Genomic DNA, 144,179 nt, shown 5'->3' on the forward strand with positions numbered 1-144,179 from the left:
CGTACATTTCTCAACTTTCTGTATTTAATGTTTGTTATCTCTTACATAAGCAGGTCATTCCTTATACTAAGGGATGACATAGCTGGTTCATTAAGTCTTCCAAGGATTCACTGTTAGGGTTTACATACACTTTAGGCAACACCTATCCACAATTTTGTATAATATAAAGGGAAAAGCAGATAGGAAATATTTAAGTACAGTGAGCAGTAGTATCCTTAAAGAATAAAAGAAGGGTTTGGGACTTTGAGTGAGGTGGAGACCAGAATGCTGGGAAACATGGGTAATAAAAACATTTTATTACTGTATACTATCAATAGACAAAGTACAACATGTAAAATAGCAATTCATGTATAAACAGCATATTACAAACATATCGGTCAGTCTGATGCATTTGCAGGTACACAAAATATGCATAAAGAGTATAGGGACTATGGCACTTCGTATTGGCCACACAGTCCAAAGTTGCTACATTATTGCCATACTGTAGGCGGTCTGCAGGGTGCACCATGGTAATGAATGTTGAATCAAAAACTTGCTGCAGCAGTCATGGACCTAATATATATCATGTGTTGAATCACACAGAATTGCAATAAACGTTCAGTAGGTAAGTAACCATTAAAATTGATTGAGTAGCGATTAATTCCTGTATAGTAGAAACATTGATTACATCCTTGTAGCTCTACGCGTTTCATGGCTAAATACCACTCTTCAGGAGCGGATGCCAAAAACTAAGATGGCTGTCATTAACAAAGTGCGGCTCTGTGGGCGCAGGGCATCGCATGCGCCTCCCCCAGGAGCTGTGGTGGTCATCCCCGCAGTCCCGCACAACGCACCACACATATCACCCTTAAATGACTGCATCAAGTGTTATAGTAGTATACATGTGTTGTCTCTCAAATCCTGGGTCTTAGGAGCTGAACCTTCCCCTAGAGATACCAGCCCCCATCAAACAATGATCAAGTCTGTTGAATATTCTGTGTAATGTTCTAAAAGATGTTCTAATGCTTTCAAACCTAACCTGTGGGGAATGCACGAATATAACGCTGAGATGTCACACACCAACGGCTTAAGATCTCATCCCATGTACCGTACATTTCTCAACTTTCTGTATTTAATGTTTGTTATCTCTTACATAAGCAGGTCATTCCTTATACTAAGGGATGACATAGCTGGTTCATTAAGTCTTCCAAGGATTCACTGTTAGGGTTTACATACACTTTAGGCAACACTTATCCACAATTTTGTATAATATAAAGGGAAAAGCAGATAGGAAATATTTAAGTACAGTGAGCAGTAGTATCCTTAAAGAATGACCTGTATGCAAAGTGTGTTACATCATTATATATTTTAAGAAAGTGTAAGTGGTTCTTGGATTGCTGTTCGGCCTAACATCAGCTATCTTAGCACTCCAAAGTATGAAGGAATGCCACAAGATCCAAGATGCTAAAACAGTACAACTGGGAGTTAGCAAAGAGACAAAAAATGTTGGTAATGGCCACTACCATTCCTCCATGTGATAATTGAAATCAATCTTATTGCTGAAAGAATCACCAAATTGCTCCACAATTGGTTCAGTGGGAAGTAGTTATAGCAAAGCCAAGTCTTTGTGTAAATCAGCCTCCAGCCGCTTTGACAACCAGGGTCCAGTGCTCCACCTACCCTGAGAGTGGGCTTTGTAGTACCCTTAGAAACCAGCCCCATCAGCAAACACTTTCAGATTATGTTACTATGTAAAAGTTATTTTCTACAAATACTGTGTCTTACTGAATGTCTTATCAGTAAATTATAACATAAACCTTATGGCTTATGTACATAAATTTCTCACATTAGTATATACAACAACTTGCCAGTGATCATTTATCAATTCAAGGTTCGTGCTCGCCATCCATACATGCAAATATATCAAAACTCTTGACTCTTGAGCATAAAAAGCATAAAAATGTTAGAAGGCATTTATACCCTCCACACATGACATTCAGGCATATAAATATAATATACTGTCCCTCACTCTTAACAAAACAGCATAAAGCCTGATTCTCAACAGCAGCTTATCCAGACTGTCACAAACTGTGTATCATAATTACTTCAGCAAAAGTGTCCTTTTCACAGCTGAAGGAGCTCTCTAATGTCTGATATTCTACAAATAAAATAAAACGTTGCTAGTCTGTCCTTCACCGCAAACAGGAGTCTCTGGTGTCTGAGGCTTCGTATTAAATACAAAGTTACAAAATACAAAAATGCAAAGTTACAAATTACAGGATTTAAAAGTTACAGGATTCCTGTGTTCATTACTAACAGTACAGCGGTCTGCCATGTTTACAGCGGCACACTGCTATTCTGTCTCCACGGGGAGCGATCACGGGTGCCCGGTGGACATGGCGTCTGCCAGACCCACTGATTGGCTCCCCCTGTGGCCAATCGGCACTCGCTCCAGCTAGCTGTCCCGCGAAACGACGTACATGTACCTCGTTTCGCGGGACAGAGGCAACCTGCCGCTGTATAAGTACAGTGGCTGGTCGGCAAGTGGTTAAAAGATAAATAACATTAAAGAAATTGCACATTAGAAACTGGCCAATTTGATATGTGTTCCCTGCCGCCACATTTTAAAAGTATCTATTTTCCCAAGTGTTTTACACCTAAAACGACCCCAACACTTCCTAAACCCCATTTACTTGAAAGAAAGTTCAGTTTTTTTTTTCAGAAATACAACTCTTTACTAAAATATCCTAAGAGAAGGGGCTCCCTTAAACACAATCTTTGGTTTAAGTGGCAATATCATTTTTAAAACTGGATCCCTCTGTCACAGTCATGGGTCAGTCTCAAGGACTAGAAGCTGTATCAGTAGAGAGGCTTCAACTGATTAGCTGAATAAGTGCAGCAGCAGGTCCCCCTGGTGGATGACACGGGCTAACCTGAGGTGCAGAGTTTAAATACTAGCGGGTGCTCATCAGAGCTCCTGATGATGGAGATGGGTTTCGCTGTGTGTTAGTACCAGGTTGTACTCCTCAGGATCACCCCACTTAGAGGTGAGCAAGCTGGGGTCCAGTAGCAGATACAGCAGGCAGGGATCAAGCTGAAGGGTAGTCAGTAAAAGCCAAAGGTTGTAAAAAGTGGTTGCCATGGCTAAAATAGGAAGTTTATGGGAGGAGCAAAAGGGTTCATGGCTCAAGAGAAACAAGGTTCAAGGCAAGATCATTCAAGGAATTTTCAAGGGGGCCCCCAGATCCCGCCCCCCATGTGAGTGGGTATCAGGTACATCGTACATCTACCCATTCGCACAAAAAGTGTACAAAAAATAAATACACAAGACTAAAAAGAAAAAAAACTTGTGCCCCTCAATGTAAATCCATCATCAATCATGACGCACGCAAGGCCCGAAAAATAGAAAAAAAAAAAAAAAACACTTTGCCTCTTAAGAGGCTGCCCGCCGTATGCCTGATCTTCGGCTTTAATTGTTCTTTTATAGGCACGGGGCGGGGCCACCTGGCTACGTAACTCGTGGCACCACCCCCTTCTGAGGTCACATGATGTATATATATATATATATATATATATATATATACCAGGGCATAACTTGGGGAGAAACGTAACCAAGAAAAAGAAAACAAACTTAACTGTCAGAAGAAGGCTCTTGTCCGGTTGAACGGCAGAGGTGAATGCAAATCTGCTAGTTGTCCCTTCATGCTCGACGTTGGTGTGGGGATTTTGTGGGACTTGTTCCATGTTGCGGGCCTGGATGTTGAGTATGGGATCTAGCTCCAGAGAGTGAGCACTGACAGCGTAACCTCACATCCTGGGCATCCATAGGTTTCTCTGTGCGTTGACATGGTTGAGGGGAATCCTCTGAATTCTGCGTACCAATTGGGGAATTTGATCAGCGGTATGTCCATAGAAGCACAGAACTGTGGGAGATCTTCTGGGACTCTCAGGAAGGCTGTCCAGCCTTGGTAGGTGGCTGACAAACAGAAAGGAAACTTCCACTTGTAGTGAATGCCCTTTGCCTGCAAGGAATCAAGAAGAGGATGTAAGTCTCTCCGGTGCTGGAGTGTAATGTTGGAAATAAATGATAAATGTGAATAGAAGCCCCATCATGTTCTAGTTGGATTCTATTCCTAGCTTTCCGAATGATTTCCTCTTTTAACTTAAAGTCAATTAGGCAATATACCACATCTCTGGGGGGGGGTCTCCCTCTCTTCCTCTGGATCTTAGGGCACGATGTATGTGTTTCATGTTAATCGGTGTTAGAGGTGGGCGGTCGAGGAGGTTATTAAATAGGCCCACCACTGTGGACGAGAGTTGGTCTGCGTCCACCGCTTCAGGTAGACCTCTTACTCTCAGGTTGTGCCGTCTCCCCCTATTATCAAGGTCTTCTAGGTGATGCTGGAGGTCTCCCATCTGCAAAGTGTGCGTGCCCAATTTATGGTTCACCTTTTTGATCCCTATGTCGTGGTGTGAGATGATCTTCTCTATGTGGTTGAATCGGCCTGATAGGGACTGTATGTCTAACGGCAGTTCTGAAATGGCCGCCTCGAGTGTATCCTTTATATCAGTGGCTATTGCCCTCAGATCATTCAGACTAAGCTGCTGTTGGGGTGCTATGACCGGGTCACCTGCTCCCAATGTTGTGATCGTGGAGGGGAGAGAGGATGGCAGTGGATTTGAGGCCTGTAACTGTCCGTATCAGGAGGTCATCATATTAGGTGTCTGTGAGCGGAAGATATAAGGTATATTCTGGCGGGTCCTGCTGCCAGATTCACGGGGAGAACAGGATCTAGTGGAAGACGAGTTGCGGGAAGCCGCCCCCATGCTTACCGCTTAGAAGAGCATGCCAAACTCTCTGGCAAATGATCAAAAATGACCCGTGGCGGCGGGAGCTCTGATCTCAGACAGCCATCCACCAGTGTGGCCAAACCATGCCCCCCACATCAGCTATCTTCTAACTGGAAGCGTAAGTGAGATTTAAACTCACAACTCCCAGTTCACAATCCCAGAGCTGAAATCTTTGTTTGCCTAATGCCAACTATGTTCTGACTGAAGACTCTAATTCCTCCTTTAAACCTGAAATCCCTACTGCTTTCATTTATCTCCAACAGTCCAATAAGTACTAGTAAGTACTTCCCTAATGGTTTTACCCTTCGGTTTGCCTGAGCCCTTTAAACCCAGTAATTCAGTTGCTGTGCTTATGCATTTTTTTTTTTTCTTTGCTCAGGGCCTTACTTTCTTCTTTTTATTTGTCAATACTTGTATATTATTTTAATAAAAATTTGATCTTGAGCGGATGCTACTTGTAGCAATAGCCTTTCATATAGCCTTGAACAACAAAGCCATTGCCACTTTATAGTTGTATAATGCAGGTATGCTTTAAACAAACCATGGAATTCTTCCTTATACACAACCTTGAATATGACAAGAGTTTGTGATAGAACACGTTTGCTGTTTTTTTCACACAATAAATATACAAGACATGTGCCTTCCCAGGCATATATTGAAAAACACAAATGAATGCAGTTTTGCATTTATTAAAAAATGATTAAATGCAATTAAATGCGTCTGAAATAAATACCTAAATTTTACTTTCTGCCTTTTGTATTCCCCTGTACAGCAGCACTCAGACTGGGAGAGGGAGGAACAACCAATCAGGGATTTTACATTCTCTGTTAACATGAAGCATGCTGAAAAAAGTAAGAGCAGAGACAATACCTCTGATGCTGCTCTCTCACTGGATAATCACAAGTTGGGACTGGGAGGTAACCTAGCTCAGTTGCCTGCACCAGAGAATAACCAAGCTGTTTTGTCCTGTGCATCTGTGTAAATCTCTGGAGTGCGTGAACATTAATTCAAATCCTTTGACAGGTCCAATTTATGTAGCTCCCATATAACTCTCAAGGGTAGCCATAGTACTGTATGTGTGAAGTAAATGCTCACCCACAAAGAAATACCCATACATATCCAAAACGGGTATAGAGGAACTCGCAGCATATATTTTCAATGTTTAATGGAGTTCAGTCTGTCTTTTGCATTACCCCCATACATGTATTTCAACTGTACAAGTGCATCTCACAAAATTAGAATATCATCAAAAAGTTAATTTATTTCAGTAATTCAATTCAAAAAGTGAAACTCATATATTTTAGATATATAGACTATAAACTAGATTATTATTATATAGATTCGTTACACACAAAGTGATATATTTCAAGCAATGCTTTCTTTTAATTCTGATGATTATGGCTTACAGATAGTAAAAACCCAAAATTCAGTATCTCAGAAGATTAAAATATTACATAAGACCAAAAAAAAGGGTTTTATAACAGAAATGTTGGCTTACTGAAAAGTATGTCCTTGTACAGTATGCACTCAATACTTTTTTGCTTGAATTACTGTATCAATGTGGTGTGACATGGAAGTGATCAGCCTGTGCCACTGCTGAGGTGTTATGGAAGCCCAGGTTTCTTTGATGATGGCTTTTAGCTCATCTGCATTTATGAGTCTGGTGTCTCTCATCTTCCTCTTGACATTACCCTACAGATTCTCTATGGGGTTTAGGTCAGGTGAGTTTGTTGGCCAACCAAGAACAGTGATACCATGATCAATAAACCAGGTATTGGTAGTTTTGGCAGTGTGGGCAGGTGCCAAGTCCTGTGGGAAAATGATATTAGCATCTCCATAAAGCTGGTCAGCAGAGGGAAGCATGAAGTGCTCTATAATTTCTTGGTAGAGGGCTGCGCTGACTTTGGACTTGATAAAACACAGTGGACCAACACCAGCAGATGTCATGGCTCCCCAAATCATCACTGACTGTGGAAAATTCACATTGGACCTCATGCAACTTGGATTCTGTGCCCCTCCACTCTTCCTTCTGGCTCTAGGACATTGATTTCTAAATAAAATGCAAAATTTTCCACAGTCTGTGATTATTTGGAGAGCCATGTCATCTGCTCGGGATTGAGAACACACAAGTGCCCCCATAGCAAGCAGATTGCAATGGGGGCACTCGACAAGGGTGCAGAGCCAGGAGATTGTGTTAGAGAACCCCAGAGGAGGAAGATAGGGGCTGCTCTGTTCAAAACCATTGCACAGAGCAGGTAAGTATGGCGTGCTTGCTGTTAAAAAAAAATTAATTTACAATCACTTACTTAAAGTGATTGTAAAGGCAGAAGGTATTTATTTTTTTATCTTAATGCATTCTAAGCATTAAGAGTCTAAGACTAAAAAAAACCTTCTCCGCATTAAGACAAAAAAAGTTTTTTATGCATTAAGACAAAAAAGGCCTTCTGTGTGAAGCAGCCCCCCTTCAGCCCCTCTAATATTTACCTGAAGTCCCTGCAGATCCAGCGATGTTGCAGAAGTGTCTTGGCTGCCTGGGACCCCCCTCCTCATTGGCTGAGACAGCAGCACGGCGCCATTGGCTGCCGTTGCTGTCATTTAAAGTCAGTCAGACAATGCGGAGAGGAAGGGGGGTGGGGATGAGTCGCGGCTCAATGTCTGAATGGGCACAGGGAGCTTTGGCTCAGTTCAGCTGCTCCCATAGCAAGCTGCTTGCTGTAGGGGCACTCAACAGGAGGGAGAGGCCAGGAGCACCAAAGAGGAACCCGAGAAGGGGAGGATCTGAGCTGCTCTGTGCAAAACCAACTGCACAGGAGCAGGTAAGTATAACATGTTTGTTCATTTTAACAAAAAAAATAAATGAAACTTTACAATCACTTTGGGTACACAAATAATATTGTATCCATGCCTACTTTAAAAAGGAGCTTAATTTATCAAAAAAAGAAAGGGACTACACTAGTAGACTTTCAAATGAACATTCGTAGAAATATTCATATGAACGTTAGCACAAAAATTCTTAACATTTGGTTGTAGAATAAAGGACCCCCCTCCTTCAAAACTTCTCAAAATGAAATCCAATTTGGCCTCACCCTACATTAATATTCAGTGAAATTAAGAATTTCCTTTACTGTGGTGTCAACGGGAGGAATAATGTCTTCTACCATGGTGTCTGTCATAGGAAGAATATTCTTTACATTGATATCAGTGGAAGAAGGAATACACCTTACATCATTTTTATTGCAACAGGAATACCCCAGCATCGGTGTGAGTGGTTTCTTACCTGAAAGATTGGATGCTTCTTTGTCCACTTTGGCAGTTTTGGCTCTGTCAAGTGACAGGCGGGAGATCAATCCACCTGAGAATGCCTGTGCATATTTTGTCTGTATAAAATGCTGGCACTTTATATGCAGTGGTGTATTTTGGTTTTGTGCTGCCCTAGGCAAGAATAAAATGGGGTGCCCCCCCCTTCTTATGTAAATTTGCCCCACTCCTTTTTTAACGGATGTAACTCTCTCCAAAATTGAAGGACTACAAGTCCCAGAATGAACCCCTGAGATCTCACGAGAGCGGGGGTGGGAGGGAGTGGGAGAGAGAGAGGGGGGATGAGAAAGAGAGAGGGGGTGAGGGGGGATGAGAAAGAGAGAGGGGGTTAGGGGGGGGTGAAAGAGAGGGGGTGAGAAAGAGGGGAGTGAGAGAGAAAGGGGATCAAAGAGCGAGAGAGAGAGGGGATGAAAGAGAGGGGGGATGAGAGAGAGGGGGTGGAGAGAGGGGGATGAGAGAGAGAGAGAGGGTGGGTGAGTGTGAGAGAGAGAGATGGGGGTGAGAGAGGCGGCTCTAGCAACCAGTGGCCAATAGAGTCTCAGGTGGAGGGGGGCGGCTTTGTTGCTGCCCCCCTGCAAAGTGCTGCCCTAGGCCTGGGCCTTGTTGGCCTAGGCCAAAATACAGCACTGTTTATATGAGAGGAAACCCAATAAAGACAAGAACATGCTGTCAAAAACATGCTAGCAATCCTTTACCTGCGAATATGAAAGTGTTAGTATCTAGAAGTGAGTACAAGCTGGAAACACAAGAGAGAGATGGGAGTATTGTAAACAACAACAACAGAAGTTTGAGACGGAAGACACAAGGTGCCTCAAACAGCCAACGCATATAGAGGGAAAAAACGGGAGGATAAGAAAAAGCTTGGATAGAAGACACGGCAGAAGTTTAAATGTAATTGGAGAATCAAAGGAATGGAAAGGAAGGCGAAGACATGAAACTGGTGATCAGGCTCACAGTACTGAAGGGTTTAAAATGCAGCAATACTACACAAAGAACCAGCAAAGATCTGATGGAGAAATCCTTTTAAGACCTTAGGAATAGCTCATATGAAAAATAGGTAAGACCAGGACAAAGACATACACTATATTGTTAAAAGTATTGGGACACCTGCCTTTACACACAGGCCCCTGAAGAAGCGGTCACCCGCGAAACATGTTGGGCTGGGCTAAGGTATAGGCACCCACGTCTAATTATTTACCACCTACCAGTCATACCATCTTTGGGTTAGGTCTGTATTGAGCTGAGTGGCCTAGACCACCCCCTTGTGGATAATATGCTCTTATGAGCTTCTTTTATGCTACTGTTTGATTTATTGTCAATTGTTTCTGTATTTGTATTCATTATCTGTGTTTGCCAACACGATAATTTTTTATCTGTACATTTTTGTTCTAAATAAAATTTTTCAATTTTATACATTATTGTTTGCCTATTTGCTATTGGTCTTGATGACGGTATCCCCTTAAAAGTCCCCTTGCCCCTCCTTTTTTCTTTCTTTCTGCCTTTACACACACATGAACTAATGGCATCCCAGTCTTAGTCCGTAGGGTTCAATATTGAGTTGGAGAGGAAACACAAGCGTCATCTGAGTGTAGCACATCAAGTATTTATTTAGCAAAAGGTATACAAGTACTCACAATAGAATGTGTGATAAAGCATGTGGCACTGTGGAGCAAGTCCCCCTGTAGGAAGGGATATCTCAGGATGGCCTCGGCGGCTGCAGCTTTTTCATTTTCATTGTGCCAGTATGATTATCCAATGTTCAATATTGAGTTGGCCCACCCTTTGCTGCTATAACAGATTCAACTCTTCTGGAAAGGATGTCCCCAAGGTTTAGGAGTGTGTCTATGAAAATGTTTGACCATTCTTCCAAAAGCGCATTTGTGAGGTCAGCCAGAGATGTTGGACGAGAAGGCCTGGCTCGCAGTCTCTGCCCTATTTCATCCCAAAGGTGTTCTGTCAGGTTGAGGTCAGGACTCTGTGCAGACCAGTCAAGTTCCTCCACCCCAAACTCGCTCATCCATGTCTTTATTGACCTTGCTTTGTGCACCGGTCCATAAAGACATGGATGAGTGGAGAGACATTTGGTGGAGGGGGATTATGGTGTGGGGTTGTTTTTTTCAGGGGTTGGGCTTGGCCCCTTAGTTCCAGTGAAGGGAAATCTTAAGGCGTCAGCATATCAAGATATTTTGGACAATTTGGTGCTCCCACCTTTGTAGGAACTGTTTGGGGATGGCCCCTTCCTGTTCCAACATGACTGCGCACCAGTGTATTTATCTTCTTTTTTTTTTTTACCAAAGCATTGCACCCTCAATCGGTAGGTCTCTGCTGCAATGTCAGGCTCCTGCAGACACTCTTGACAGCTGTCTACCCGTACCTCCATAAGGACAGACAGTTACTCAGTGACAGGAAGTGTCAGTGAACTATGAAGATACCGATGAGTGCCCTGGTGGCTGAGAACTATAAGTTGTTGTCACAGTAGGGAATTGGGGGGTTGCAAAGCTTCTGCATTAGTAACATGTTACATGTAACACCTTGAATATGGATGTAACATGTAACATGTTACTAAAGGTGAACTTATCCTTGAAAGCTACCCATACGCCATAGATGATAATCAGCCAAACCAAGGATATTCTTGGCTGGTTCAGGCTACAATCTTTTGTCATTGTACTTCCAATGGCATATTGCAGGAATACTCAATCAGACATGTTAGAAAACTTGCATATTCACTATATTTACTCCTGCTACTAAGCTGACACCAGGCTCTGCTCCCCACTCTGCCCATTCCTTCTTCATACAGCAACACTTATAGTTGCCATGATTTAATACATTTTTTTTCCAAGACTCCTGTTTTTGCTGTACATCCAGCAAGCTATTGTAGGTGGAAAATTAACTTTAATTAGGGGCAGGGAGTTCATTTAAAATGAACGTGGTTGTACAAGAAGCTTATGATTAACCCAATGACATTCTACAATTAGGAAAGCTGCAGTTATCAGGGATAAAGAAAAACAAGTGAACAAAAACAACAAAATACTGATAGTAACAGTAAACATGTAAACACTGATCCCATGGTTTTTGACAACGGACGTAGACTGTGTGTGATAATTTTAAACAGTATGTGTAGGGAAGGAGTGCAAAGGTATGATGTTAGTCAGTAAATGCAAGAGCAATGTGGAGGATATGAAGGTAGTTAGTATGTACAGAAGAGGAATGCAGAGAGTATGGCAGTAAGCAGTAGAAATGTGCACTACTAAAAAATTTGTTTTGTTTAGTTTTCGTTTCATTCGTATTTTTTTCTTGGTTTTTTCTTGGTTTATCGGATCATTCCTTATGATCGGCATTTGTTACTTTGGATCATTCATTACTTTGGATGCTTTCGTATTCGCTCCGTGCCATTCATTTAGATGCGGCATTCGTTATTTCAGATAATTTGTAACTTCGAATGCATTCGTATTCGTTCCGTTCCATTCGTTTGGATGCGGCATTCGTTACTTCGGATAATTCATAACTTTGGATGCATTCATAATAATTTATCTCTCACTTTCTGTGTCACAAGTGACTCACAAATCCAACAAAACAGTGCCACCAGCCCACCATACCCCGTCTGGACTCTGGATGGAATGCAGTCTGACACAGAAAAACACACAAGGGAATAAAGCTCCTTGGCTAGAGATAACACAATAACCCTGCCCATCCGAAAGTCGAATGAACCTGAATATATCCAAAAGAAATACGAATGCATTCATCAATTATTTCTTTATAACGAATAGTCGGAGACAACAAAAGTACGAAAAATAAAAAAATCCGAATGTAAGCAATTCGGCAAATTTGTAGATTGAATCGTTTTTCGTTCTTTCAGATTTTTGTATTTTGGGATTTTCATTCTTTCGGATTTTCATTCTTTCAGATTTCTTTCTTCGTTCTGACAGTTCATTTTGGGATACATTTGACAAGTGTCTTTTTTTTATTTGGATGCTCCCGAATGAACGAATATGCCGAATTTTACTTGAAAACCAATTTGTATCTAAACAAATTGCAGATGTCTACTGAGCAGTATGTGCAGAAAGGCAATGTGGAACGTATGATAATGGCCAGTATGTACAAGAGAGGAGTACAAAGGATATGACAGTATGTATAGGAAAGGCGTGCAGAGGCTATGACTGTGTGTGCAGAAGATGTGACAGTGGGTATTGTTTGTAGGGGATGGGATGATGACAGACAGTATATTCAGAACAGTAACAAGTAGCCTGTAAAAGTGTCCTGTATATGCAGGAGAGGATTGCAGAATGTAATACAGTGGGTAATATGTGCAGGAAAAGAGTATTGAGAATATGACGAAGGGTAATATATGCAAGAGAAGGTATGATGGCTGGCAGTATATGAGGGGCGTGGGTGGTGTGATGGTGGACAGTATGTGTGTAATGTTTGACAGTTGAAGGGGGGTGACTGGCTGGCATAGATATATGTTACCTAAGAAAAGGGAATGTAAAAAGGTTTAGGTGAATGTTGAGTAATTATTACATAGACAGCAGAGTGTTACGGTCATCTGGGAGTAGGGTTGCCACCTGTCCAGTTTTGACCTGGACAGTCTGGGTTTTGACACATGCGTCTTGGTTTAAGTCCTCCCGAAACCCAGACACACATACCTTTAGTCCAACTGTCCTGGGAGAAATTCATGTTTATCCCATGCTGAGTAAGTTCAGGGTGCTTATAGTACACCCAGTGAGGATTTCTGTCTGTCTGGCACATCTTCTGCCTGTGCTCGGTCTTCTCCCCTACTCCCCCACCTCTCCCTCTCACACTGAAAATAGCGCTAGAGTAGTAGAGCAGCTACACCTCTGTCCCGGTTAAGGGGCCAGTCCTGAAATAAGTTTGGGGCGCTCCCAGTGAGTGCACCAGTGAGGATTCCTGTGGCTTGCCAACACAGCAGTGCCTGCCTCTACTCTGCCTTCTCCCAACTACTCCCCAGTGGAAGAAAGGAAGGGAGGAAAATAGTGCTACAGTAGAGGAGCTCTGCCCCCAAACCCTGGCTCCCACACTTCCTGGCTCTCAGCAGCTCCCAGTAAGTCAATCCAATAAGTTCTTTAGGGGGAGAGGGCGCTGATATAAGGGGGAGGGGTTCCCTGATTTAATATAAGTGCTAATATAAGGGGAATCTGAGCTAATTGGGGGGGGGGGTCTCTGAATGGAGGGTGCTGATATAAGGGGACTCTGAGCTAATTGAGGGGGTCTCTAAGAGGGGGTGCCAATATAAGGGGACACTAAGCTAATGGGGGGGGGGTGCTGAATGCTGATCTAATAGTTGGTAACTAACCATTAGATCAGCATTCTGCACCCCCTTAGAAAACCCCCATTAGATCATAGAGCCCTTATATGAGTACTGTACCTCCCACCCTTAGAGACCTCTATTACATCAGGGAAACTCCCCTTATATCAGCATCCTCCATTGAGATCCCCATTAGTTAAGAGTCTCTTTATATCAGCTCCCCTTCAATTAGAGATACCCATTATATCAGAGTCCCCTTATATCAGCACCCCCCTTAGAGACTAATGGGAGGGGTATGTTATAATATGTGTTCCCAAACCTTTAAATCAACTAAAAATAAAAAAATCAGCACTCCCCCCCCCCCTTATAATTCTATTTACTCATATATGAAAAAATCATTGCGAATGATGGCAGAAACCCCCAAGGGTAATCCAAGTATTAGTACACTCCAATCTTATTCAAACATATATACCATACAATCTTGATACCTATAATACTATATGAAAAGTGGTGGAAACCTCCAATACATTGCAAAATGTGTTGTTCTAATATCCAACTTATCTAACTCAAAAGGACTTTAAAAGTTGGATTAGCATAACGCATTTTGAAATGGATTGATGGTTTCCACCACTATTCATATAATAATATGTGTATCAAGATTTCACAGTATATATGCTTGAATACAATTTGAGTCTATTAATATTTGTATTACCATTGGGGGTTTACCATTGGATTACCATTGGGGTCCAATCATTCACAATTATTTTTTCACATGTGAACTACGTATGCCACATTATTACTCTCCTTGATGCACTCAAAGGTGTCCCAGGTCTTTTACAATCATAAAGTGTATACTACAACAACAAATTTGCCATGTGTTGCTAAGGTGTTTAGGTTTAGCTTGAATAAAAGGTGGCAACCTTATCTGGGAGCGATGTCTATCAGTAGGAGGGCCACTGGGGAATAATGTCTGTTGTGAGGGTTTGTGGATGTGTACGAATGTCTTTTGGTGGGGTGAGTCAGTTGGGAAAGTGACAATGGAATGATGTCTGGCAGCTGAAGCAATAAAGTGACCTGGGAGTGATGTAAGCTGGGAGGAGCTGGGGGCTAATAAGTGGCCAAATGTGTGCCAGTTTGGGGTGGAGGTGGTAAGTGATATCAGTCAACTAGAGGATTAAGGTAGAAAAACAAAATTCGGCGTAACCGAAAAAAGAACTGCGCAAATGGAGTGATATTTAACAATAAATATATAAATGTGAAAAATTAGGGAATTTCTTCCTCTAGCGAGCAGCAATAAAAACGTGAAAACGCAATATGTGATAGTGAATGTGGGTTATTGCGCTCAGCAGTATTCTCACAATAAAGTGCTAATGCATAAATAACATAAACATATGAACCAATTATTTAAAGGTGAATATTCCAATGAATATAGCAATAATAAAAATAATAAACATAGTCCTTGAAAAGTGCTCGGTGCAAACTTTAAGTTCCAGCAGCAAATACAATTGGACTTGATGTGAAATGCCTTCACCAATCACCATACACCCAGTGCTCGGATAAAATTTTTCTTACCAAAAGAAGTTGACCCCTTAATTATAGGGGGTCATGATCGCAATGTATCTCCACAAGAGCTCCAAAATCTCCTATTACAGTCTTCACATCCAGTGTGTGATAAGCCAGAAGTAAACAGATGACTCCGAGACTCCGGACTTTGCTATAGTCATGCAGCTGTCCTCAGGTGCTGCCCTGTACACGGCCCGCTGCAGCACTGCTCTGGGATCACACACAAGCCCCGCCCACTAGCCCAATGCTGCTCCACACTGGCAGCTCTCCTCTCCTCAGGCTGCTCCTCTCTGCTATCCCCTTGCAGGCTCTGCCCAGTCAGCCGGTCACGTTGATTCATAAATCATCACAGGGGATTGTATTTTTTTATAACGTGTGATAAAAAGGGGGGAGAGTCCAGCACACAGCCGGACTTCAGACTGTGCACAATGACATGTAGGGACAGCGAGAGGATAGATGGAGGATTAGGAGCCCTTCCTTTGTTTGCATGCAGTAATAGGAGATCCCAGAGCAGTGCTGCAGCGGGCCGTGTACAGGGCAGCACCTGAGGACAGCTGCATGACTATAGCAAAGTCCGGAGTCTCGGAGTCATCTGTTTACTTCTGGCTTATCACACACTGGATGTGAAGACTGTAATAGGAGATTTTGGAGCTCTTGTGGAGATACATTGCGATCATGACCCCCTATAATTAAGGGGTCAACTTCTTTTGGTAAGAAGTATTTTATCCGAGCACTGGGTGTATGGTGATTGGTGAAGGCATTTCACATCAAGTCCAATTGTATTTGCTGCTGGAACTTAAAGTTTGCACCGAGCACTTTTCAAGGACTATGTTTATTATTTTTATTATTGCTATATTCATTGGAATATTCACCTTTAAATAATTGGTTCATATGTTTATGTTATTTATGCATTAGCACTTTATTGTGAGTATACTGCTGAGCGCAATAACCCACATTCACTATCACATAGAGGATTAAGGTGATAAGTAGCTAAGGAATGATAACAGTTTGAGTAGTGGTAGGTATGAAATGTGTGATGCGTTTGTCAACTTTTGGGGGTTTGTCAACTTTTGGGGGTGGAAGATGGAATAGGATAAAAACTGAAAAAAGATTAGGATGGAGGGTGGGTCGTTTATGAGTAATTAAATGACTCCTGAGCTTCAGCACTGTAGTGGCAACTAGGCAGTGGCATCTACAGAGGCAGAATCTAAAGCTAGCTGCTTCAACATTGGAGATCAGGGTATAGAGCATACTGTGCATAGAGTGAAAAAATCAGGAGGCAAAGCAGGCATCGACTTTCTTCTGTTCCTCACTCTAATTCTTCATGCTGACCTGGGATATTGCTGGGGGGTTACTATGGTTAGAGATTCTGTTCTTAGGTGTGTACATATTTGGCAGCAAGGACGGGGACACTGCAGCTGTTCCCAAGACCCCCATTCCAGGACACAGTCACAGAGGGACAGCAGACTAAAAAGCGTGGGTTCTTTGCACTCTACTGCTTTTTTCAAGGGGTTATTGGATGTGCCTGTCAAACTGCCCTGTCTAGAATGGTTAGTCTTAAAAATGCTATTCTAACAAACCAAAGAAAAAAATGTTAACTCTTTTTTATTGGCAATACATTTTGAGATGTTTTGTGTTTTCATTTTAAACTATAACTGGTAAGTTAATTAAATTTGAAATTAGATTACAATATGTATAGTTCTAGCTGCTTAGTTTGTATAGGCATAGATGTTATTATAGAAACCTTAGAGTGAAAAAAAAATTCATTTAGTTTATAACTTCATGTGTAGAGCTATTTCTATTGTATTTATTGGTTACACTGGACAGTGAATTTCACTTAGTTTTCTTCCACAGAGGTATGATTTACTTTTAAATTATTGTAATAAAAGTATTTCTTGTTTAAAAGAATAAAGGAGTAAAGAAAAGCAACTAGCCCAAACTTGTCTAGATTTTTCAGGTCTACTTTTGTGCTGCTTTATTTTATAACAACTCATAAGGGGCTTTTTATCAGTTATCACTGTTTTTCATCATTTTTACCCTAGTTTACCACATTTTTCTAAATGAGTCTTGTGTGAAAAATAGGTGAGTCTTGAGTGAAATTTGTGTGAGTCTTATGTGAAAACATTTATAAATAAATCCTTTAGTTTAACATGATTTTGAAAGTAGTGGCCATGCTTGCTGCTTTGATTTTATTTGTGTTAAAAATTATAGTACATTGATCGCCTATTTAACAAAGAGTGTAAGCCTCTATGCATACAATTAGTTTATGAGTTGTAAAGGTAACATCATCCTAAATGTAATATTTAAGGGAAATCTAGGGGTGACCTCTGCAGGCTCCCAGTAAAGAAGATAATTGGACTATCTCGGAACCCAAAAATATTTTTGACAATTTAAATCCACAGTTATTGATAAAACAGCTTTTTGTGATAACTTTATCAAATGACATACAAACAAATCTAGCTGGTAGCATTCTATCCTCAGATAAACACTAAGGACATGGAACATAAAAATTCTTGATGTACTGTATATCCCCTACATGTTTCGTGGTGATAGCCGCTTCTTCAGGAGGTATTATATAAAGTATCATCTAAAACAGACCAGAAAGTTACATTATAACAATATATCAATGAGTTATACTAAGGGAGGATAGTCACTGATTTGTTTACCCAAGAGGAACCAGTGCTAGAATAGCTTTCCAGGCAGGGACACCACAAGGGCTCCCCCACGGAGGACACAGGGGGAAGAAAAATATCAGTATATCAATGAATTACTAAAAATAAAAGGATATCGATTTTAACAAATTTTAGATAGCCCATGTCATTTATATGGTACAGCTACATACAAGGGCATAGGGATAAACAGTGAAAGGGAAGAAACAAGGGGGTGGGTGTAACATGAGGTTCCTTTCCTGATAGGTAACTCCAATAGGTTCCTATGATTATAAGATAATGCAAATGCTGTTACTTATGTAACTTCATAAAATTTCACTTGTGAATTGTCCACAGCATTCTTTTTGTCTCGCAGGTCTGGATCTAATGACCAGGAACCATGAATGGCAATTTATGATTACTTTAATATTGCAAAGGCATTAATTTAAAATACACTAGTATCCCATAAAAGTGTTTATGTGTTAATGTAACTTTTAAAATATTTTATAAAATAATATATTTGAAATAATACCTGCTATGAGGGCCCTTGTTCAGACACTTTCTGTTATAGAATGACAATGCTCTATCTCCCAATATGCTCCTGTGCTGTCAATCTGTCATACAGGCTTCTGAGACTACAAGTACCCATTTCAAAACACATTACACAGATCACTGGATATGGTCCACTGTTCCCTGGCAAACTAAATGTGATTTAGTTAGGATTTTACTATTGCAGGTAAGACACTAAAAGGATGTACTAGTAAGACAGATGGTAAAAGAATCCAATATAGATGGAAATTTTGGTTGCCAGGCACAGGGAGCCTGAGAATTTTTGACATTCTTCTTTTTTCTTTTTCTTTTTTTTTTTTTTTTTTTACTATTTTTCACTTACAGCTTTGAAAGTTAGTAAAATACCTCTAAATCATTTTTCTGAAAGCACAGGATGGTATTTGTATGTCCCATAATAGTTGCATTAAACTTAATCAAACCATATTTTTAATAAAAATATACTAAAATCCTCCTTTAGTGATTGGCCCCAAATCCAGAACATTATCACATGGGGGGAGATTATATGCCCCTCCTTATTCAGAGGAAGGAGCAACAGGGGTGATGAGTATCAGTGGTTGGTGAGGAAGGTCGATTTGCTCTGAATGGGCCCTTGTGTGTTGCATTATTGTGAAGTAACACGTGTTATGCTGCACTTCTAAAATAAACACACGTTTCTTGTCTTGATTATACACAAAATAATACTATTAAAAAGAATCTTGAATGAACAGGAAATACATTTTTCACTATTAAACCAAATAGGTCCTCTGCATTCAATATTTCAGTTATTTTGCTTTCATAGTAGCCATGCTGTGATACAAAATATAATACAGAATACAAACTAGTTGCTATTGTTATGGTACAAAGCCGAAACATAGTAACCTACCACACGTTTGAAGAAGCAGCTGTTTTCTTCAAAGATTGTATGATCTACAGCTGAAATTCTTGTAGAAGCATGGCTCACTGGTGTGCATAGCAATAGATCAAATTCCACAATTTTAAAAGTATATATGGATGTAAAGCACATTCTTTTTTACACAGGTAAAAAAGCTGGTTTATTTGAACTGAAATTTTAATGCTTAAAAAAAAAAATGTATGGCTTTGTTTTGTTTCTCCCCAATCATACTTACCTAGGTGGACCTAGGTGGACCTAGGTGGATGCAGCATCAGCCAGATGCTGCACCTGTCTCCTGGCGCCTCTGCACTGAGAACCGAGCGATCGAGCACCACTGATCGCTCAGTTTCCTGAGAGATCCCTGAGCAGAGAACTGCTAACTGTCAGTCACCGGCTCTCTGCTCTGCCCCCTTCTCATTCATTGGACACCTGAGGGGCGGGGAGCGGCCAGCACAGGCTCTCAGCGGCTCACTGAGTTGGGTGTCGGCCCAGGCACCTAGACGATCCTGACTTCCATTGGTGTGATGATGCAGTGCCTGGACCAACTTCTGTGACATCAGCAGAGAGTGGACTTTAGACCGCTCTCAGCCGAAAACGGGTCACAGGAGTGCAGAACGAACTCCACTCCTTTGATCCATAGGAGATGTACAGCTAAACGAGCTTTGGCTGTACATCTCCTTTAAACAGGCAACCAGGAATGACAGCTCTATCTGGATGTAGGTACTATCATGTAAGTTCTCAGGCAATGACCAAGCCAGTGGATACGATAAACAGTTTATCAACAACCAGGAAAGATAGAAGTGGATAAACGTCAATTAAAATTGCTGATCCAGTACTGATCCAGTACTAGGCTGGTCTAGTCTGATGGGGATTGGTGGATGGCTGCTGGGTCCACTGGATGGAGCAGGGAGGGCCACTGACGGATGGTGTTACTGCTCAGAAAGCCGCAGACAGAAGGGAGCCAAGCCGGGCGCTTTACCAACCATGTGCATGAAACACATCATCACAGAAACGCTCCCCCTATGCATTCCAGGCTGGCCCTCCCTGCTTTCGTGTACGACACCTTCACCCTGTGGTTCTGAGTCACGATGATGTTACACGGGAGGAAGGGGCGGGTCTGGCTTGGCTTCCGTCTGTCCGTGGCTTTTCTGAGCAGTAACACCATCCGTCAGTGGCCCTCCCTGCTCCATCCAGTGGACCTAGCAGCCATCCACCGATCCCTATATTGCTGTCTTTCCTGGTTGCCTGTTGGATGGTCATTTTGTACTGATTTTGATGGCCTCACTGGATTGGTTTGTGAAAATACACATTGTGGGTGCCACAGAGTTCAACGCTGGGACCTTTTGTTGTTTACATCTCCTGTAAAGCATATCTAAAAGACAAAATTCATATATTGCACCCCACTAGTCCTTAAAGTGGATGTAAACCCTCTCCTATACCCAATGAAGTGAACAGCATCAGATGATACACAGAGATGAAACACATCTCCCTACATAAGTTTTACATGCAAATCTGTTGTCTTCATCTTGTTATATTCTTTAGAAAGTGCACATCGATTTTCTTTCACGTATCAATTTTCTGGCATTTTTCGGGCATTTTTTAAGCTTTTTTGCAGCTTTTTTTACAAGCTTTTTTTTAAAGCATTTTTGAAGCGTATTACAAATGTTTTACAGCTTCAGGCATTTGTGTTTAGCCAATAAAAAGCACTGGGGGGGAGAGAGGAAATTAGGAGTGGAGAGCTGCTGTTTGAGTCTTTGAAGCAAAAATGCTTGTAATCTGCCAAAAAAGAAGCTCATATACTTTTTTAAGCTTCTGAGCTTCAGGCGTTTTGCTTCAGGCGACAGAACGCTCAGATGTGAACTGGAGACTTTGAAATGAATAGGGTTTGGCTTGTTGAGCGTTTTAGAGCTACAAGTGTCAAGCAGAAAATCGCTCAGGTGTGAACGGGGCCTTATGCAGTTTGTTTATGCATTTGTTTCCTTTCTTCAGGATTTTATCCTTCATTTTCATCTGGGGAATCCTGACAGTTCCACACTTATTGTCCTCTGCTAACAACGCTTACTCACTGTAATGCATGTATGCTGCAATATAATACATTTTTGTTCTTTGGTTTAGATATTCTTTAAAATAGAACTGTAGCCAGGCTATGGAAATTCAATAATTACTTATTCTTACCAAGCATCAAATAAGATTTAAACAGTCCCTTACTGACCTCTATATCTGCAGACACTATGGGGCAATTCATCCTCAAGGGTCACAAGAGAAGCCGTAAAGTTGTTCAAATCAAGTCTGGACACTCTGCTCTTCCTTTTAAAAGGCTGGCAGTCTACCAAGCTTTCTCTCTCTCAGTTTTGGATTTTTTTTTTTTTAATTTAAAAGATTTTTCTGTTCTGCAAAGCAGCACTTCCTCATTTCTTGCCTAAGTGAAAAAGATGTTTGTGCTCCTTGCCGGCTAAGGGTTTTGTGTGTGCACAGATGTGCCACAGGGATGCGGGTCCTGTCTAAGCCCTGCGACGCATCTGCACATATGTAGGTTTCCCACACATGTACAAAGATGGCTGTTATGGAAGATTTTGCAGTGTTCGCGCATGTGCAGGAAATCTTCTGCACATGCACAGATGTGCCAAATGGCTCTGCCAGGACCCAAAAGGCAGGCAGAGCCCTTTCACAAATCTTCTCATGCTACATAATAACATAAATGGTGGCAGTGAAGGGGGCGGGACCAAAAAAAGGAAAATAAAAAAGGGACTAATGTTTCTCTTTAAAGGGTGGTTCACCACAGAACGTGATCGAGGAAAGGCATGGGCTGCAAATCTCACCAGAAGGCACACAAAGTAGTGCATGCACTACATTTGAAAAAAGCACCCCACCAAATCACATGGTACTGTAGTACCATGCAATCTGGTGCCCACAAACGTGCTGCCCTTGTAATCTGCTGCAGATGGCAATTGTTAGCAAGACCCCAAATGCAGATCTCAAAAGCAGTGAGTGTATGGGCACCAGATTCCATGGTACCACAGTACCATGCAATTTGGCACATTGCATTTTATAAATGTAGTACATGCACTAGTTTGTGGTCCTTCTGATAAGATTTGCAGCCCATGCCTTTCCTGGATCACGTTCTTTGGTGAACCACCATTTAAAAAGACGTTTCGGTGCATTTTTTCCCATTTTTTAGGTCCTGCCCACTTCAGTCCCACCATTTTTGTTAATATGTAGCATGCAAAGATGTGCCTTCTGGTGTGATTTTCAGTCCATTCAAATTAATAGGTTGCAAAATCACACTGCAAGGGAACGTGCAGGAATTGCACAGGCCTGTGGACCACAATCCTGTGCGATTTTGGTGTTAACCAGCCCCAAAAGACTTTCTGCTGTAAACTGAGGATGAATTAATCTGTTGTGCCAGCAACTACATAGGCTATTGAAGCCTTGGTTTTAAGTTTATTTAATGTTTGTTAAGAATATGTAAATATTTGAATATCAATAGCTAGTCACAATTTTACACACTGATGTGTTAATAACAACCTGCATAGATGTCAAATTGCCAGGCTGGACCGCAGCAAAAAAAGGTGGGGGCAGTTTGAATGACCTAATGGATCTCATGGTGACCCCACTGATAGGATCCTTTCTGAAGCCAATAATAATCCTAAATTAGAGCCTCTCGTCTCTTTTCTTGGTTTTCCATAATGTAAATAAATGGAACATGCAACAGTGTATAAAAAGTCCTCTAATTATTTATAGGTATTTATATAGTGCCAACAATTTGTACGGCACTTTACATATTATACATTAAAATCAGCCCCTTCCTATAAGGGAGTTACAATCTAACATGCATACATTTCATAGACAATTTAGAGCAAATTAACCTAACAGCATGTCTTTGGAATTATGGGAGGAAACTGGAGTACCTGGATAAATCCCACAAACTCTATTCCAGGTAGTGTCTTGGTTGGGATTTAAACTAAGGACCACCATAGTGGCTTTAAGCTGGATACACGCTATCCAATTTCTTTCCGATTATTTTTCCTTTAGATTTAATATGAGGTCAAACCTAAATACTTTCAATTTGTATACAATCAGGCAGGCCCTTCTACTACATAGTTGAAGGTAAATCTAAAGGAAATCAAACAACAAAAGTTGTATAGTGTGTATCCAGTTTTAGTGCTAACTAGTGATCGACCGATATTGTTTTTTTATTACCGATACTGATATTTTGGTCATCGGATATCGGTATCGGCCGATATCGGACGATATTTTCAAACATGTAAAACATTTTTTATTTATTTTTTTCACAGGTATTCCTTGTGGAGGGATCTGGGGGTCTGAAAGACCCCAAACCCCTCCTCGGCACTGAAAAGCATTCAAAATGCCAAGTATGGCTGTCATCATCCATCAGTTTTTTTAATGTGGCGCCGAGTACCTGGAAGTGATGTCATGGCATCACTTCCGGGTTTTTTACATGGAGACCCGATCAGAGCAGAATGCGGCCGTGCGGACGTGCAAGTAGGATGCCTGCATCTCCCGCTGGAATGGAAGACCTGGGCGAGCTGCGGAAGGTGGCGGGAGGGGGGGGGGGCATCTCCTCCCGCTCCTTGTAATGACAGCCAAGTGGCTTCTCAGCCGCATCAGTTGTATTACAAGACAGTCAACCGTTGGCTATGGATGCCGGTACCGGGGTGATGCAGGCATCACTCTGGTACAACACTTTCCCGAAATATTGGCAATATCGGTAACCTCAAGGGCCAATTCTGATATATCGGGGAAAGTGCAAATCGGCCCCCGATATATCGGTGGTGCCGATAATCGGTCAATCCCTAGTGCTAACCACTAAGCCACTGTGCTGTTTAACAAATTACTGTAAAACCTGGCTGGACATTAAAACTTAAGAGCATAGATTTTACAACAGTCTTGTAGTGGGTGATACAAAACTTGTTTTTAGCAGCGATTACCTGATAATATAGCAACTGTTCAAGCAACAGTAAAATATAGCATTGAAATACATATGTGAGAACTGTTTTACCAGCTAAAGGTTTTGTAATTTTGTCTACCGAGTCTTTAGGGTTACACACCCTGAAAGGTGGAACAGGCTGGTTAGTGAAACCTCCTTTCTGAAGAAGCACCAATAGATGGATGAGGGTCCTTTGTTCTTCTGTCAGCACATCTCTATGAATGCAGCTAGCTTAGTCCTGCTCTCCCCTTCCTAGTCTGAGCTATGCTGTGCAGAATATTACAAGGAGTTGATACCAGTAAAATTCTGGTGATTGCCCTAATGATATTTGAAAATGCACAAAATTATTTTTTTTCTTTTTATTGAATTGGTACTTTTTAAAGCTGCCTTTCTTTCCTTGCCTTTTACAGCTGCAAGAGGTGCAGTATATTAGCACTCCTGAACACAATGTAGCTGATTTGAAAAAAAAAAGAAAAAGCTATCAGAGCAATATTATAGCTGCTACAAAAGCACAAGCTACCACTGGTCATGAACGGGCTAATGCTGCACATTTATTCTCATATTGCTGTTAACAGATATACTCTGCAGCATTGTCTTGTTCATACTACCTACTGATTCCCAGGACATTTTTTCTTTGTTTTATGTGCTGACAGCCCGAAGATCCACTGACAAACAACCAAAGCTCATCCACCTCACTTATTGAAACAATGCCTTTGTTTTGAAATTATTTATTATTTTATAAGCCATATGGTCTTGCTGACAGATCGCTTACAGTAGGTACAGCTGAATAACATGCTATATACTGTGGACGCTGTTTCACCTCAGTTTTCAAGGTGATATCAGTTACAATCTGAAAAAAGATCCTCTTACAGGCCTTTCATTTATTTTATTTTTAAACAATATGAAAGGTAATAGCAATCAATAGGTTCCGCTAAACACATGTTTTCTCACCTCTAAACAACATGAAATGTGTTTTATGTCAGCTCATGGTCAGGTCAGGATTGTTTTTACCCTGTTCCTGGGTATTGTCAGAATTTACTCTTCAGAGGTATTACCAAAGGTTCTCTAATTGACTTATTATTTTTGTGTCCATGTAGAATTTATACTCTTACTTTACTGTTTTAAAAATTAATGTTATCCTAATTTTACAAGTACAGTAAATCAGAACAAGTTTAAATATAGCTACTTATGGACAAAAAAAACAGGTTGTGCCACCGCAGTCCACTTTTAGAGCACCTTTTATCTTTAGATGCTTGACAACTTATAATTGTGTTGTCTATGTCACATGAATGACTGCATGTAATGTAGTAATAACTGCTAGTATCAGTGCTTTTCTTAATGCTTTGATAACTATAAAGCAGTGGTCCCCAAACTGAGGTTCTTAGTGCCTTTTAACTGGCCCTTAGGGCGCTATTCATTTCTCTGACACATACAATTGAGAACAATGTCTGCCACTGACACCAATGATGGGTTATAGTTTCTTCAACTGACAGCAATGATGTTGACATCATTACTCCCATTAACACCATTAAAGAGGCCATATTTCCCCCCTTGATACCAACATTAGGACAATAATTTGCCAATTGACACCAAGAATGGAGTTATATTCCTCCCACTAATATCAACAATGGGTCACTATTTCTTCCACTGATACCAACAATAGGGCATTATTCCCCCTACTGACATCAATAAGGGGTCCACTATTCCTGCCACTGATATCAATGAGTGGCACTATTCATTTCACTGAAACCAAATATGAGATACTCTTTCTTCCATTGACACCAAAGATAGGCCACTATATAACCTCACATTGATGCCCATAGTAGGGCATTATTCCTTCCACTGAAATCAATGGTATGGCACTCCACTAACAATGGGGCACTATTCTTCCCACTGACACTGATAATAGGGTATCATTCCTACTCCCACTTACCATATGTGCTTGGTCATTTTCTCTCCCACTGACCACCAACCCTTGGTCATTTTTACTTCCATTAAACAACATGCTTGGGACATTGTTTACTCTCACTGATTACTAATTTGGGAGCATTTTCTAGTCCCTCTGACCACAATCTGCCCTTCTCTGAAGTTGGAAGGACAATGCTCTGGCATGTTCTTTAAAAAAATGTGGTGACTCATGCTTTAACAACATTTATTATGTAAGGATAAGACAGTTATACAAGTTTTCTATACAGAAGAATGCCATCCATTTTTCTGTTTGCTCATGTAGATATCAATATTATCAAAACATAAATTTATAATTAATTTAAAACGAACAAAGGAACATACTAACAAGTAAAAAAGAAAATAATAATGAAACTGTTTACTTTAGATTTCCAATTTCTGTGAAATAACTGCTAAATGCTGAAGTACTAACTACTAAAATTCATTTATCCATGTTCTGAATGTTGCAAAAAAGGTTCAGAAAGGTCAATCCAATATGTTGTTATTTGACTGCATAAAATGCTATAGATATAATGTAAAGACCAAATGTGTAAAGAAATGGAGTTGAACATATTGTGGAAAGATCTGTCAGAAATAGGACAGGGAAGTGAGACCAAGACAAAAATCTAACATTTAAATTAAAATTAGTATTAATGCTTACATAGTTAAAAATAGTATTCATGTGATGTACATGGAGTGCCAAGTGATAGCTGTGCAAAGGCCAAGGGTCAGAAGTCAAACAATCAGGAACAGAGCAAAACAAGCAGAAGACTTGTAAGCTAGCAGCTACTAAACCAGATATATTACTTGAACAGGTGAGATGCTAAAAAAATAAAAATAAGGACAGGAAAACGAAAGTCCCAGATGGTAGGAAACATAACCAGAGATGGCTAACAGAAGCAGGTGGATTACAATGCATCCCATAAATAGCCATTGGGAGGAAAGGAACACTCTACAAAATGTGAAAAGCAGGAGAAAATGTAGAAGTAACTTTATAGTATTAGAAACTATTAGTGATTTCCCTATAAAGACTTGTTCATATTATTTAAAAAAAAAACTGTAACCAATGTGGCGCTTGTTCTAGTTAACAAATATACATTGTTAAGTGAATTCTTTACATCTATACCATGAATATAGATAAATAAACAAGATAAAAATCAACATTATATATAACTCATGCTAAAGTAAATACCCTTTATTATACTTTTATTAAAAATACATGTGAAAAAAAGTGTTATCAGGATGGTTAAAACTTGTTCACTCAATGCGCCCTCTAATAATTAATAAATATATAACCCAAATAAAATGTACTTAGATCAACGTGCAGATACTGTAGATAGTGCAAAAAAAAACAAAACATGCATAGATAACAACTGCTACTCAATGTTTAGCAATAAAGCAGATATTGTCCACTTTGGTGTTTATTAGATTCCCCCAATGCAATTGTAATTCCAGATGTCAAGTAACCACATATGTTCTTGATCCGTGCTCTTCTATCAGTGACTAATCCAAATGAACTCACTCCACCTCACTGTGCTCCAACACCGTGCTCCACCTGTCACCTTAAGTATAGACCTATACTTTCATACACTGTAGGTCTATTAGCGCTTAGTTGGATAATCCTCATATGCCTGTCTACTCCTGTCACTGTGCCGCGATGTCTACTCCTCTCCACAGTAATCCGAGGATTGCAATCATGTAAATAGAAGAAAGCTTCCCACAGTGTAAACCAGTAAAAAGGCTTGCTTTATTTCAATAAAACATATTACATTCACATTTTATAAGAAATGTACGCTCATAGGTGTATAAGCATTGAAACCAAATACACAGCAGGAGAGGGGGTTGATCACATTTTTGTAAATCACAATAATTTGAACAAGTAAAGAGGAATAGATCCTACGCTCTACCACAACCATCTCTGTGTCAAAAAAAGGATTTTTCTTGTAAATAAATCACCAGTACTTCTGGTCTCGGCAGCAACCAGAAGTCCTGGTAATTTATTTGTAAACAAAATCCTTTTTTTTATTTTTACACATAGATGGTGGTGGTAGCACATAGGATTTATTCTTATTTATTTGTTCATATTATTGTGATTTACAAAAATGTTATTAACCCCCTCTCCACGCTGTGACAAATACATTTTAAACTAAATATAAAAAAATATATATATGAATATATTAATAAAATTATTTTTTTTTAAAAAATGAAGAAAAAATAACTCACTGCTGCTTCTTAAATCTCACCAATATTAGACAAATATGTAACCAAACAACAAACTTCTCCATTGCTAGTAGCATTGTGAAAAAATAACCAAAAAACATAATATTATCTCATACATATAAAAAGGTAATATTAAAAAAAGTCCTTGAGTGTCCCCACTCAAGTGAATAAAGAACAATAATAAAATCCAAACAAAGTGCCCTCTTCCACCAAACTGTGACACCGCTGTCCATTCAGTGATCACCACTCCTTCCACAATCCAGTGAAAATTCACCAACTCAAGTTGCCTATCTTTTTTTTTAGATAATAATGGCTCTGAACAGTATCCTCCTAATGTACCTCCAGGTTACCAAGCACCTTTCCACCTCCAATCATCCTGTAGAAAATCAAAGAAACTGTACATCTGATTGCTGGAAATTCACAGATGGTGCTGCTTTCTCCTGTAGTCTTGGCCACAACACAGACATTTGTTGCACCTTGTTTAGTCTTGCGTAGACACGTGAAGTCAGTTTAGCTTCACTTTTGATGAGTAGGTGGTCATGTCATATTTATGATTAAATGTGCAGCACAGGTAGGTAAAGTTTCCAGTGACTGACAGAGATACAATCTTCATAGAAGGCGGAAGTCTGTTATCTTTAGAACTTAGAGTTATTTCTCCTTTATAGGTTTCTCTCTCTTTTCACTTGCATTTCCCCCCTTTCTGTTGTGTTTACTTGATATAAAAAGCGATTTCTGGGGATGGAGGAGATTTAACCCTTGTGACACTAAATTTAGAAAAAAAATTTGTTCAAAATTCAAACCATGAGTTTATCCAGACATGCTGCTTGGGTGATCAGGAAAAGAATGGGAGTGAGCGTGAGCTGTTTTCCGAACCACACCAGCCCACATGCCTTTCAACATTGTGAAGGTACCTTGGGGAGGCCAGTATTGCAGGCTGTTATAACTTTAGTTTCAAGGCGTGTATGTGTAAGATCCTGGCACTCTCAGTGCCTTTCTATCACCTCACTTCCGGGTTGCGTTCCACCACTCAGGTAGGTGGAACGCATATAGGTGTGTATTCCTTTAACAGTGCTGACATCATCATCAGGCGCCGCACTGAGCAGCTATTTCAACTGACAGTCTGCACTCACACATTGTTCTTGCAACTGCTCTCAGCATTGGCTTATCCTGACGCTGCCGAATCTACCAGCGACCCTGTACCTTATACCTAGATTGACCGGAGCCTCGCTACCTTGTCCTGCACTTCCTCACTACTGGCTATTGATAAGTACCCCACAGGGGACCCCCTCTTATCAACAACACTTGCTAACTAATACCTGCATTACAGAACTATTGCTAGCTCTAGGATACATTTTCTCTAGTATCTATCACCTGCATTACTAAACTAGATTGCTAGCTCTTGTGCCTACTGCTTACTAAACCCTGCATTCCTGAACTAGATTGCTAGCTCTTGTGTCTACTGCTATCTGTTACCCTGCAACTCTGTTTGTGTACCTCTGAACATCACATCGGTTACCAGCCTATCCGATTCTCACATCGGTTACCAGCCTATCCGATTCTCACATCGGTTACCAGCCTATCCGATTCTCACATCGGTTACCAGCCTATCCGATTCTCACATCGGTTACCAGCCTATCCGATTCTCACATCGGTTACCAGCCTATCCGATTCTCACATCGGTTACCAGCCTATCCGATTCTCACATCGGTTACCAGCCCTATCCGATTCTCACATCAGTTACCAGCCCTATCTGATTCTCACATCGGTTAACAGCCTAGCTGATTCTCACATCAGTTACCAGCCCTATCCGATTCTCACATCGGTTACCAGCTATATCCGATTCTCGCATCAGTTACCAACCTACCTCCACACACCTACAAAGAGACTAACATACCTGTGTTATCCATTGTAACTATTACTTCTACCTATCATCATCTACTATCACTCCTGCAACATCACTATCTGAGTGCTTATCATCATCTACTGTCACTCTTCAAAGCCTATACCCTCAGTGTAACATTTCACTGCTACCTGCATAATTACCTATCACTCCTGCAACATCATTAACTGAGTGTTTGTGTATGTGCATACTGAATCAGGCTGAACCACTGTGATGAGTCAAGAGTGTTGGATCAGGTGATTTAACATATCTCTACAAGACTACTGAGTGGAATTCTGCAGCTGTAGATCCAGCCCCATTGAACTAAGAACCCAGAGCGTTACAGTATGTTGTTTTCAGTCTTTGCTTAGGTCTTGATTGGGGACTTTTGGGTTCTCCTGATAATTTGTCCCCCTACTTCTGCAAACTAGCAGAAGATTCCAGAAGGATGGGCTTGGAGGGGAAGAGGAGCTGCCTGGAGTATTCATGAGGGCCCTGACCAATCCCCAACAGATGGGTTTGCAGAGGGTAAACATACAAAAAATACTCAGGGTCAGCCCAGCTGGGGCAGTGTGAGTTTGGGTGAAAGATGGAGTGTTAGGCTGTCGGAGGCCTCCCTAGTCTGGGGGAGGGGAACTCAGGCCTGGGCCCAGGTGCAGAAGGGACCCCTTCTCATGACACACAGAGGGATCCTGACCAGGAGGTATGGGAGTAAGGACAGGACAGTGGGAGAACACTGTTGCGCTAATCTCCTGGGAGAAAGACAGTCAGGAGGGCTGGTGAGTGGGATTGAGAGGCATGCCTGAAGGGACTTGGTGCAAGCAATTTAGGATGGATACAAAGTCAGTCTGGGAGGACTGTGGAGAAGTAGGGCTAGGGAAAGGGGCAGCTGCAGCCAGGGGGGCTGGCAGTGCCTGAAGAGGTGGTACTGGGAGCAGGAGCCACAGGAATAGGACAGCTGAGCACCAAAGGCCACTTTTTCTGCTACACTACCAAAGGGACCCTCCTGCAAAGGGCATTCACTTTGGATCTGACTGAGACTGTGTTGTATAAAACTGTAAGTGCTAGCTGGTCCTGGGAGATGTAGTTCTACAACAAAATTTTGCTGGAGGTAGAAGAAGGTAGTTTGTATCTCTTAAGGTCTCATTGTTGATCAAGTGGGCACCCCATAATAACCATATCCCCATCCAGGTTTAATTCCCTTAATAACATACATAAACACAAGCTGCAAGAACTGATTCCTGTCTCAAGAATGTGTGGAAAATGTGTGTGCCTTATTGTGCAGTGTGGGGGATACCCATATTCACCAGAGGCTCCTACGGGGGTAGCGCTATACAGGGATCTGTCATTTAGCAATAGTAGTACTACCACCACTAAGTGACAGATCATTGACCAGGAGCTGGTGATTCACACAGACAAACTGGCCAGTTTGTTTGGTGGTTCTTTTTGCAACCCAAAACCAAAGTCTTATTTGGAGGTTTTGCTCTTTGAGCCTTTCATGTGGTATTGGATCTCCAATATTTTCTGTTTTAGTTCAAAGAGGTCTACCACAGTCTATATTGCCACTGATAGCAGGTAGTCATCCATACAATGAATAGCAGTAAAGTGGGACATACGGTCACTTGTGATTAAAATACTTAAATACAATGGTTTACTGATATACATCGACTTTATAGAGATAAAAATCGAGGGGACATTTTCAAATGAGTGCCTAAATAGACAGCAGTTTGTCTTCAATATCTATTTAATGCTACATAATATTGCCTTACATACATTGGTAATAATAATAATATCAATAATAATGTAAAAAGGTGAACGATAAATTGATAGATATCAAGCTATACTAAATATGGTAATATCTTTATGGTAAAATCTTTTAAAATGTAATAAACAACATTCTAAAAAAAAATGCATTGCCACAGATGTAGGTTGTACAGCTTCTATTCCGAGTGATGAGAAATGCTTCCATATAAATGAAACAATCATCTTGGAAATCATGAGAGCACTGCACATCCTACTCTTGTTTGAATATGTAATAAAACAGCTGAGACTGCAATTTACATAGCCCCTATGTGAGACTGTGCTTCAGCTGGAAATCGGTCTGATTAGAGCTGTGATATTAAAGACAGACAAGATGCAGTGGCGCTCCTAGTCTCAGTAGAAATAGGTCAGACCTCAGTATATTGTGAAGGAGAAAATCACAGTAAAGAGATATGAAAATGTACTTTATGTAATTTAGAGATTGTAAAGAAGGACACACACACAAAGCTAGTTATAGACTAGCCAGCTTCTACATTATTAATCTGTACAATAAATAATAGAACACACTCATTGAGGTATCAGGTGATCAGCGGGGTTGTTATCTTCTTTTAGGGCAAATCCATACCAACTTGCTGTAGCAACATACTGTATGAGCATTGTGGTGCCATTCTTTAAAAATGACACCCCAATGCATCTCTACAAAGCTCTTGCTATCCAATGTACCCCAGAGCAACACAACATATTTCTGTATGTTGCATTGCAGTGAGGTTCACAACAGCAAATGCAGAAAAACCTATTTTTTTGCATTGAGATATATTGCAGTTAATTAATGTTGATTAAGACCACAATGTGCCTCAGAACCCAAAAACGTGTCCATTGTAGCACAGTCAAAGGCACAAATTTGCCAGCACACCACAGATCATCGAATGGTGTCCAAAATCTTTATTGAAGAATGATCACATCACAGATGACATAGTGGAACATTTCGGAGCCATGCAGAACTCCTTCACCAGGCATGTGCTTAAGTATTGTGATAATTCTTCAGCAGTGATGGTAGTAACTGCGTTAAAGTAAACGGCGTTACTTAACGCTGTTACTTTTGAGGGTAACTAGTAATCTAACTGATTACTTTTCCCCTCATAGTAACGCCGTTCCCATTACTTAGGTGGCATTACTGCAATTACATCTACCGCCACTAGATGGCAGTAGTGTAATTCCTCCTCACTCCTCTATGACCCTGCCGGCGCTGTCTGCGCTACTGGCGGTGGCAAGTGACATGGAGGAGAGCGCAGAGGGAGAGCAGACCAGCTGAGGGGAACCATGAGAGCGGTGAGAGCCCCACCGATACTGAACTGCACTGTACCTGTCCTGTACATCCACCAACCCCCCCCCACATACATCTACCTACCCACCTTATATACCTACCTACCCACCCTATACACCCATTGACCCCTATATATACACACCTACATACTGACCTCCAAATACACCTACCCACCCTTTACACCTGCTGACCCCTATATACACCTACCTACCCACCCTGTACACCCACTGACCCCTATATACACTTACCTACCCACCCTGTACACCCACTGACCCCTATATACACCTACCTACCCACCCTATTTACCCACTGACCCCTATATACACTTACCTATCTACCCACCCTATACGCCCACTGACCCCTATATACACACCTACATACTGACCCCCAAATACACCTACCCACCCTTTGCACCTGCTGACCCCTATATACACACCTACCTACCCACCCTATACACCCACTGACCCCTATATACACCTACCTACCCACCCTATACACCCACTGACCCCCAAATACACCTACCCACCCTTTGCACCTGCTGACCCCTATATACACACCTACCTACCCACCCTATACACCCACTGACCCCTATATACACTTACCTACCCACCCTGTACACCCACTGACCCCTATATACACCTACCTACCCACCCTGTACACCCACTGACCCCTATATACACTTACCTACCCACCCTGTACACCCACTGACCCCTATATACACCTACCTACCCACCCTATTTACCCACTGACCCCTATATACACTTACCTATCTACCCACCCTATACGCCCACTGACCCCTATATACACACCTACATACTGACCCCCAAATACACCTACCCACCCTTTGCACCTGCTGACCCCTATATACACACCTACCTACCCACCCTATACACCCACTGACCCCTATATACACTTACCTACCCACCCTGTACACCCACTGACCCCTATATACACCTACCTACCCACCCTATTTACCCACTGACCCCTATATACACTTACCTATCTACCCACCCTATACGCCCACTGACCCCTATATACACACCTACATACTGACCCCCAAATACACCTACCCACCCTTTGCACCTGCTGACCCCTATATACACACCTACCTACCCACCCTATACACCCACTGACCCCTATATACACCTACCTACCCACCCTATACACCCACTGACCCCCAAATACACCTACCCACCCACCCTATACACCCGCAGTGTACCACACAGGTACCACAGTGTCACTCTCAGCAAATACCACTCAGGTACCACTCAGCAAATACCACTCAGGTACCAGTGTACCACGCAGCCAGCCAGTACCACTCAGCAAATACCACTCAGGTACCACTAGCACCACTCAGCAAATTCCACTCAGGTACCATACTAGTGTACCATGCAGGTACCACTAAGCAAATACCACGCATACAAGGGGCATACAAGTATTTTGACATATTTAATTATTTTTTTAAAGTAACGCAATAGTTACTTTCCCTGGTAATTAGTTACTTTTTTACTGATGTAACTCAGTTACTAACTCAGTTACTTTTTGGTAGAAGTAACTAGTAACTATAACTATTTATTTTTTTTAGGTTACATGACCAACACTGTTCTTCAGTAAAGATTTTGGACACTATTTGATGATCCGTGGTGTGCTGCCGAATATGTGCATTTGATCTGGGATGTCTCCAGTTCCAGCTGGTTGTTGCTTCAGCAGCACCCACTACTCCTAAAGCCTCATTCCGGGAAGTGTGGGGTGGGAATAATAACAATACATTGTAGCACAGTGGGACAAGGTGTGAATGAAGCCACAAGAACAGTCAGCAATAAAGTATCGGATGCACAATTTATGTTGACCTTTTCTTTCTTAATTTTGCCTTGTCTGTAATTCTGATTTGAGCTGTAGAGCGAGGAAGTGCAACAAGTCAATTGAATCTCTGCAGCTCAAGTACAATAGAACTCCCTCCTCTTTTTCTGAAGTCTTTGGATTTGTGAATTGTACATTATAAAATATAAATGTGATTATAAATAAAACAGCTTGGTACTTCAAAAAAGGTTTTAGTTTTCATGATACCTTTCACATAAATACTTGATGACAAATATGTCAGGGGCTTAAGGCAAGGGCATCACCAAAACAGCCTTGGATTTCAGACAGGTATAGAGTGGTTGATAAGACTATAAAGAAATAGATAATAAAATTATGAATGGTTTGCATTTCATAGTTACAAAGTTTGCAATTAGGACACCAATCCATCCAGTTCAACGTGTGTGTGTGTTTATGTCAATCCTGTTTCCCATATCCCTGTATATTGAATTTACTAAGAAGTCCATCTAAAAGTTTTTTTTTTTTTTTTTTTTACATTATCAACTTAAGTGACCACGTCTTTTTAGGTGACCAGAGACTGAATGATTTTATCCCCATGCTAGAATCACTATTTAGATAATTGTATATTGTGATCACATCTCCTCTTAAAGTGATTGGGATGGTCCGAACATCTCCCCGTTCTGGGAAAATTTAAAAGTGCCCATTTTGAAGGTTTACAGTGCCTTGCGAAAGTATTCGGCCCCCTTGAACTTTTCGACCTTTTGCTACATTTCAGGCTTCATACATAGAATCAACAACAAGTGGGACACAATCATGAAGTGGAACAAAATTTATTGGATATTTCAAACTTTGTTTACAAATAAAAAACTGAAAAAAATGGGCGTACAAAATTATTCAGCCCCTTTACTTTCAGTGCAGCAAACTCTCTCCAGAAGTTCAATGAGGATCTCTGAATGATCCAATGTTGACCTAAATGACTAATGATGATAAATAGAATCCACCTGTGTGTAATCAAGTCTCTGTATAAATGCACCTGCACTGTGATAGTCTCAGAGGTCCATTTAAAGCGCAGAGAGCATCATGAAGAACAAGGAACACACCAGGCAGGTCCGAGATACTGTTGTGGAGAAGTTTAAAGCCGGATTTGGATACAAAAAGATTTCCCAAGCTTTAAACATCCCCAGGAGCACTGTGCAAGCGATAATATTGAAATGGAAGGAGTATCAAACCACTGCAAATCTACGAAGACCTGGCTGTCCCTCTAAAATTTCAGCTCATACAAGGAGAAGACTGATCAGAGTTGCAGCCAAGAGGCCCATGATCACTCTGGATGAACTGCAGAGATCTACAGCTGAGGTGGGAGACTCTGTCCATAGGACAACAATCAGTAGTATACTGCACAAATCTGGCCTTTATGGAAGAGTGGCAAGAAGAAAGCCATTTCTTAAAGATATCCATAAAAACTGTTGTTTAAAGTTTGCCACAAGCCACCTGGGAGACACACCAAACATGTGGAAGTAGGTGTTCTGGTCAGATGAAACCAAAATCCAACTTTTTGGCAACAATGCAAAACGTTATGTTTGGCATAAAAGCAACACAGCTCATCACCCTGAACACACCATCCCCACTGTCAAACATGGTGGTGGAACCATCATAGTTTGGGCCTGCTTTTCTTCAGCAGGGACAGGGAAGATGGTTAAAATTGATGGGAAGATGGATGGAGCCAAATACAGGACCATTCTGGAAGAAAACCTGATGGAGTCTGCAAAAGACCTGAGACTGGGATGGAGATTTGTCTTCCAACAAGATAATGATCCAAAACATAAAGCAAAATCTACAATGGGATGGTTCACAAATAAACATATCCAGGTGTTAGAATGGCCAAGTCAAAGTCCAGACCTGAATCCAATCGAAAATCTGTGGAAATAACTGAAAACTGCTGTTCACAAATGCTCTCCATCCAACCTCACTGAGCTCGAGCCGTTTTGCAAGGAGGAATGGGCAAAAATGTCAGTCTCTCGATGTACAAAACTGATAGAGACATACCCCAAGCGACTTACAGCTGTAATTGCAGCAAAAGGTGGCGCTACAAAGTATTAACTTAAGGGGGCTGAATAATTTTGCACGCCAAATTTTTCAGTTTTTTTATTTGTTAACAAAGTTTGAAATATCCAATAAATGTCGTCCCACTTGTTATTGATTCTTCACAAAAAAATTACAGTTTTATATCTTTATGTTTGAAGCCTAAAATGTGGCAAAAGGTCAAAAAGTTCAAGGGGGCCGAATACTTTCGCAAGGCACTGTATATGCAAGTATTTGGCGAAAAAAGGGGTATGGGCGTCTGGTTACTGCCCTGGGGGGACATGTATCAATTAAAAAAAAAAGATTGTTTTTTCAATTTTAATTTTGCTTAAAGTGCAACAATAAAAATGAAAAATTCCTTTAAATATAGTGCCTGGGGGTCCCCTTAATGTGCTTGTAAAGTGGCACACCTGTAGCATGTATAAAACATGCTACAGCAAAAATGACATTCCTTAAAAAAAAAAAAAGCCAAATCCCATTTAAAACGACTCACGGTTAGAATTGCAGCCACCTGGCTATTAAATATTTTATTTAAAAGATCTCTTGAGCGGCTCCCACTGAGTGCAGGATGGGGACAAGGGAGATGTAGATGCCCAGCGTGAAGTGCGGATGCCGACACCCCCACTGGATGATCTCCCTGCAAGCCATCTACAGTGTGCGGGGAGGTGCAAGAGCCGGCTGGGGGCTTCAGCTTAATACAGCAACAACAGTAAGACATGTGGAAGATGGTGGAGCTTTTAAGGTGGGGGGAGAAGATGGAGACAGTGGAGGAGGGGTTGTATGCAAAGGTCAAAGCTGAAGAGGGGTGAATATGAGATGTGGATGGGGGATGAGGCAGTAAGATACTGCGCACCCCTGAACTTTGCATTCTGTATGCAATGCACTCCTGGTATTTAATGCCCCTTTAAGACCCTCCCACTCTTAGTGAAATTTGACCACACGCTGTATTTGATGCAGTTTGGAAGGTGTATGTGGGGGTCTGGGGGGGTTTTGGGGGGTTGTGGTTGAGTTCCTGCACCTATTTTCTGAGAAAAAAAGCCCTGCATAAATCCATTGTCAATCATGCCGCCCACTGACTCGAAAAATAGAAAAAATGAAAAACGCTCCACCACAGGGTCTGGTATAGACTGGAGGGGGAGAGACCCCACACTGTTTTTTTCTTTCTTTCTTTTTTTTTACCGTCACTTTTTTTTTAAATTCAGCTCTCAGCGGGGAAACCCATTGACAGCAGATGACTCATTGGTTGGTATGGACTCTGCAGCTGGCTTCCCAGCCCCACTCCTTAACAACCAGTTTACACTTCACCCTGATTGGGCAAAGCTTTTCCCAATCAGGGTGCAGAATACACTGTGCACCGCCAGTGTATTGCAGAGTGTTCATTGGGGCAAACATCCGACGAACACCCTGCAAATTCGGGTGTTTGGGAAATGGCTGAACAGACAAATATTCAGCCCCAACTTATGCTTGGGCCGAATCGTTCGCCCATCCCTAGTCACTATGTGACTTTACATGTATCTCCTCCGGGTATTCTGCCATTACTAATGTGTATTTGTCTTTTTTAAATGAAAAGGCTAAATACCATATTTATCGACGTATAACATGCACTTTTTCTCCCTGAAAATCGGGTGCAAATAGTGGGTGCATGTTATATGCCAATGTTTGCATTTTGCTGCCTCGGGGGGGGTGGGGGGGAGAAATGAGCGCCGTCAGATTACATAAAGCACAGATCTCCTATTTAGTCAGCAGCATCTGTAATACAAAGTCCCGTCTCCTGGACCAGCATTGGACAAGTGTTCTGCCTATCATAGGAGCCGGGAGGCGGGACTTCTTATTAAAGAGGCCACCGAGAAAATGGGAGATCCCTGCTCTGTGTAATCTGACATGAGGCTGCAGAGGGGGCACAGATCCGGCTACAACAATGGTGAGACTGCAGAGGGGGCACAGATCAGGCTGCAACAATAGTGAGGCTGCAGAGGGGGCACAGATCAGGCTGCAACAATAGTCAGGCTGCAAAGGGGGCACAGATCAGGCTGCAACAATAGTGAGGCTGCAGAGGGGGCACAGATCAGGCTGCAACATTGGTGAGGCTGCAGAGGGGGCACTGATCAGGCTGTAACAATGGTGAGGCTGCAGAGGGGGCACAGATCAGGCTGCAACAATGGTGAGGCTGCAGAGGGGGCACCGATCAGGCTGTAACAATGGTGAGGCTGCAGAGGGGGCACTGACCAGGCTGCAACAATGGTGAGGCTGCAGATGGGAACTGATCAGGCAGCAACAGTGGTGAGGCTGCAGATGGGCACTGATCAGACGGCATTGATGGGCACTGATTAGGCTGCATTAATGGGAACTGGCCCTTATTTTGCTTCTTTATTTAAAAGTTCTTTATTTAAAATGTAAATATAAAATTAAATCTCTACTATCTGCGGCATCCAAGTACAATAGATGCAAAAACAATTGCAGAACCCCAGTTTTGCCTGTCTACTGTATTTAAATTTATTTTTGTGTATTTAACATTTACGTTTTTTCCTCAAAACTTCCCTCTTAAAATTAGGGTGCATGTTATACACCAATAAATACAGTACCTTTTCTCAAACCGCAGCTGCTCAGTCACATGATCCCCCTGTGCTGGCCAGTCCCAATCTTTAGAGAGAAGTGAGAGGGGCTTGAATTCCCCCCTGAGGTCAGCTGGCCAGCACAGGGGGATCTTGGCCCCTCCTGGTTCTCTCTATAGATTGGGGCCAGCCAGCACAAGGGGGTCACGTGACCGCACAGCTGTGGTGTGAGAAAAGGTATTTAGCCTTTATATTTAAAGAAAAACAAATTGTTTTTGTTCAGTCGTTTAGTCGTGTCCGACTCTTCGTGACCTCATGAACCATAGCGTGCCAGGTTTTTCTGTCCTCCATTGCATTTCTGGAGCTTGCTTAACTTCAAGTTCATTGTTTTCGATGATGCTATCTATCCATCTTGTTTTCTGTCGCCCTCTTCTTCTGTTTTCCTTCTATGTTTTCCAGCATCAGGGTCTTTTTCAATGAGTCCTCTCTTTGCATTAGGTGGCCAAAGTTTTCGAGTTTCAGCTTCAGGATCTGTCCTTCCAGTGAATATTCACGGTTGATTTGCTTAAGAATTGACTAGTTTGATTTCTTGCCTCCAAGGGACTTTCAAGAGTCTTCTTCAAACACCATAGTTTAAAAGCATAAATGCTTCGGCGTTCGACCTTCCTTTTGGTCCAACTTTCACAGCAATAGGTTACTACTGGGAATACCAAAGCTTTGACTATACGGCACTTTGTCGGTAGGGTGATGTCTCCGCTTTTTATAATGTTGTCTAAGTTTGCCATTGCTTTCCCCCAAGAAGCAAGAGTCTCTTAATTTCATGGCTACAGTCGCTGTCCACCTGTGATCTTGGAGCCTAGGATGATAAAATTTGTCCGGTTGTCACGATCTTAGTTTTCTTAATGTTCAATTTCAGGCCAGCTTTTGCTCTTTCCTCTTTCATCTGCATTAAGACACTCTTAAGTTCTTCTTCACTTCTGCCATTAGTGTAGTATTGTTTGCTTATCTCAATATGTTGATATTTTTCCCTGCGATCTTAATTCCAGCTTGTGATTCGTCGATTCTAGCATTTTGCATGATGTATAATGCATATAGGTTAAATAATTATATGACAATATGCATCCTTTCTCAATTTTGTCAGTTGTTCCATGTTCTGTTCTAACTGTTGCTTCTTGACTTGCATACAGGTTTTATAGAAGACAGGTGAGGTAGTCTGGTATTCCCATTTCTTTCAGTATTTGCCACATGTTGTTGGGATCCACACTATCGAAGGCTTTAGTATAGTCAATAAAGCAGAAGTAGACATTCTTCTGGAACTCCCTTGCTTTCTCCATGATCCTACAAATGTTCGAAATCCAGCTTGTACTTGTGGTAGCTCTCGGTTCACATGCTGCTTAAGCCTAGCTTGTAGAAAATAGTGCGATCATAAAGTAGTTTGAACATTCTTTGGCACTGCCTTTCTTTGATATTGGAATGTAAATGGACGTCTTTCAGTCCTGTGGCCATTGTTGAGTTTTCCAAATTTTTTGGCATATTGAGTGCAGCACTTTTACAGCATCGTCTTTAAGGCCTGGTTCACACTGGATGTGGTGCGAATTCACACCTAACTAGCTGCGGATTCCACACCAGAATCGCAGGCAGTTCACATTGTGCTCTGCAAACCACAATGACACCCCCAAATTGATTCACAGAACGCAGTGCAAACTGTGAAATCTGACAGGGATTACATAGGTGTAAACAGCCTTGTGATGCGATTCTGGTGCGGACAAAAAAAGGGTCCTGCATGAGTTTGCTCCGCTTACAGTTTGTATGGCTGAATTTCCATTGCATAGACATCGCATGAAATCTGCACATTATAGCGGTGTGAATCACATGCAATGTCTGGCACTAGGATTTTAAATAACTCAGCTGAGATAAAAACAAGAAAAACCAACAGAAAACAAATACACAGTAGTAAATGGCAGGGTAATCAGGAGGGGATACTTGTATATTTGCTGCATTTTGCAGCTGAATATCAGCGGGAGGGGTGGGGAGGGGAGAAGGGAGAGACTGTCAGAGCAGAGCAGCTGATGACTTAGGCATGTAAACTGACCTAAACATAGTAATGGATCAGCAGCCATGATTACCGTGGTCAGCACATACAGGGGGACACAGGAACAGGCAGGATCAGCCTGGTTTTTTACAAGATAGGAAGGGAAAAATGACATAGCACGAGCACTGTACTATACAGCATGCCTTAACGGAACAGGATCTTAGTTTTTTTTTTTTTTTATTGAAAAATGCACAAAAGATGACAATTAAAAGTAAACAGCAAGTGGCTGGTGTGCCAAAAAACAATACAGTCAACAGGGTAATAACCTTCATTGTGAAACCCAAAGTCTAATAGTACCTGCAAATAGAACTGGAAAGGGCTGACATGCAAGGTCAATAAAGATTACAAAACATCTCACAAAGTAGAGTCTAACAATGACTGAATATAATGATCGGTACCAAGCCGTGACAGTGTGCATCAATTTTTGTTCTTAAAAAAGATTTTAAAAGATTATGAAAAAGAGGGGAGGGGTGGAATGGGACTATGGGATAAATAAAAGGAAAAAGTAGTGGGAAAAGGAGAAAGAGAAAAAAAAAGAGGGGGGAGGAGGTTGCGGGTAGTGTCCAGATAGCCACACACCATTCGCTCTAAAATAAGCATATGATGGTTTACAAATATTGAGAATATTCATCAGAGAAACTAAACTGATCTCAGTAAAACCGTTTGGTTTTATTGTTTTCCGATTTGTCCTGGAGAGTAGAGGTCAGATGCTCCATGCTTTCTGTATCATTCACTCTGGCGAATGAATGGGCAAGGGTAAGAGGAGATTGTTGTTTCCACATGGCTGGAAAACATGCTCTAGCGTTAAGTAAATGTTTAGGCAATGATTTATGATACCTTTTCTGGGAAAGAGGGATCAGGTTGAGAAGAACTGCTGTGGGGTCATGGGACAATGGGGTATCCTGAATTTTTTAATAAATTGAAGGACTTGCTGCCAGAATGGACTGATTCCAGGACACTCCAAAAAAATGTGCAAAAGTGTGCCCTTATGAGAATCACATCTCCATCAACGATCATTCAGGTGTGGATCAGCGCATAACGGGTTGGTCAGCACAGATGGGGTTCTATACCACCATGATGGAAACGAATTTATGCAGCGCTAGCTCCAATAATATTATCTTAAAGTGCTAAGTGCTAAAATAGCATATATGCGATAATCAATAAATTATAAAGTGCATATAATAAATTATCATAAACACAAAGTGCTAGGTGCTAAAATAACATCTATGCAATGAACAATAAATTATAAAGTGCATAAATCCACATAGGTGATTAAAAAAAGTCCAAGTGAGTATTCAGTGCTTGAAAGAAAAAGTCCTTATTGTGATCCAATTAAGGTGCCAAAGTGCCAAATAATTCAGGTGCTTGCAAAGTGACAAGGTGCCCCTCAAGGTTCCCCACTCACCAGATTGCTGATATAAAAAGACCTTGGAAATTATTGCACACTGCCCGGGATCTTTTAGGACCAAAACTTCTCCTATGTAGCCTTCGAGGTTAATTGGGTCTGCTTCCGCTTCCACCGTTAAATGAAAGAATGGCCATACGTGGTGAAGTTAGTTTGAACAATTTTATTGCCATAAAAAGGTTCAGATGGATACTCACAAGCGAATATGTAAGGTAAGCATATACAATGAACTCGTGTGGCGCCGCTCTCGGCGTGCGTTCCACACACAGGAAGTTCCTGACCGGAAGTGACGTTCGTCTGGTCCGCAACCGGAAGTGCGTCAAGCATATGATGGTTCACAAATATTGAGAATATTCATCAGAGAAACTAAACTGATCTCAGTAAAACCGTTTGGTTTTATTGTTTTCCGATTTGTCCTGGAGAGTAGTGGTCAGATGCTCCATGCTTTCTGTATCATTCACTCTGGCGAATGAATGGGCAAGGGTAAGAGGAGATTGTTGTTTCCACATGGCTGGAAAACATGCTCTAGCATTAAGTAAATGTTAAGGCAATGATTTATGATACCTTTTCTGGGAAAGAGGGATCAGGTTGAGAAGAACTGCTGTGGGGTCATGGGACAATGGGGTATCCCTGAATTTTTTAATAAATTTAAGGACTTGCTGCCAGAATGGACTGATTCCAGGACACTCCAAAAAAATGTGCAAAAGTGTGCCCTTATGAGAATCACATCTCCATCAACGATCATTCAGGTGTGGATCAGCGCATAACGGGTTGAAAGCACAGATGGGGTTCTATACCACCATGTCATAATTTTGTAGGCTGTTTCCTGGTGCTTACTCAAAAACAATGCTTTTTGGGCAAAAAAGGAATCCTATCATTTTGTTGTTCTGTAAAAGTGACCTGAAGGTCTTTTTCTCATTTGGTAAGAAAGAGGGGTTCCGATTGCACATGAAGATCTTGTACAGATTTGTATTAAAGTAACAAAGATTTCCATATCAGACAGTCCCCCAGACAGGGGACCTCTGGAATAGATGTGGCTTGGGTAGTGTGCTCAGGAAATGTGACAGTTGGAAAGCTCGTCAGTGGTCCAGGAACTGGGACCCTGAGCCCGTAAGCAGGGCCCTGCTCGGGACCCAGCCATTAGTGTGAAGAAAATAGGACGAACATAAGAGCTTCTTGGCGAGGGGGATTTGTTTGTTTTTTGGGGGGGTTACAACTTTAAGCTTCTTTTCTCTCACACATATCCAGTGAAGTGTCTGAAGTTACTGGCCTAAGGTGATACACATATGTGAAAGAAACCTGTTTATGTGCAGTCTTCTCTATATCTGTTCAAAGTCCAGAATTTATAAAACATGTCTGAGCATTCAGAAATCAGGGTCAGAGAGCTAAATTTACACTCTGCAGAGCTCAATGAGGAGAGATCTGAGAGCTGATTGGAGGGAAAAGACACACACCCCTTCTCAGAACACACATGAACAGAGCTGAATCTGTAGCTCCTTTTCCTCTCACTATTTTTCTTTTGGTGTTAGGAAGTCTTGTCAGAAGTAATTCATGCTGATATTAGAGGAATGAAGAAGCAGATAGAAATTATACTTAATGTTCTTAACTAAGGCACCTACACACTATAGAGGGATATGCTTTGCTCATATTTCATGCCTAAGGTTTACAACTTTAATCTTTGCAGTTATTCTTCCTTATTGTCCTCCAGCCCATTGTTATCTTTGTTGCTCTTCTCTGGACTCTCTCCAGTTCCAGCACATCCTTCCTGAGGACTGGTGACCAGAACTGGAGGACATACTCAGGATGTGGCTGAACCAGAGTTTTGTAAAGTGGTAGAGGTATAGTCTTTTGAGTAGATACCCTTTTTCTTGTTCAAATAGTTTTATTGAAGTTAACAAAGGGTGTGGAACAATTAAGGCACAAGGTGTACATAAAATCGGTAGGTACCCTGAACATTGTATATACAATATTGCAATATTGCAAGTATTGTCAAATCAGTGAGGAAAAGAAAAAAAACATAATAGATCAGGGGAGGAGAGGTATCAAGCTTGATATTGGAGGAGGAATGCATGAGGAATAGGAGCATTACGTTCGCAAAAACCATAATAGATCAGGGGAGGAGAGGTATCGAGCTTGATATTGGAGGAGGAATGCATGAGGAATAGGAGCATTACGTTCATCTCCCACTTACATTGCAATAGTCATGTGCAGCAGCTGTTTGTTACCCCAAAGGGGACTATACCAAAGAGCTTGAGAGATCCAGGAGACTGTGGGAAACAGGAAAGCACATTAAGGATAGCTGTGGAGAGTGGGGAAAATCAGGGAGGGAGGAAAAAGAAAAAAAAATATGGCAAATAAGGGGGGGGGGGACAGGGAAGCTTAAAAAAGTCCCCCCCCGAGGGAGCGACAAGACGTCAGACTCGGGGGGGGGGGGGGTTAAGGAGTTTAATGTGTAGTTTGTGGACGCAGTAAGGAAATGTCCAGGTTGGGGGGTAGAAAGTGAGTTCAAGAGTTTCTCGAATTTCTGAAGGACAGCTTCTAGTTTGGCAAGTATCATAGCTTAGGTGGTTCTGTGTTTGGTTGATAGTATTCATAAAGAGGGGGATTTTCAGGTCTTGGCTATGGTTTGTTTTGCTGAAATAGTGAATTGGAGAAGAAGCTTAAATTGGCGGTGTGTCAGGGACATGGGTATATGCTTCAGGAGCTATTGACAGGTTAGGGGGTATGGAAGTGTCAAATAATTTTGAGAGGATCCTAAAAACTTCCGACCAGAAGGTTTGAGCTATTGGGCAGTCCCACCAGAGTAGATACCCTTTTTAATGCATGATAATAGTCTACTAGCTTTGCTTGCTGCAGCTTGGCATTGCATGCTATCGCTGAGCCTGTGATCTGCTAAAAGCCCTGGATCCTTTTCAATCCTTGATTCCCCCAGAGGTTCTCCCCCTAGCAAGTAAATTGCATTCATTTTTTTTTTACCCAAGTGCATTAACTTACATTTTTCAATATTAAACCTTATTTACCATGTATTTGCCCACCCCTTTATTTTATTGAAGTCTTCCTGTAAAGTTGCTATATCCTGTTGTGAAGTTACTGCCCTGCTTGGCTTTGTATAGCCAGCAAACACTGAAACTAATCTATTTATATCAACCTTTATGTCTTTTATACCCAAGTTTAACAGAATGGGTCCTAGGACAGAGTCTCGTGTATCCCACTTACAACTCCAAACCATTCAGAAGCTATGTTATTTATCACCACCCACTGCATGTGCTCCTTTGACCAGTTTTCTATCCAGGTACATACAATGCCAACAGAGCTTAACAGGTTGGTAGGGCTGGCAAAATGATCTTTCATAAATTCAGGCTGGTTACTACTAATGATATTATTTTCATCAGCAAATTCTCGGATGTAGTCCTTTATAGTCCCTGCCTAAAGTTTACATACTATTGGTGTTAGGCTGACTGGTCTGTAGTTTCCAGATATGGTCCTTTTTGGAATATTGGTACCAGATTAGGTTTTTGCCAATCAGCTTGTACCATTCCAATCAGTAAGCTGCCCAATAAGATTAGGAATAATAGCCTAACTGTAACATTACTAAGTTCTTTGAGGACTCTTGGGTGTAAGCTACCTAGTTCTATTTCGGTGATTTAATCAAATTAACCTTTTTTTAAATACTGGCTTCTGTTAGCCACAAGGGTACATTTCATGTTGTGTTACATACAATACAGTCCCCTGATTATCCTTTATTTATTTATTATTTACTCTCCTTCGCTATGTGTCTATTGTGATTTATTTTATCTGGCTTTATCACACTCTTACATTACTTATTGCATTTTTGTAGTGCTGGAATGCTGTTGGTGACCTCTTGGCCCTATATTATTTAAGACAGTGTTTTCTTGTTAATATGCCTTAACTCGATTTTAGCCACACAGGTTTAGCTAAAATTATTTAAGATTTGTTGCTCATTGAAATGCACTGGCTAATGCCATTATTTGATATGTTCTTAAAACACTCCCATTTTTCCTTAGTGTTCTTTGTCATGTAGTATGGAGCACAGTTTGATAAAGTTGGAGCTTTTGAAATGTAGCGTGCTTGTCTTACCCTTGTGTCTCCTTTTCCTATGATTTATGTTGAACATATTTACTCTGTAATCTCCAGTCAGGTCTATGGTTTGGTGTATTGTTTGCAATTAGGAAGTATAGCAGATCATAATTTCTAGCTGGGGCATCCACCAATTGACACATGAAATTGTCCTGCAAGATATTCAGGAAATGATGAACCCTGTATGAATAAGCAATTCCTTCTGCCCGGTCAATATCCTAATAACTGATGTTCCCTATGATAATAACATTGCTCTGCCTTGTCACCATTTCTAACTGTGATACATTTGTTCAAATTCATAACAGTTGATTTTTTTTTTTTTTTTTTTTACCTAATTTTCTGGATGTCAAGATTTTAAAGCCACCGAGGAATTTAAATTCCTGGGCAAGGTGTGTTTCTAGGAAAGAATGCAAGCTTTTCTTAAAACATTTTCCTGAGTTGGCCAGAACCAGCTCTTGAGGGACCCCATTCCACATCTTCACAGCTCTTACTGTGAAGAAACCTTTCCATATCTGGAGACGAAATCTCCTTTCCTTCAGATGTAAAGAGTACCCCCTTGTCCTCTGTGATTACCTTAAAGTGAATAACTCAACATCAAGTTTACTATACGGGCCACTTATGTATTTATACATGTTGTGCATATCCCCCTTAATCTCCTTTTCTCAAGAGAGATTAAATTCAGTTCAGCTAATCTATCTTTATAGCTGAGCTCCTCCATGCCTCTTATCAGTTTGGTTGCCCTTCTCTGCACTTTCTCCAGTTCCCCAAAATTATTTTTATAAACCAGTGCCCAAAACTGAACTGAATATTCCAGATGAGGTCTAACCAATGATTTGTACAGGGGCAAAATTATATCTCTCTCTCTGGAGTCCATACCTCTCCTAATACAAGAAAGAATTTTGCTCACTTTGGCAGCTTGGCATTGCATTCCAATTTTAAGCTTATGATCTACGTGAACACCCAGATTCTTTTCCACCATTGACTCCCCCAGCTGATCAACATTAAACCTCATTTGCCACACAGTTGCCCAATAAAACAGTGCATTGAGGTCAGCTTGTAAGTTGGAGACGTCCTGTAAGGACATTATTCCACTGCATAGCTTGGTATCATCAGCAAGCACTGAAATGGTACTTTTAATCCCAGACCCTATATCATTTATAAATATATCAAAAAGTAATGGTCCCAACACTGAACCTTTGGGTACACCACTGATAACCTTAGACCATTCAGAGTAAGAATCATTAACCACTACTCTCAGAATTCAGTATTTTAGCCAGTTTTCTATCCATTTACAAACTGATTTTTCCAAGCCTATAGACATGACCTTATTAGGTCTTAGATTAGATCTGCATGCACTGGCCCCACTGATGCATGGATTTACCCCACAATAAATGTTTACTTGTAAAATAAAGATTTCATACAAACAAATCTAACAACAGAATCTAATGTTTTTGTTTTTTACTGCAAACATTAACTTTGCATTTTGGTCTTTTTTAGATGAAACTCAGTTTTGCTTACATTTACTTTGCAATGCTGCATTCATCCCCCGAAAGTGAGGAAAATAAGTCCTTCTTAAAGCGGAGTTTCGGGCACGAAAACTTTTTTTCAATAAACATACCCCCGGGACAGTCAGGGCTAGTACATTCCACAATGGCTAGCCTCTGATCTGTCCCGGTTCGCACTTACCTGCAAGAAGAAATACTCACTTATAAAATTTCTTCTCCAGCGTTGCCATCTCTGTTGTGGGCAGCTAAAGCCGGCGCGATCCTCTTCTGCGTCCTCTTCCGTGTCTTTTTCTCCCAGAATGCGCCTGCACCGGCCTCTCTCGTCACTTCCGGTGCTGCTCCGCATTCCTCCACAGCTTCTGGGCATGCCCAGAAGCTGTTTAGCAGGGAATGCGGCGTCGCCCCGGAAGTGACGAGCGGGGCCGGTGCCGTCGCATTGATTCTTGGGAGCGATGACGTTCAGCTCCCAGGAATCATCGCAAGACAGGAAGTGACGATGGAGCCGCGGCACAGAGGGAGGAAGTAGAGAATAGGTGAGTATTTTCTATCTACAATTACAAGGTGAGTAAAAAAAAAAATATATATACCTAACTATCCAATTCCTTTTCAGGTGAAGGAGACCAAGCGGATGGGCACAAAAAAAAAAAGGTCGATTTTGTGCCCGGAACTCCGCTTTAAGCTTTAAATCACACTAATCAGAGCTTAGAGTGGGCTAAGGTCTCTCTCTCTGCCCCTGTAAGAGAGTGCTGAGTTTGTCATCAAACACCAACATTGTCACATGTGAAGAATAAGAGTCACATGGTCTTCCATATCCAGAAGTATAGAGTATTGGAATCAGCCACAGGTGAGGAGTGAAAAGGTGGGTATGTGCTGCTGTGTATGGGGACATTAAAATAATTCCAGGTATGGATATTGTTACAAAGTTACTTTTGTTTAGCTTGTACCTAAGTAACTATGCATATACCATAGCTGAAGGATCCTTCCGGAAGCTGGAAATCACTGTAGTAGACACAGCTATTCTAGTGATCTCCACTAACTTCTGGGTCCTATGCTGCACAGCTGCTCTGCTGCATTGTGAACACAAGAGGTCAGCCGCTCAGCACAGGCATCTCTAAGATAACACTTTGCATTTACTCATTAACTGTAAAAGATTCTCTGATTAGATGTGGTAGAGAGGTGGGACAATGAAATCACTCTCTCCACCTCATCTAATCAGAGAATGATTTGCATCCATTGAGAAAATGCAAAGCATTCTATAAATGGTGCTTATGTCAAGGGGCCCCCTTGTTTAGAATGCAGTAGGACAGCTGCTTTGAACAGGGGGCCCAAAAGCTAGTGGAGATCACTGTAGTAGTAGTAGTGCCTACTACAGTGATTTAGAGCTTCCAGGGGGATTCCACAGGTATGATATTCCATACCTGGGATTCTTCTTCACTTTGCCCTGTGTGGTTGAAGCTCCCATGCTTGTTTGTGTGTGTTAATGGATATATTGTAACACAAATATGTAGAAATTCCGAGCCGGTTCACACTACTCCGACTTGGGACACGACTTGTGTGCCCTCAAGTCGCTCCAAGTCTCTTGTCAGTACAAATTCAATGTAAATGAATGAGAGCCGTCTTAATATGCACTACTGAATTCGCTCCAACTTCAGAAAAGGTTCCTGTACTACTTCAAGGTGACCTGTATCCGACTTGTGCACATAGACTTCAATGGGAGTCGCCTCTAAGTCGGATCCTTATCTATTTTCAAGCAACTGTGATCAGACTTTCCAGGAAGAAGAAAAAGATTAGCCAGGCATTCCCCACGGACAAAGTCGCCTATCATTTAAGTCTCTTACAAGTCTTACATGTCTCTTACAAGTCTCTTACAAGTCTCTTGCAAGTCTCTTACAAGTCTCTGCTAAAAAGTCGTTCCTTCATGGGGCGACTTTCTGGTCGTGGTAAGGTGAACCGGCTCTAAAAGATGCGCCCATATGACATTGTTACAAATGAACAAAGCTATACTTTAAAAACAGCTAATGCTGAAAGTTGTTACTGTGACCCGACTGTGACTTTCCCAGTCTTAATATTGCCTTTTAAACTCAATGGCTTCACTGACAAATAACTCCTTTTATATGAATTCCCCCATCAAATGATTTTAGTTAATTAGGGATCCATGCTTGGTGTGTGGACCTGATTCTCACTTTCTATATCCTAAAAACATGTGCTAATGATGCCTTTTCTGCTTCCACTCAAGCACGTGTTCCATGTGTGCCCTCTATACCTCATCATATCTTATTCAGCTGTGAAGTGGAATTAGGAGCTTTGAAGTGTGACTTGGAGAGGTGGATGTGTAATGAGACTAATAAGTGGATCAAACTAGTTGAAGCAACTCGGCTCTTCCTTGGCAGCAAAGAAAACTTTAGCTGGAAGCCTTCTAATTAGACTAATGATTGCAACACCCATTTCTTTATTACTACTCACGACCTCTAAGAAAGTCATTATGTTAAACAATTTGATATTTTTGTCTTGCACTAGTTAATGGAAATTGCAGAAGACAGATCAAATATAAAGAGAGTGATGTGTCTGAATAAGATGAAGGTTTCTTGTCTGTTCAGCCTCAATTAATTAAGTAATGGCACCAATAAAGGAAAAGGGCAGTGATTGCGGGAGCAACAGCAGCAGCAGCAGCAGGAGAGATATTGGCCTGACACTCAGGAGAAGATTCCTTTCCCATGGATATGAAAATGGAAATCAGGCATGAGGCCGGATGCTCGGCTAAGTACAACAGACAGAAGACAGCTTGGAGCATCAGGGAAAGTGGGGGTGGGGTGGGAGAAAATTTTAAAGAGACTGAGAAGCTGATCATCTAAATTATGTGACAGGAAATGAATTCCTTGCAACATCTCGCAGACATACGATCAGCATTCATATCCTTTCAGAGAGAGAAATTGGAGAGCAGAGGAAGAAAGCATTTGAATGTTTTGTGGAATATATAACTTTGAAGTGATAGCGGATAGCAATATTCTCTTGCAGGCAGTTACCGATAGCCCAATTATAGCTACTGTAATATCCTCACACTAGTAGATAGCAGTATTCCCTTAAACACAGTTACAGATTGCACAATTATTGCTATTGCATAATTCTTTTTTTTTTATTTGACACATACATATATATATATATATATATATATATATATATACAGTGGGTACGGAAAGTATTCAGACCCCCTTAAATTTTTCACTCTTTGTTATATTGCAGTCATTTGCTAAAATCATTTAAGTTCATTCTTCTTCCTCATGAATGTACACATAGCACCCCATACTGACAGAAAAACACAGAATTGTTGACATTGTTGCAGATTTATTAAAAAAGAAAAACTGAAATATCACATGGTCCTAAGTATTCAGACCCTTTGCTGTGACACTCATATATTTAACTCAGGTGCTTTCCATTTCTTCTGATCATCCTTGAGATGGTTCTACACCTTCATTTGAGTCCAGATGTGTTTGATTATACTGATTGGACTTGATTAGGAAAGCCACACACCTGTCTATATAAGACCTTCCAGATCACAATGCATGTCAGAGCAAATGAGAATCATGAGGTCAAAGGAACTGCCTGAAGAGCTCAGAGACAGAATTGTGGCAAGGCACAGATCTGGCCAAGGTTACAAAAAGATTTCTGCTGCACTTAAGGTTCCTAAGAGCACAGTAGCCTCCATAATCCTCAAATGGAAGACGTTTTGGATGACCAGAACCCTTCCTAGAGCTGGTCGTCCGGCCAAACTGAGCTATCGGGGGAGAAGAGCCTTGGTGAGAGAGGTAAAGAAGAACCCAAAGATCACTGTGGCTGAGCTCCAGAGATGCAGTCAGGAGATGGGAGAAAGTTGTAGAAAGTCAACCATCACTGCAGCCCTCCACCAGTCGGGGTTTTTTGGCAGAGTGGCCCGACGGAAGCCTCTCCTCAGTGTAAGACACATGAAAGCCCGCATGGAGTTTGCTAAAAAAACACCTGAAGGACTCCAAGATGGTGAGAAATAAGATTCTCTGGTCTGATGAGACCAAAATAGAACTTTTTGGCCTTAATTCTAAGCTGTATGTGTGGAGAAAACCAGGCACTGCTCATCACCTGTCCAATACAGTCCCGACAGTGAAGCATGGTGGTGGCAGCATCATGCTGTGGGGGTGTTTTTCAGCTGCAGGGACAGGACGACTGGTTGCAATCGAGGGAAAGATGAATGCGGCCAAGTACAGGGATATCCTGGACAAAAACCTTCTCCAGAGTGCTCTGGACCTCAGACTGGGCCGAAGGTTTACCTTCCAACAAGACAATGACCCTAAGCACACAGCTAAAATAATGAAGGAGTGGCTTAACAACAACTCCGTGACTGTTCTTGAATGGCCCAGCCAGAGCCCTGACTTAAACCCAATTGAGCATCTCTGGAGAGACCTAAAAATGGCTGTCCACCAACGTTTACCATCCAACCTGACAGAACTGGAGAGGATCTGCAAGGAGGAATGGCAGAGGATCCCCAAATCCAGGTGTGAAAGACTTGTTGCATCTTTCCCAAAAAGACTCCTGGCTGTATTAGATCAAAAGGGGGCTTCTACTAAATACTGAGCAAAGGGTCTGAATACTTAGGACCATGTGATATTTCAGTTTTTCTTTTTTAATAAATCTGCAACAATGTCAACAATTCTGTGTTTTTCTGTCAGTATGGGGTGCTATGTGTACATTCATAAGGAAGAAGAATGAACTTAAATGATTTTAGCAAATGGCTGCAATATAACAAAGAGTGAAAAATTTAAGGGGGTCTGAATACTTTCCGTACCCACTGTATATATATATATATATATATACACTTATACTGTGTGTGTGTATGTATCTATATCTATATACATATACATACATATATACATATACATACATATATATATATATATATATATATATATATATATATATATATATATATATATTAAAGAAAAAAAAGAAGTACATGTGTAAATATAATAATATAATGTAAAAATACTACAATATCCTCACACTAGTGGATAGCAGTAATCTCGTAAATTGCCATTGTAATATTATTTTTTAAATATATATATATATATTCTTAGATTGTAAGCTCTAATGAGCAGTGCCCCTTATGCCTCCAAGTTGTATTGTAACTGTAATCTCCATCTATTCCATTAAATGCATGTGCTCTCATTGTAGAGACTCTTTAAATTGTAGAGTTAGGGACTGCAGATCACAGGGTGCCTTGTCGGGGCCTGCAGATTACGCATGTATTTGCAAATGTGTGCAACCAAACCCCTGTTTTTAACGCATACTGTTAGACAGGTCGATTTGGTTGATCGCTGGCTGGTTGGTAAGTAGTGACTGGAAATCTCTTCGTTTCTTGGAACTGCGTCTGCCCTTCCAGTGCTCCTTACCACTAAGACCAGTTATAGGTGGAGGCGGTGACCACTTTTTGCATTATTGATAACTATATTGAGCCAGGCAACGCATTGACACCTTTGCCGCCATTGTGCGATGTGCTGGGTGTTCAGTGTGACCCTGTGCCTTTAAGGAGGGGTGGGCTCCCTCTAGTCACCTGTCCTCCATCTATCCCATTAAATGCATGTGCTCTCATTGTAGAGACTCTTTAAATTGTAGAGTTAGGGACTGCAGATCACAGGGTGCCTTGTCTGGGCCTGCAGATTACGCATGTATTTGCAAATGTGTGCAACCAAACCCCTGTTTTTAACGCATACTGTTAGACAGGTCAATTTGGTTGGTCGCTGGCTGCTTGATAAGTTGTGACTGGAAATCTCTACGTTTTTTGGAACTGCGTCTGCCCTTCCAGTGCTCCTTACCACTAAGACCAGTTATAGGTGGAGGCGGTGACCACTTTTTGCATTTTTGCTTAAACTGTAATGTCTGCCTTTATTTCGTAAAGCGCTGTGCAAACTGTTGGCGCTATATAAATCCTGTATAATATATATATATATATATATATATATATATATATATATATATATACAGTATATATATATATATATGTATATAAGCACAAAACTACATATTCTATACATATATAATAATAATATATATATATATATATATATTAATATCCTCACTCTAGAGTTTGGGTCCCCAAACTGTGGCCAGTGGGCCAAATCCGGCCCGCTGCAAGGTTTTATCCAGACCTCTGATTTCAGATGGGTCTTTGATGGAAAGTCTGATATAAGGGTGGACTGTAATGTAAGGGAGACTCCAATGTAAGGTAAAAATTGAAGGGGGCTATGATGAGGACTCTGATACAAGAAGAGCTCTGATAGGATCAAGTTTTTTGGAATTCATTTGCTGTTTTGCTGATTTTTTTTCCTGTTCTAAGTTGTATCATGCTGATTACATGCTTAAAAAACTCCAGGTAAATCATATACATTTATATTTGATTCATTCATTTACAAGATTGATTTTTTTTTTAGCTCATGTAAATTTTTGAAATGTACAATGTGTCGATTGTCCTGAAAAATTTGGGAACCTCTCTCTAGGGCATAGCTTAGCATCTATCATGTATCTGTTCAGTCACAGGCAGTCTGCATTCCAATATTTAATCTCTGGCAATGTAATAATTAGGGCTAAGCCATCTAATAAAATGTTGCAATCAATCTTCTTAAGTGAATAATCTGATGTAACATTATGCATTTTTCCTATCTATCTCCTGCTGGTCAACCACGTGTACAAAACAAAAAGGCACGATCGTCTGTGATTCTCATTGATAATAGTTTTGCCCCCTTGACAGCTTTAATGTCTGTCAGTTGTGAGAGCAGCTGTAGTGAAGAAAGAGCACATGTCTGATATGACCTTGGGTCACATGGGTATGCCCAGGGCTGTGTTAATGGAGACAGGTGATTGTCTTCATACAGCATGTCCCCTTTCTGTCCTCTTAAGAAGAAATCGTGGGAGAGTGCCAGCCAGCCTGCTGTCCTGTCGTAACTTTGTGTTTAAATTGTAAATGAAGATTCTGAATTGACCCTTTCCAAAATGATGATAGATTGTGCTGCAAATGGCACATCCATAATACAAAGGAAGCCATTTCTGCAGATTTAAATTACTTAGCCATATTGTGCATCCCTAAAGTATATGTAAATCCTAATAATAATACATTTCTCTTATTTGCTCCCTTTTGGGTGACTAAATGTACCATTGAAAGTGCTTTAACCACTTCTGGACCAGAAGATTTTCCCCCTTAAAGCGGAGTTCCGGCCTCAAAAATAGTTTTTTAGATAAAAATACCCCGGGACAGTCAGGGTTAGTGCATTTCAGCAATGATAGCCTCTAAACTGTCCCTGGGTTCACTTACCTTTTAGAAGAAATACTTACCTTGAAAATGTCTTGTCCAGTGCTGCCATCTCATGTATGGGCAGCTGAAGCCGAAGCGTCCTCTTCGGTGTCCTCTTCGGGGACGTCGGAGTCCCATAATGCCCTGCACCAGCCCTGCTCGTCACTTCCAGTGCAGGCGCGTCATCACTGCACAGCTTTCTGCTACATATAAGCTCTAACAAGCAGGGCCCTCTAGTTCCTCCTGTATTGAATTGTATTGTAACTGTATTGTCTTCCCTCACATTGTAAAGTGTTGCGAAAACTGTTGGCACTATATAAATCCTGTATAATAATAATAATAATATTTTTGGTAAAAAAATCACAATAAGTGTATTTTTATTGCTTTGCGCAAAGTTATTGCGTCTACTAACTACGGGAAAGATTTATGTATTTTTACTGTTTTTTTTTTTTTACTTGTAATGGCGGCTATCTGCAATTTTTTGGGGGGACCAGTGACATTACTACAGTAATCAGTGCTAAAAATATGCACTGTTACTGTAATAATGACACTGGTAGGGAAGGGGTTAATGCTGTGGGTGATCAAAGGGTTAAATGTGTACCTAGTGGCGTGTTTCTAACTGTATGGGGCGTGGCTTGTAAAATGATAACAGAGACCTGTGGTCCTGTATAGGAGGATTACAGGCGTTCTGTGATCATTTCAGAGAGAAGAACGGTTGGCTGTGTTTACAGCAGCTGCCCGTCCTTTTTTCTCAGCGGGGAGCGATCGCGGGTGTCAGGAGCTACCTGATCCATGCATCGGAGTCCCTGCTGCCGAGTGGGGCGGGGGCGCTCGCCCTCTAGCTGCAGACGCGCAACCGACGTATACCTACGTCGGTTTACGCAGGAGGGGCTGCCTGTTTGCAATATAACTGTGGCCGGCAGTCCTTAAGTGGTTAATAAATGCGTTCAAGCAATGCAAATAAAAAGGTAGCTGGCCATCCAGCCAGACAGAAATCTTGTGAGCTGATAACTTCCTGTGCTCTCTCCCTCTGGACTGTTATCAGTTGACATTGTTCCCAACTATCTCCCTGAATTGCAAAACCACTTTCCTCTGTTAGGCCTCATGCACACTGGACGTTTTTACAGCTGCTGTTTTTGGCGTCAGACGTTTTTTTCTGCAGCCAATAAACTCCCCAGCATGTTATCCTATGTGTCCATGCACACAGACTTTTAGCAGCAGTTTTTGACAGGGACGTTTTCTGGCTGGAAAAAAACCCCAGAAACGAGTGGATTTTGAGTGGCGTTTTTCAGCTGTAAAAACGCTCTAAAGTCGATATAAACGCAGATAAACGCCAAAAAAATGCTACTAACTGACGTTTTTTGACGTCTTGGATTCCATTGCCTTTTTAAGCCTGGGTTCTGTTTCGAGGTGTTGTTCATGGAATATAGCCTGGGTTCACACTGGTGCATGCTGCATACCACATGTGATTTGCCTCAAAAACGCACCGCATTCCTGTGCGATGCGATTTGAGCCATATATTTTGTATGGCTCTAATTACATCACATTCGCACCAAAATGTTGTAGGACACTTTTTGCCTCGCACCTAAATCTTATTGCATGGGTGTGAACACTTATGCGATGCAATTCTGGCATGCATTGTCTGGCAAGCATTGAATTGTTGGAAAGTGGGAAAATAGCAGAGAGGTGATTTTAGCTAAAAACACCCACAAACGCGAACACAAAAAAACGCCAATGCAAAAAAGCTGAAAAATGCTGAAAACTCACTACAAAGCTACTGCCGTTTTTTAAACATCCAGTGTGCATGAGGCCTTATAGGGAGGTGAGAGAGGTGTTATGTAGTCCTAAAACAGAGTTATGTAGTTCTAAGGCTCTGTTCACACCGGAGCATACCATTCCAAAATCGCGGCAAAACACCAAGCGCATTTGCAATGCCAATATTTCTTAATAGCACCCTGAATGTGGTGCGATTTTGCCAGGATTGACGAGCAAAAAAACACGCTAAAATTGCAGCGCCAAATGCTCCTGGCTCTGTGCCAAAATTTACATGAGCTTCTTTGGGAGGCCCATTCAAATGAATGGTGCAGATCCCAAAATGCGCCACAAAAAAGTAAAAACAAAAACACGTTGCAACAGCTGTCGCTGCCCTACGCTTCGGAGTGAATAGAGCCTTAGGGTAACAGTTCTTAGGGAACTTTGTAGTCTTGTTTCTTCCAGTGACACCAACCTAAGGACATTTTTCCTTCACCTAATATTTGTGCACCAATCCTAAACGTTTCAATTCACTGCAGAGTACCACTAGCATTATTAAAGATTCAAAAAAATTTGATAAACTGCGCTAACCAGACAAAAATGGAGAAGCCGCTAGCACAAAACAACTGACAAAAAAGTTGGTACAATGCAAAAAGATATAAATATAAAGTGCAGCGCTAAAAAAGTATACAGTATGTAAATGAACCAAGAAAATTCACTGAAGATACTCAAATATATGATATAAAATTATACAGGTGAGTAAGTCCCATGTGTAGAGGTGAAATAAATAAATATCCAAGGTGATGTATGTGATGACAGTGGCTGCCAGATCCCAACACCATCTGAAGGAGAATAAATATGCGCTCACCAGAAACTGTAGACCCAATACCATACAGGAAATGGATCCCAGGATCGGGCCCCTAACTGACATTTTTGACATTTTTTGGGACCAGTGACATTAATACAGTAATCAGTGCTAAATATTATGTACTGTTACTGTATAAATGACACTGGCAGGGAAAAGGGTTAACACTGGGGGTGATCCATGGGATAATGTGTACCTAAATGTGATTACTAACTGTATATGGGAAGGGTTCTGTGACAGGCACAGAGAGATCGGGGTTTCTGCTTAGCTGCCTATGTGACAGAAGACTTGCCTGCTTTGTTTACATAAGCAGGCGGGTCTTTTGTCAGTTTTCCTGATGATCGCAGGAGGAAGGCGGCAATCACCGCCGCTCCTCCCGCGGCCCGCCTCCCGCTGTGTCTAAACGCGTCTCTGCAGCATATGCGCCGCCAAAACCTCGTGCGCGGAATCACGTAGTGCTACATGATTTTGGCAGCTGATCCGCCCTGCCGCAGTAATACTACAGTGGGCGGTCGGCAAGAGGTTAATCAAGGACTTTTTTAGTCTTTTCATAACATTTCAAGCTACCAAAAGAAAGCTTCAGATAACAATTACAAATGGAAACATGGTATTTTGTGTATCTTTATAGTTTCATTTACAAAATAACATATATAATTCTGATGTTTTTCTGTTACTCAAAGACAACATGATATAACGGAAAATTTATATCAATACTTACCGTAATTTTCCTTTCCTGATAGAACTCCATGGCAGCACACGTATGGGTAGGCTCCGCCTCCTCTCCTACCCTATAGGACCCCACTCCCATAAATTTTTGCTCCAAGCCAGGAGCCGTGTTCCATATATAGACTACTCCAGCAGATGGGAGGGAACTCCTGCTGCCATGGAGTTCTATCAGGAAAGGAAAATTACGGTAAGTATTGATATAAATTTTCCGTTTTCCTGACAGACTCCATGGCAGCACACGTATGGGAAATAACTAGCCATACACACCCGGGTGGGCAACTGCTGGTCAAACAGAAATAGGTTTAATTTGCACCGTCAACAGACAAAATCTTTAAACCAAAATCAACTGAGGATAAAGAAGCAGGTTCAACACAATAGTGTGACATGAAAGTGTTAATTGAGGACCATGAGGCCGCTCTGCAAATGACATCTGGTGCAACATGAAGGGAAGCCGCCCAAGACGTAGAAATCCCTCTGGTGGAATGAGCCGTCACCACTTCCGGAGGAGCCAGTCCCTTGGCTCTATATGCCCACTGGATGGTCTGAACTATCCAGCTAGAAATTGTTCTGGAAGAAGCCCTCTTGCCTCTGTTCTTTCCATAAAAGAGAACAAATAGATAGTCTGACTTGCGAAAGGAAGCTGTGAACTTCAAGTATGTTTGAAGGACTTCGCCCACATCCAACGGATGGGTACTCTGGTCATCTTGAGACTTGAATGTAGGTAAAACAATCTCTTGGTTGACATGAAAAACTGAATTTACCTTCGGATTGGACCCTAGCATAGGGACCAGGACAACCCGATCAGGAAAAAATGTCAGAAAAGGTTCTTTGCAACCTAGGTCACTAATTTCAGAGACACGTTTAGCCGATGTGATGGCTACTAAAAAGGCCGTCTTCATAGACAGATTCTTAAGGAAGAAGGAATCTCCATGTTCCAAAACTGTTGTTGAGAGAAACTCAAGGACTAGTGGAAGGTCCCATTTGGGGAACCTGGGTTTCCTGGGAGGTCTCATTCTTGACGCACCTCTGAAAAACTGCCGGACCAGAGGATGTTTTGCCCATGAGGTCCCCGTGAAGGCAGAGATTGCAGAGATCTGTACTCTAAGAGAGCCAACAGCCAGAGATAGGTCTAAGCCTGTCTGGAGGAACCCCAGAATGTGATGGATCTTAGGATTAGTGATGAAATCGGACTCATTAGACATGTAATCCTCAAACTTAGACCAGATCCTCTCGTAGACTTTGTTGGTGCCCGGTCTCCTGGCACTCATCATTGTGGACATTGCCGCACTTGGACAGCCAAGAGCTTTTAGTCTTTCCCTCTCAAGGACCATGCCATGAGATGTAACTGCGCTGGGCATGGATGCAGCACTGGACCCTGAGATAGAAGGTCCGACCTGAATGGCAGGGGAACAGGATCCCGAAAGCTCAGTTGGAGCAGCAGAGGAAACCAGGGCCTCCTTGGCCAAAACGGAAGAATTGCTATGATTTCTACCCTCTCTCTCCTGAGTCTCTGCAGGAACTTGAATATCACTGGGACCGGGGGAAAAGCATATGCTTTGTGGAACTTCCAGTGGTCCGTCAGAGCATCTACCCCGTAGGCTTGGGGATAACGCCATCTCGAGTAGAATTTCGTCAGTTTGGCATTGTTTGGAGAGGCAAACAGGTCTACTTCCGGAAGAATCCCCAGAGAGATGACCCACTTGAAGGTTTCTGGATGAAGAGACCATTCGTTGTTGTCTAGATTGGTTCTTGACAGAAAATCTGCCTGAACGTTCTGGACTCCTGGAAGATAAGCAGCTGATAGATTGGCAAGATTCCGTTGGGCCCATGCCATGATCGGTTTCACTTCTTCCAGAAGGGAGGAACTGCGGGTGCCCCCTTGCCTCTTGATATATGCGACTGCCGTCGTATTGTCTAGCCGTAGAAGGACCGAGGACCCTTTCACCAAGTGACGGAAAGCCATGATGGCACGAAAAGCTGCCCGAAGCTCCAGGACATTTGAGACCAACCCGAGGGTGGGAAAGTCCCACCTGCCCTGGGCCACCTCTGACAGGCAGTGCGCACCCCAGCCCGTCTGGCTGGCATCCGATGTCACAACGATCCAAGGAACGGGAACGATCGAATGACAATTCAGGAGATTTTCCCGTTGTAGCCACCAAGACAGACTCGCCCTCATAGAGGATGTTATCCGTACAGGAGTGTCTGGATTCCCAGAGCTCCATTGGCGGAGGAAACCGATTTGAAAGGGCCTCATCCTCCACTGTGCCCACTTGACCATGGGGGCCGTGGAGACCATGGTCCCTATTATTTTCAGACACTGTGATGCCCGAAGATAAGGAGTTGACATTGCCGGTTGTATTCTGCTGCGGATCACCGGAATCTTCTCCACTGGAAGAGAGATGGTGCCTCTGGAGGTGTTGAAGAGTGCCCCCAGGAAGATCAAGGATTTTGACGGATCCAGATGGCTTTTCTCCAGATTCAAGAGCCACCCGAATTCTTGAAGGGTGGAGATTACCTGAGATCTGTGTTGCAGAATCTGTGCTTGGTCTTGAGAAAGAAGAAGCAGATCGTCTAAGTAGTGAAACAGTCGGATCCCTTTCGATCTGATCAGAGCTACAATAGCCAGTAAGACCTTTGAAAAGACTCGAGGTGAGGTGGTAAGCCCGAAAGGGAGACAGGTAAACTGGAGATGCACTTGACCCACGGCAAAGCGAAGAAACTTTTGTAGTTCTGCTGCCACTGGGACATGGAAATAGGCATCTTTTAGATCTATGGAGATCATCCAATCTTCTGGTTGCACCACTTGGCGGATAGTGAAGAGTGTCTCCATCCTGAACCTCTCTTTCTTTATGAAAGAGTTCAGATGAGTCAGGTCTATGACCGGTCTCCAAGAACCGTTTTTCTTTAGCACCATGAATAGAGGTGAATAAAGGCCTTGAAACCTTTCTTCGGCCGGAACTGGGATGACAGCACCTTGAGAGATCAGGGAATCTACGTATGACAGAAGAATTGACTTCTTTTCTTCCACGCGAGGTAGAGCCGTAGGGATGAACCGCAGAATTGGAGTTTCTTCGAAAGACCAAACGTGACCATGAGACACAGTCTTGACGGTCCACTGGTCCGTAATCAAGGCTGCCCAAACGTGCGCAAACTGACGTAGACGAGCGCCTACTCGCAACGCTTGAGCAGGCCTGATATCAAAAAGACTTTGTGGTCTCCCGACCACTAGAAGGTGTTCCCTTGTTGAACTTCTGACCTGTAGGTTGAGATCTTTTCCAATTCTTTCTGAACTCACGTCCAGGCCTGTAAGATCGAGCTTCTCTGGATCGATCCGAACTTGGTTTGTGCTGAAATCTTCTGCGGTCAAACAAACGGCGATCCTGAGGGAGGAAACCTGATTTGCCACCAGTGGCACGGGTAATGGCACTGTCCAGCTTGTTGCCAAAAAGGGACGCACCCTCAAACGGAATCCTGCACCAGGCTTGTTTGGAAGCAGGATCGGCCAGCCAGGGACGTAACCATAAAGCACGTTTGGCCGTGACAGAAGAGAGCATGACCCGCGCCACCAGGCGAATGATATCAATGGAAGCCTCTCCCAAAAAGGCCGTTGCTAACCTTAGTTCATACACAGCCGAGCTTCTGGCTGCTTCTTCTGAGACACCTTTCAGTGTGGTCTCCACGTTATCTACCCAAGCCTCCATAGCTTTGGATGTGGCTGCAAGGGCTAGGGCTGGCTTGCAGGTCATACCAGCTAACAGATAGATCTTTTTGAGATCCGTATCAATTCGTCTATCCAGACCATCTTTAAATGAGACGGAATCTTCCAAAGGTAGGGTAACGTGTTTGACTAGCCTCATCAAGGCTGCGTCTATTGTAGGTGCAGAATCAAGATGCTTCACCTTGTCGGTCTTAAAAGGATATAACCTGGAAAATTTGGACGATAAGGAATTCTTTCTTTCAACTCCATGCCATTCGTCTGTAATGATTTCCCCCAGCTCATTCAGAAAAGGGAAATGATCCCGTTCTTTCTTGAGATGTTTAAAGTATTTCTTCTGTTTTGCTGGGGAGTCTGCTGGCTCTTCCCATTTTAACGCCTCTTTTACCGCTCTTACTAGCGGAGAGATCATGGCAAAATCAAAACCTGAACTTTGGTCTTCTAGGTCATCCTCACTTTCAGAGGAATCCGAGAAGCGACTCGGCTGGGAAGTGCCTGGCTCTACGTCTTCCCTCTGAGGGAGAACTGGAGTATCGGTTGTATGCCCAGACAGCCGGTTGGAATCCCAATCCCTTAAGGATTCTTGCACGATCCGTCTGACCAGGGTTTCCACTGGTGGATCTGGGACTTGTTTTTCCTTGATTGCCCGAGAATAGCAGGCATCACACAAGGATCTATCCTCAGGGACTACAGCCCTACAACCCCAGCAAGATTTGTGTGCGGGGCGGTCAGCATGTCGGGAAGACCGGCTTGGACAATCATCATGGCGCCTAGACCTAGATCTGGATCTATGGTGCCTGGATTTGGATGATGCATGGTGATGGCCTGAAGGTGATCTATCCTTTGATCCCGATGCAGGACGTTGGTCAGACCTAAAAGGGCTGAAAACAAAGGAAAGAAAAGCTCAGGCTACAGTAAGCCAGCTGGCAGACAAGCGAGAGTTAAAAGCTAAAGCTCACCTGTTGCGCAGGGACTGGCCACCGGGGGGCGGTGAGGCATCCATTGCAAATCACAGCGAGATAACCTGCAATAGGAAGGATGTAAGAACTCAATCTTACCTTCCCATAGCCGCCTTTCCCCTCCCCCATTCAAGCAGGACTGACCCAGCACAGGACTTACCAAACACAGGCAGAGACACAGCGTGGGGAGGCCGCCGCAAAAGCCCACAGACATCCCAAGAATGACAGCTCCATCAGCTGTTTAAATTTCCCGGGAGCCGTAAAGCCACGCCCCCCCCAACGCCACCGCGTCATGGAGGACCGGAAGTGGCGTGCGCACATGCGCAGACCACTTAGGAACCAAGCCTCGCAATGAACACCCAACTGGGAATCAGGAGGCAGGGGGAGGAGCCGAGAGCGACGGCCTGGAACGCAGGAGCGCTCCAGCCGCCATACTAACCAGGAAGCAAAACGATATAAAGTATAAAGTAAGCAATACATTACCACCAATACCGACAGAAGGACCTGGAACGCTCCTCAACCGGAGACTAGCGTGTGCGTCAGGGCATAAGGGCCTCCCGCTAGTAGCAAGGACGTTTGGCCAAGCGATGCAGCCCACCTCTCATTCAGGATTTATGGCATCTTCCGGCATCATTTCAAATTGCCCGGGTCCACCCAGTAGTACTGAGATTGCTGGACTAAGGTAGAAAGGCATCATCCAGGAAAGCCACACGCCACCAGGTATGTAAGAAAACGCATCCTATAAGGTAAGACTTCTCTTGCGGAAGGAGGACAAAAAAGGAACACGGCTCCTGGCTTGGAGCAAAAATTTATGGGAGTGGGGTCCTATAGGGTAGGAGAGGAGGCGGAGCCTACCCATACGTGTGCTGCCATGGAGTCTGTCAGGAAAAGCTGTAATTCTCATTTAAATAATCGTTCCAAAGAAATATGTCAGTTTTAAAATTGTGATAATGTAAACTATGCTTGAGTGTTTAATAAAACCGGTACAACATCCTGGAAGGAAATTGTCATTTAAAGGGAGCATTTACATTTTGGAGACATTTATCTCCAATCTATGTCACAAATATTTAGGCATTTGGATATATGTTCTATCCTGCTAACAGTTACCTTGTCAGAAAGAAAATATATACACTTCTTACTACATGTTTCAGAGAGTTGACAGCATGAACTGACAGCCAGATATATGAATAACAATAACATTTGTATTACAATATTCATTCTAAGCCATCCCTAATATATTTATCATAATCATAGTTTTACATACATGACACAAAATGTTGGTATTTAAAGCCCAACCCAGGGGTTAAATGCTCATTATGACTAGAATATAGAAAAATATTTACCTTATTCAGCTCTCCTGAAGGCTCCCTCCAATGGTACATTCGGACACTTGCAGCTTCCTTTGAAGACTGACAGCCGTGGTCGCACACTTTCTCCTCCATGTACAATACGGGGTTAATAGCAATAGATTGTACATGATGATGCCAAGGGACTGCACAAGATGGAGATGGAGAAGAGGGCAGCATCAGGGCTGGATGGAATGGGGGACAAGGCAAATAATATTTCCTGTTCCTCTACCCTTGCAGTGCAGGGGGAAGGTTACTGCAAGGGTAGATTTTTTTTCCAGGAGATGGGCTATAATCCTACATAACAAATTCTTTCAACTTTTGAAACAAGAGAGCAGGGTGGGAAGATAGGAGTAAGGTGCAGTGAAGTGGGGGGTAAGAAGATGGTGTGAGCTGATAGGGTCAGAATGCAGGCCAGTTTTAAATATGTTGGTTTTAGTAAGGAACTGCCAGTGGCTAAGGGGGTTAAAGCGGAGTTCCACCCTGGGAATACATTTTTTAATAAAAATACCCCCGGGACAGTCAGGGCTAGTACATTCCACAATGGCTAGCCTCTGATCTGTCCCGGGTTGCACTGTCCCGGGTTGCACTTACCTTTTAGGGAAATTCTCCAGCGCTGCCATCTCAGGTGTGGGCAGCTTGAAGCCAGCGCAATCCTCTTCTGCGCCCTCTTCCTTCTTCTTCGGTCCCACGATGCACTGCACCGGCCCCGCCGTCACTTCCGGTGCGCGCGCGTCATCCCTCCACAGCTTCTGGGTATGCCCAGAAGCTGTTTAGAAGGGAATTACGCGCGCGCACCGGAACTGACGTCGGGGCCGGTGCAGGCGCATTGATTCCTGGGAGCGATGACGTTCAGCTCCCAGGAATCATTGCAAAAGCCAGGAAGTGACGAATCGCAGTGGCCGCCGAGGGAGGAAGAAGGAAGTAAGGTAAGTATATTTTCTCTACAAGGTAAGTAAAAAAAAAAAATTGCGATTATCCATTTGTTTTTCAGGTGACCCGGAGCGAGAAGATGAAGGTAAGTATAAATTTAGGGTGGAACTCCACTTTAAGTCTGTAAAACTCAGTTCCCTGGCTTTTTTGGTCTTTTTTTGCTGTGTGCTATTTAAAGGGGAAAGGCTGAGGTTCAAGGGTCACTGGTCCAAGGTTTGCTTCCCGCGCATGGATTGTAGTCCTGGGGCCTTTGCATCTTGCAGTCCGCTGAAGGCACCAGGATTTTGAAGGACATCCAAAACATGGAGAATGCCAAGATGGACTATCACCTCATAGAGGTATGCCTGTGTAGTCACTCTTCTGTAGTTAGCTTAGGGAGAAGGTTGTTGTTCATATTGAATTGTTATGCTAAAACCTGTTCAGTAAATTTACATTAACTGTTCTGAGACCGGTCAGAAGTTATTCAAAGAGGTGCATGTTGGTACTGGCATATCTAAAGAACTTGGGTCTGTAAAGTGCTACAGAGTATAAAGTATTACCACTACAAAGAGTTATTTCAACACGACAAGGAAGAAGAAAGTAGTTGGTAAGAGTAACCCGGTACATGCTCAAGACATCAAGCAACTAGGCATGGTACCTGGTAAGATGACCGGTCCTCCGATATGAGAGAGTCTTTGTCTGGCTCCCTCCCTAGTGTTTGGTACATAATATAAAAACTAAGGAAATTTCTGCGCCAAAACAAATGAGTAAAATATGACACAATCGGAGTAACAAAGTGTAAAAAGCAGCTAGCACAAGATCCACAGACAATGATCAACAAAACAATATAATCAAAAAGTGCAGCGCTAAATTATAAATGACGCAAATAATGACTTAAAGTTCATTCAAGAAACATAAAAACGTAGGGGTGATTAAAAGAACCCAAAGAAAAGTCCAGTTTATAAACAAATCCGGGAGTGTGAATAAATAACAATCCTTCCTCCTTGTGACACCCAGGGAATGTGTGGAGAGGGGACACCTTAGTGCACTGGTGTGAGAAGCAGCTTAACAAACAGCCATGGCTACTCAAATGAATGAGACAGCCTCGCCAGATACAGCATAAATCTCAGGGACTCCAAGAAATCATAGGTAGCGCCGAGAGATGGTAGAATTCTTAAGGTAGCTCCATAGAAATCAGATGGGAGTACGGAAAAAAAATTGTACAGAAGACCATAGTGTAATCTCGTAAGGTAGTAATGATAAATTTATTAAAAGAACTACTCACATATAGGATGTAAAAACAGGCACATAGAAATAGTGGCTGGGGATCCAATTGCGGCGTCCTGCATGTATCCAGTCAGCATGAAACAATAATAGCCGGCTTGTAGAAGGGGCGTGTGGCGTCTGGAGTTGCCAACGTTTCCTCATCCAAAGACGTCGTCTGGGCGTGACATAAACTGGACTTTTCTTTGGGTTCTTTTAATCACCCCTACGCTCCGCGCCGTCATCATGGAAATACATAACATCCAGTGGCGTAGCGTGGGGGGGGTGCAGGGGGGCCGGCCGCACCGGGTGCAACATCTGGAGGGGGCGCATCCGCTCCGCAGTGTCATGTCACTCATTCTTGTCATGATAGGCTGGCCGCCGCCGCCCGCTGAGTCTGTTCGCACTCGCAGCTCTCTCTGCCCCTGGCTCACTCTCACTGCTGGCTGTGCAGCTCGGCTCCCGGCCGAATCCGATCCAGCCGGAGCCGGCATTGCCCACTGTGGAGTGGTGGGGAGGGGGGGGAGACAGGCCAGGCGTGCGGTGCGGAGAGGGACTGTCTGGGGGAGGGATTAACCTGTGCAGCGGCCGCCCAGCGCAGCGCGGGAGAGAACCACCAGGCCAGGCAGTCGCAGCAGCAGAAGAAGCCGGCAGGTGAGAGGCCAGAGAGCCAGTGGTGACAGTGGTGCTGCAGCCTGCAGGAGGAAAACCTAGCCTGTGATCGGGAGTCGGGAAACAGGTGAAAAAAAGGTAGGACTGGAGTAGTACTGGCTGTACTAGTCTAGTGACTGACTGTCTGACTGACTGTGTGAGAACACTGAGAAGACTATGTAAAGGGGATCTATTTTATGGGGAACCTGGCCTTCTGTAAGGGGGGAGATCTAAATGGGGGACGGGACCTCACCTCACCCTGGCCTGCTGTAAGAGGGGATCTATATGGGGGACATGATCCCCCATATAGATCCCCCCTTACAGTAGGCCAGGGTGAGATAAGGTCCCCCATATAGATCCCCCCCTACAGCAGGCCAGGGTGAGTTTAGGTCACTCTGGGGTCCCCCATATAGATCCCCCCTTACAGCAGGCCAGGGAGAGGTTAGGTCACTCTGGGGTCCCCCATATAGATCCCCCCTACAGCAGGCCAGGGTCCGGACCTCACCTCACCCTGTCCTGCTGTAAGGGGGAGATCTATATGGGGGACAGTACCTCACCTCACCCTGGCCTACTGTAAGGGGGGATCTATATGGGGGACCTGGGATCTATATGGGGACCTCACCCTGGCCTGCAGTAAGGGGGGATCTATATGGGGGACCTGGGATCTATATGGGGGACCTCACCCTGGCTTGCTGTAAGGGGGGATCTATATGGGGGACCAGGTCCCCCATATAGATCCCCCCTTACAGCAGGCCAGGGTGAGGTGAGGTCCCGTCCCCCATATAGATCTCCCCTCTTACAGCAGGCCAGGGTGAGGTGAGGTCCCGTCCCCCATATAGATCCCCCCTTAAAGCAGGCCAGGGTGAGGTGACATGAGACATGATAATGACATGAGAGTGGCACTTGCCAAGATAAAGCCGCGCATTTCTGAACTGGTCTCTGAAAGACAACAGCAGAAGTCACACTAATTTGCAGTAAATATTCATTATTATGTTTTTGTTTTTGTGTGAAAATCATGTTTTAATGGTTTTGTTCATTTTGTGCACCTATGTATAAATATATACCTAAAATAATATATACCTATGTTTTGAATTTGAAAAAATCATATTTTATTTTTCCAATTAAGAAGGGTTCGGTGAATGCGCATATGAAACTGGTGGGGTTCAATACCTCCAACAAGGTTAAGAACCACTGGTCTATGGAATAGGCAAAAATGGCAATGATACTTGGTGCATACATGGTAGTGACACAATGTGTCAGGGTGCCAGGAAACCAGACCACACGGGATGCAGGTAAAATAAAGCAGTTTATTGGAGCAAACAACAATAAACGCACAGCAAAAGTGAGAAAGTGAGAGCAGGAACAAGCCGGGGTAAAGTTCAGAAGCGGGTAGTCATCCAAGCTGGGGTCAAGTCTGACGATGTGGGGTCGAGAGCTAGAAGAGTCATCAGCCAAGCCAGTTCATACACGGAGGACCATGGAGAACAGAAGACTGCTAGCAGAGATGTACAAAGCAAGCAAAAAGCAAGGGCAAGGACTTCAGCCCATCAGGTGATAGATATAGTCAGGTGTGCAGCATCATCAATGTATGAAGCCCAGGCAGCAGGCAAGTGATGATGCAATCAGAGTCTATAAGAGGCAACAGTCTGCACATGTCCAAGATGACTGCCAATAGGAGGGCAAGGTAAGACATTGACACAATGTTAACACTTCAGTACCCTCAGAGCAGATCTAGCTTTAATGAGAGTGATTCTGACCTGATCTGAGGGGCAGTAAGAGCCACAGATACTGGCAATCAGCTACAGCAAAGAGATTCTTCCATCACAAAAAAAAAATATATATATTTTGGGGTTATACAAAAAAGATATTAGTTACAGTAGACTTCCTATGCTGGGTTCCAGCCTGTTCTCTCTTTACCGCTGCTTGCACATGTAGATTAGAAACCCATAGACATCTATGGGGCCAGGAGACAGATCTCCCAAGCCCTCCTGAAGGCTATGAGGTTCCACTGTGCTCCTGCAGGAAGAAGAATAAAGGGTATGGATAAGCAGTAGATAAACATTGGTGCAGAATGCCATCAGAGGGGAAGAGAGGGCTGGTTAGATTAGGACAGTGCGGGTCTGAAGGGAGAGTTAGTGGGTTAAAGAAACAATCAAAAATGTTGTTTTAATGTTTCCTTAATCCTTTAAAATCAATCATAAGGCAATCCTATATGTGGTTTTGTAACTTATTAAACTGTTTTAAAACGTATTTGCTAAGACCACAAACATATAATAAAGCAAATTAGATTTAATAAGATGGAATTTTGTAAAATATATAGAAAACATATAGTTCCTGCCATTTTGAGAAGCTCCTTACTAAGTACTCAAAATCTATACATCACATGATCACATGGCCAGCAGCACATTTTAAAAAATAAAGGCCCCTTTGACATTATGTCATTACATTGGAGTGTGTTACTACATACAAGTTGGCGTCCGCTTTGAAGCATGTTAGCATGTGTTGTATTAAGGCAGCTTGTTCATCAAAAATAAACTGGCAGTGCACAGCAATGAAAGAAAAAAACAGACCTGCACCTTTTTTAAGCAATGCCCTATAACCCAAGGCATCTGTACTTTAATTCACCTACTGTACTTGGAAGCTGGGGTGTCATTCTGAATTCTGAATGGCACTGCAATGTACCACACAATGCCATGTGTTAATGTCTGTCGCTATAATGCCCTGTAAAATGCACATTACCATAATGCATAGGTCAGAAGGGGCTCCTGAAGTCTAACTGCTCCCTGTGCTAACTAAACCCCTCTGCAGCACCTCCTATCCCTTGCCCTCTGCAGCATAACATTGCATTTTCCTGCAACCATGCACCCCTTCTTTTGAACATCAGACTCTGAACCTCCCTAAAGGCTAGTACACATGGGCCGAATATCGTCTGGTATTGTCCAGTTCAACAGAAACCTGTGGGCATTCGACTAGTGCGTAACAGCCTACCTGTCTGAGAGAAACTGGCCTAACTTCCATCTTCTGTTGAACGGGCGTGCTGGAAAACCAGCAGCTGACCGGCATCGGATCAGCGCTCGTGCTGCCTGTTGTGTTCTGGAGTGGGTGGGTTACATTACCTAAACGAGGAGATCACTGTACTAAGATTGCATAGTTAGTACAGCACATTCCTCGCAAGCTCCTCCATTGTTTTTTCATTCAGCCTGCTGGATTGAAAGTAAAAAAAAAATACCTGGATTTACTCTGCACCCCAACACCCAAGACACTGCACCATTCTGCTGGGTAGCGCCTGTGCTGTCCAGCAACTCTGCCACTGCTCTCAGCCCCCGTTCACACTGAATAAAACTTTGGAATCTTCTGACTTCAGTTGAAATTGCACAATTTCAAAGCCGCATGTCAATTTGACTTCCGGTATGACTTGGCTGACATCTGTGCAAGTCTCACCTGAAATTGCCAAAAATAGTATAGGAACTTTTTTTTCAAATTAGTCGGAATTGCACCGATTTTAACATTTCCACCGCCTTCAATAGGGTGCAACTTGTCAAGCAGTTTGGACATGTCAAATCGTATGACAAGTCACACTGGTGTGAACGGGGGCTTAGTTGGCTGTCGGTCTGCCTATGATTTCTATTAAATACGCAACCCAACAGCCAAATGAAAAAGTACACATGGCAGGCTGACTACACTGCTGTTAGTTGTGAGGAAGTGACTTTGCATTGTCAGCTTGCAACAGAATGTGCTGTTACTGACAGAATCTCCACGTGAGAAACTTTAAAATAGATTTAACAAAAGTTGATATACAGAAGACTGTATAAAGTGAGCCATGATGCCATATATACTGAAAAACAGATTTAGGATTTAAAGAATTTTTAATGTGGTCTTTTTAAAAAAACAGGGGAAATTAAGTCAAAATCAAGTTTACTGTGCTCCTTACTAGTATTGTTACAACAAGGTACTTGCATCCTGTTTGTAATAGACTTTCTAAGTCAAAACTGGCCAAAAGGGGAAGAAATATGGGAAGGGGAAGGGGAAGGGGAAAGGGAAGGGAAAGGGAAATGGAAAGGAAACGGGGCGAGCAGGATTTTCTTGGTACCATCAACAAGCATAAACAGTTTTAAAAAAACAGATATCTTTATTACATTTGATATAAAAAGAAGAACATATGACAATTAGTGATGCATTGGAATCACATGTAAAATTGGTCGGTTCAAGAGGCACAACTGCAGCAACAATGTTTTACCCATGTTGTACCACACAACGCCATGTGTTAATGTCTGTCGCTATAATGCCCTGTAAAATTCACATTACCATAATGCATAGGTCAGAAGGGGCTCCTAAAGTCTAACTGCTCCCTGTGCTAACTAAACCCCTCTGCAGCACCTCTTATCCCTTGCCCTCTGCAGCATCATTGGGTTAAAACCTACAGTTGGACCACACTCAACATGTTTTACGGCCAAAGCCACTTCTTCAGGAGTTCAGGAACAGATCTCAAAATCAAGTTTGATAGGGATGAGTAGGAGTTTTACCCTGAATAAGTCATAATACAAATGGGAGAATATGTTTTTTAGACTGTATCCAAAATCAAATACATCTGTATGAATGACTATACTTTAAAATCATTGTGAATCAAATATATTCATCTTTCATAATTGCTGTGCAGACATTCTAATGGTTATAGCACATATTTCACCTCCAGCAGGAAGAAGGAGCATTTCAGAAAAAGTATTCCTCTGTGAATGAAACCATTGTAAATGTGCCTACTGTTCTGCTTTAGGAAGCAGTGTAGTGAAAATTGCACGTAGAAGATGAATTTCACATCTATGATTTACCACAGGATGTGAGTTGCATTCCACAGCAAAGCAGACATGTGAAATTGTTCCTGAATTGTTAGTTAATTACAGACAGTTCCATGTTCTTAAAAACTATTTGCCTGGTACTGTCAAGTATATATTGCCAGTTTTCATGCTTACTTGAATTGCCAGTTCTAAGGCTAACTTACTGAAGAATTATGTGACCCAGGATGTATGCGTGCATCATCTGCTGATAAGATTGGAATGGGCCTTGCCTTCAGATTAAATCAGAAGCTTTTGAATGGCATTAAATTACTGCAAAGTCATTGAATTTTGTAAAATTCTTTAGGATGTAGAAATTGGCAGGAAGCTGGAGTCATTTGTGTTGCTTCCACTAAAAGAGCTTTCATATTTGGGATACAGGAAAATAAAAGATTGGATTTAAAATGCTTTGGTCAAGGTCACTGTGTCTTACAACACTACAATACAGTATCGTATGCTAAAAAAATAAAAGATAAAAAGAACATTTTTTTTTTATATAACTTTCCTTTTAAAAATATTTTCAAGAAAAGGGGTCTCTCCGCTCACCCTAACATCCATCCTCCATTCTAAACTAAGGGCACTGCCAGCTCACCTCAGATACAATGTTCTCATTAGAGACATGGTTGTTGCCTGGAATGAAGAGTGGAGACTACGGAGATTGCCCTCAACTATATCTCGTCATCTAACTATTCAGAGTAACCCTATGTTCCTCCCGTCCACTATATATACGGCCTTTGGTCACTGGTGCACCTGTGAACTCATCAATGGAACTTCTTTATATGATGGCATTCCTAGTGTGCTTAACACTTTCTCAATCCTTTCGCAGGAATACTCCCTGCCAACAATGTAACTTTTCCATTATCAACAACTACTCAGTTATCTACAAACTTGCCATGGTTCTCAGGCTGATCCTCTCTGAAAGGCCTTCATTGATGTAGTGCTCCAGCATGGTGACTACTCGATCTCCAGTCTCTACTTTCATTTCATTATGCACCAGTTAGATAAATACCATCTGGCTTCATTTTAGAAGTGGTCGTTCATAAGCAACGATGCTGACCTTCCAGAAAAGCTCTTAAAGAGCTATCAATATATTCACAATCTCATTGTATCCGAGACTTGGCATAAAACCCAATTTAAAAAAATTCACAGGGCCTACTACACTTTCTGTATTACCCTGCAGACTCTACACAGGCACCATGCCCTTGGTGCTCACTACCATGCCCTACACTACTTCACCGCCTATGGGAATACTCCACTATCACTGTTTACTGGGACTCTGTTCTTGCATATCTAGCCAAAGTCACTAAGATCATGCTACCTCTTCTGATGTGAAATACCAGCTTCCTCGCCTTCATCAACAACTTTTTCCAACCTCACACAATTGACTCATATGTGTCTACTGGTAGCTTGCAGAACAATAATGAATAACTGGATTAAATACCTCTACACCTTGCCTTCCGGCTGTGAAACGGACATTACAGTCACTCTTCAACCTGGAAAGACTGGGTACCATCATATTGAACTTTCTTTCTACTCGTTTCTTTGCTAGATGGCAAAAATGTATGGCGTTTACATTTTTCACAGGAGCAACCATTGTGCACCCTTTCCATTACACTGATTGGTACCTGAAACGTGATCTGACCAACTCCTTAGGCAAACTTAAACTACCCGATATGACTTAACCCTTTGATCCCACCCTCCCTAGGTCCCTGAGTTCTTAGGGATCTCCCAGCCTCTCATGACCTCCATTATATTCATAGGTAGCTTTGAATAGCTTTGAATAATAATCCAGGTGTTAAGTGACCCTCGGAGATTCTGTAAAAAGTAAAAGGAGGGAGATGAGGGAAGGAGAGTGGATGGTGGCGGGTGGTGGGGATATGACCCACCCTGCCGGACAGTCCCACCCCCCCCCCACCCCAGGAATAAGACTCTGGAGAGGTATCTCCAAGTTTCTAGGAGATGCCAGGGGCACCAGATTCTGTTGAATTAAGTATGTTACTGTGAAAAAACCCATATTCTGAGTAATAACATTTATTTTTAAATTGACATATCGAGTCAAGATATATGAAGCTGTTGAGATAGTAAAGCAGTTCAATAGCAGGAGTGTAATATAGGTGGGATATATTTTTTTTTTCTGCTTTTTGCAATTTTTTTCTTTTATAAAATATAGAAGCATTGTACCTTTTGATTTTTAGTCCCTTCATTATAGTTATTTTATTTATTTTTTTCACATTGAAAAATCCCCACTTCTGCTGTGCTGATGACTATTAAAAGAAGGAGCTTGTACCAGATGGTCATTCCACATATCTCTGTCATGAATTCTGAGAGAAAGCTAATGACATCCAAATAATAAATCTATGATGAAACCTATAGTAGCTGGCTATTATAGAAGTAGGCAAATGCATGTGTGTTTTTGTTTATCAGTTAGGGGGAAAAATAACAATGTACCAATAGTACAATACATATGATAAACTTGTTTAAAGTACCTCTTAACCCTAACTGGATGACGCAACTGTTTTCACCTTCTTTTCATCCTTTTTTTGCACCTCAAAGCTGATGATCTCCTCTTGCCTCTTTAAGCCACTTCCTGTCTGCATGCATTCAACCCATCGTTAGCTGCACATCAGTTGGACTGGTTTGCTAATAGTTACAACAGTGGACATTGCCTCCAGTTCAATAAGTGTCTGATGAAGCTTCTTTATGATGTTTCCCTCCCGTCTGTGAGAAATCTTGAAATAAAAAATACTACAAATGGTGTAGTATGTCTGATACCATCAATAAATACCATGTGTTTATATTGTGCTTACATCAAACACATCTCCATCAGATCCAAATGTATCATGTACCTCAAATAAAGCTATTTATAATATTCGTGTGCGTCTGTCATTGTTTGTGTAAACCTCTCCTCAAGACGGATTTTTTCCCTCCTCACCACAATACGGTGTGTTGAAAACTCACGTCCAACATACCATATTGTGGTGAGGAGGGAAAGAATCCATCTGAAGGAGAGGTTGAGACAAACAACAAGCGCTGCATGCGAATATTATAAAACCTTTATTTGAGATACATGAAGGTAAGGGTATATATATATATATATATATATATACAGTATATATATATATATATATATATATATATATATACAGTATATATATATATATATATATACAGTATATGAACACATTTGGATCTGATGGTGATTTTTTTGAAGTAAGCACAAAGAAGCTTCATCAGAGGGGTCATAACTGGAGTTGCTTGACCCATTTGACTTGGAAATGTTATAAATCCTTTGGAAGGATAGACTTGAACTTTAAGAGTACATTTTATTTATTTTTAGTGAGCGCTGTTTCTTCTTATATGATGTTTCCCCATTGGGATTGTGGGTTTTCTCAGCTGCCACGATAGCCTTGAGGTATATAATACAAAAACCCCTGGTGCGCTGATTTTTTTTTACCTATAAGTATACCAGAAGGTGGCCCATTATGTCATGATCACCAGGTATCAACTTAAAGAAGATTTAAAACAACTGGCAAAATGACATTAACATGGTAACATTTAGAACAAATATGACATTTTAGAGATTTAGTTTAGATATGCATCATTACATCTTATTTGAAAAGGTAAAATGCAATATATGCAAAATATAATAAAGCTGGCCACAGACATGAGATGGTTGTTAGATGCATATAAGATATAACCTCTTAACAATATTGGGAGCCCAAGATAAGAGCAGACATGTACGATGGTATACCCCAAGTACGTTTTTACACACCCAATGCTATCCTTACCCCATAAAAAAAAAAAAACATAATCTGGCCTGGAAACCCAGTATGGATTATCAAAGACCAATGGAGAAATCTGCTCTTATATAATGGCATACATAGGCATAGCAATTATCACTCTATCCAACCACGTATATTGAATCTGGTGTTTATCACTGGGACACCATTCATTAACCACTTAAGCCCCGGAAGATTTTACCCCCTTCCTGACCAGGGCTTTTTTTGCGATTCGGCACTGCGTGACTTTAACGGACAATTGCACGGTCGTGCGACACTGTACCTAAACGAATTTGACGTCCTTTTTTTCCCACAAACAGAGCTTTCTTTTGGTGGTATTTGATCACCTGTGCGATTTTTACTTTTTGCGCTATAAACAAAAAAAGAGCATCAATTTTGCAAAAAATAACAATATTTTTCACATTTTTTTATATGAAATTCCCCAAAAAAAAATGTAAAAATCAACATTTTTTAACATTTTTGGCCAATTTGTTTTATGCTACATATGTTTGGTAAAAAAAAAAATTGCAAAAATTGTATTTTGATTGGTTTACGCAAAAGTTATTGCGTTTACTAACTAAGGGAAAGATTTTTGTCATTTTTGTTGTTGTTTTTTTTTAGCGCGTGATGGCGGCGATCTGCGAATGGACATGGCTACTGGTGTAGGAACAGTGATAGTAGATAGTACATAGTAGAACCGTATGACCACCATTCCTACACAGGGGAGAATTTCTCCCTCTGCACCAACGATCGCAGAGTGACCAGCGGACATCGGGTCCGCCAGTCACACGCACTGACTTGCTAGGGTACGAGCCGGGGCGGGAGCGCGCCTCCGTGGGCGCGTGCTCGCCCGCTATTGGCTCCCAAGCAAGTGACAGGCTAGTGACGTATATATACATCACTTTGCCTGGCCGGGGCTGACCGCCGCCGTATATAGTCATGCGGCGGTCAGCAACCGGTTAAAATTTTAAATAAAAATGTAGTTGATGAAAGGTAATATCTGACTGGTAGCTGAGGCTTACTGCACTTTACAACTCATCCCACTTTGCATATTCCTGATTGGGTTGCTCAGAAATATAATAAAATCACTAAGAGGAGCATTAACAGCCAGAATTCACACACAGCCCCATCAATCCAGCGGCAGTAATTTATGATCAGAAAATAAAATCAGACAAACTAAAATATTTATGAAAACTTCTCTAACTTAGCATTGTGTGTCTCTGTTAGCTGCTGTTGTAGATGTTTCATCTAATCTGTTTGTCAGCTTTAAGCTGGGGAGATATTTGGTTCTTGAGCAACAGTCAGGCAATATACAGTGTATGTAAGTACAGTGCATCCAGAAAGTATTTACAGCGCTTCACTTTTTCTACATTTTGTAATGTTACAGCCTTATTCCAAAATTGATTAAATTCATTATTTTCTTCAAAATTCTACAAACAATCCCCAATAATGACAACATGAAAGAAGGTGGTTGAAATCTTTGCAAATTTAATAAAAAACCTAGAAAAAAAAACACATGTACATACGTTTTCACAGCCTTTGCTCGATACTTTGTTGAAGCACCTTTGGCACCAATTACAGCCTCAAGGCTTTTTGAGTATGAGGCTACAAGCTTGGCACACCTATTTATGGGCAGTTTCTCCCATTTTTTTTTGCAGGGCCTCTCAAGCTCCATCAGGTTGGATGGGGAGAGTCGGTGCACAGCCATTTTTAGATCTCTCCAGAGGTGTTCAATCTAGTTTAAGTCTGGGCTGTGGCTGGGCCACTCAAGGACATTCACAGAGTTGTTCCGTAGCCACTCTTTTGCTATCTTGGCTGTGTGCTTAGGGTCATGGTCCTGCTGGAAGATGAACCTGTGCCCCAGTCTGAGGTTCAGAGCGCTCTAGTACAGGTTTATATCAAGGATGTCTCTGTACATTGCTGCATTCATCTTTCCTTCGATCCTGACTAGTCTCCCAGTTCTTGCCACTGAAAAACATCCCCACAGCAGGATGCTGCCACCACCATGCTTCACTGGTATGGTATTGGCCAAGTGATGAGCAGTGCCTGGTTTCCTCCAGACATGACGCTAGCTATTCAGGCCAAAGAGTTCAGTCTTCGTTTCATCAGACCAAAGAATTGTGTTTCTCGTGGTCTGAGAATCCTTCAGGTGCCTTTTGGTAAACTCTGCCATGTGCCTTTTACTGAGGAGTGGCTTATGTCTGGCCACTCTACCATACAGGCCTGATTGGTGGATTGCTGCAGAGATGGTTGTTCTTCTGTAAAGTTCTCCTCTTTCCACAGAGAAATGCTGGAACTCTGTCAGATCGACCATCGGGTTCTTGTTTTCCTCTTTGACTAAGGCCCTTCTCCCCCGATCACTCAGTTTTGCTGGTAGGCCTGCTCTAGGGAGAGTTTTGGTGGTTCCAAACTTCTTCCATTTATGGATGATGGAGGCCACTGTGCTCATTGAGGCTTTCATTGCTGCAAACATTTTTTTGTCCCCTTCCCCAGATCTGTGCCTCGATACAATCCTGTCCACAGGCAATTCCTTCGACTTCATAGCTTGGTTTGTACTCTGACATGCACTGTTAACCGTGGGACCTTATATAGACAGATGTGTGCCTTTCCAAATCATGTCCAATCAAACTGAATTTACCATAGGTGGACTCCAATCAAGTTGTAGAAACATCTTAAGGATGATCAGTGGAAACAGGATGCGCCTGAGCTCAATTTTGAGTTTCATGGCAAAGGCTGTGAATACTTATGTACATGTGATTTTCTTTTTTGTTATAAATTTTCAAATATTTTAAACAAACTTCTTTCACTTTGTCATTATGGGGTATTGTTTGTAGAATTTTGAGGAAAATAATGAATTTAATCAATTTTGGAATAAGGTTGTAATATAGCAAAATGTGGAAAAGTGAAGCGCTGTGAATATTTTCCGGACGCACTGCATTTCTGAGGAAATATACTGTCCTTGATACCTAATCATAGTTTGAGATGTTATTGTTAAGATGGAATTTTAAGCTAACATGCTGGGAAACATATTACGTCTATGTTTATTGTTTTTAATTGATGTACTAATTCTTCATGCACTGGCTACCATGGTAACAAAAAAACTGGTCTATTTCAACTTAGCAAAAAAAAAAAAATAATAACTCCTACAAAAGTTGCTAGACAACTATAACATACTATAAGGTTAAACTACAACATTCAACTACACTATACTATCCCTTTTGACCATGCTGCACTACGTACAGTATATACAGCATCTATAATGGGATTATGTAATGGTTAGCTTTGTGTTGGCTCTTTTAATAACTTGAATTACTTTTTTTATAAAATGAACTCACATAATCAACAGAGTAGCCAGGCATCAATCTTTGTCAGAAGGATATCAGCAATGACAGCTCTCGGTATCATCAGCACAGTTTTCTAAGTTATAACTCAAAGAGAATACTAAGAACCATTAGGTAGCTATGGACTTTTCTGCATGACAATTCCTGCATTGCCGGTCTATAGATTGGGCTTATAAAAGAACAATGGAAACTGAAAACATTACCAATACTCATAGTTTTGAAGTATAAATCAAGATATGCACAGTAAGGCTAGCCATACAAGCACAGATTCAGTTCCTAGGCTGAATATGAATAGATTCTTCTATTAGCACTAAATAGTGTGAAAGAAGGAGTATGCCCCGCTAACTACTGTATTCTGACTGCTGCCACCGGTAGCTTTCAGAATACCTGAACAGTGTCTGCATCTGATTGGATGCAGTCACCATTTCTCTGACAATATTCCACTCACTCCTTTGACAAAATTTGATTTCAAAATTGGCTTTTGCCACATTGGGTGGTGCCACCGCAGTTTGAATTTTGGCTAATTCTGCAGGAATCATCTGAAATTTGAGTTGTATTTGACAGGATTTACACTTAATACCATAATAGGCAGAGATGAGTATTGCAAAGTTTGTATCATCCCTTGTCAAAAAGGAGGTAAGCCAGTGCTAGCAAAATGTTTAATTTTAAGAAAAAAATAAGAACAAGCAGCACAGTTTTGAAATTCAGCAAAATATGCACACTTAGCAACAAGCCAAGAGCCAGAAAGTCTCATAATCCTGGGCACGAAAAATAAATCAGCAACAAATACAAAGCTTGCTCTGATTGGCTGAGTCAGAGGTTGTGACATCACCTGCTTCTCTGACCAATCAGAGGAAGCTTTGTATTCATTGCTAGAATACATTTTTTTTTCTTTCTGAATGGCTGAGTGCCACTGTGATACTGTTTTCTGAGTATGAGATAGGAATTTTTTGTCTCGAACCCGCAACACAGTGCGGTATGTAGTAGCCTTTGCTACACACACTTTATACCACACATACAGCGGCCTCACATGTTAGTGACGGACATAGTTTGGGCCAGCTTGGTCCAGCTTGTTCTATAGTGTATGAAAAGCTGGAGGTAAGCTTTAAAAGCAGCACAACACACTATAAAGGACCAACGCATGCTGTAGCTTGCATTATGAAAAGAAATTAAGTAATTTGCATTTATAATGTAGATATACAATGCCCAATGCAATACTTAAAAAAAAACAAAAAAAAAACGCATGTTAACATACCTATTTAAAAATGGACCTTCAGTCATTTTTCATCTTTCCATCTAATAAATCTTCTGCCCTTTATGTTTTAACTTTGGATTGTAAACTTTTTTTTCTGGCAGGAGATACCTTATACAGCCCACTTCCTCTTTCTTGTCTGGTAATTAGCCCAGGTTAATGACATCATGGACAACTCTCTCTCTCTAACTCTTGTGAGAGTTTGCCAGCAAAGGGTGGGGGGACAGGAGAGTGGAAGAGGGATGAGTCACAGGAGAGCCAAGGAGAACTGCAGAGCTGGAGGGGGCTGAATGAGGGCGGAGATAGGAGGAGACTGCAGAGATACATGTGTATTCATCCACAAGCAGTGGTGTGAGTGTGTCTCTCTGTATACATGTGTCTGTATATACTGTACGTGTATGTGTGTGTCTGTGTATATGTGTGTGTGTCTGTGTGCCTGTGTATATGTGTATGTGTGTCTGTGTAAATCCAGGAAGTGAACAGGCAGCAGCTTCAGCTTCCCACAGTTAAAATGGCTGCAGCCAGACTTAGTGGAGGGAGATTTCTGCACCATATTTGGCAAGTAGAGAATCACAGTATATATAAAATAATATGCAAAGTGGTTGGAGGGAAGCTTCAGAATGGCAAAGACGTTTTAACTATAAATTATGTGAGCAGACTTCAGTTCCTCTTTAATGTATGTTTAATATATGGTGTGAATCCAATCTTATGGAATGACTGCATAGCTAATGGACCTTTTATTACTAAGAGTTTGAGGTTGTCTTATCTCTCTTTATTTTACACCAAAAGAAAAGGAAAAAGGGCACCAAATCACCATACATATCCAGAGTCCTCAGTAGGTAAACTAGAGACTACACAAAAACAATTTTTTTGTATTGCTGTTACTAGATTACCACGGAATATTGTATGATTCATGTACAGGAGAGACTATTATTATTATTCAAATGTAAAAAAAACACCAAGGTATACCTATCCCCATAAAAAATACCTCCCATCTGAAATCCTCCAAACTTAGCATTTTGTTATATTGCACTTCTTCTGTCATCCCCAGGGTCGGTATATTTTTTAATAACGCTCTGTACTGAAAAATCATACTACACGTAGCTTTTCTAGATGCTGAAGAATCAAGAAGAACAAGAGATGTTTACAATACCTCTCACTGGCTTGATTCCTTCATCAACACACTGATTTTTTTGTGGCAAACACATATTATTTAATTAGCTCTTTTTAAGTACTAGGTTAAAGATTGTAGAGTCCATGCTCCCAGAAAACACATGCCTACAAACATTTTTCAATGCCAAAATTCAAGAAGCTAAAATATAATTCAAGTGGCTTGTATAAAATATATGGTCCGTTCATTTCTATTATTATTCATGGCTCCACAGCAGTATAGCCATACATTCTACACAGGTAAAATATATTTTCTCCCTGATAAAGTGTATAAAATAAGTTCTCAAGGTGGATCTCAGATTCACCCCATAACTGAATGCTTCTATCGAACGTATAGCAACTATAATGAGTCAATTGCTACTTTTTATTTGCCCAAACTATAAAGACCAAATATTGCCCAGTCAGTCATCATCTGACTGTAGGACCTGTAGGTGTTCATCGTGTCTCTTCGTTACTGCCATCCTTGGCTATCTACACTGCTCAAAAAATTAAAGGAACGCTTTGAAAACACATCAGATCTCAAGGGGGGAAAAATATCATGCTTGATATCTATACTGATATGGACTGGGTAATGTGTTAGGAATGAAAGGATGCCATATTGCTTGATGGAAATAAAAATGATCAACCTACAAAGGGCTGAATTTAAAGACACCCTGAAAAATTAAAGTGAAAAAATGATGCAGCAGGCTAGTCCATTTTGCTGAAATTTCATTTAAGCAACTCAAAAGTTTGTATAGCCCCCACGTGCTTGTTTGCATGCCTGACAATGTCAGGGCATTGTGTAAAATAGGGTTCAAACTGCCTAACATGTAACACAGAAAAGCTGCTAGCACATCAACCGACAGATAGTTGTTCAAATTAGTATACAAAAATAAAGTGTATCGCTAAAAAAACAAATATAGTCCAGTAAAGAATTTATATAAGTTGAATGAAAAAAACATAAATATTGGTGAGTCCCAGATGATAAGAGACGATTGGACGATGAAGGTGAACCATCCAAAAACGTATATAGGTGATCAGAAATGAAGAAGAATTCCCACACCACCGAAATACAAATTGAATGCACTCAGCGGAGGTTATGGACCCAAATACTATACAGCATTACACAGCATCATCCTATGAATAAGTCAAATGTGACGAAACACGTCAGGACCACGGTATTTGTCATTTCATCATTATCCCTATTTTATGTGCTGTTTACATGGATGTTTATAAGTTCATATCACTTCCTTTTTTAACAAATTTTAATGTTAAGTGGTATTACACAATGTTTGTGTTATTTGACTTACTTCCATACATGAATACCTGACTGGGAGATTTAGCCATCTTCGTTCAAGGACATACCGCTACCTGTCTAAACATCCGATGACACAGCCAGTGTTTGGGAGACCCATGGATAATATCCAGCTTGAGTGACTCATTTTCTGTATTTTGGGTCCATAACCTCTGGTGAGCGCATTCAATTTGTATTTCAGTGGTGTGGGAATTCTTCTTCATTTCTGATCACCTAAATTAGTTTTTGGATGGTTCCCCTTCATCATTCAATGTCAGGGCATGCTCCAAATGAGATGACGGATGGTGTGCTGGGGTTTTTCCCTCCCAGATCTGGACCAAGGCATCACTGAACTCCCTATAAAATAAAATATGTGCAGCGTTAGTGACTGATGTGTTTAGTGCTTCAACAGATAAATGTGCAAACTAGGAAATAAACCCTCAGATAGTGATTAAAAATGTAACACTATTCATTATAAACATAGTGACAAGTCCAAATAGTGAGCCCAAATAGAGATTAACAGTCAAATGACATCTGGGTTTGAAAAATTCTGTGTTTGAAAAATTCCTCCAACGATGAACATAGAGGGTCAGAACACTCACCAGACAATAGCTAAGAAACAGCAGTGAAAACAAAGGTAATACACCCCAAGTGTTGTTAGATGCTTCTTCATAGTGATCTCCCTCCACCAATCGACGTGCTCACAAGAAGATGAAACAGGATGAGCCTTGTATTGCTGTTAAGCGGTATGGTGGAGATGTGGTTCATTGTGACGGTTCTACGGTCACTTCCTTGCACTATGCACTGTGTAAAGAAGCTCTCAACAGCAATGATTCTACTGCAGTGTCTTCTGTATTGTGGATCACTGAGCTCCTGAACAGACTGAGGTGCAACCTGGCAGCATCGGATGGACCGAAACATAATGTCCCAGAGGTTTTCTATTGGATTTAGGTCAGTCGAGCGTGGGAGTAATTCAATGGTATCAATTCCTTCATCCTCCAGGAACTGGCAGCATACTCTTGCCACATGAGGCCAGCCATTGTCGTGCAACAGGAGGAACCCAGGACCCACTGCCCTAGCTTAGAGTCTGACAAGGTCCAAGGATTTCATCCCAATCCCTAACGGCAGTAAGGGGGCTATTGTCTAGCCTGTAGAGGTCTGTGCGTCCCTCCATAGATTTGCCTCCCCAGACCATCACTGACTGTGACCCACCACCAAACTGGTCATGCTGAACATTGTTACAGGCAGCATAACGTTCTACAGCTTTTCCAGACCCGTTCACGTCTGTCACATGTGCTCAGGGCAAACCTGCTCTCATCTGTTAAAAAGCACAGGGCGCCAGTGGCAGACCTACTAATTCTGGTGTTCAATGGCAAATGCCAATCGAGCTTCACGGTGTCAGGCCCACTAGAGGACATCGGGCCCTCAGGCCACCCTCACGAAGTCTGTTTCTGATTGTTTGGTCAAAGACATTCACACCTGTGGCCTGGTCATTTTGTAGGGCTCTGGCAGTGCTCATCCTGTTCCTCCTTGCACAAAGGAGCAGATACCGGTCCTGATACCAGCTGATGGGTTAAGGTCCTTATATGGCGCTTTCCAGCTCTCCTAGAGTAACTGACTGTCTCATGGAATCTCCTCCGTGTTCTTGATACTGTGCTGGAAGACACAGCATACCTTCTGGCAATGGCACTTACAACCTCTACAGGGGCCAGGTGTCGCCTCATTCTACCAGTAGTGACACTGACCCTAGCTAAAACTGGTGAAAAACAGTCAGAAAAGATGAGTAGGGAAAGAAAATGTCAGTGGCCGCCACCTGTAAAACCATTCCTGTTTTGGAGGTTGTCTAATTGTTGTCCATCTAGTGCACCAGTTTTTAATTTCATTACCATCAAAGCAGCTGAAACTGATTAACACCCCCTCTGTTATTTAACTGATCAGATCAATATTTCAGGAGTTTAATTGACTTGATGCTATACTCTGATTAAAAAGTGTTCCTTTCATTTTTTTGAGCAGTGTATAATTTCCACTGTTGTTGAACCATTTTATGACTTGTGCAGATGGGCCTGCTTAATTTAAATTACATTTTTTATGTGTCATACATACTTGCATTAGCCTTTGTTTGGCAGTGTGCATAGGGGGTATCCTTTCCAGAGTCTAGGCTGCTCTACCCTATTTCGTAAAGTGAAGAGCGATCATTGATGCAGATGTTGGGTTTACCCACTCGTGTATGGGATTTACTGGCCTGGTCCTTTTATTTGTCAAAATCCCTGAAAATAATAAAAAAAAAAAAAAATACTTTAGTCTCACTTAATGAAACAACATGTGCTATTTTATGTTATGTAACTATAATAAATCATATCTGTATCCTAACTATAACTACATCATTTTTAAGTATCCCCTTTCCATGCTACAAATGTGTGTAACAAAATATATGTGTATTATTTCACTGCTGCTACTTAAACACCCAAAATTAAACCATATAATGTAAGCAATCAACTGAGTGTTCGCTAACTCATAGTGCTGTGATATTTTAATAAATATTAAGCCAAGATAAAAAGGAATTAGTAAGAATATAGCTCACCAGAAGGTATCATGTAATGATGCATACAATAGTAAAATAATATATCATGAAGGCTATGAAAGAAACCACCAGATGCCAAACACAGGAGCCACTGGGATCTCACCACAACGCTCGACCTCCGGTGTGACATCACTCCCGTTGACGCATGAGGAAGTTGCATGACCGGGTATCATTACAAGATACCTTCTGGTGAGCTATATTGTTATTGAATAAAATGATGTCTTGGCTTTTACTGCACTATTGGAGCGTTTCTCTTTTTACGTGGCATATGGTTTGTCTACCCTGTTTGGAGTGGAGTGGATGAGGAATGGTGTCTGGTGTGCAATCATATCCTTTGAATGCCCTATTTGATATCATATTTCCTATCTGAAATATGACAGGCAATTTCATCTGGAAAGGGGAACAGGGGTGGTGAACTATTGGTGGTATAATTTGGTGGAAGGGGATAAAATATATTTGGACTTTTTTATTGCACTGCATATTTATTCTTTATTGACATTCTTATTTGAATGCAGGACTGTTCAAATGTAATCAAGGGATTTTTTTTATTCAGGATCACCTTTTATGCAGTATGCAATATTGTTTCATGTGAACATCTTTTGTACACTTATTATTTATTGATAATTAAGATGTTTACCCTATTTCACTTGTACAGTGTATTTTACGGCCAGAGTTGGATAAGTTGGGTTGAACAATTGCTTGGCACTACTTGGCATTTCTGTGAATTGAAGGCCTCATGCAGGTGGATGAATACTTCTCATGAGAATTAACATTTAATCATCAATTCTTTCATTTAAAGGGTAAAGCGATTATATACTCTTGCAGATTCTACATCAGAAACAAGTCAGAGGAGTCTAAAGCTGGCTATAGATGGATTGAATCTTGACCAGTAAAGCAGGGACCAGCCTGGATTCGAACCATCTATGTGCAGGCTGGTTGTACCCAAGTCAATCATTTGATTAACTTGGATACAACCAATCAGTTGGATTTTTTACATGAGATTACTACCAGTGGCTATAGCTGTAGTATTCATTGGGTTCTGCCAGCCTGGAATTCTCTCTACACCCCCTGCCAACAGAATACTGTAATGATGAGGGAGGGATTCCCCCATCAACACTGACTGTGTTGATGGGGGAATCAAGCAATTTTCAGACCTGACTAGTTTACAATCACCTCATTGGCAATTCCACAACAGACATTCTGTGGTTGATGCTGCTGCAAATTACCCAGTATTTCTGATACTGGAGGTGCGACCTCTTCCTAAGATGCAGTGTTTGAGCCCAGTGGTCAATAGCTAGGCCTGAACATAGCAAAAGGTGTTAAGCTCCGCTTCCTCTGACATCCAACACCAGCTGACATCCATTATTTTGGTGGTAGCTGCAATGAAGGTAGGAGTTGTGAAAAAAAGCTGGAGAGGTGGGTATAATGTGGTCACGAGGTGGGTTTTACATGGATCCTGCCACTGAACAAGGTGACAGGGTCTATTTAACATTCATGAGTATCTTAAAAGTGTTTAATTAAAACAGTTGTCAAAATATGTAAATAAGGCATATTAGTCACATGAAGGATATGTGAACTATGACACAATAAGCACTTATACTCCCCCTGCCCCAGATACACACATACTTCCATCCAACAGCCCGTTAAAATGCTGACAGCCTTCAGCAAAATCTTCTCTGTCCTGGCTGCTATTGCACATTTGATCCTATAGACTTAGTGCTTTAAGTGGGCTGGTATGCACTGGTACTCAGTACCGCCACTTCCAAATATGGCTCTTCAGCATACCGCCACCTCTCCGTGCGCCTTAGCGTACCAGTACGCTCATTTTGGAAATCTGCGCCCTCAATTGCCCTTCTCCCAAGAATATTTTCCACTCCAGAGCCAGACCAGTCACCACCGGTGAGTCCCCCTGCTCCAGAGTCCCAGCCCAGGTCAGGGGGGTGCTCTGTGGGGACCCTGATGTGGGGTGGGGGGGCGAAAAAATTTATAGGCTATAATAGAGTACCGGCACCTCTTTTGGGCCACTTAAAGCACTGTATAGACTATGAAGCTGTCTCCTGAGCTAGGGAATATATGGAGATTGTCTGCACAACGGTGGCCAAAGTAAAGCAGATTTCAGAGCAGAATATCAACAGTCCAGAAGGCTGAGGCCATGAAATGGAGGTAAGTACTGTACATGTCTGGGGTTGAGGGGTTGTTGGAGGGGGGGGGGTGGCAGAGCAGGCTGGAGTACTTTTAGTTGAAATAACTTATTTTTTGCAATTTTATTTGGTAATAATCTTCCATATATGGATAAATAAAAGCTCTAAGTGATGCATTTGGCCCAATTGATGCTTTTTACAAACCTAGTAATGTATTCTAGGAAATAATAGACATGAACCCTTAAAGCGGTAGTATACTCTGCTTTTTAACTTTTATCTCCTAAACCTAAACGGTTTAGGTGATATTCACCCTGCATGCACCCGCTGACACCAGCGGCGCATGCGCTCTGAAGGTCCGGAGAAAGTGAACTGCCGGAAAGTGAACTCCCACGCACATGCACGGGAGTGATGTCACCAAGGCTCCGGCCACTCACAGTGCTGGAGCTGCTGAACCCGGAAGAGACGCTGAGGGAACATGACAGCTCCCCTAGTGGTGTCCGGGCGACCGTGTGGGGGCTTTGTTCTAAGGTAAGTATTTCATAATGTGCTATTATACGATGCAAACTAGCAAACTATGCCATTGTCTTGCAGGGGGTTTTTTTTTTTTGTACTCAGGGGATACTACTGCTTTAAGTGTGACAAATTATAATATTATATACATTTATTTCTAAAATGTTGGACTCAAGCTTTATTCATCATTTGGCTTTTATAAATCCATTATTAAACAGTAAAGTTTATATAATTTATAACCTTCCTTTAATTCTAAGTAGGTTAAGATGTACATTTATTTTTTAATGATTAGGGACAACCTTTCACACTTAATTAATACTTTTGCAATAGTACTGCAATACCTGAGATTTTTACATTATAGTAGATATTAATGGTTGCCTTTATCACAGAAACCTGTCCCATCACTGACATAAAGCTTTTCTTAGGTTACCAGTAGATTTCAATTTATGTCTCCTGTTATCTTCACTAGATTGTACATTTTTCAATTTTTGCAATATTTAGTGCTCCTCCTTTTAATTATTAAATGATACTGTAAAACGTAGTTCACTTTGCTAATAAACTCTGTAAATAGGTTTATATCCCTACAGTATGAAGAAAATACAATTATTATTATTATTAAAATATTTATTATTATATTACAGTATTTATATAGTGCCGACAGTTTACGCAGCACTTTACAACATAGACAGTACAATTACAATAAAACTTAATACAGTTGGAATCAGAGAGCATATATTTATATATTAGTACAACATCCTAGCAGTAGAATGTATTATGTATATTACATACCACTACATTATAAATAATGCAAACTATTAAAACGGTAACATGGATTCCAGGAGATGTGCAGACTACAGAACACATCCCCCAATGTTATGGCAGGGAGGGGGTGATGGGGAGGTGTTTTGTATTCCAAATATACTGCCTGTCTAGGGGTGACAATGCTGCTCTTTTATACAGTAGGTATAGTAGAGTGTGTAAGTAAAGCCACCCTAGGACAGGAAGTATGTTATTGGCATTATCGCCAATATATTATAATAATTATAATAATTATAATTGTAATAATTATAAAAATTATAATATATTATGATATATATATTTAGTTTAGTTCAGTTTAGATATACTTTATGATGGACATAATAAACCTTAAGCCCTATGTGCCAATGATGGCAATTCTGTGTAAAGTCTGCAGTTCTCTTATTTATAGAAATAATAGATAAGGTATGCCCCATTGCTATAGGCTTGGATGTAACTACATGGGGTTGATAACATAATTTCTTGTTGCTCATTGCAACCAATAAACATAACTTTTTAATTTTCAACTCAGCACTGCAAAAAATTATAGCTAGAAGCTGGCTGCTAGCTTTGGGCAACACAGTTGTCATCCAAGTTCTCAAATCATATTATATTATGTTCAGACTGAAATAGAATTTCTTTTTATTTATTGTTTAGGATTATTTGTGTGAAAATTCTGAAATTGAACTCAAGGCTTTTTACATTTCAAAGATTTTGGCAAAGCTTAAAGTGTATCTATGGTAAAAATGTAAAATCATATAAATCATATACTCATTTAATCACATCTTTATCTTTTAATCCTTCGCTTGTGTTCCAGTTTAAGCTGGTGCCATGACTGCAGCCCCAGTTTTCTTGTTTCTCTTGCAGCATCTTATGGATTTACCCTTGCATGCAGGAACTGGAGTTGTGTCCCCCTGCACTGTGTGCATCACTAAAAGCACACAGCCCCAATAGCCTAGAAGGGGGCGAGACACTGCCCCTTTCTTTCTCCAAGCCAACATACTGACTCCAGACTGCACTGTCCACCATTAACTCTTTCCTGTGAGGTTCAGAGAAGAAACACAGAAGGAGCAGGCACCAGCAGCATTGAGTGCTAGGGTAAGAAGATAAACCTCAGTTTATTGGGAATGCTTATTATTTTGTGCTCAATGTGTTAAAGCTCTGAAATTAATAATAAAATGAAAATATGAACAAAGCATACCCTTTCATAGTGTTCACTTATCACCAATCCAAAGCATCATGTGTGATTTCTGCTCAATCCTCTGCTCTCAGAGTTTCTTCTTACAGGTTATGCTGATACCACAGAATCCTGGGGGTTGCCCCCCCCCCCCATCACTCTGAAGGCAATTGACAAGCTCAGCTGTTCTTCATGTATTCTCTATGAGACTGTGTAGGGGGGGGGGGTTAACCCCCTCCACTCAGGTCTCAGATTACACTCAGCTCTCTGCTCTAGGTTGTGCAGTGTTTGACATCACATCCCTGTCTTCTGCCTTCTAGAGCTTAGAAAATAACATTTTATTTACTTACTTTGATTGTTGGAGGGAAAGCAGCAGATAAACAGGTACAATTTATGTAGAAGGATTTATTTAATCTCTGTGTATTACCTGAAGATATGCACTTCAGTGGATATGTAAAAGGGTTTACAACCACTTTAGGCTAAATACACTGAGGGCTTAATACTACTTTAAATGCAAAATTATTACCTGTTTGTGGTCCAAAGATACTGAGAGAGAACAATCCAGTAATTATACTCAAAAGGACCTTATCACCACAAGTCATTTTTTTTATACAATAGATCACTTGTAAATAAAATGTGAATCTATTTACCTTTCCGGTAGCTTCCCAGCTGCTTCCACACTTCTGGGTGTATATAAAGACTTCTCTTTTTTATTCATGCCTCCATGAGCTAGGTGTAATCCATTATTTTTAATGGAGATATTTTGGGACCAGGAACCTTTCTCAAGATGGCATAACAGTTTTTGTATTCCTTTCTTTGTGTTATTTCATGGAAAAATGTGTGTTACAGGAGGGTGAAATAGCATGCAAGGAAAAGTAGTACTATTTTGCCAATTTTTTATAAGGTCCTTACTCATTAAAACTGAACAGTTTAGGTAGGGGGATATAACAGAGATGGATGCTTACCTATTCATTCACAAGAGTGCTGTAATGGTTTGGCAAAACCATATTTTAACATGTTTTAGCTTATTTTTTAAACATGTAAAATATATATATATAGCAACATGGAGGATGGTAATGCAGTGCCTCCAAATATAGAATATTACAACACAGCATTCTTAATGTTCAAAAAGCATCCACAATATTCAAATGTGACGATAAAAAATAAATCAGTGTAAATAAAGTCCAAAGAAAAAAAGTCCAAAATATGTTATAAATATCACGGCAAAGAAAGTGTCTTCCACCAGCTAATGGAAATCCTCTCCACCACATGTGAGCAACAGAACTAAAATGCACTCACAGACATTAAATAAATAAATAAATACAAATTACATAAATATTTCCCTTAGTTTCTAGACGCAATAACTTTTGCGCAAACCAATCAATATATGCTTTTGGGATTTTTTTTTTTACCAAAAATATGTAGCAGAATACATATTGTCCTAAATTTTTTTTTTTTTTTTTTTTATTGGGAATGTTTTATAGCAGAAAGTAAAATATATTGTTTTTCTTTCAGAATTGTCGCTCTTTTTTTTTTTTTTTTTTTGTTTGTAGCGCAAAAAATAAAAAACGCAGAGGTTAAAAAATATCACCAAAAGAAAGCTCTATTTGTGGGAAAAAAAGGACATAAATTTTATTTGGGTACAGCACCGCATGACTGTGCAATTGTCAGTACAAGTAACGCAGTGCCAAATCGCAAAAAAAAAAATGCCCTTGTCATTAAGGGGGAAAACCAGAAGTAGTTAAGCAAGATGTATTCAAACAGCAGGTAAATGTCTGCTTGTGTTATTGAGCTCTTTAAACAAGACCTATTCCAACAGCAGGTAAGGAAAATGGAAAAGGTAAGCAATAGCCTAAAGCTCCACTTGTTGGTTGAATATATGAATGCAAAATACTCATATTCAATATTTTGGGGTTGATTTACTAAAGGCAAATAGACTGTGCATTTTGCAAAGTGCAATTGCAATCTGCAAGTGCAGTTGCTCCAGAGCTCAGTAAATGAGGTGAAGCTTCACTTTGCAAAGAATACCCAATCATGTTCAAGGAAAAAACTAAATTTTTGCTTGCACATTATTGGATGATGGAAGTCAGCAGAGCTTCTCCTCATTTACCAAGCTCTGGCGCAACTTCATTTTTTTTGCCTTTAGTACATCAACCCCTTTGTGTCTACCTGAAAAAAGTTTAAGAGCCGGTTCACACTGGGGCGACTTGTCAGGCGACCAGGTCGCCTGACAAGTCGCCGCGGGTTGCCTGCCATAGATTAGCACAGGACCCGTTCTAATAGGAGCGACACAAGTCGCTCCGACTTAGAAAAAGGGTCCTGAGCTAATTTGGGGCGACCCGGAGCGACCTGCATTGACTTCAATGATATGAAGTCCGTGCATGCCGCTCCGAGGTCGTGTTGCGAGCTGCGCACCGCGACTTCACAGGTCGCCCCGGCAAGTCGGGTCGCACCTATGTGAACCGGCTCTAAATGTTATGCCCATAACTAAAAAAAATAAACTATAAACAAAATATACACGATCTTTATGTACTCACACAAACAATAGAATGTTTAGTATACATAATAAAAATCAGTTTTTTGCTCAGTACAGGTACTCCATTCACTGTGACATTCATAAATAATGCAAGAAAATGAAATAATACATTGTTTATACTCCCTTCTGGGGGATTAGATCTCTTGTGGACATTTTCTTTCAGCGTTGTGTTTCCTAATAATCAGCTTCACCTGCTGTACATTTATTTTTTTCAGAGCTTTGTAAGATTGTTTGCTACCATATGGCCTCTGTGAGAAGGTCTAGACAGTGATCTGGGTATTATTCTGTAATAATAGAGACAGTTGTGTCAGAGGCTCACGAATGAATGAGACACAACTGCCCATGTACAATGCCTCCAGCCAGAATTTAAGAACATGGGCTAGTTTATGGAAAAAAAGTATGCCCGTTTGTTGAGGAGTAGAAAGGATGAAAAAAATGTATTACACACTGTTGTACATGGCACTGTTACAAAACGTCAGTATTTCAGAGGACAACACTTGCAGAACATGTTGTCATATCGGAAAAAAGAAGGGTCAGTACATAAAACTAGGAAATATCTAATCGTCAGAATACTTTAGTACAGAGGTAGGCAACCATAAAGAGGTGGAGATCTACCTGAATAACATGGGAGAAGTCAAAGATCACTGGGCACAGTGTCCCCTCCTCACACCTGATTTAACCACTTTACCACCGGAAGATTTTCCTGCTTTACGTCCAGGCCACTTTTTGCAACTTGGCACTGTGCAACTTTAACTGACAATTGCGCGGTCATGCAACGCCGTACCCAAACAAAATTTACGTCCTTTTTTTCCCACAAACAGAGCTTCCTTTTGGTGGTATTTGATCACCTCTGTGCTTTTCATTTTTTGCGATATTAATAAAAAAAGAGCGAAAAATTTGGGAAAAAATTTACATTTTCTACTTTGACAGTTAAAAAATATCCAATATATTCAATTTTTGTCATATATTTATGGCCAAAATGTATTTAGCTACATTTCTTTGACATAAAAATCCTCAATGAGTGTATTTTTAACCGCTTTAAGACCGGAGGATTTTACCCCATTCCTGCCCAGGCTATACTGTATTTTGCGATTCTGCACTGCATTACTTTAACGGACAATTGCGTGGTCATGCAACCCCGTACCCAAACGAAATTTACGTCCTTTTTTCCCACAAACAGAGCTTCCTTTTGGTGGTATTTGATCACCTGTGCGATTTTTAATTTTTGAAAAAAAGAGCTAAAATTTTGAAAAAAAAAAAAAAACAATATTTTTTACATTCTGATATATACAGTAACATTCCCCCCCCCCCCCCAAAAAAAAAAAAGAAAAAATCAAAATTTTTTAGCATTTTAGGCCAATTTGTTTTCTGCTACATATTTTTGGTAAAAAAATCACAATAAGTGTATTTTGATTGGTTTGCGCAAATGTTATTGCGTTTACTAACTACGGGAAAGATTTGTCATTTTTATTGTTTATTTTTTTTTACTAGTAATGGCGGCGATCTGCGATTTTTTTTTTGCGGGACTGCGACATTGCGGCGGACAGATCGGACCCCTAACTGACATTTTTGACACTTTTGGGGGTACCAGTTATATTACTACAGTAATCAGTGCTATAAATATGCACTGTTACTGTAATAATGACACTGTTACTGTAATAACTTTATTGGTGATCAATGGGTTCAATGTATGCCTCATGCTTACTGACGTGTGTAGGAGGAGGGGATTGTGTGACACAGACACAGATCACAGGTTCAGCTATGCTGAATACTGTAATCTGTCCCTGTTTGTCAGATAGGGGATCCGCCCACTTTGTTTACACAAGTGGACGAACTCGATCCCTGGCGATCGGGGAAGAGCGGCGGTGATCCGCCTCTCATCCCCTGGCCCAACTCCCGCTGTGTCTGAGAGGGGGGAGAGAGGGGGCGTTGTCCAGTGACGTAGGTCTACGTCACTCGACGATAACAAGCCACTTTGCCACAGTACCACTCAGTGAGCAGTCGGCAAGTGGTTAAAACCTCGAATTACCGTACCGTTGCTTTTGATAGGTGCTACTGCCTGCCAATCGTGACTGATTCAAATAAATGGGGCCGCTCTGCAAGCTTTCTGCAACTGCGTGCTTCTGCAAGGTCCAAGTGGTTAAAGCAGGTGGTGGGAGAGCAACACAACGCTGCCTGCTTTAACCCCTTGTTTGCTGTACTACACAAGGTTGCAGGGCATTTGCAGAGTGGCCTCATTCACTTGAATGGGTTAATGCTTGGCAGGTGCAACACCGACTGACTATGACAGGGCATATATAACTCCTGCTGCAGCATTTATACACCCCTAGCCACTGCCACTAAAGGGGAGCGGTTGGGGCAGGGGTGGTAAAAACATGTCTATGGTATTTTACCACCCCAAAACTACAAATGTAAATGAACCCTTACTTCTCTGAGCCCCCTATAAGGCTGCTTTCACACAGATTTGCTAAGGTTTTACCTGCACCACAGGTGCAGCGCAGTGCATCTGCGACCATCTTGGGTTAGCTGCTCTTTGTTATAGAGTTCTATTATATCCTGCAGGTGTGGTGCACTTTCTGAGAGCGTACCAAACTCCTGTATTCAGAAACTGGCAGGCTATAATAGAAGTCTATGGCTAAGTGCAGCAAACCCGCAGAAAAGCTGCAGGTATATTGCACTGCACCTGCTGTGTGGATAAACCACAACACATCAGTGTGAAGCAGCCCTATGCGATCTGCTGGTTGCTGACCCCCCACTTTAGTATGTCTGAAGCTCCATCTGTCTCTATGTCAGGGCGAAGTACAGTGGGTACGGAAAGTATTCAGACCCCCTTAAATTTTTCACTCTTTGTTATATTGCAGCCATTTGCTAAAATCATTTAAGTTCATTCTTCTTCCTCATGAATGTACACATAGCACCCCATACTGACAGAAAAACACAGAATTGTTGACATTGTTGCAGATTTATTAAAAATGAAAACTGAAATATCACATGGTCCTAAGTATTCAGACCCTTTGCTCAGTATTTAGTAGAAGCCCCCTTTTGATCTAATACAGCCAGGAGTCTTTTTGGGAAAGATGCAACAAGTCTTTCACACCTGGATTTGGGGATCCTCTGCCATTCCTCCTTGCAGATCCTCTCCAGTTCTGTCAGGTTGGATGGTAAACGTTGGTGAACAGCCATTTTTAGGTCTCTCCAGAGATGCTCAAATGGGTTTAAGTCAGGGCTCTGGCTGGGCCATTCAAGAACAGTCACGGAGTTGTTGTGAAGCCACTCCTTCGTTATTTTAGCTGTGTGCTTAGGGTCATTGTCTTGTTGGAAGGTAAACCTTCGGCCCAGTCTGAGGTCCAGAGCACTCTGGAGAAGGTTTTTGTCCAGGATATCCCTGTACTTGGCCGCATTCATCTTTCCCTCGATTGCAACCAGTCGTCCTGTCCCTGCAGCTGAAAAACACCCCCACAGCATGATGCTGCCACCACCATGCTTCACTGTTGGGACTGTATTGGACAGGTGATGAGCAGTGCCTGGTTTTCTCCACACATACCACTTAGAATTAAGGCCAAAAAGTTCTATTTTGGTCTCATCAGACCAGAGAATCTTATTTCTCACCATCTTGGAGTCCTTCAGGTGTTTTTTAGCAAACTCCATGCGGGCTTTCATGTGTCTTACACTGAGGAGAGGCTTCCGTCGGGCCACTCTGCCATAAAGCCCCGACTGGTGGAGGGCTGCAGTGATGGTTGACTTTCTACAACTTTCTCCCATCTCCTGACTGCATCTCTGGAGCTCAGCCACAGTGATCTTTGAGTTCTTCTTTACCTCTCTCACCAAGGCTCTTCTCCCCCGATAGCTCAGTTTGGCCGGAAGGCCAGCTCTAGGAAGGGTTCTGGTCGTCCCAAACGTCTTCCATTTGAGGATTATGGAGGCCACTGTGCTCTTAGGAACCTTAAGTGCAGCAGAAATCTTTTTGTAACCTTGGCCAGATCTGTGCCTTGCCACAATTCTGTCTCTGAGCTCTTCAGGCAGTTCCTTTGACCTCATGATTCTCATTTGCTCTGACATGCATTGTGATCTGGAAGGTCTTATATAGACAGGTGTGTGGCTTTCCTAATCATGTCCAATCAGTATAATAAAAAACACAGCTGGACTCAAATGAAGGTGTAGAACCATCTCAAGGATGATCAGAAGAAATGGAAAGCACCTGAGTTAAATATATGAGTGTCACAGCAAAGGGTCTGAATACTTAGGACCATGTGATATTTCAGTTTTTCTTTTTTAATAAATCTGCAACAATGTCAACAATTCTGTATTTTTCTGTCAGTATGTGGTGCTATGTGTACATTCATGAGGAAGAAGAATTAACTTAAATGATTTTAGCAAATGGCTGCAATATAACAAAGAGTGAAAAATTTAAGGGGGTCTGAATACTTTCCGTACCCACTGTATATTGGGACTTGAGTGGAATGAATACCTACACACTTATTTTGTTGAAATCTGCCCAATTTGACAATCATTTGTTTTTAATACCAATAGGCCTTCTATTTACTGATGAAAATAAATAAATATGAAGACATGACATCTGCAAACAATAGCAGATATATAAAGTATATACATAGTGGGGTTGATTTACTAAAACTGGAGAGTGCAGCTCTGCCTTGTAGCCAATCAGCTTCTAAGTTCAGCTTGTTTAATTAAGCTTTGATGAAAAAAAACCTGGAAGCCGATTGGTTTCTATGTAGAACTGCACCCAATTTTGCACTCTCCAGTTTTAGTAAATTAACCCCAGTATACTGTCTGGAAAGCAGCAAGAAAGCAGGTCCTCGCCCATACTGATACCACCTCAATGTCCTTCAGTATCCCGTAAGTGCTTTAAAGTAAATCTAAAGACAACACTTTTATTTTTTACTTTTGAAAATGGTTGAAGCCCTGACAATATTTTTTTTTTGTTTGCCGTCTATATTGCTTTGAGGCACATTGCCATCGCTTCCTGTCCTGGAGACACAGTAGGAAGAGAAAGTAGATCTCTCCAACATGAGGGAAATGTCCTCCTAAAATATAAGGCATTATTTATCTCTGAAAAATATAATCTTTGGTCCTTAATACATCTTTGGAAAATAGCATTACTGGTTATGTGAGAGTGCATAAGCATCCCTTTGCCAAAAACCTGATATCTATGTGTCTGTGGTCTGGGATCTAAAGTACTGTGCTTCTGACTGCTATGGAGTGATATCTGGTGACGTCATTACTGTGCAGATCACTGTTCACCTTGCTGGAGGCTCTGACATAAAGAAGCAAAGCTCTTCTTCTACCAAGATGGCTACCTCCACACAGAGATACAGTGCCAAATGAGGCATAGTAAGTAACTTTTGGGGAACGATCTGCTGCAGGGAGACCACAGGCAATATTGGTGACTAGTGAGACTACAGGCAATATTGGTGACTAGTGAGACCACAGGCAATATTGGTGACTAGTGAGACCACAGGCAATATTGGTGACTAGTGAGACCACAGGCAATATTGGTGACTAGTAAAAATAAACAAGTCTACCTTGGATCACAAACAGTTTTATGGATCTTGCTTAAAGTTTTAAGTTTGCACAATTTACAGTGTTCTGTATTAAAGTCTATTGGTGGTGAATCGTGTTAAATAATTCTGTCCGTTTGCAGGAGTAACAGGCCAGAGTTTGTCAAACAAAAGGCACTGAAAGCTGGACACTGCCCTGGGGGGGGGGTTGTACCAGCTCTCACTGATAGCTCCAACACACACTGGAAATTTGGCAACTGTGGGGACTCTCCTTCAAAGAAACAGGACTTGTTATTGATTCCTTCAATTTATTGGTCCTTGCGATTAGAGGCAAAGGCTATGCGCTGCATTTAGGGTTTTATGTTGTTTCTAATGGTCAAACTGAAAAGTTTGTGGTACTCTAACTTCACAAACCCAGAAGAGGGTAGCAACAAACCCAAACTTCATGTCTGGTGCCTCTGCCTGTATTATTTCTCTTACGTCCTCCGACAGTCGCCGCCTCTTCATATTCGTCACATATGGGGTATTAGACTTTGCTCCGAAGGAGTAGCTAGGCAACAGAATATGTTAACAATAAAGCTTTAACATATCCCACCCTCAAGGGGTGGTCCCCTCAGTCAATACCCTCCTACTTCCTGCAACCATATCTCAGTTTTAATGTCTAGCTTGTCAGGAGTGGCTGGCTCTCTCTGTGCTGGGACTTTCTGTCCCAGACTCTTTCTTCTTTTTAATATTTTGTTTGAGTTTTTCTCTCTACCTTTCATTAGCTGTTATTTTGTCAGCATTAGTTAGTTCTTCGGACGAAGAGGATCATGCGGACTGGGTCTCGGGCTGATCCCCCTGGTCGCAGGTCGTGGGTCAGTGGCTTCCCAGTCTGCCATCGAGCGTTCAGCCAGGTAACGCTCCTGGCATAGTGAACGACCCATCCCTGTTCGGTGCAGGGATGATTGGTGAGGTGGCTACCTCACCGGACGCTGTGCGGTTTCTTAACCTCCATTGTGTGCGTCTTGATTTGCGACTCTCCCTGCCTCATGTGCAGCGGCTTGTTCGCCTGTGCGGGTTCCCCACGCCATGTGAGGTAAGTGTATTTATGTGGGGACCTGTCTGTCTGGGGGGGTATCAGTCTGGGACTGTGTAACCTGCCTCTATTCACGCTGCTTGTCTCCCTATCTCTCGGCTGCATGCTGTGGGCTGCAAGGGGGGGGGGGGAGCTGTATGACACTGTGTGTGTCAGGCTGGGCAGTGTGAGAAGCTGTGTGCTGTGGGGCATGTTTTTTTCTTGGCATGTTTGGGCATATACAGCGATCGCTGCGGCGATCTAACATGTATCCTTATATTGGGATGTAATGTGTGTGTTTTTAATGCACTGTGGAGCGGCGTTTTCGGCGCCAAACGACGCCATTTTGCCGGCGCCCGCTCCGGCCGCATGGTTTACATGCATGGCGGCCATTTTCTTGTAGCCTCCATAGGCTTACATAGAGCGCCCTGGCAGCATCACTTCCTCTTTCCAGGAACACCGATCGAGGCAGCAGCAGCGAGGGTCTCCTCAGGTTTTATCCTTCTGTTCTTGCTATCCATTGCCTGTGTTCAGTTTGCATATTCCCTGTGGGGGTCTCATTGTGCTAGAGTGTGGTGCGGTGGGCTGCGCTTGCCGCGCTTGCTAAAAAGGGGCAGTTAACCCTTGGTTGTCTGGCATTACAGGGGCAATGGATTCTCAGGAGGGCAAATTTCCTACAGTATTGGTGGAAAGCCAGGGGACCGCTGTTTCCCCCCCAGGGGGGGATTTAGCCACTATTGTGGCTGGCCTTGCTGCCCAGGTGCAAATGCTGGTGGCTGCTCAATCTACTAAACGGCCCAGAGTTGCTCTGTCCTCTGATTCTGAGGGTGAAGGTGATGGGGCTGTTCTGGCAGGGACCTCCTTATCGGGGTCCCGCTCCTCTCTTGATCTAGTGGGGTCTGAGGTGGAGGCTGAAGTTGAGGGGGTCGATAATTCTCCCCCTGGCTCGCCTGAAGAGCTTGCAATCATGGATGAGTTGATTGCTTCCATTAAGCAAACGCTGCGTTTGCAGGACGAAGTGTGTCCCCCCGCTGCCTTGGCGGCTTATGGGACGCAGAGAAAACGCAGGACGCCGCAGGTTTTTCCCTGCAATGCTGATTTTCAGCGCGCTGTTAAGGATCAATGGCGCGATCTGCGCAAGCCTTTTGCGGTACCTAGTAAATTCAAGCTGCGTTATCCTTTCTCGCCTGCCACTGATGAACGGTGGTGTGTGCCTCCGCCAGTGGATCATGCAATTGCGGTTTTGAACAAAGCCACTGCGATTCCTGCAGAGGGTTCCCCTGTTTTCCGTGATGCCACGGATAGGAGACTGGAGTCTCTTGCCCGTCATACTTATTCTGTTACGGGTTCTATGCTTAAGGCTCTGTTTGCTTCTCTCATGGCGGCCCAGGCGATCGCAAGTTGGACGCAGATGCTTAGGCGCGTCCTAGTGGCCGATTCGGCCTCGGCGGCGACCCTGGATATGGTGGATCAGATCCACCAGGGTGTCATGTATCTGTGTGATGCGGACCTGGACCTGATTCCGTTGGCTGCACGTGTGCACAGCGTGGCGGTGTTGTCTCGCCGCCTGGTTTGGTTGAAATGTTGGTCGGTGGACCAATCTTCACGTAAGACCTTAGCCAATCTGCCTTATGATGGGTCTCGCCTTTTTGGGGAGTCCCTGGTAGTGTTGATTAAGGGGATCACCGGGGGTAAGAGCACTCTCTTGCCCCATTTCCCCAGGGCTAAGGGGGCTTCTGGGAAGAAGCATGCAAATTTTCGGCCCCCTCAGGGGTCCTTTCGTGCCTTTCGGCCGCACTACAAGGGCAAACCGTTCAAAGGCCAAGGCTCTCAGAAGAAGCCCTGGTCTGGGAAACAGAAGTCCGGCCAATCCGGACCTGCAGCCCATAACAGTTCGGCCTGAAGGGGCGCCCTCACCCAGTTTTGGGGTGGGGGGACGCTTGCTCGGTTTTCTTCAGCCCTGGTTGGCCCGTGTGCGGGACAGATGGGTTCTGGAAATCGTTCGATCTGGTTACAAGATCGAGTTTCTCTCTCGGCCGGAGAGCAGATTTTTTCCCTCAAATCTTCAACTGTCTCCAGAGCGCCTGCGGGATCTGCACCTGGCGGTGCGGGACCTGAGGGCTCAGGGAGTGGTGGTTCCGGTGCCTCATCGGGACAGGTTTCGGGGGTTTTATTCCAATCTGTTCACCGTGCCCAGAAAGGAGGGCAAGGTTCGTCCGATTCTGGACTTGAAGGCTCTGAACCGCTCTGTGCGGGTTCGCAAGTTCCGCATGGAATCCCTGCGGTCGGTGGTGGCTGCCCTGGTTCCGGGGGAATTCATGGCCTCCATCGATTTGAAGGATGCGTACCTTCACATCCCCATATTCGAGGGTCATCAGAGGTACCTTCGATTTGCCATTGCGGAGGATCACTACCAGTTCGTGGCGTTGCCCTTTGGTCTCGCCTCGGCTCCGCGGGTCTTCACCAAGGTGCTTGCACCGGTTCTGGCATTATTGAGGGCCCATGGCATTTCTGTCCTGGGGTATCTGGACGACATTCTGGTTCGGTCTGCGACCAGACAGGGTCTGGAGGAGGACCTGTCTGTCACAATGCAAACTCTGCAGGAGTTTGGTTGGACGATAAATGTTCCAAAGTCGACACTGAGTCCGTCGGTTCGTCTCCCCTATCTGGGAATGATACTGGACTCGGTGCAGGCGAAGGTCTTCCTGCCGGAAGACAAACTCAGGACTCTTCAGGAGGAAGTCAGGTTCCTCAGGGAAGTTCCGACCTCGTCTCTGCGGACGTGTATGAGATGTCTGGGATTGATGGTCTCGGCCTTCGAGGCGATTCCTTTCGCGCAGTTTCACACGCGGGGTCTCCAAGCGGAGATCCTGTCCAGGTGGGACGGGCGACCTCAATCTCTGGATCTTCAGATCTCGTTGAGTCATCGCACCAGGGAAAACCTTCTGTGGTGGCTCCAGTCCCCGTTGGTGTCCGGGGGCAAGTCGTTTCGTCTGATCTCGTGGACGGTAATCACCACGGATGCCAGCCTATCGGGCTGGGGTGGAGTTCTGGGCGTTCTGTCCGCCCAGGGGACTTGGTCGGAGGGGGAGTCTTCCCTTCCGATCAACATTCTGGAATTGCGTGCGATAAGGCTCTGTCTTCATCGCTGGACGGACCGGCTGCAGGGTTGCCCGGTTCGGGTGCAGACGGACAATGCCACGGCGGTGGCCTACATCAACCACCAAGGGGGCACCAGGAGTGCCCGAGCGGCTCGAGAAGTGGCCGACATTCTGTCTTGGGCCGAGACTCATGTCCCGGCGATAACGGCGGTTCACATTCCGGGAGTGGAGAACTGGCAGGCGGACTATCTGAGTCGCCAGACCCTGGATCAGGGGGAATGGTCTCTCCATCCGGCTGTCTTCCAGACGTTGTGCGCGAGGTGGGGTCTTCCAGATGTGGACCTGTTCGCGTCTCGCCTCAACAACAAGGTGAAGAGGTTCGTGGCAAGGACGCGCGACCCTCGGGCAGACGCGTCGGACGCGTTAGTGGCCCCGTGGCATCAGTACAGGCTGATGTACGCGTTTCCACCGATTCAGTTGCTGTCCAGGTTCCTTCGCAGGTTACACTCGGAACGCAGCACGGTGCTTCTCGTGGCACCGGACTGGCCTCGCCGGTCCTGGTACGCAGACCTCGTGAATCTGGCGGTCGACGCCCCTTGGCGTCTGCCTCTTCGAGACGATCTACTGTCTCAAGGACCGATTTACCATCCTGCTTTACAGTCGCTGGCTTTGACGGCCTGGCTGTTGAGACCGAGGTCCTGAAGGAGAAGGGTCTCTCTCCAGAGGTCGTTCATACTTTGATCAACGTGAGGAAATCTTCCTCGGGGAAGGTTTATTACCGTACTTGGAAGGCCTATTTTGCCTGGTGTGAGTCCAGGGGGTTTTCACCCCGCACGTACTCGGTTTCCCGTGTGCTGTCTTTCCTTCAGACGGGTGTCGATCAGCGTTTGGCGCTGGCTACGATAAAGGGTCAGGTGTCTGCGCTGGCCGTTCTGTTTCAACGTCCCGTGGCTTCCAACTCCTTGGTTGGCACTTTTATTCAGGGTGTGCGGCATCTGGTTCCTCCTAGGAGGGATCCTTTGCCCCCTTGGGACTTGAATCTCGTTCTATCTGTGTTACAACGTGCTCCTTTTGAACAGATCAGGGAGATCTCGTTGTCTATGTTGTCCAAAAAGGTCGCCTTTTTGGTGGCGATCACTTCGGCTCGCAGAGTGTCGGAACTGGCGGCTTTGTCCTGCAAGTCTCCGTACCTGGTTGTTCATTTGGATAAGGTGGTCTTGCGACCTAATCCTTCTTTTCTGCCGAAACGAGTTTCGGAATTCCATCTTAATGAGGATATTTTTTTGCCTTCGTTGTGCACGAAGCCTAAACATCCAAAGGAGGTGAGATTGCACTCTCTGGATGTTGTTCGGGCGATAAGGGTTTACCTTAAATCGACTGAGTCTTTTCGTAAGACGGACTCCTTGTTTGTTCTTCCAGAGGGTCCTCGGAAGGGCATGGCGGCTTCGGCCTCTACCATCGCCAAATGGATCAGGCAGACCATTGAACAGGCCTATGCTTTGCAAGGGAAGGTTCCCCCTGTGCCTGTGAAGGCGCACTCTACTAGATCTCTGAGTACGTCTTGGGCCTGTCGTCATGGGGCTTCTGTAGCCCAGGTGTGTAAGGCGGCGACTTGGTCGACCGTGCACACTTTCACGAAATTCTACAAAGTAGATGTTCAGGCATCGGCGGATGCTTCCTTTGGCCGCAAGGTCCTTAGTGCGGCTGTTCCCTAGGGTCCCTTGTTGGGGACTCCTGGCTGTTGGGATATCTTTTGTATCCCCTGGTTTTTTTGTCTTTTCCTGGGTTGTTGCTCCTGTTGAGCACTTATTTTTGCTGTTGCCCAGCTGGTTTCCTTCCTTTGGTAAGGTTCCTTTCTTTGATGTGGAGACTGCGTTGCCTTTCGGCGCGGATGCGTTTCCCACCCCTCATGTTTGCACTGCTTTGGGACGTCCCCATATGTGACGAATATGAAGAGGCGGCGACTGTCGGAGGATGTAAGAGAAAACGGAATTTTTGTAAAATCTTACCTGTAAAATTCCTTTCTCTGAGTCCTCCGACAGTCGCCGCCCCCGCCCCTCTTTTGGGGTTTGATTGTATACTCTACTGCTATTCCACTAAAACTGAGATATGGTTGCAGGAAGTAGGAGGGTATTGACTGAGGGGACCACCCCTTGAGGGTGGGATATGTTAAAGCTTTATTGTTAACATATTCTGTTGCCTAGCTACTCCTTCGGAGCAAAGTCTAATACCCCATATGTGACGAATATGAAGAGGCGGCGACTGTCGGAGGACTCAGAGAAAGGAATTTTACAGGTAAGATTTTACAAAAATTCCGTTTTTTGTGCACAGCTATCACAGTTCAGTTATTTTAAATGCTATTCTTTTGTTTACAATGTATACTTAATACTATTATATGTATCCTTTAAACCAGGCATGTCCAACCTGCGACCCGGAACCTCAGGCAATGCGGCCCACTGCCCCCTGACAATTTTTTTTTGCTGGGGAGGAAGGAAGTCAGGTCGGGGGCACGGCCACAGCAGCTTCCAACTAACGGTAGGCAGAGGCTGCCTCAGAGGGAGGAGGGGAGCATGTGCAGAGTTTCTGACTCCTACCACCATGACCACTTCAAATCACTGAAGTGGTCATGGTGGTTAGAGTGTTCCTTTATTATCGCTCAGAAGAAGTAAACCTCTGTATACTGATTCCATTTCATTTGATCATCCTCTAATTGTGTTAAATTCGTGCAGGGGGGGGGGGGGTGCGGCGGCGAGGGAAGGGGCGCGGCGGCATTTTATTACTTGTATACCTTAACTATAGTATATATTTAATATGTGGCCTGAGAAAATTTCTCTACACTCAATGTGGCCCAGAGAAGCCAAATGGTTGGATACCCATGCTTTAACCACTTTACCACCGGAGGATTTTGCTGTCTTCCGTCCAGGCCACTTTTTGTGATTCAGCGCTGTGCGAATTTAACTGACAATTGCGCGGTCGTGCAACGCCATACCCAAACGAAATTTACGTCCTTTTTTTGCCACAAACAGAGCTTTCTTTTGGTGGTATTTGATCACCTGTGCGATTTTTACTTTTTGCGCTATAAACAAAAAAAGAGTGTTTATTTTGAAAAAATAACAATATTTTTAACATTTTTTTATATGAAATCCCCCCCCCCCCCCCAAAATGTAAAAATCTAATTTTTTTACAATTTCTGGCCAATTTGTTTTCTGCTATCTATGTTTGGTAAAAAAAAATCACAATAAGCGTATTTTGATAGGTTTGCGCAAAAGTTATTGCGTTTACTAACTAAGGGAAAGATTTCTGTCATTTTTGGTGTGGCGGCGATCTGCGATTTTTTTTGCGGGACTGCGACATTGCGGCGGACAGATCGGACCCTTGACTGACATTTTTGACACTTTTGGGGGTACCAGTGACATTACTACAGTAATCAGTGCTATATATATGCACTGTTACTGTAAAAATTACACTGGCAGGGAAGGGGTTAATTTTATTGGAATTGGAGGGGTTAATGTATGCCTGGTGCTTACTAACGTGTGTGGGGGGAGGTGACTGAGTGAGTCAGGGACAGATCGCATGTTCAGCTATGCTGAACCATGCTATCTGTCCCTGCCTGTCACTTAGGAGATCCGCCCGCTCTGTTTACACAAGCGGGCGGATCTCCACACTCGATTCCCCGACGATTGAGGAAGAGCAGCGAAGATCGCCGCCGCTCCTCCCCTGGCCCGACTCGTCGCTGGACGATAACGAGCCACATTGCTGCAGTAGCAGCAATGTGAGCAGACGTCAAGTGGTTAAACCAAGATTTCAAACTCTTGTTACATGGATACCACTGTTAACCAATTAAATTATGTAGTTGTTGTTATTATTATTTTTATTATTAATATTATATTGGTGGTGGTGGTGGTGGTGAAGGTGGTGTGTAGGCGTAGTGGCAGCAGCTTCAGTTATAATATTAGAAACAGTTAATGTAGATATAGTAGCATCTTCATCTACACCTATGATCTCATTAAAGCTAATATTTTGATTTCAAATGTCTGTAAATGAATAATAAAAAAGCACATATCTAGTCTCCAAGAGTTGCTGACATTTAAGAAAGTTGAGTGCATGATTTCTCTAGGCATTATTATTTTAGGCTATTAAAGACTGAATTGGAAACAAACATTTATATGTCCTTGTTGGCTGCAGGCACCTCCACACTACAGTTTGTAAGCTAATTATGCATGAAACAATTCTGAACTGTAAAAAAGTACACTGGCAGTAAACACTTGAAACGGATGTCATAAAATAAAATATATATAATGTGAAATATTCTAGCGCATATGCTTATGTGTATTGTGTATGCGAAAAAAACTCACAATCAAATGTTGGAAAAAATAATAAATATTCTTGCATGGTTTTCCAGAAGTGTTTATTTTATTTATAGAGAAACACATTTGGAGCATGCACAGATGTATGCTATTTTGCTCTTGAATTGCTTCTCATAAGTCTTTTTTACTTTAAAGCTGAAAATCCCCAAAGACATTTTCCTTTGCTTCAGTGGTGTCATCAAATTGAACACTGGCACAGCTCCAAAAAATATTTTATTTTGACCAAGGCTTTAAATAATGATTCCTGCATTGCTAACTTGTGAATTTATTTATAATCAATCCTGTGAAGTTTCAAACTACATCAAAATTTAATTTAAAATGCATCTGATATGCAGAAAAATCCTTTCTGTACTTTGCATCTGATTCAAAGAAGCAATTATTAAAATGTATTAGCTTTGCTTTCATATCAATGCAAACCAGAGCATGGTAGTAGCTTGGGTGGATAGATTGGGAAAGGAGACTCCAACAGGGCAAAGTGTTTACGTCTTTAAGCATAATGAAATATTCATGGTGACAAAGTTTCTGTTGCTCAGCTCTGTGGTCTACTATTCAACAGCAAAACTGTAAAACCTTGATGTAAAACTACAATTAGCGTCAAAAGAATTTAATAGCATTATTTGTTCTCTTATGTTAAAGGGGGGTTCTAAAAATGCACATGGTGCCATTACTGGATGCAACATTAAAAGAGAGAACATTGGAAGGTTTTCTATGAAATAGCCATATTTTGTCTTGTTATTTTTCTTCTACAATATGCTTATGTGTTATGTTTTTTCAAACCACACAAATATTAAATGCTTATGTTCACATGAAATACAGTTAAAACACTAATATGGTTTTACAGGCAGTATTTATACTTTATTTATTACAGGTACTTATATAGCACTCTCTAAGGCCCTAAAGGGGTCGTAAAGCCTCATTTTTTAATAAAAATAACAAACATGCCTATACTTACCTACTTTGTGCAATGGTTTTGCACAGAGTAGCTCTGATCCTCTTCTTCTGGGGTGTGTTACCGGAACTCCAGGCTCCTCCTCTTCATAGGGTGCCCCCACAGAAAGCCACTTTCTCTGGGGGCACCTGTGAGTGCTTGCTCCTGAGTCCCGCTGATATGTCCATTGACACAGACAGTGGGACTCGAGCCTGTCACCCACTCCCATGTCACAGCTTTTGATTGACAGCCAATGGCTCCTGCTCCTTTGAATCTGTTCAATGAGGAGAGATACAGTGGCTGGAGCCACTGCACTCGAGCACATCGCTGGATCGCATCGGGCTTAGGTAAGTAAAAGGGGGGGGTCTGGGGGGGGGGGGAGCTGCAGCACAGAAGGTTTTTCACCTTAATGCATAGAACACATTAAGAATTAAAACCTTGAGGCTTTACAACTCACATTCATACATACACATACTAGGGTCAGGGTGGAGCTTTACACGCTGACATCATGCCGCTGTTTCTGGGTCCAGCTGCATTTGTTTGTGTAATCAAAGTGGATTTTATATTTATTTTATTATTGATCTTAATAGTAAATAAACACTACACTATATATCATACTTTGGGCTTCATGTGGTGAGCATCTCTCACACAGGATGCCTTTCCAGGAGCATATTACCCATATTGGGGAGGAAACTGTGGAGGATCTGTGAGGCTGGAAAGTTATAATAGGCTAATATTCTTTATCTTTCTGGTGAGTGCATAGTGATGGAGGATTTACACAAGTGGATGCACCACGTACTTTACTGCTGCACTATAATTGGAATCCTTCAGTGGATGTCCTTTTGGACAATTATACTGTACAGGATTTCCCCGCATCCAATTCGCATGACAGGAGACTGTGACCACCTCTCAATGTAGCCGTTTCACATATCTCAATGGTGGCTGCGGAGAGGATTGCACAAGGGTCCTGTGCATCTTTGGCTCTGTTTTTTGGTCCAAATTCAGGCAAAAATTAGGGCCTGATTTGTCCCTGAAACGGAGGACAAGGACGCACCGGACCCCCTGCTGTGAGTGGCATCTAAATTCAGTGTGAACCCAGCCTAATATTTGGATGCACTTTGCAGGCATAGCTTTTTATGAATACTCTTCATACACTTTATATGAATTTGTATATGCACTTTACGTATATACTTTTATGAATTTTCTTCATGCACTTCATACATATAATTTTATGAATTTTTCCTTATGCACTTTATTTTAAGTGCTGCATTGTTTTTGATTTACAAACTAGGGCCAATTTAGACAGGAACCAATTAACCTACCAACATGTCTTTGGAGTGTGGGAGCAAACCAGAGTACCTGGAGGAAACCCACATAGACACAGGGAGGATGTGCACTCTCCATGCAGGTTGTGCTGTGGTTGAGGTTTGAATGACCCTTGTGCTGCTAGGCAGAAGTGCTAACCATTATCCACATATGACGGTTCTAATGTAAATCACAAAAATAGATTGAGAAAACAAATGTAGCCTATAGATGAATAAATATAAAAAATTGTATGCAGAATGTACATTTTTCATTATATTAAATGCTGGTTCATTGGTTTTCATATCAACAATTCAGAGCCTTGCAGTTAATGTTGTTGTTGTTCAGTGTTGATAACAAGATTAAAATAAAGCATGTCTATGTCAAAATGTATAATTATTTTCATGTCCATGTTGTAGTTCAATTATCTGTACCCTACTGTTATTAGTCTGAAAGATTTTGTAGTCTGTAAACTTTGTGAAGAATCACACGCATTTACTTCCCTGAGTTCTGCAACATAGTATACTCACTATACCCTGTGAATATGCACGGCTGTGTGAAATAATTTACAGAGCCTGCCCTTTGCAGAGGTGTTGAGAGGAGGAGTTTCAGAAGGCAGATAAATCACTGCTTGCAGGCAGCAAGGTACCATGGGATATATAGTCCTTAGAATTCAGCCTAAACAGCAGAGGAGAAGCTGCAAAGCAAGCAGGGAATCCAGAAAGTTGCTGAAAGTGATGACCAGCTGACAGGCAGCACTCACAACTTTAAATAATTTAAAGCAAGCGTATATTGGAGTGGCTATAGAAACTATTGTTTGTATTGCTATTACAATGCTATTGTTATAAAATGAAACTGTATGCTGTGGCCAAAAACTTCTTTACATTTTCCCCCAAATCTTCTAATCCTTAAACTTCACCTAACCTTTCACTTCACTCAAAATATTAAAGTGAACTTGCTGCCAGGCTATGGAAATTTAGGTGTTTACATGTTTTATAAAACAAGCATCCTATGACCTTAGTAGCTGTAAGCATTGTATAGAAATTAATCCTCAAAGTTCACTAAGCCCTCAAACTCGCACGATTTTGAACCCGCACGCGAGTTCGGGGGAGATTTGACAGACATCCATGTGGGTTCCTGCACAGATGTCTACTGAAATCACCCCTGAAGTCGCCAAAAGTAGTGCAGAAACTACTTTTGGGAATCCGCGCGGCGTCGCAAAGTCAGCGTCGCACCGATTCAGACGTTTCCGGCAATTGGCTCTGATTTAACATGCAATTTGACATGTCAAATCACATGTCAAATCGGTCTGATGTGAACAGGGGCTAAAGTCAAGTTCTAGTCTATTTTTCACCCCACTCCTCCCAGAGCACCTGTTCTGTGTTTAGGTTAGAAGGCTGGAAGGTTGCCAAGTCATTGTTAAAGCTTCTAGGAAAGCAAAGAGAGCCTGACTAGTGCACGCACTATGAAATTTCAGGATAAATTGCACCAACACGTGTGCAGCTACAGGAATCAATGAGGGCTTATTTTAGAGTTAATGTATTGCTTGCAAAGTATATGTAATGCATTAAATGTATAAAGCCTGGCTATAGGTTAATTTAAGGCTGGGTTCATACTGGGGGCGGCTTCAAATTCGCCTCAACTCTGAAGCCGCTCCATGCAGTGTGACTTCAGCGGGGCTTTCAAACGACTTTTCTAATAGAAGTCAATGCAAGTCGCCCCCAAAGTAGTAGCGACTTGAGTTGCTCCAATTACAATGATTCCATTGCACTGAATGGAGGGCGACTTGTCAGGTGCCTGACAAGTTGCCCCAGTGTGAATTGGGACTAATGCCCCATACACATGTGCAGATTATCTGCAGACTTTTGTCTGCAGACTTACCAAAACCATATAATATGAGGTCAAACCTTAACACTTTCAATTTGTATGCAATCCGGCAGGCCCTTGCACTACATAGAAAAGGTAAGTCTGCAGACAAAAGTCTGCAGATAATCTGCACGTGTGTATGGGGCATTAAAGTTGATCTAGACTCAAGAAACCTTTGTCTTCAAACACAAAAAGTGTGAGACATTAGTCAGATGCCCTTTTGAAAACAACATTTTTTTTTTTTTGCTGTTCCACAGAGTTTTTGTGGAACATATTTTCCTGTTCTCTAACGCCACAGCTGATGACACTATCAATTTCCATCTATTACAATCCAATAATCAGAAGAATCAGGAATGGAAATTGAATGCCTACTGTAGAAAACTTCTGGTAATCTTCACTGAGCCTAAAAAAACGAATCAATATATATAGTGGAAAAAAAATAAATTAAACTTCTTACAAACATAGAAAGTATTCACACATAATCTACTATGTAAAGGAGCTGCAAGTCCCAAAAAAAAAAAAAAACATTTCAAAACATTTTTCTTCAAAAGGTTTCCCACCCACTGTCTACTGAAAATGGGAAATTTTATTCTTTTTAAGACATGTATTTCTTTATTTCAATGAACATCTACACAACAGAGCAATTGTAATTTTTTAAATGTACATAGAAGTGAGACTGCATACATGATATAACCACAGCTGTTGGATTTATTAGAAATGTAGAGTGCAGCCTTAAAAAAAAGTATAGGATTTTTTTTTAATCATACTTACCTAGGTGGATGCAGCATCGGTCCAATTCTGCAACTGTCCACCCGCCAGCTCTAAGACTGAGAACCGAGCCATCGACACCTCTGATCACTCGGTTCTCAGTGCTACATGAGCAGAGAGCTGGTGACTGAAGCGCTGGGCTGGGAAGGGGGCAGGAATTGCCGGGTCAGGCTCTCAGCGGCTCACTGAGAGGCTGACCCATGTTCCGGTCCAGACGGTGGGCAGATCCGGACCATTTGGTCATGATCTTTCCCGAGTCTGGATCGGCCTGGTGTCATCAGCCGAGAACGGGCATTAGCCCGCTGTCTGCTGAATACGGGTACAGGAGTGCCGAACGAACTTCACTCCAGTGAACCACAGCAGAAGTACAGCCAAACAAGCTTTGACTGTACTTCTCTTTTAACTTACTGTAAGATAAGTCAACATTTACTAAAAAAAAATAGTTAACCCTGCAAATAAGCCTAGTATCTCTCTCTTTCTTTGCTAGGCAGTGAGCCTTAGCCCATGATAACAGTATAACAATATAGCTTTGTTGCTAGGTCTTGATAGAAATCAACATTAACTATAGAAATAGCCTTGGTTTCACTATCTTCTACACATAGTCTGACTCAATTATTTATACTGCATAGATCTTACCATACCCCGGAAACAATATTTAAGTGGCGACGGCAGGACACATCAAGATGCCCAAAATGTAATCAGGATCCAGCAAATTTGATACATATATTATGGAGGTGCCCCAAACTCCATCGGTATTGTAATGGAGTTTTCTCAATTATTAACTCGGTGTTTGGGGTGGCCCTGCTGGTGGAAACTGGATTATGTTTGTTGTCTATATTAGACAAAATACTTTGGTTCTGATAGTTCGTTCTCTTTTTCTTGGCCGTAAACTTATTGCACAAAAATGGCTAGCACCACAACCCCCAACAGTTGAGGTATGGGTAACTCAAATTAAGGAGAATACACTTAAAAAAAATTGACTTTTCTGCATAGAGGATGTCCAGAGAAGTTTGTTAAAATATGGAAGAAATGGTTGGATAAATTGGATATCTCTATGAACTGAGGAGTGGGAAGAGGTGGAAACGGAGAGGGGTTTTTTTTCCATTGATATTATTTGGGTATAGGGGGTAACCTCACTATTATGTACATGAGAATATATTGGTGTGTTGTTGTATAAAATTAAATGTGCTGTTTGTGTAAATTTTAAAAAATCTTCAAACAAATGAAGTTATTAAAAAAAAAAATAAAAACGATAGAAATCCAACCCTTTAACAATACTACAATAAACCTTAACATAACAATCACACCAGGCAAAGCAGTGGTGGCTGGTGCATTGAGGGTGCATGGGCGCCGCCCCCCCCCCCCCCATCCATGCGTCCGGCCCCCTAGTCTACATGTGGGGCACCAGACACATGGAGTTCAATGGGTTTTATTTTCTGAAGCACATGATTAGAGCCAGAGGCTCTAATAGGCTTCAGAAAAGGGTGGGCTTGGGGCGCAGAGCACTGTGCCCTGAGCCAACCCATTTATGTGACAATAGCAAATGAATATTCGCTATTGTCACACGGATCCTCCTCCTGGCCAATCAGGAAGCAGGTCCAAGACCCATTTCCCGATTGGCTGAAAGGCGAACCCATGCCATTGGCCATGGAGGAGGAGGAGGGAGGAAAAGAAGGAGACGCGGGGAGATGCGGGGGACTGAGGACTGAGGAGAAGCCGCCTCTGCATGACTCGGTCTTACGAAGGTACAAATGGCTCTGTGTATGGTCTCTTGTAGGTGGCAATGCTAGTGTGTGCGGGCGGGTGTGGTCTGGGGGGGTGTATGGTGAGGTCCTGAGGTCCGTCTGCCGCCCCACAGCCCATGGAGCATGAGCTGCCACTGAGGCAAAGAGTAGCACCAATAATGTAGGCAGCTGTTCACAATATGTCTAAACATCCCAGTATATTTGAAGTACTTTCCAGTGATGTACTATATTTGCATGTTTGAATGTGGCCAAGATGTCATGCATTTGGTCCGTAGACATGAGGCTGGGTATTCTTTGTAACTGAATTCTGACAACATTTGCTAAGCTAAGTAAAAATTCCCTTGCAATGTGAAAATTCACTTTGCAAAGTTAATATGCTTTACTCCTTTAGTAACCCAGCCACATTTATGTAAATCTGTAAGCTAAATTCACGCACACCAAAAAGTCCTGTGCAAGAAGTGCTTTCTATTGATTTTGTATTTAGCACATATGCATGATGATAAGCTGCTTAACTTCGAGGAAGAGGGTGCCAAATGCCCAGGTGCTTTGAATATGACTGTGATATGCAGTAAATGGAGTATAAAATACTAAAGCAGAAAAGTCTATAATTTACATTTCTACATGCATTGACTTTGTTTGGATTATGGACCCCTGGGTACATGGCATCAGCTGCTTATGGGGGCTTTAGAGAAAGTTATTTAATCAACTTTATAAGATGGGAGAAAGAAAGCATTTGTCTACATAACTTTAGGTGAGTCTCTTTACATGACATGCAGCCTGGCCAACTAATGGTCCTTTGGCCAGTTTCAGCCACTTCAGTGCTCCAAGGGCAAATTAAAACTGTCAATGTAAAGATTTCAGTATGCATAACAATCTTTACTGGATTACTTATGCCTTTTAGAAATAAAACTCGCAAAAGGATAAAAAGATCAAAATTATTCCACTGTTACCAAATCTCAGCTTATGGTAATCAAACAGATTCTAAAAACTGGGACATCCTGAGTTAACATTCTGCATGTATGCTTTGTTTCTTTTCCTAAGTCAGGAATGTTTTATTATACATCTGTAAGCACAGGATAGAAAATAAATTCTCACCAGTAACCTTCTACAGGGGTTTATTCTATCACTTGAGCTGTTGTGTACTGTATGTTTTCTGGGTTCTAACGTTTTGTCATTCGGACGTGTTGTAGGATTTCCACTGATCATTTCTTGGACATTGCACGCTTGACATTTCTTTGTCCATAACTTCTTCCAGGCTGCTTTAAAGTCTTATACAGCAACAATATGTCTGTCAGCAGCAGGAGAAGCTATCTCCTAAGATGCTGTACTAATTTAAACATGTCAAAGATACTCTCTGTTGAAATATATATAACACTGTAAAAAAAAAAAGTGACACGCTTTACAGATAAAGTACACTCATTTGGTGCCCAAGTGGACTGTTCAGGAGGACCCAATTTAGTATGGATATACCAAAAGACTACCTTGCTTTTTCTTTTGAAACATTTCAAAACCTTTTATTACCTGGAAAAGAAATAAGTAAGACTGAAAAGTATGTTTACCTTTTCGTGGTTTTCATTACATGAACATATAATAGATTTTTTTTTGTTAGGGTGTGACCCTAAATTCTAAATGTTCCTTTAAAACAGCTACAGTACTTTAATATAACCATGGAAGCCAAGCGGATTTGCAAATATAACTGATTACCTATTTCTTCTTTATCTTTGTGCTTTGGCAGCTGTCATCACAGACCCAGGCCAGTGAAAATATTGCTCTGATTACATTCAGCTTGTCTGTAGCCTGCCAGGTAGCAGCAAACAGAGAGTGAGAACAAGGAAAGTAGTTGCTCCTCTGATCTGTTAGGTTCAATGTTTTCATTGCCAGACGTCATATAGTAATGATTTCTAGGCTGCAGTGTACTCATGCAATAACTGGAGATCAGAAACTTCTGGAGTTAAGGCTACAGTGTAGAGAACACGTCTCTGGGACAGGTCTAAGAACAAGAAAGGCACAGAAATTGCACTGTGCTTTCCTGGATTGTCTATCTGGAACCTTATGCAGTGGGGGAACGGCACTTACTTCTAGCTATTTGGGGTTTTTACTGCTTATGTGAGTTAATTGTAACAAAGATATAATCATTTATGGCTCAGGGAATGAAAACAATTGTAAAAGCACACCCAAATCAATGGCACTTCTCCAAACCTCCACCTCTATCTGGGTGCCGGCTTCTGTAGCCCATCTTTAGTCCAATTTAAAACTGTAAGAAGAGAGTCGCACTCTGTCATTAACTCATGTTGATACTCTATTACAGTGTTACTCAACTCCGGTCCTCAGGGCACACTAACAGGCCAGATTTTAAGTATTAACTTGTAGAGAGGCAGACTAGAATACTGCAATCACTGAGCAGCAAATGATATCACCTGTGATGTATTTCAGTTTTCTTGCAAACCTGGCCTGTTATGGCGCTTTTCCACTGCATGGAACCGTACCGGTTCGGCACGCTTTTGCTTTTCCACTGCTGGTACCGCATGGTATAGTGTCAGAACGGTTCGGTACGGTACGGTATAGGTTTGCTTTTCCACTGCATGGAACCGAACGGTACGGTACGGTACGGCTCTGAAAAAACAGTACCTACTCCTACTCGATTGTGGTTCCAACAGGTACCAAACTGGTACCATATCCCACAATCCTTTGCATGCAGTCACTACTAGCCACTGATTGGTCAGAGAATCCCACCCACCCCGTTGTTATCCCACCCACTTAACTTTAGTACTACTTTAGTGGAAAAGCAAACTTATACCGTACCGTACCGAACCGTTCTGACACTATACCATGCGGTACCAGCAGTGGAAAAGCAAACCGGGCCAAGCAGGGCCGAGTAGAGCCGAGCCAGTGCAAGCCGGTACTTGCAGTGGAAAAGTGCCATTAGTGGGCCCTAAGGACTGGAGTTGAGAAACACTGCTCTATTACACTGAACAAAATTATAAATGTAACACTTTTTTTTTTTGCCCCTATTTTTTAATGAGCTGAGCTCATGAAAAAAAGCTAAGACTTTTTCTATGTACACAAAAGGCCTATTTCTCTCAAATATTGTTCACAAAACTGTCTAAATCTGTGTTAGTGAGCACTTCTCCTTTGCCAAGATAATCCATCCACCTCACAGGTGTGGCATATCAAGATGCTTATTAGACAGCATGATTATTGCACAGGTGTGCCTTAGGCTGTCCACAATAAAGGCCACTCTAAAATGTGCAGATTTACTGTATTAGGGTGGGGAGTCCGAAAACCATTCAGTATCATTCAGTATCACCATTTGCCTCACGCAGTGCAACACATCTCCTTCGCATAGAGTTGATCAGGTTGTTGATTGTGGCCTGTTGAATGTTGGTCCACTCCTTCAATGGCTGTGTGAAGTTGCTGGATATTGGCAGGACCTGGAACACGCTGTCGTATACGCCGATCCAGAGCATCCCAAACATGCTCAATGGGTGACATGCTCAATGGGTGACATGTCTGGTGAGTATGCTGGCCATGCAATAACTGAGATGTTTTCAGCTTCCAGGAATTATGTACAGATCCTTGCAACATGGGGCTGTGCATTATCATGCTTCAATATGAGGGGATGGTAGTGGATGAATGGCACAACAATGGGCCTCAGGATCTCGTCACGGTATCTCTGTGCATTCAAAATGCCATCAATAAAATGCAGCTGTGTTCATTGTCCATAACATATGCCTTCCCATACCATAACCCCACCGCCACCATGGGCCACTCGATCCACAACGTTGACATCAGCAAGCCGCTAACCCATAGGATGACACACACACTGTCTGCCATCTGCCCTGTACAGTGAAAACTGGGATTCATCCGTGAAGAGAACACCTCTCCAAAGTGACAGATGCCATCAAATGTAAGAATTTGCCCACTCAAGTCGGTTACGACGATGAACTGCAGTCAGGTCGAGACCCCGATGAGGACGACAAGCATGCAGATAAGCTTCCCTGAGACAGTTTCTGACAGTTTTTGCAGAAATTCTTTGGTTATGCAAACTGATTGTTGCAGCAGCTGTCCAGGTGGCTGGTCTCAGATGATCTTGGAGGTAAAGATGCTGGATGTGGAGGTCCTGGGATGGTGGGGTTACACGTGGTCTGCGGTTGTGAGACTGCCAAAATTGGTTGATTGTACTGCCAAATTCTCTGAAACGCCTTTGAAAACGGCTTATTTTTAGAGAAATGAACATTCAATTCACGGGCAACAGCTCTGGTGGACATTCCTACAGTCAGCATGCCAATTGCACGCTCCCTCAAAACTTGCGACATCTGCGGCATTGCGCTGTGTAATAAAACTGCACATTTTAGAGTAGCCTTTTATTGTGGCCATCCTAAGGCACACCTGTGCAATAATCATGCTGTCTAATCAGCACCTTGATATGCCACACCTGTGAGTTGGATGGATTATCTCGGCAAACGAGAAATGCTCACTAACTTAAATTTAGACAGATTTGTGAACAACATTTGAGTGAAATAGGCCTTTTGTGTACATAGAAAAAGTCTTAGATCTTTGAGTACAGCTCATGAAAAATGAGGGCAAAAACAAAAGTGTTGCGTTTATAATTTTGTTCAGTGTATATTGGCAAGAGAGTGGTTGTATACATACTGTCTCCACCCAAAGAAACCAAATTTTCCAAACTCACTTCACCTCAATGGAATTGCTAACAGGGATAGAGTAGTTTACACTTCTGAGTGCATGCACATATCTTCAGAATAGTGTTGTAGTGTCTCACATATTTTATTATTACATATAGGAATATGCCAGGGTCCCATGGAACCAATTAGATCACTAGATATACAAATATAAATTACTAGGATCACTCCATATAGTTGTCATAAACAAGTCACTAGTTGGATGTAGAGTGAAGAGAGGAAAATACCCCTTTAAATTGTGAGCAATGCCAGCCTGGGCTTCAGGGAGGTCAGTCAAATAGTTCAAGCCTGTATATAGCGAAGGGATGTTGCAAACAGTGGTAATCTCCAATACCCTTATTGTATGAGGTGTGGATTGTCCACCATTTAAAGGGGTATTTTCCTCTTCCTACATTCAATGAATGATCTGTTTATGACAACTATATGGCGTAATTTCTATTTGTATATCTAGTGACATAATCATTTCTGACATATCCTTATAGGTAATATTTTTATATGTGAGATACTACACCGCAAGATACAGTATGTGCAAACTCTAAAGGGTGTATACATGCATAAAGGATTCATGCCAGACCTGACATGCATTAGTTTGTGGAAGTACTGTGACTCTAATCTTACAATGAAAACAATGGTGCAAATGTGCGAAAGCAGCGGTAATACTTTTTCTTCTGCCTCCAGCAGAATATTAATTAAGTTGTTTTTTCCTGCTATATCAGATTTGACCACAAGATGAAACCAGTGGTAAATTTACAGTTTTGCAAAAATTAGAAAACTGTTCACCTTTAATAAAACTTCCCATCATTCTTCAGTCCAAGGAAAGGAAGCAGATGCATCCTGGGAGTTCAGACTCAATCTTAGAGACTGAAAGAAGGAACCAGCTATCAGAGCACATGTTTGACTAAAACTTGCATCTGCTTGCATCCCCTAAGTGCAGCATTGCTGGTGAGAATTACCTATAGCCATCTACAGCCTAGCTTGTTTATTGTGTTTCTGTATATTTCATATATTGATTTTAAGTTAAAAGGTTTGTTAATAAAGCTTCAGAATTACACTCATTTTTTCTTATTGCAGAATAGGAGGGTTTAGCTGCATGTTGAGCTACACACAGGGAAATGTGTAGCAGGGCAGAACACAATTGCTGTCAAATGTTCCTGCTACTGCATTTATGCATGATTTTTAGGCTGTCCATAAAACACGGTAGCTGCAATTTGGATTTAGCGTGTGGCTTCAGGGAATACACTACGGATGTAGTGCTGAGCGGATGTAGTGCTAATAAAAATAAGATCACTTGTTTTAAATGCTGATTGTGCACATTTATGGGATAGTGTCATTAGGTAGGCTTTTACCAAATTGTTACACATCTGGTAATTTGAAGAATAGCGATTTTCCTTATGAAAAACTAACCATAAAAAGTTAAAAGATCCATGATGGAAGCCAAGATGGGAGACTGCTTGCATGCATGCATAGTCTGTGGTCTAAGGACTTCTATTTTGCTCACTTTTACAGTTTTAACATGTTTATTTGGCAAATACGCACTTACTTATTTGACCACTTAAGGACCAGGCCTATTTCTGACACTTGTTGTTTACAAGTTAAAATCAGTATTTTTGCTAGAAAATTACTTAGCACCCCCAAACATGATTGATATATATATATATATATATATATATATATATATATATATATATATATATATATATATGTGTGTGTTTTTAGCAGAGACCCTAGAGAAAAAAATGAAGAATTTTGCAATACTTTATGTCACACTGTATTTGGGCAGCGGTATACAAACGCAATTATTTTGGAAAAAATACACTTTGATAATGCTATGCTGAGTAAATAGATACCCAACATGCCATGCTTCAAAACTGCTCGTAGAATGGCGACAAACAATGGTACTTAAAAATCTCCATAGGCGATGCTTTAAAAATCTCTACAGGTTACCAGTTTAGAGTTACAGAGGAGGTCTAGGGCTAGAAATATTGCTCTCACTCTAATGATTAACCTCACCCATGCCGTTCCTTCAGAGCCCTGTGCCGTGAACGGCGGCTCCCACGCGCATGGCCGGGAGTGATGTAATTGTATCTGCTGCCATAACACCAGTATTTAACGTCAAAGTAGCGACGTAAAACTATGGTGGGTGATCCAGAAGTGGTTTTAAATAGGTATGTGACAAAGACAACTACCTTGTTCTTACTCTGCAGTTACAATTCATATACAGCAAAGGACAATCTAAATGGAGGCTTACAATGACAGCTCTGAAAGTACAGGGAAGAAAATGCAAATAATGTTAGTTATAATAGGCTATATATGGACATTTGCTTAGTGTCATTGGACATGTTGAAATGGCTAAAAATGGATTATCCTTTAAAGTACTTAAGTCTGTCTTCAGTGTTTCCCACAAAGAAAAAAAAAAAAAACAGTGAACAGATTTATTTATTTTAATTTTTTTTTTTATATAAAAAAACATTTTGTTGTTTCAGTTATTTATTCTAACTATAGTATGGCACAAATAAAGTGTTAAAAACAACCTACAATTCATTGACTACACACAGCCATATGTGGTAAGAAGCTGTCACACGCTAAGGATGATTTTGGCATCATCAAGTGACAATTTGACTGCATGCCAGATGCTTATGAATGGTTACTTAACATCGAGACACATGACATGAACAAAGTTCTGGTAGAATGAAAATTGTCTTCCAATTGTCTACTGCTGTCTGTTGATTGACTCAGAGAAGCAGGGCACTTATCCCATGTGCATTTAACAATGAATTAAAAAATACATTTAAACACAGAAGACACTCTGGATGTTGCTGAACAGTAGTTTTATAAGAAGATAAATACAAAGCTATTGCATTTACAAATAAACCAAATTGAAGCGAAACTGAACTGTATGCGAGCATCACAAACAAAGTGCTCTTTAGTTTATTTTTAACATTCAAAGCCGCCTCACATATCCATCCATGTCTCCATGCTTTCTTTTGGTGAGAAATCCCTTTGATACACACCCCCCTAGCATTTTTAGTTGAGGCCATCTTGTGTAAAGGAAAAATTATTCATGTAGCACTTTCTTCCTGGAATCTATCTGCCCTTAGCTCAGGCCTGCAGACATTAGGATGTGCTTTGCTTAGAAAGCCCCTCTTCCCCTCCTCCAGATCAATGAAAAAATGGCCATGTAGACTCATGAGATGTATGACATAATTTTGGCTTAGGCAAGAAACCAGGAAGCAACTGAAGAAATGTAAAAAAAAGCTTAAAGCTTGTAAGTATGATACACATTGCTATCTATGTACTAAGACTAGCAGTTTAAGGATTAAAAATAGTTTATGCTGACTGAGAGAGTTTAGTTCCACTTTAATTAGGCACATCAACAGGCTGGTCTCAGAAGGTATTCCCAAAATATCAGCATACTAGGACTAAAAATCCCTTAAACTGCTGCTCCTTTGCAGGAAGATATATATATTTAACAACCAGAAGTGGATCTGCAATCTCTTACACAATGAATGTAAGGTCCTTTACCCTCTGTAGCCAGCTGGAAAGAGGAGGAATGAGAAATTGAGAGAAAAAGACCATTCACAGCAGCCAATCTAAGTTTTTTTTTTTTTAATTTTGCTTACCTAGGTAGTTGCAGCATTGATCCGATGCTGCATCAGCCCCTTTGCCGTTTCTAAGGGTGAGGACTGAGTGATCAAACACTGCTGATCACCCCTCAGTTCTCCCCACCACTCTGAGCAGAGAGGTGGTGACTGTCAGTCACTGCTGTCTGCTCTGGACCCTACCCCCCCCCCCCCCGGCTCACTGGGATGTGGAGAAGACGGGATCGGTTGCCTCAGGCACTCAGCAGATTGTTATGAGGCTGAGACAGGTTCCGGTCAAAGCTCCTGGGTTGATCCCGACCATATGACCACGATCTTTCCCCAGCCAGGACTGGCTCTGTGATATCAGTTGACAGCAGGCTTTAGCTTTATCCTGCTGTTGGCTGAAAATGGGTCACAGGAGTGCCGAACGGACTTCGCTCCTGTGACCCACAGGAGAAGTACAGTCAAACAAGGTTTGACTCTACTTCTCCGTTAAAGAGTTTTCTGGGAAAAGATAGCAAATGACTTGGAGAGCAAAACCACCAACTGTGACACAATGTGTGGATTAATCTCTTCTTCAGAGTGAAAGGCAAATCAATGAAGCCAGCAACTAAGGTCATGCTTCCTGTTACACTACTTCCTGTTACACTAAGGTCATGCTTCCTGTTACACTACTTCCTGTTACACTAAGGTCATGCTTCCTGTTACACTGGCTGTAGCTGTAAGGGCACGAGAGCAGACAATATGAGTGAGCATAATTGACAGGTGTAAACAAAAACTTGTAGCTTTCAAACTTAACTACACATTTATAGGGGTCAAGAAGTAAAACAAGGCACAAAGCACAGCAGGAAGGTCAAGAACACGACTGTACCCAGGGATTTTGATGTGCACATAATACAGCTTGTGGTCCACTACATGGAGTCATGTCTGTATGCATATCTGTGAGAATTGCTGAGTGGTCATCAGCTCTTGTGACCCATGACCTGAGCTAAGTTCTGCCACCCTGACTATGCTATATTCTGATCTTTGTTGCAGACCCATGCTCATATCCTGACCACACGTTCTGCCTGCTTACTTAATACTGCTTAATCTGCTAACTATATGTTTTTGAACCTGGCTTGGGTGTTGGCTTTGCTCCTTCTTCTGACTCTGTACCTCTGCTGCCCAATTGACTTGACTTGTCCAGACCACAGTTCTTCTTTTTGCACCTGCAAGTTCCTGCGCCTCCCTGGGTACCAACTTCCTGCACAGACCTGGCCCAAACATCTCCAGCAGCACAACAGATAAGACTTCTTTTGATCTTTTGCTGCATCTAGACGAATTGCAGACACCTGTGCCTTTCTTCATCCTGCTTCTCCCTGTCTCCAACTCCAGCAGGTACTGGGTAGAAACTTAAGGGAAGCCCTCTTGTCAACTCAGCCTCTACCAGGTACATGACAGTGGCATTGGTTTTGATCAACAAACAGTACCATTTTTATATGGCTACATTAAAAAATATATATATTTTAATCTCAATGGATATTTAAAGTAGATGCAGGACTGTTAGGCCAGATTACAAATCACTACCTTGATGTTCGGAATAATTTTTACACTTGGCCACGGACAACTCTTTTCATAGTGTAACAGAGGTCAGAAATATTATTATTTTTTTGTGTTTTTTGTTGAAATCAACAGTTTGCAATGCAGCCAGATTGTCTGCTTAATTAGCCTATGAGTTCCTGTGCTCCGCAATAGGGTGGGAGGTGAAGTTGATCTTGTAAGGAGACGCACAGAGTGTGGTGTCCTGTGACTGGACAGGGCTAGACATGTTGTCACCGGGACTTTGTGGGCTTGTCTTAGCTGAATTCAAAGCACAATGTAATTTCCCTATGCTGGCCAAAAATGTTAGTCTTTTGCTGAGCTTTCCCCAGTGATGGACACAGGGAAACTTTTGTCTGCCTGTACACCTAGAAGGAGGCTAGAAATGCATGAAATTGCTGAGACTACCTTTGGTTTCTACACTGCTGGGACTTTTACTCTACTCTTTACTTTTCCTTCAACTACCGTCTGTGTGGCCCTGAGGCTTAGGCCAGGACACACAGCCCTTCAAGGACCCGCAATCACCTTGTGAAGGACCTCTTCCCTCTGGACCCCCTTTTTCTGGCCACTCTGCCTGGACTTCCTCTGCTGAGGCCACTGTTGACTGGTGAGTCCCTGGACGTTGCTGTACTGTGATTGTAACTTGCTACTCCCTGTGCCCGGATTGTGCCCTGTGATTCTGGACTAAGCCTCTGCTGTACTAGATTGATTGGACTTATCCCTCGATGTGCTCTATTGCCACCATGTTATATTTTTGCATGTCCCTCACGGTTTTGAAGATATTGCCCTGTGGCCTTCCCTTATCTGACTTCCTGTTTTTAACCCCCCAAAATAAAGAACCCATTAGTCAGGGGCCCTAAAATCCCTCTTATTGTCTGTGTGTGTTCTGCTGTCCTACTTACGCCTCTGTCACACATAAGACTCCTAATATGAAACAATTTCTGGGAGAAACTCAAGCAAGGGTAAGTATTCACTACAACAGCCCACTTCTAATTTTAAAATGAGTAGTCGATTTAGCACCAGTAAAACACTTTAGCTTGTTGTTATTATATTCAGGGCCCCTGATAGGGCAGTACAACCAGCCCTGTTATACCGGGCCAGGTCCCATCAGGAACACTGCGGAGCCCAGGCAGCATTACAGTTTACTGCTGCATTAACCACTTCTGAACCGGAAGGATTTGCCCCCTTAATGACCAGGCCATTTTTTGCAATTCGGCACAACGTTATTTTAATGGACAAGTGCGCGGTCGTGCGACACTGTACCTAAATAACATTGATGTCCTTTTTTGTCTACAAATAGAGCTATAGAGCTTTCTTTTAGTGGTATTTTACCACCTGTGCAATTTTTCTTTTTTGCGTTATAAACAAAAAAAGAGTGCCGATTCTGGGAAAAAACCCAATATTTTTCACTTTCTGCGATATAACATTCCCAATAAAAAAAAGAAAAAATTTTCATCCTTTTAGGCCAATTTGTATTCTGCTACATATTTTTTGGTAAAAAAAAAAAACCCCAATAAGCATATTTTGATTGGTTTGCGCAAAAGTTATTGCATCTAATCTAGAAACTAGGGGAAAGATTTATGTTATTTTTATTTATTTTTATTTTTTTACTAGTAATGGCGGCGATCTGCGAAATTGCGGCAGACAGATCAGACCCCTAACTGACATTTTTTACATTTTGGGGGGACCAGTAACATCACTACAGTAATAAGTGCTAAAAATATGCACTGTTACTGTACCAATGACCCTGGCAGAGAATGGGTTAACCCAGTGGTGATCAAAGGAATAAGTGTGAGTCTAGGTGAGTGTGTTCTAACTGTATGGGGGAGGGACTTGTGAAATGAACACAGAGACTTGTGATCCTATATAGGAGGATCACAGGCGCTCTGTGATAATTTCAGAGAGAACAACTGTCTTCTGTGTTTACAACAGCAGATCGTTGTTCTCTCTGAGCATGGAGTGATCACGTGTGCCCGGCGGCAACCGGTGCCGCCGGTCCCATGGATTGGCATCCCCGCCACCTAGGAGCGCTTCGATTAAACGGCCGTACGGCAGTTCTCGCAGCCGAGCCAGGCTGCTGCAGTAAATCTGTGGCGGGCGGTCGGCAAGTGGTTAAATAAAAATAAATAAAATTGAGCTTGCTAAACTTCTACCCCGCTCCTTCTTGTTTAAGGAATATACCATTTTCCTGGGCCCCATCAGGTCAACAGAGGGGCCTAGGTGCACAGAGAGAAGGGACTATTTCTTCATTTTTGGGGCACGTGTCCACCATCCTGCTCTGCTACTCAATTAGTCCCAATTGGGGGAATCATACTATGATTATCTGCCGGCACCCGCCTCTAGTTCTCACTTGCTGAGATGTGAGGTGGCTAACAGGGAGTATCTGAAAGAGATTGTGGCTGCTATGGACCCAGTGAGTGAATAATAGAGCATAGAATCCTCACTGTCTCCTATTATGTACTGTATCTCCCAGCACAGCAGGTTATCATTAGCTTTACAGAAATCATCACAGGCAGCACAGGGAGCTTGTGCTCTATCATGGCTCTATGTCACATGGGTGCTGAGGGTACTGACTTTGTTATGGCTGTGCTGTGTTACAGTCTGTAACACTCAGTACAGCCAAAAGTTAACAAAGTCAGCAAGCAGCCATGTGACATAGAACCATGATAGAGTACAAGCTCACTGTGCTGCCTGTGTGATAATTGTAATGCTCATAAGACAGTGAGATGCTTCTTTATACTTCATTCGGGGAGCAGTAAACATGCAATGGAGCTGCATTTCTACCACCCCAAATCAATCCCCTTTACCCACTTTCCGTCCAGCGACGTACCAGTACGTCACTAGGGTTGGAAGGGTGATATTTGGGTCATCACTGCAGCAATGATCAAGAGATCATTTTTTAGCCTCAGTGATTCTGCACAAAGTAAATGTAATCCTAGTGGCTAAGAAGCCCCTGGATTACTTCTACAGGCAGTGGAGGGGGGTCCCACCCTTGCCTTAAAGATACGACTAATAGCATTCAGTTCCTTTGACACAGTGAGAGGGATGGATGTCATTCCTCCCACTGTGTGGTGTCAAAAACCAGAAGCAACAAGAATTTTGCTTCCAGTTTCAGTCTGACGTAAACAAGCCATTACAGGCTCTAACAAGCATCTGATCAAACCCATCTTGGTTTGATTGGATGCTTTGGAGGCCATAGGACAGATATAGAGTCTAAAAGACCCCACATCTCTCCATTAAGAGGACCTGGTATGGCCCATGCCTATCACAAGGAATGTTATGCCTCGTTTCCACTGAGCGGAACGGTTCGGGTCGGTACAGTTTGGAAGGGTTAGAATGGTCCGGTCTATTCAGGTGAGCATTTCCACTGCAAGTCGGGCCACCAGGGACCATGCAGGGTTTACACCAAATGAGGTGTTTGTTTTGCTCTTTCATTTGACGTGAGCATTGAAGTTTTCCTGTCCGCCAATCAGTGGAATCTATCGTGTGACGCCAGTAGCTCCGCCCTAACCTTACCGTACCATTTCCTATGGCCCTACATCTGAAGTAGGACCAGGAATGGTGCGGTTTGGTTCGGTTGTATGGGCCACTTTCATAATGGAAACACTCAAATTAGCGTACCGTACAGAACTGACCCGAACCGATCCGCTCAGTGGAAACGAGGCATAATTCATCCCTTGTGAAAGCAAAAAAAGAAAGAAAAAAAAAAGATACAGAATGAATTTTTTACATTTTTATTAAAATGAAAAAGAAATGTAAACTGCCCCGACTCTTTCATGCTCATGCGCAATTGCGATTACGAATGTGTAAACAGCAACAAACCTGCATTTTGTTTACAGACGGGGTCAGGGGCGGAGACAGGGGTGGGGTCAAGGACATGGTTGAAGGGGCCCCATCAGGTAGGCTGTATGGGGCCCCATAATTTCTAACAGCAGCCCTGTTTATATTACAGTTTGTCTGAAGAAGATATGAAATAAATAGTTTTCTATAGGATGGTGTCGAAGATGTCTAAGTTGTCCATGTTTTTGCTTGTCTTCCTAGTTCATAGTCCTGTGAACAAAATATAACCTAGTTAAAAGCGAAATCAATTCAAAGTGACAGAATAAGTGGAACATGCCACAATGCATTTAGCAATGAGTTTGAGGAATAATTCAAATATTTTCAAAGCAATTAATGAACACATTTTAATGTGAAATTATAACACAGCTGCCCACACGTTTTTTTCTCTCTCAGTTTAACTCCTAATCAGCCAGGGCATAAATATACCTTTACTTGAAAGATAAAATAACCATAGATAGGGAAAATTAAAATATTATGAATTTTAAATGATTTGACCTTTTGAAAGTAAAAGGCGTTCAGGTAAAAAATAATTGGTGGCTTGTGACAAAGAAGCTGTACATTTTGAACAAATTGACTCAGTCCAATTAAAATCAGAAAGCAATAGAGACTTGGAATTCAATTATCTGGTGGAATAACCTGGCACATCAATTCTTTTTTTTTTTTAAACATGGAAAGGAGTTTGAATTTTCAATTTTTTTTTATCTGAGGTCAGGTATAAAGCTTATCTGTATAATGCAAAGGAGACAGTATATTATTTAACTGGCTTAATCATACCATTCAGCATTTGTATTTTTAAAATATATTGTACATAGATATTTTTCACAACTATCCTTTCTCCAAAATATGAAGCTTCCTTTTTGTAATATACAAACAAATCCACATATATTGAGCTATCCTGCAAATAGCAGAAATGTCAACTGCCAGCTCGTGTACAGCTCTTATTACTCTATTCGATTGTTGTTCTGTTACATGTGTCCCTAACTCCTTTTCCCATTTTTCAATGAATGGGGGTATTTTTGGTTCTTCTGACATCGTGAATATTCTATATATCCAGGATATTTTATTTTTCATTTTTATCTGTGAATTACAGTTTTTCTATTGGATTCATATTCTCCTCGGATCTAATTGGTTGTGGTAATGATGCTACGAACTGTTTTAATTGAAATTACCTCCATTCATGTTATAATATCAACAATTTTTTTGTGCTAAAGTTCCTGATATGTACAAATTTTCCCTTTTTTTTATTATGTCTTTTAATTGTACATTTTTAATCCATTCCCCAAAATGTGCCCCGTTACCGGGTAAAAAATAATTTGTTCCCCCAAGTGAAATTAATGGCGAATTCCCATTTCGCTTGTCTGTAAATCATATCCCAAACCCTAAATACAATTCTAGTCATTCCGTGTGTGTTTTCATTGAAAGTTCTATTTTTTTGTGGTATCCAAAAGTTTTTGTTTAATTGTGTCCCACTGTATTGTATTTTCAATCCATTCTATCATTCATGTTAATATTATAGCATTATAATAAGGATGGGCTTGATGTTCGAGCCGATCGTAAGTTCGACTCGAACATCAGCTGTTCGTGTGTTTGCTGAAAACACGAAAACATAGGGCACTTGGCAGGATGTTCGCCCACCGCACCCAAAAAAACAAAACAAAACCCTTCCGCCAGCTTCACACGCATCCAGCGTAATGAGCGGCTAGAGCAGTGACAGCTCTTTTATAAGAAAGGGGCGGGGACACCCGCCCCTTCTGATGTGATGTCAGTTAATTTATTCACTGCACCAGCACCATAATGCACTGCGCTGCTGCAGTGAATAAATTACTGACATCACCTCAGGAGGGGCGGTGCCACCGCCGGGTGTCCCCACCCCTTTCTTTTAACCTTCCTAGCGGTATTCCCGAGTGTGACTCAGGGTAAGATTTTAGAGCCAAAAGCGGTAACCCCGAGTCACACTCGGGGTAGCGCTAGGAAGATCGCTGGATGCTGGAAGAGGTTTTACTTACCTAAAGGACTTGTCAGAAACTGGCTTTTGTCCTAATTTTTTTTTTTGTACACTTTTTTGGTGAATGGGTAGGAGTACGATGTACCCGATATCTATTCACATAGGGGGGCCAGGATCTGGGGGCCCCCTTCTTAAAGGGGGCTTCCAGATTCTGATAAGCCTCCCCCCCAGACCCCCACAACCACAGACCTCCGGGATCCAGCGAAGACTGCCAGCGGTGTGCGGCGGCGGAGCTCTCTCCCGATCGTCTCCGGCGACGTGACGTCCGCCGGGGGGTGGAACCGGCGGCAAATTCGAATGTAAAATACACCAAACACACTGATACCATTCAAAATGAAAAAAAATCACATTACATTGCCCCCCAGTGCCCTTTCCTGCAGTTTTACTGTACTTTTTATGTAAATATATGTATATATATATATATATATATAGATATAGTATATATCTATATATATATATATATATACACATATATATATATATATATATATATATATATACGTATATATATATATATACATATATGTACATACATATATATATATATATACATATCTATATATATATATATATATATATATATATATATATATATATATATATATATATATATATATATATACATACATACACGTATATATATATATATATATATATACACATAATTCTTATGAATGAGCAGCCCAAACCAACTGTATACATATTATATATATATATATATATATATATAATGTATATATATAATAAATGTATACAGTTGGTTTGGGCTGCTCATTCACAAGAATTACATGCAAAATAATGGTACCGCTTTCAGCACCTAAAATCCAAAAGAATCATACCGCCAGGGAGGTTAAAAGAGCTGTCACAGCTCTAGCAGTTCATTCGCCAGAAGGCGTGTGAAGCGACAGTAGCGTCTTTTTTATATTGGAGTTTTTTGGTGCCTCAAACCAAAAAGGGAGTGGGACTTTATGGGCAAGTAGATGAAAGTATCGGTATATGGGTAAACAATATATACAAAATATATACAAAAAATAAAAAATATTACTCGAGGGGTAAAAAATCCAAACAATAATTTATTAACAAAAAATTCCAAGTATTGTTAATAGCATAATAGTGAGTATTGTGCTTGGGGTAAGGAGCCCAAGTGTGAAAAGGTAAGAAAGAGGTTGATTCTGAAGGAATCAGTGACAATGGTGCAAAGGTGACAAATCTTGAGGATTTTTTGGGCTGTTTTCCAATAGATGTTAAAGGGACATAGGTCCCCCCAAAAAAATCCCAGTTTTTGCTGACGTGTTTCGGCTCGCAGGCCTTTTTCAAAGCTTTAAGTCACTCAGTGCTTGTTCTATGAAGAAGAATATATATTTAAGCTTATTTGGGTCCTCAATATTAACATCAGGTATGATACAATTGATTTTAATAAGTAGGAAAACAGTTCTACATACATGAATGTAGTTAGCAGCTATTGCATTAGGGTCCCCTGTCCTTGTTGTAGTCACAACGGGATCATGTTCTGCACAAGGCCTGGGATGGTATTAGCAAAAGAAAGGGCAGTTTTAATGAGGTGGGCATTGGATACGGTGTGTCCAATTTATATGTAAATAATTAAACATATGTATGTATCTTTATAATGACCAATTACAGTTGAAGGGGTTAACAAAAGCTTCCTCATCGGGGGGTGGTTTTCCTCCCTCTGACCGTGCCAGATGCTTGGTCTGTGGTATATAGTATAGCGTATCAGAGCGGTCTATGGTTTAACCAAATAACTTGTAGTAGCTTCCAGGTTAAGTAGTGTGAAAAAAATTGTGCTTGAACAGTACAAAAAAGAGGTGACTTGTGGGTGCCAAATTTTATTAATGGACAGGAAATCCCCATTGAAACTTACATTTAGTGGAAGGATCTGGAGTAGGCAAAGTAGTCCGTCCGGCTGGCGCAGGTTGTGTCTGTCTCCTTCCCCCTGCTTGGGAGAAGTGAAGACTGACCGTCGATCCCCGGCCTTTTAAAGACGTCCACACATGCGCAGTAGTTTCTGCATGTGGGACGGCTTCGACTTCGAGCGTGACGTGGCATCAGTAGCGTGAACCTGCGCTCGTCGGGTGCGCGCGCAGGTTGCCATTGCCCGTAGTGAAGGACGCTCTCTGGCCGCCAGCACGGAAGGAGGTGCCCTCCTTTCCCCGAAGGGGATTGGTGGGTCCCGAGCAGCCCCTACATCGAAACGTAGGGGCTACCTGTGCTGGGTGTGACTATGGGGATCATGGGGAGCCGGTCTACAATGCTGACAGCCACAGTTCATGTATGTGAGTTATCGTAATACAATAACAAAAATCAATATTATGCATGTATCGTTACCATAAGCAACAGGGCATGCTGAATAAAAACAAAATCATGGAAGTAAGGATAAATTGGTGGTATAATGAGGAAAACAAAACATAAAGGTAAATAAAATTGTTTTCAGCAGTGAAACATATTGATCCCACCTCAGGGTATCTGATGGATTAGCATGGAGCAATCCCAATATCCGGGCACTCCAGGGTTGTTGTGGGGCCATGTTTAGCAGGATTGGATGTCAGCAATCGGTATGTCGATCATGAGGTGGTCAGGACCTCCTAGATGTGTGAATCAGTATTGAGTGCCCATATATAATCGATCAGTGTATGGACATCGGATAAGAGGATGGAGAAAGGGGATGGATGGGTGGTGGTTTAATCTTATGGGTTAATTCCCATAGTCCATACAGAGGCTGTAGGAAGCATGGGAATGAAGACCCAACATATAAAGATGTATATTAGTAGCTGTTTGTCCAGAAATTATTGTACAGGAGTTGATTGTTTGTGGAAAGGAGGAACGTTTGTGTAGGTTTTTAATCCGTCTTTCCTGACGAGAAGCCCTCCAAGAAGGGGCGAAAACTCTCGTTCTCGTTAAGTCCAGGTGGTTTTGTGGCTTGGAGGCGTCTTATCCACCTCATTTCCATTTGTAGCAACCCTTTGTTCCAATCCCCCCCTCTACACGGTATGTGTATCCTTTCCAGGGCTGTGAATGTTACTTTTGGCATTATATTTTTATGATATTGTGCAACGTGTCTGCCCAGAGGTACATAAAAATTACACATCTCCATACTGTTGATGTGCTGGTTTACGCGTTTGCCAAATTCCTGTTTGGTCTTACCTATGTAGTAGGATTCGCATTGGCATCTCATAAGGTAGACCACCCCTCTTGTCCGACAGTTGACAAAATGTCGGGGTATAAAAAGATCTCCATTGGGGAGTGTTGTGTTTATACATCTCTTAATGACGTTGCATTGTCCACAATTTCCAAAGGGGAATGTGCCCTTCTGTTTGCAGGGGTCTTTTCTTGTTTCCTTATACTCACTATGGGTGAGCAACTATTTCATGGATCCCGCTTTTCTATATGTAATCTGAGGATTTTCTGGTATAAACGGTTGTATCGTGGAGTCCTCCCTTAGGATCTGCCAATGTTTGGCTATAATGTTCCTTATTTTGGGGTGGTCATTGGTGAATCTCATAATGACCCTGGTTTGATTTTCTGGTTCATCGAGTGTCTGTCTCTTTTTCTTTTTGAATAGAATGTCATGTCTCTCTTGTTTCTTGACCCTATTGAACGCTTTTCGCAGGGTCGTCTTTGTGTAACCCCTCTTCATCATTCTGGCTGTTAGTGAATCAGCTTCTCTCTGGAAATCCTGTTCTGTGGTGCAGTTTCTCCTTAACCTAAGGAATTGGCTATATGGGATTGCACTTTTGAGTGAAGAGGGATAAAAACTGGATGCATGTAATATGGAATTACCTGCTGTTTCCTTACGGAATAAGGTTGTTTTAAGCAATCCATCTTTGTCCTTGATGATCCACGTATCTAGAAAGGGTATTTTTTCTTTGTCATAACTCATAGTGAAGAACATATTATATGTATTTCGATTCATGTCTTGGAGACATTCTTTTATCATATTTTCTGTACCTGTCCAGATAATGAAGATATTGTCGATGAATCTTTGCCAGACGATGATATTGCTGGCAAAGATACTATTTTCCTCTTGGGCAAGAAATTCTTGTTCCCACGCTCCAAGGTGTGTGTTCGCATAGGACGGGGCACAACTCGTGCCCATTGCGACACCACATGTCTGCAAGTAATATGTGCCATTAAATACAAAAAAGTTGTTGTTGAGAATGTAGTCCAACATCATGATTATAAAAGAATTACATTTTTGATCATATCCGCTCTGTTCTTCTAGGGTTCGTCTGATGACTTCCATTCCCTTCTTATGCGGGATATTGTTGTAGAGTGCTTCAACGTCGATGGTCACAAGGAAAGCATCGTCTGGTATGGTTATACCATCCAGGATCTGAAGGAGGTGTCCTGTATCTCTGGTGTATGAAGGAAGTTTAGTTACATGCGGTCTTAAGTATGCGTCGATGACCTTGCTGGTATTCTCCGTTAAATTGCCATTCCCCGAAATGATGGGTCTGCCTGGGGGGTTGTTTTTATCCTTATGGATTTTAGGTAGGGTGTAAAAAGTCGGAGTTCTAGAATGTTTAGTCCTTACATACTGCCAGAGTGTTTCTGAGATCATCCCTTGGTTTCGTGCTCCATCTACTTTTTTGTAGAAGTCTTCTTTATATGTTTCTACCATAATGGGCATTATCCTTTTGTAGCATTGGGTGTTATCCAGAATCTTCTGGCACATAGTTTTGTAATCGTCATTATCCATTAATACAATATTCCCCCCCTTGTCGGAGGGTTTTATTGTTATGAATTCGTTGTTCTTCAGATCTTGTAAAGCGCTTCTTTGTTCTTTCGTGAGGTTTTGTATTGTCTTCCTCCCCTTTAGTTTCTCTAGATCCTTCGTTGTTTCCCTCACAAAGAGGGCAATTGAGGGGTTCTCATTAAGTGAGGGAAAAATGTGAGTTTTTTTCTTAAACGTGGGGCATTTGGCTCCTTGAGGGTCTTCTGCCTCTTCGTTTTCACTTCCAATGTGTGTGTCTTCATCTAACCAGTCATCAATAGCTCCTTCTTCGAGTAGCAGATTAAGATCTCTTATGGCCCTAAATTCGGCTGCTGTTAGGCTGGTTGGGGGTATTTCAGTAGATGTCGATTTCTTGTTGTATTTGACTTTAAGGAGTAAGTTCCTCGCAAATAGATTAATGTCTTTGATAATTTCAAAGGTGTCAGTCCCCCTATTGGGGCAGAAGGAGAGACCTAGGGATAGTACTTCCCTTTCCGCTTTTGTTAAAACATGTGTTGACAAATTAATAATGGTCAGCCCCTCACGTTCCATGGCTTCATCTTGTGTTATTTGTTCACTTGTTTCGTTTTCTGTTTCAAGCCTAAAAAAGGCCTCTGTGATTTCGGGTTGTCATCTTTAGGTTGTTGGGACCTGGTAAACATTTTAGGATATTTTTTCGGGGCAGTAGCACCTTCGTCAGGAAAGGAGGTAGTTTCTGAGTTGTTTGGTTCCTCTGCGTCTTGCGAGGATTGGTCATCATTGTCATCAGTCGGTTGTGGGTTCTCAGGGGGCTTATTCTGGCCCCTGCGTCGAAAGGGTTGTTGTTCCTGTCCCGACGTGTATGCTGACGAATCTGACGAGTATTGTGGGCCGGGATTCCTTGGTGTTCTATATGTGGTTCTCCTATTCTGTCTGCTGTTCGTCCATTTATAGGCACGATTTTGTGAGAAGGCATTCTTATCTCTCCAGTACTTACGTTCCTTTTTCTTTAACATTTCATTACTGAACTCTTCGATGTGTTCTTTGAGTTTCCTCTCCTGTCTTTTTTTTCCCCTGTTTTTTGGGTATGCAGCGGGCGAAGTGATTGACAATAGATTTACATCGGGGGACACTATTTTATTATTTTTTAATAAAGGACTTGTCAGAAACTGGCTTTTGTCCTAATTTTTTTTTTGTACACTTTTTTGGTGAATGGGTAGGAGTACGATGTACCCGATATCTATTCACATAGGGGGGCCAGGATCTGGGGGCCCCCTTCTTAAAGGGGGCTTCCAGATTCTGATAAGCCTCCCCCCCAGACCCCCACAACCACAGCCCACGGTTGTCGGGAAGAGACCCCTGTCCCCATCAACATGGGGGCATGTGTCGCTCATCCCCACCCCCATCCTGTCCAGCCAGGCTGTGTTCTTGGATAAGGGTCTGGTATTGATTCTAGGGGGAACCCCACGCCGTTTGTTTCATTTTTTTATCTGTATTTCTGGGAGCCGACAATACATTACCGCCGCGAGCAAGTTTACATTAAATTTTTTCCTTTAGAAATGCCAGTATTGCTGCAGCAGGCTAGGAAAATCACACAAATGCGCCACTTTACAGGCACATTAAGGGGGCCCCCCGGGCACGATATTTAAAGGAATTTTTCATTTTTATTGTTTCACTTTAAGCATTATTAAAATTATTGCTCCTGTAAAAACGATCATTTAGAAAAACATTTTTTGCATTGATTCATGTCCCCCAGGCCAGTACCCAGGTTCCCATACACTTTTTTGGGCCAATAACTTGCATTTAAGACTTTAAAATTAGGACTTTTGATTTTTCATGTTCTTGTTCTATAGACTTTAATGGAGTTCGCATGTTCGCTAGAACATTTCCCCTGTTCGAGATGTTCTGGATGTATGTGTGCTTCATCTCCTATCATCACCCCCCCATATGTCCAAACTGTTTCGTATAGTGGCCAGGAGTGGCTGCAGCAACAATACATATAATAAAGGTGATAATGGTAATTCCTATCCTTTTCCATTGAGCATTTCAAAGGGTGACAATAGGTTTTCATTCATTTTTACTGATGCTGTGGGGTGATTATATAGGATTTTAATCCTCTGAGCCATTTTAGGACTTCCCAGATTAGGATATTCCCAGATTTTCAACTGTGTGCAGTATGAATCCCCAGTCCACGCTGTCAAAAGCCTTTTTGGCATCTATTGAAAGGAATATAGTTGGGGATCCAGAACTCTTTATTTTGTACAATAATAATAGTGTTCTTACACCGTTGCCTTCCCTATATGGAATAAAAACACAGTCCAATCTGTATAGATCCATCTGGGCATTACTTCTTTTAATCTTGCGGCTAGGATTTTTGCATATAACTTTGTATCGGTATTTAATAACACTATTGGTCTATAATTTGAAAACAAAGTTGCATCCTTTCCTTCTTTAGGTATAATTGTGATATCTGCCTGCAATGATTCTTTCCTCATCTCCTCTACTTCTCCTAATTTTATCTCATACAAACACATTTTTGGTATTAATTGTTCCCCAAATTTTTTGTAATATTGCATCATGAATCCATCCGGTCCTGGGCTCTTTCCTGTCACTGTACTTTTTATTGCTTCCCTGATCTCTTCTTGTGTTATTGGTTCCTTCAGCTCTAGCAATTTTTCTGATGCTTTTTTGGGTAGGGTTACTTCCTTTAGATATTCCCCCACTTACCCACTCTATACCAATGTTCTTTAACGTAGGTATTTTGACCAACTCCTGGTAATCTAGCAGGTTTGTATTGTTCCTATTGGGATCTTCTTTGCCCCCCTGCTCTTATTATTCTGAGTGATTCTCTACCTAGCATTTTCCTAGGGCCCATTACCCCTATCTTTGAAGAGAGGGTCCAGAGCCGGCCAGGTTTCCAGGTTTGCCATCCTTTCTTCCTTGTGTTCATCCCTCCTACCCCTCTCCCCACCCCTCCTGGTTTAGCAAAGCCCCTTCACTTGTTTTCTTCACTTTTTGCTTGTCCAGTTCTCTATTCTAATTTAAGTTTCAATTTCTTTTCCTAGAGATCAGTCACCACTGATCTTCTTCTCGTGTTGTTTTTTTCAGTCCTGAGGGTTGTCCAACCTGGTATATCTATAGGAATGTCTAGCTTTTTACAGAAGACTGGCAGTTCCTCTGGGAATCTCAGTTTTGCTGTGCATTTGTCCTTTCAGCCTACCAAACATGCAGGGAACCCCCGATTGTACATAATGTCATGAATTTTCATCAGCTCCAAGAGGGGGTTCAGATTTCTCCATCTCCTGTGATACATCTGCAAAAATCTGAAGGTTTTCACCTTCACATTTTGTTGTTTGCGACCCCGGAGGATTTGGCTGCTAAAAGACCAGGGGTATTTTGCGATTCGGCACTGCGTGACTTTAACGGACAATTGCGTGGTCGTGCGATGCTGTACCTAAACGAATTTGACGTCCTTTTTTCCCACAAACAGAGCTTTCTTTTGGTGGTATTTGATCACCTGTGTGATTTTTTGATCATGCGCTATAAACAAAAAAAGAGCGTCAATTTTGCAAAAATAACAATATTTTTCAAATTTTTTTATAAGAAATTCCCCAAAAAAAAAAGTAAAAATCAAAATTTTTTAACATTTTCGGCCAATTTGTTTTATGCTACATATGTTTGGTAAAAAAAATCGCAAAAAGCGTATTTTGATTGGTTTGCGCAAATGTTATCGCGTTTACTAACAAAGGGAAAGATTTTTGTCATTTTTGTTGTTTTTTTTTTTTCACGCGTAATGGCGGCGATCTGCGATTTTTCATTGGGGTGGACAGATCGGACCTTTGACTGACATTTTTGACACTTTTGGGGTTACCAGTGACATTTCTACAGTAATCAGTGCTGTATATATGCACTGTTACTGTAAAATTACACTGGCAGTGAAGGGGTTAACTTTATTTGAGAGGGAGGGGCTGTGTGTGTCCCTAGGGGCGTGATTCTAACTGTGATTGGCTGTGGCTTGAGCTGTAGGAACAATGATCAACGGTCCTACATAGTAGAACCGTATGATCAGTGTTTCTACACAGGGGAGAATGACAGGCGGCTTGTTTACACTAGCCGCCTGCCTTTCTCCCTCTCCCCCGATGATCGCAGAGTGACATCGGGTCCGCCGGTCACATGCGCGGGGGGGGTCCGTGACCGCGCGGGAGTGGGAGCACGCTGCCGGCAGCGCGCGCTCGCTCCCCAGAGCCTCACAGGCTAGTGTCGTACCGATACGTCACTCTGCCTGTGAGGGGCTGACCGCCGCAGTATATGTACTTGCGGCGGTCGGCAAGCGGTTAAGGAGTTTTCTAATGTTGCAAACATGGCCGCCATTTCTATTTTTGTTGGCAGTTGGGGATTCATATATTGTTCTTCCTTCTGACCCATCTCTGTGTCCCCTTTCCAGATCTTGTTCCATCCTTGACTGACTCAGAGAGTTCATACTTATTGTTCTATTTTGCCTGTTCTTATCCTTTACCTCTGCCTGTTTCGTGCGATTTCCTTGATGTTTTTCTGCCACCTGCTTCTCTGAGCTTCCTTCTAGGGACATATATGTTTTAATTGTTCTTGGACTTGAGCTTATTTTGGGGGACTTTGCAACCACCTCTCCTCTTGCTGATTTCCCTCTCATATTTATGGGTCTCTCCTTCTATTTTTTTTTACCATCCAATCCCCTTCCTTGATCACAGCATCTTATGGCAATTACTTTGTAGTAGAGCTGTACAACTCTGGATAAAATGAGAATCACAATTTTATTGCTTGGAAAAAAGATCACAATTCTCTCACGATTCTCGGGGTTTACATTATACAAAAAAATTAGGCAACTTTACTGTTTCGATTTTTTTCTTAATTAATTAAAGTGTATTTTTTCCCAAAAAACTGCATTTAACCTCTCTGGCGGTATGATTCTGTCAGGAATAGAGATGTATAGAACTGTTCGCCGGCGGACAGTTCCCGGCGAACTTAGCATGTTCGCGTTCACTGCTGCAGGCGAACATATGCGATGTTCCGTCCGCCCCCCATAATACATCATTGAGGCAAACTTTGACCCTGAACTTTACAGTCAGCAGGCACATTTCCAGCCAATCAGCATACCTCCCTCCCACACCCTCCCACCTCCTATAAATATGCAAGGGCAGCATCCATCTTAGATCATTCTGAAGCAGTGTGTGTAGTGAGAGTAGGGAGAGCTGCTGCTGCTGCTTTTAAGCTAGGGACAGTTAGTCAGTGTTCCTGGTCTTGCAGTGTTCTTGGTCCACTACTGCTGTAAGGACAGCACCCCAAAAAGCCCTTCTAAGGGCTGGTATTTGTGTAATTTTTATATATATATATATATATATATATATATATATATATATATATCTAGCGTCCCCAAAAGCCCTTTTAAGGGCTGGTAATTGAGTTTTTTCTTCTTATATATATATATATCTATCTATCTAGTGTTCCCAAAGGCCCTTTTAAGGGCTGGTAATTGAGGATTTTTTTTATTTTGATATATATATATATATCTATTGTACACTGCAGTTGCCTGCCCGCTGTGTGTGAGAGGCCACAGACCTACCACAGACTGTACTGTGTGCACACCACACTCATTTCGGGTGGCACAGGCACAGTACCTTGCATTTTAAAAAATATTTTTTTTTCCTCTGTCATAATTGCAGTGAGTGCTGTGTCAGGTCCACAGAGTGCACTGTACCCACTGCAGTGCACTGCCCACCACTGATATATATACGGTGGCACAGCATCTTGTTGCAATTTGCAAATTGAAAAAAAAAATATTTTTTATTATTGCAGTTGCCTGGGCTGCCAGTCACTGTCAGGTCCACAGAGTGTACTGTGCCCACTGCAGTGCCACTGTGTGCCCACCCACCACTGATATATAAGGTGGCACAGCAGCTTGCAAAGTAAAAAAAAATATATATATTTTTTAATTGCAGTTGCCTGGGTGCCAGTGACTGCTGTCAGGTCCACAGAGAGTTTACTGTGCCACTGCCCACCCACCACTGATATATAAGGTGGCACAGCAGCTTGCAAAGTAAAAAAAATATATATATATTTTTTAATTGCAGTTGCCTGGGTGCCAGTGACTGCTGTCAGGTCCACAGAGAGTTTACTGTGCCACTGCCCACCCACCACTGATATATAAGGTGGCACAGCAGCTTGCCAAGTAAAAAAATATATATTCTGTTTATAATTGCAGTTGCCTGGGTGCCAGTGACTGTCAGGTCCACAGAGAGTGTACTGTGCCACTGCCCACCCACCACTGATATATAAGGTGGCACAGCAGCTTGCAAAGTAAAAAAAATATATATATATTTTTTAATTGCAGTTGCCTGGGTGCCAGTGACTGCTGTCAGGTCCACAGAGAGTGTACTGTGCCACTGCCCACCCACCACTGATATATAAGGTGGCACAGCAGCTTGCCAAGTAAAAAAATATATATTCTGTTTATAATTGCAGTTGCCTGGGTGCCAGTGACTGTCAGGTCCACAGAGAGTGTACTGTGCCACTGCCCACCCACCACTGATATATAAGGTGGCACAGCAGCTTGCAAAGTAAAAAAAAATATATATATTTTTTAATTGCAGTTGCCTGGGTGCCAGTGACTGTCAGGTCCACAGAGTGTACTGTACCCACTGCCCAACACTCCTATAGGGTGGCACAGCACCTTGCACTCATAGTACAACACACACATTAAAAAAAAAAAATGACAGGCAGAGGCAGGCCACCCCGCAAGGGCCGTCGTGGTCGTGGTGCTGTGATTTCCTTAGGCCCTAGAAAAATGCCCAGTGTTCAGAGGCCACCACAGACCCTGAACTCAAAAAATTCTGAGGCCATAGTTGACTGGCTTACACAGGACACCCAATCGTCTACAGCTTCTGCTCGGAACCTTAATGCACCATCCTCCTCCAGCTCAGCTTCGGGCACCTCTCAATTTACCACTCGCCAGCCCGCCAGCACCACCACCAACACTAGCACCACAGCCGCTTCACTTGATCTGTCAGAGGAGTTATTTACACATCAGTTGGAAGAAATAAGTAAAGCGCAACTATTAGTGCCAGAGGATGTAGATAACGGGGATATGTCTCAGTCAGGCAGCATTATACACATGGACGTACATTGTGATGATGATGATGTTGTACCTGCTGCTGCTGCCTTTGCTGAGTTGTCAAGTGAAGCGGCTGATGATGACGATGTGTCTGTGGATGTCACCTGGGTGCCTGCTCAAAGAGCAGAAGAAGAGGGGGAAAGTTCAGATGGGGAGACAGAGAGGAGGAGGAGACGAGTTGGAAGCAGGGGGAGGAGGTCATCGCAAGCAGCTAGTGGTGCAGTCAGACAGCATGTAGATTCGGCACCCGGGGTCAGCCAGACAGCACGCCAATCAACGCAAGCTGTTGCCACCACCAGAATGCCGTCCTTGCAAAGCTCAGCAGTGTGGCATTTTTTTTGTGTGTCTGCCTCTGATATCAGCGATGCCATTTGTAACCTGTGCCAAAAGAAACTGAGTCGTGGGAAGTCCAACACCCACCTAGGTACAACTGCTTTGCGAAGGCACATGATCTCACATCACAAACGCCTATGGGATCAACACATGAGTAAAAGCAGCACACAAACTGAAAGCCACCATCCTCCTCCTGGTCCAGCATCTTCAGCCACGTCAACCACTGCTGCCCCCTATCAACAACCCGCCCCTCCGCCTCTCACCTTCAGCAGTTCTGCTCACCTGCCCACAGTCAGGGGTCTGTGAAGGAAATGTTTGAGCGTAAGAAGCCAATCTCACAGAGTCACCCCCTTGCCCGGCGTCTGACAGCTGGCTTGTCGGAACTCTTAGCCCGCCAGCTTTTACCATACAAGCTGGTGGAGTCTGAGGCCTTCAAAAAATTTGTCGCTATTGGGACACCGCAGTGGAAGGTACCAGGCCGAAATTATTTTTCACAAAAGGCAATCCCCAACCTGTACTCTATTGTGGAAAAGGAAATCATGTCACGTCTGGCACACAGTGTTGGGGCAAGGGTCCATCTGACCACTGATAGCTGGTCTGCAAAGCATGGTCAGGGCAGGTATATAACTTACACTGCGCATTGGGTAAACCTGCTGGCGGCTGCCAAGCATGGAATGCGTGGCTCTGCTGCAGAGGAGTTGGTGACACCGCCATGACTTGCAGGCAGGCCTGCTGCCACCTCCTCTACTCCTCCTACTCCATCCTCTTTGCTAACCTCCTCGGCTGAGTCCTCTTCTGCTGTTGCGTCTTGCTCCACACCAACTGCACCCCCCCAGCTCCCCAGGGGCTATTCCACATGCCGGATACGACAGTGTCACGCTGTCTTGGGGTTGACTTGCCTGAAAGCAGAGAGTCACACCGGACCAGCACTACTGTCCGCCCTGAACGCACAGGTGGATCAGTGGCTGACCCCGCACCAACTGGAGATCAGCAAAGTGGTGTGTGACAACGGGAGCAATTTGTTGGCGGCATTGAATTTGGGCAAGTTGACACATGTGCCGTGCATGGCACATGTGTTGAATCTGATTGTGCAACGTTTTGTGCAGAAGTACCCAGGCTTACAGGACGTCCTCAACCAGGCCAGGAAGGTGTGTGGCCATTTCAGGCGTTCCTACACGGCCATGGCGCACTTTGCAGATATTCAGCGGTGAAACAACATGCCAGTGAGGCGCTTGATTTGCGACAGCCCGACACGTTGGAATTCAACACTGCTAATGTTCGACCGCCTGCTCCAACAAGAAAAAGCGGTCAACGAGTATTTGTATGACCGGGGTGCTAGGACAGCCTCTGCGGAGCTGGGTATTTTTTTGCCACGTTACTGGACGCTCATGCGCAATGCCTGTAGGCTCATGCGTCCTTTTGAGGAGGTGACAAACCTAGTGAGTCGCACCGAAGGCACCATCAGCGACATCATCCCATATGTTTTTTTTCTGGAGCGTGCCCTGCGAAGAGTGCTGGATCAGGCCGTAGATGAGCGTGAAGAGGAAGAGGAAGAGTTGTGGTCACCATCACCACCACCAGAAACAGCCTTACCATCGCTTGCTGGACCTGCGGCAACACTGGAAGAGGAGTGTGAGGAAGAGGAGTCAGAGGAGGAATGTGGCTTTGAGGAGGAGGAACACCAACCACAGCAGGCATCCCAGGGTGCTCGTTGTCACCTATCTGGTACCCGTGGTGTTGTACGTGGCTGGGGGGAAGAACACACCTTCAATGACATCAGTGAGGACGAGGAATTGGACATGAGTAGCTCGGCATCCAACCTTGTGCAAATGGGGTCTTTCATGCTGTCATGCCTGTTGAGGGACCCTCGTATAAAAAGGCTGAAGGAGAACGACCTGTACTGGGTGGCCACGCTACTAGACCCCCGGTATAAGCAGAAAGTCTCGGATATGTTACCCAATTACCGGCAGTCGCAAAGGATGCAGCAGCTACAAAATAAGTTGAAAAGTATGCTTTACACAGCATATAAGGGTGATGTCACAGCACAACGGGAAT

This window comes from Pelophylax lessonae (assembly GCF_965119305.1).
Source record: "Pelophylax lessonae genome assembly, chromosome: 1".
In the NCBI taxonomy this organism is placed as follows: Eukaryota; Metazoa; Chordata; class Amphibia; order Anura; family Ranidae; genus Pelophylax; species Pelophylax lessonae.